The 144,179-nt window shown below is 37.6% G+C and overlaps 5 protein-coding genes across 8 annotated transcripts; 3 read left to right on the top strand and 2 right to left on the bottom strand.

Moving 5' to 3' along the window:
• Positions 1-2,212: 2,212 nt before the first annotated feature.
• SS18 (synovial sarcoma translocation, Chromosome 18) lies at positions 2,213-16,954 on the top strand. The gene is made up of 6 exons (XM_012943150.3): positions 2,213-2,349; positions 8,751-8,842; positions 9,963-10,500; positions 11,936-11,996; positions 14,448-14,510; positions 16,267-16,954. The coding sequence occupies exons 2-4, from the start codon at positions 8,786-8,788 to the stop codon at positions 11,974-11,976; spliced, it is 636 nt and encodes a 211-aa protein (XP_012798604.3). The 5' UTR covers positions 2,213-2,349; positions 8,751-8,785; the 3' UTR covers positions 11,977-11,996; positions 14,448-14,510; positions 16,267-16,954.
• Positions 16,955-20,040: 3,086 nt separating this feature from the next.
• FOXK1_1 (Forkhead box protein K1) lies at positions 20,041-42,264 on the bottom strand. Of its 2 annotated transcripts, none has more exons than XM_051211069.1 (6): positions 39,820-42,264; positions 35,422-35,778; positions 30,839-31,005; positions 24,938-25,364; positions 21,643-22,081; positions 20,041-20,766 (listed from the first exon to the last, which is right to left on the bottom strand). In XM_051211069.1, the coding sequence occupies exons 1-3, from the start codon at positions 40,086-40,088 to the stop codon at positions 30,990-30,992; spliced, it is 642 nt and encodes a 213-aa protein (XP_051071102.1). In that variant the 5' UTR covers positions 40,089-42,264; the 3' UTR covers positions 20,041-20,766; positions 21,643-22,081; positions 24,938-25,364; positions 30,839-30,989. The 2 variants fall into 2 exon arrangements, with proteins under 2 accessions (XP_051071102.1, XP_012798605.1); XM_012943151.3 differs by lacking the exon at positions 30,839-31,005 and having other exon boundaries at positions 39,820-40,157; positions 42,195-42,264.
• A 30,342-nt stretch (positions 42,265-72,606) lies between these two features.
• Positions 72,607-79,318, top strand: MS3_00003311 (uncharacterized protein). Its single transcript, XM_051211068.1, has 8 exons — positions 72,607-73,029; positions 73,071-73,269; positions 73,302-73,384; positions 73,417-73,530; positions 73,572-73,714; positions 76,722-76,855; positions 79,068-79,177; positions 79,218-79,318. Exons 2-7 carry the CDS (start codon positions 73,196-73,198, stop codon positions 79,144-79,146), a joined length of 627 nt encoding a protein of 208 aa, XP_051071101.1. The 5' UTR covers positions 72,607-73,029; positions 73,071-73,195; the 3' UTR covers positions 79,147-79,177; positions 79,218-79,318.
• Positions 79,212-107,446, bottom strand: PRPF6 (Pre-mRNA-processing factor 6). Its single transcript, XM_012940834.3, has 14 exons — positions 107,377-107,446; positions 105,468-105,722; positions 103,325-103,669; positions 103,143-103,283; positions 101,743-101,949; positions 96,438-96,645; positions 93,899-94,289; positions 89,005-89,196; positions 87,970-88,063; positions 86,017-86,391; positions 84,867-85,000; positions 82,745-82,951; positions 80,041-80,167; positions 79,212-79,542 (listed from the first exon to the last, which is right to left on the bottom strand). Exons 2-14 carry the CDS (start codon positions 105,699-105,701, stop codon positions 79,390-79,392), a joined length of 2,808 nt encoding a protein of 935 aa, XP_012796288.1. The 5' UTR covers positions 105,702-105,722; positions 107,377-107,446; the 3' UTR covers positions 79,212-79,389.
• Positions 107,447-112,458: 5,012 nt separating this feature from the next.
• On the top strand, positions 112,459-142,811 carry GALK2_1 (N-acetylgalactosamine kinase). Of its 3 annotated transcripts, XM_051211067.1 has the most exons (11): positions 112,459-112,532; positions 114,831-115,008; positions 120,895-121,034; positions 123,489-123,621; positions 127,068-127,197; positions 128,207-128,353; positions 131,633-131,731; positions 131,853-132,011; positions 134,845-135,094; positions 138,927-139,155; positions 141,537-141,903. In XM_051211067.1, coding segments are annotated over exons 2-11 (1,491 nt in total). In that variant the 5' UTR covers positions 112,459-112,532; positions 114,831-115,006; the 3' UTR covers positions 141,739-141,903. The 3 variants fall into 3 exon arrangements, with proteins under 3 accessions (XP_051071099.1, XP_051071098.1, XP_051071100.1); XM_051211065.1 differs by lacking the exon at positions 114,831-115,008 and having other exon boundaries at positions 141,537-142,811; XM_051211066.1 differs by lacking the exons at positions 112,459-112,532; positions 114,831-115,008; positions 131,633-131,731; ... (2 more) ...; positions 138,927-139,155; positions 141,537-141,903 and having other exon boundaries at positions 120,652-121,034; positions 123,489-131,530.
• Positions 142,812-144,179: the final 1,368 nt, after the last annotated feature.

Here is a 144,179-nt window from a genome sequence, read left to right as displayed (position 1 = left end):
TTCTGTAAGTTTCCGATATCTAGTGCTGATATTATTAGTTTTAGTAAACTTATCTAGCTAAGCCCAGTCAGTCACGCATCCGCATCAGATCACGAGTAGATACCTGCGCCACGCATTTCTTGCAACCACTGACCAGCTTAGACCAATTGCTTCCCTATACATCGGTAGCCTTTCAAATATATTCCAAAACCTCTCTACTTCTGACTCCTAATTTGACTGGGTTGGTATACTTTGATTATAAAGGTGTAACGAGGAAAGACGTTTTCGATCTCCGAATACTTGTGGCATTTTTATGGGTACCAATAGAAAGATGCCATATTTTTCAATTCAAACTAAGTAAACCAAAATTTAGAAGGTCTCTCTAGTGCCGGAAAAATTGGAGACAGGAATTAAATGTGGATGTAACAAGTAGCATCATATTGTAAGATTATGTTGTAGTATATATATCAACATCTAAGTCGATAAAGAAGAGGACTGAGGACAAAGGAAGGGATAGAGAAGTAATGGTAACCGATCAAAGGCCACTCTATTTATAGACGTTTACATGTTATCTTCAAGTACAGTTTTTCAACGAATGTTTTAAATATTCTCCTATCCTGAATACATAAATATATTAATACTGACATGTCGTGCGAGCTGAAGTTTTTTTAACCATCTATGAACGGAATCATTCCGATCATAGATTTTATGTTACAGCAGTTATTATTTCAGTAGTGTTCTATATCAGGTAGATCTGTTTTCAGAGACAGATTGTATTAGTAATATGTATAATCTCCTCGGTAGGATTCAAGTTTAGTGATTCACACTACGTTAAGCAATTTTTTCCGCGATCAGTACCTACGATGTTTCAGGAAAATATCATCGTATTCGCATCGTGTTCAGCTATCATCGCATTCAATCAACGGTGAGCATATATAAACAGGCTCCAAACACTGATAAGATTCAGACTCTACAGTACCTTGTGGTTGGGATGGCGAGAGCCAGGTGACACTTATGAATCCTCTAGATCCGTAGTGTTGAGAAAATTCAACCTTTTTCGCAAGAATGAGCTTTATAATGTGATGAAGAATTTCTATGACTCGTGATTCGTTGTGTAGAAAGAAATTCCGGAAGTGAACGATTAGATTTTAGTTTTTGAACGTTTTGAGAATGCACTTCAAAGTTATCGGCTTAATATGAAACTTCCCCTCTACCTCGATGCCCAGTTGCATCAGTTTTGAGTTGCTGATCCGAATAATAGTCGTATTCTTTACCCGTAATTATCTTACGGAATACAGACCGACAACCCATGTTCCAACGCCCTCAAAGGTTGTGATATGCTTTTATTTAGAATGGCATAAGTGATTATATATCATCCATAATTTTTTAACTGCAAGTGTAGTTTTAAGAATGCCTACCTCTGGATCATGAATCTACTGACTCAAATGGAGTGGTGAACCGTGATCCTTGATCGTAAGGTTAAGGTAGATGCAGTGTATTCTAGTTTCCTAGAAGTTTCAGAAAAAATCAATCGTGGCTGTCATGTCAGTAAGCTTAAGTCGGTAGGTAAACAATCACCACTGATAAACTTGCCCGAATACCAGCATTTTAGGGCCACTGTGAATTATTTATTGTCATCCCGAAGCCAGTTTGTACAAGTGACTTTGAGGTCAGTTTTCAAACAATTCGGCGGTGCAATTTTTCACTGGTCTTTCATAACTTTTATCTAATATTTGAGCGTAGAAACATAGTGCTTAATTCCTTACTTTGGGACAAGTAAGCCATCAAGCGTATCCAAAGAATAACCATGAAGTCAAATGTGGTAACTAGAGGTTGAGCCTTACGAAGAATAACTAATAGGGTATAGCGGACTGAGAGACAACCCTTTAGTGACTTTCAGAATTCCGAATAGCTCTAGGTATTTACTAAAGTACCTACTTAAGGTCAGTCCCAACATATAACTTGAATGGAACACTTATACATTAGAGATTCAGAATTGTAGACTTTTCTGTAAGCATATCGTACAATGAGTACAAATAGTTAGGACTTGAAATTCCCTATAGACTGGGGTGGTAATAACAGCTTCTCAAGAGTTCAAACAGGCAAATTCAACTATTCTTCAGGAGTATGAATAGCGTGTCATGCCAATTTACCAACAATTCTTTAATTAGAGATTGTTACGTATATATCACTTTTTATATGGAGGCTTCAAAAAGATACATTCGATTCTTCTTAAAACCAACATACTTGTTATACTTCATACGTTTTACACATCCACCATCAAGGCCATGAATTGGAAGCGTCCAGTCAAACATATCGACTTCTTTGACTTGTGATTACTGGTTGTTGGTTTTCAATCTCATTTTTAATGTAAGTTCATCATTTTTCTTAGCTAAACCGTAAGCTGGAGTCACATTTAATAATTTTTTATACCAAACCTTATAAGATCTATATATCTGTAACTTTGCTACAAACATATGACGAAGTGGGATGAAAACTCTATGTGCACAAGCCAATTAATATTATTTTTTGTTTCCCTCAATACATTTATCCTTCCATCGAGTTTCACATCTGGATTCTTGTGTGCTACTAATCGTGCTCGGTTAGTAAGGACGTTAAACGAAATTTTGCGTAGGCCTATGTTTTTCGTCCAGTTAGCCATACATTGTAGGTTTCTCCCCGACTAGGCATATATGAACTATGAACCATTCAACATAATAAAAAGCTAACACACCTTTGATTCACGTTTTGCTGCGCTTCAAACAAATTCGACCCCAAAACTTGAACTTTCACTTTTATCACTAACTCTTACATGTCCTTTCGTTATCTGTGTGGATAGAGTAAAGCAAGAGCGGCCGTCTCCGTATGAAATCCAAATTTTACACACTTTAATTTCTACAAACTGTACGGAACTGTGTGATTTGTATCAGGTATCTTTTGATACATTTATGACAAGTTCTCCTATTTTCGTAATATATGAAAAATTTAGACATTCCACCAACTAACCGTTCTAGGTTCCTTTTCCATTCCAAGTGACCGCTCACTTAAAGCAATTCATTCATCGCACTTTTTTATGTTATCTAAATTACCTATCTTCTAGCTCTTTACGCAACCAGTGACTTAATACCTATGCCATGCTTGCATGCTCAAACCCTATATTCTATCTTGGTTTAAGTTGTTTGGAAAGTTCCAAAACTTCTTAAACCGTGGATCGAGTTTGAGTACGTGCGAAACGCTTGTTGTTATTTAGTTTTCCTATATAACCGAGTGCAACAGTTTCACTCTGGTATTTTCGTGCTGTTTAGTATTCCCGACCGTAGCTGCTACCTTGACGCGGTGGTCGGGCTTGCATATCGTGATGACCCAACCGAGCTATATTGGCTGGAACATATGTTCCTGTAGGTCCTACCATGCCAGGCAGGTCTATTGGAGAACGGTAAGACTAAAAGCAGCAACTCAAGGTCTGAGGGCGAAGTCGTACTGCTGACTGTAGAGGGGTGTGACAGCAGTAAGGTGTTTCCCTCGGACAACCAGCATCAGCAGCGATGCTTCCTTCTCACAAGGAAGGAAGGGGTTAGAAGAAGTCGACCCTAAAAATGTCACACCTCACCTTGCCTCACGGATTTCCGTCTCCGGCGGTAAGGCCCTTTGAAGAACGGAGCTAACACGTCAAAAACCTCCCACAAAAAGACCGTGCGTGACCGGCCTCAAGCAGTTGTCCCCTGGGCTCTGTGGTCGCGCTCCCAGGCCGTTAAGGCCAATATTAATCTGCCTTCTTTTTCAGGTTCCTCGAGAAATACCCTTCCACGGTGTGGGCAGCCGGGAAGTGACATTAGCCCTCATACCCGTAACAGCACACGAGACCAAGTTGGTCACGTTCAAATCCTTCCTACACCTCCTAATACCTCTCTTATCTCCCCGACTAACCCTCCTCACGTCTCTTTATCACTTCTCATCGCTAGGGCAAACGATTCAAATACGCGGGACGTTATTCCTGGTCTCCTGAAACCACGCTCTAAACTTCATGTTGGAGCTTCCTTAGCTAGGACTTTAGAATCTCGCGCCATCGATGTGTGCTGCGTCTCCGAAACGCGCATACAGGATCCGAGTAGCGTCATTCATTTGACATCACTATGTCAAAATAAAGAACCAACTCGATTCACACTTCGTGTATCTGGAAGCCCAGATGCTGCTTCTCGTCAACTCGCCGGCGTAGGTATAGCATTGAGTCCTAGGGCAGAACTAGCTCTCTTAGAGTGGATCCCAGTAGACAGTAGTTTGTGCGCTGTCCGACTAAACGGAACAATAAGGACTCGGAAAGATAGGGACACTCGTCGTTGCCTCTTCGTCGTCTCTGTCTATTCTCCCACTGACTGCAGCTCAGATGATGTAAAAGATGAGTTTTGCAGAAAGCTTTCCGACCTTCTACGAAAAGCTAGGCGCTCTGATGTAGTAATAATGGCCGGTGACTAATGCTCAAGTAGGTAAACTAAGCAAAAGACACCTAGGTGGATTTTATGGTGTCATAGCTCAAAGAACAGATAATGGCGACTGTCTGTTGCAGCTATGCTCAGATAACCGCCTGTTTCTTGCAAATACTAACTTTAAGCATAAGGAAAAACATCTTTTAACATGGCGACCCCATAATTCGTTCCAACGTTGTACCCAAATAGATCACACCGCTATCAGCCACCGATGGAGGGGCTCGATAGAAGACTGTCGCTCATTCTGGAGCACATGCCTAGATTCAGATCAAGCTCTAGTGCGAGCGCGTATTTGCTTGCGTCTTACTGGACGTAAGAAAGACGCTGCAAGGAAACCTCTTAGGGGCCTACTTAATGATAGTCAAGCTGAGAGTATATTTCAGGAACAACTAGGAAAACAGTCAGGCAGCCATGTAGGTGAAGCCCACCCCAAGGCAGCATGGAATCATATCCGAAAACCTGTGGAAACATCAGTGATATCTGCTAGTACGGTAAACCGTAAGGTTAGGGAACAACGCTGGATCTCAGCAGCATCAACCGCACTGATAGATGCTCGAAAACTAATTCCATCTGGATCTGAACATAATGAAGAGCGGAGTCAGCTTAAGCGCAAGCTGACAAGAAGCCTACGCAATGATCGCGAACAGTGGTGGGTAGCGAAAGCAAGAGAGATGGAAAAGGCGGCGGCAATAGGAAATAGCAGGCAATTGTTCAGACTTGTTAAGGAAACCGGTATTAGGAACAATCTCAGAGAAAGATGGACATATTATACATTCTCAATCCAGGAGATTGGATCGATGGGCAGAACACTTTAGGGGTCAGTCCAACTGGCCTTCAGCCACACTTCGGTTTCCCACGATCTCCAGTCGACCTGAATGGCAAGTTAATGAAGGTCCTCCGACTCTTTATGAAGTTGAAAAAGCTATCGGAAATCTGAAGCGAGGGAGAGCAGCAGGCCCTGACAGGTTCACTCCTGAGATTTTTAAGGATGGTGGTCCAGTATTAGCAGTGAAATTAACTGAGGTCTTAGGTAGAATTTGGGAACTGGACGCAATCCCATCTAACTGGTCTCAATCACTGATTGTGCCAGTCTTTAAGAAAGGACAAAAGTCCGCTTGTGACAATCACAGAGGAATCAGTTTGACTAATAGTGTATAAAATGTTAGCTTCAATAATACTTCGACGCCTAACTAAAGCTCGTGAAGAGCAGACTAGAGAAAACCAGGCTGGTTTTCGACCTGGACGTGTTTGTCACCGAAAGGAGTACCAAAGAAGTACATTAACCTTGTAAAGGCTCTCTACTCCAACACAACTGGTAGAGTGAGGGCTTATGGCGAACTGTCATCAGAATTGACTACCTCAATTGGTGTTTGTCAGGGCTGCCCACTATCTCCATTCTCGTTTAACTTTGTCGTTGACGTACTTTTAGAGATAACACTTTCCTCATCTAAATTTCCAGGGGTTGAACTTCTACCAGGAGATTCACTTGTTGACTTAGAATATGCCGATGACATAGTTCTATTTGGTGAAGACGCTGACAAAATGCAGAGTCTTCTGACCACTCTAAGCAACAATGCAAGCATGTTCGGCATGCGATTCTCCCCCTCGAAATGCAAAATGTTGCTTCAGGATTGGGTTGCATCGAAACCCGAACTAATGATAGGGAGTGAAGTAGTTGAAGGTGTCGACCGCTTCACTTATCTTGGAAGTCTCATCAGCCCTTGTGGTCTGGTGTTTGACGAAATTTCAGCACGGATACAGAAAGCTCGACTAGCTTTTACCAACTTGCGTCATTTATGGCGTAGGCGAGATATCCGTCTGCTAACCAAATGACGGGTTTACTGTGCAGCAGTTCGTTCCGTCCTACTTTATAGCAGTGAAACATGGCCGATAAGAGTAGAGGATATTCGTAGGTTACTAGTATTTGATCATAGGTGTCTTCGAAACATTGCTCGTATATCCTGGGACAATCGAGTAAGTAATGCAGTTGTTAGGAAACGGGTACTAGGTATGGATGGCAAATCAATTGATGAAGTAGTGAAACTTCATCAGTTGAGATGGCTGGGATATGTGTTACGTATGCTCAACCACCGACTGCCCCGACATGCGATGTTCAATGGTATAGAAGTAGGTTGGAAGAAAGCTAGGGGCTGCCAGACCAAAACATGGCACAAGTTCATGAAGTCACTGACAATTGGACTGAGCCATGTTGGTAGGTGTAGACTACGTGGTTGGAGACCGCGAGATGAAAGGAACCGATGGTTAGAGACCTTGAATGACGTGGCTCAAAATCGTTTGCAATGGCGCAGATGCATCCATTCTTTGTGTTCTCACAAATTCTAATCTCCTGATTCCTCCTTGTCTCTATTTTTTCTCTTTACAAATTCATTTCACTGGATTATACTCTTTAAATAACATCTCCAAACCCTAATCTTTCCGATTACTGCTTATACTCTTACTACCTCTACCACTACGGGATTTGAATCGACAACTGCATCTCTGTGCTAATATGGTGTGGCAACTCGAACTGACGTACGTACGTTCGAAGTTTTATGTTGTTACTGACTGATTATTTAATATTGTTCATTATTTCTTCGTCTATCACTAAAAGCTTCGAGGCTTTAGTACTTAAAACAGGCTATATGTAATTTGATGTCATTGTTAATAGATTTAAATTCAACGTCTTTATATTTAGCAGGACTGACTCAGGTCACTTGCTGATTTGTCGACGATTCTTGTTTTGTTCATGACGGGATATCTGTTGCTCATATAGTGCTTAGTCGACTTTTGACTTTCAATAGAATTCGGTTGCAGACATTGTAGTATAAGTTGTTGGTGTCGAAATGTCAATTCACTGATTATGACTACTCGATCTTCTGATATTGTTCATTGTAGTCTTAACTATTGTAATGAATAACCAAACATGATTATCGTTCAAAAGAGAGGAATGAATTCGCGGAATAAAATGTATGTAATGACGTTAAAACTCAAGATGTAAGGGAACATAAAAATGAGTGCACTTACTCTACCGTTTCACTCAATATCCAAGTAACTCAGCTTTTAATTCGTGTGGCTTTATATGCGCTTGAACCCTTAGTTTGATGAACTGGGAAGTTGCGCTTCATGTTGTACAACTCTACTTCATACTGCAATTTTTCCGTTTACGTTTTGGTCACTTCGTGAGATACTATTATCTTGTGTAAATGTATGGTTGTATCGACTCTCTTAATCTATACCAAATATTGTCAAATATATTTATGATATAACAGGACTTTATTTCTACATGATAGGTATAATTATTTAAATCGAAATGATATTATATATATATATATATATATATATATATATATATATATATATATATATATATATATATATATATATATATATATAAAACAGATAAAGTTAGATTATTTACTAGCTCATGAAGTAGTTCTTTACTTACGAAATCTGTAATGATAGATTACTCCAATATCTTTCTTGTCCGTGTGACCAATTTCTAGTGACATGTGTAACTAACACTTCAGATAAATTAAACTGCGAAACATCGCCAGTCACTCCACAAGCATTATAAATAGTTTTCACGTGTCTCCAAAGATATTAAGTTCTGGATGTTACGACTTGCTCCAATTAACCTGTATATTTTTCTTATATTTTATTTAAACAAATAAACATTGGTACAAGGAGGCACCAAATAGATATGCGCCATATTAATCATTCGATTTGTGTGAGGGCTAGGATACTGCCCGGGTGCCCAAACCGAAGCAGGTGGTTTTCTTAGGAGGCCACACCCCGAGCCTTCGACCTAAAGGTGTGACCCACAAGGCAGTGGAGCATCGTGAGGAGATGCAGTCCCATGGTAGCCGGTGACCAACGATTGATTCATACACCCCCTTTTTGTTCCCTCAGGATACTGGAGCCCATATGCACCATTGGTTTGGAATCCGGTTAAAGCGCCAGACATTCTCCTTTCGTCCTCTTAATTTCGTAAACAACACCTCTTGCACGAGAAGGCAGTGAGTAGGACTTCCCTGGCAGAGGCTGCATACGTGTGGCCATGTGAGAGCATTTCAAGAGGGGGCGGGCCCACCCCACTCTCGGCCATACCAGGGCATCCCATAGACGAAATTATAATATATGAGTGCATATTTTACTTATAATAACTTATTGTTGTTTCTATTATTATTATTATTATTATTATTATTATTATTATTATTATTATTATTATTATTATTATTATTATTATTATTATTATTATTATTATTATTATTATTATTATTATTATAGATATATCTCCATCTAAAAGTCTTCTAACTATCTCCATGCAACCTGGACAGTTGCGACGCGAGCAGCCTATACAACCTTCGTCGATTCAGAAGGTAATTGATTCACATTTAGATGTTTAATAATACTTTTCCAAATCATTTGGTTTAAAATTACTTGAATGGTCCACTTCTTAATAATATAAACTGGTTTTATTGTCACTGTGGTGCTTTTAGTTAGTCAAAACCTCAGATATATGATAGTTCATGTTATCTTGTGGTAAGACTAATGCTAAAAATTCGTGAAAAGTTGGACAACCATCTAATTAAAGTCTAATGCACTTCATAGAGGCAGATTGTAGATATAACTACTCTACAGATAACCTTTATAAAGATTATCTCTGTTGGGAAATATACATAGTTCTTTTAGTGCTTCTGCATTCTTCTTGTGAAAGATATTTCAGCCTTTGAAAAAAGTTAGTCACATTGAATTGGTTGTTTAGTCCTTAGTAAGTAATCAGATGTCTTGTTGATGCTAGATGCTAAAGAGTACTAGAAATTTCCATAGATTTCCACCCCTAAATTTCCAGCTATTGACCAACCTCACAGCTTGATTTTACTGCTGGCTTCATAACTCGTAACATTATTTCAGTTGACAGTAACTGTATTGCTTTCTAAGTAATACTTTGTAAGGTGATTCACTTTTATGTGCAAGTCATTCTGAGGTTTTAAAAGTTCACCATCTATTTCCAATCTTTAAACTTTAATTGGCCTGTTGTGAACAAGAACACGGGTGGGGACAATCGGATGTATTCGGCATGAAAATTACAGACTAAATCAATAAAATCTGAATACCATAAAGTCAATCGTCAATTTGCAAAATATCAATGCATCATATCAAACTGGACTGTTTCCGTTGCAAACACTAATCCATTGTCTTCCATTCCATTGTACATGCGTTTTCTTACAAATTCCATTGTGCTCTCGCTCTTCCTTTCTTGATCTTCACCTCATCTTCTGCTGCCAGATATTACGTTTTAACTCGCGACATATACTACTTATATCAATATAAGTAGCACACCACAGGCCTACTTCTTAAATTCCATCATTTTAGCTTATGGTATTGTTTGACGTATGTTGTTTTTAATAAATTTCTCTTGATTTTACTTGAACTTTGGTGTTTATGGGTTTTGTGAATTTCTAATTCTATACCTTGATATTTTCCTCTCCTTTATAGATGCTAGATGAGAACGTCCGACTTATACACAGTCTTATGGCACATCAAAGAGTTGGAGCCGTTAAAGAAGCAGTGGAATTAGAACGTGTTTTACATCGTAATCTTATTTATTTAGCCACAATTGCTGACCGTACAGCGACGCAGCCTGCAGTCGGACCAACAAATTGTTCACATCCAATTCCTTCCGGTTTGACTCAACCTAATCAAATTCAAGACTCTGCACCAAATTATCCATTATCTGTAGTTAACGCATCATCGGATCTGTCCCAGTCGTCTGTTGTTGGACAACCTCATCAAATTTCAGTTAATTCGTCAGTTCAGCATCCAGTACCTATGGCAGTCGGTCCTACAACAATATCTACTGTTGGGAATCCTATTATGTATCAGCAGTATCTTGTTTCCTCTGCTTCTCATGTTCCAAATAATCTACAAGTTACATCACAAAATCATATGGGAATAAGTGGTTCTAGTCAGTTTCAACAACACGAACGTGTAGTGCAACATTCTGGTGGACAAATTGCATCTGTCGAATCGAGTGGTAATATATGAGACACTTATTGAGTTAACGTTTATTGTTATCAACACAATGGGATTTTACAGAAATTAACAGTACTCTGTTCCATTATATCTATTAGGTATACTTTTTGAAAAATGTTTGCTAGTATTCGATGCGATCTCGAAATTCTACTGATTAATCAGAAGGCAGAGAGTAAATTTCTATACACTCTGAATTTTAAAACTTTTTAGGTAGAAGCTTTCACTTTTCACCTCCAGCATAAAGTCTTGATTGCCTTTTATAACTCATCTAATCGATCACTGACTTTACAGCTAAACACCATATCTTTTTTGACCACCTTAGCAATTTAGTAATACTTCAACTGCTATCTCATTTCGGGATAGCTTGAGTCTGGGTGTGTGGACTTACTAAAACAGCATTACATGACAAAAATTAACGTAAATTGAATCAGCATGTTATCAGGAAATTACTTTAAATTAGTAACACTAACCCTCACTATTACGGCCGAGAGTGGGGAGAGTCCGCTCTCCCTCTCGAAATGCTCTCACACGGCCACGCGTATATAGCCTCTGCCAGGGAAGTCCTACTCACTGCCTTCTCGTGGCGGGGGTGTTGTTTACGAAAATGAGAGGACGAAAAGCGAATGTCCGGCGCTTTAACCGGATCACAAACCAATAGTGCACATGGGCTCCAGTATCCTGAGGGAACAAATGGCGTATGAACCGATTGTTGGTCACCGGCTACCATGGGACTGCATCTCCTCACGATGCTCCACTGCCTTGTGGATCAGACCTTTAGGTCGAAGGCTCGGGGTGTGGCCCCCTAAGAAAACCACCTGCTTCGGTTTGGGCACCCGGGCAGTATCCTAGCCCTCACACAAATCGAATGAGATTTGTGTGGCGCATATGTATTTGGTGCCTCTTTGTACCATTATCTATGTGTTGAAATAAATAAATCATAGAACATGAAATAGTTTCACCTTTCTGAAATGTTGGTGAATTCGTCTAGTTTGTTGCTGGAAATGCCTACGACTGCATATAGTCTTTATTCCAAGCTAATAATCTTAACTGTTGCAAGTTTATATTCCTTCACAAGGTGAGGTGGACAATTATGAATTAGTTATTTGGTATCTGTCTATATCTATACCGTTATCAAATTCGTGTAAGAGAAGCCTCTTTGGCCGACTCACTTTTTTCCCTAAAATATTTTACCCGATGTTAGAGTTACTGATTAGTTTGTTGAACCCCTTTTTGGCAATGCTTTGAATATGGAACCGCACATTTAATGCTTTTAGTAGCCCTGTGTCATAATGCATTATGATAAGAAAGAACATTGATACATATTGGTATATACAATATTCTTCATTGACCACTATAAAATTATTGGATGCGTAAAATGCACATTTTTTCGATCGCGTTTACTATGGAGTAAAAATTATATTATTTTTTCTATCTAGGTACCGTTTCACCCAATTCGATCGCAATGGTTTCTTCATAATTTACATATATTAAAAACAAGTAAGCTTGTTTTTAATTTGGTTATGCATAAAATAATTCGCTAGTTATTTCTTTTCTACGTATTTATAATCTGCTTTACTCTGGTAAATTAACGTGAACATATGCCTAGATGCTAACTTACAACAAACGCGAGAATAGCTATTCTAATGTCGAACATGAGTGGAATATAGAATCTTACATTATAAAATGTTTCGAGTTACTACGCCTAAAAATTGTTCAAGAAGAAAATCATGTGAAGGAACCAATATGATACCTTAAACGAAGGTACCATTGGGTCACAGTTATACATATTGTACATAATTCAATATTTAAAAAAAATAACTCAGAAACGAAGTGCACATTCATGCACTCGGCTTTCAGTCACACTTTTTATATGGCATTGCGCAATAGTATCAAGCTACTGTAATAGCGAGGCTTGAATCTACGAATTTATGGTTTTGCAGTTGAATGTTTTAATAAGTGAACATTTAGCTTGGTGATGTTTTATTTAAATATATAACTCATCTTGTTATTCGTGTATGAGTTCTCTCACAACTGCTAACAGTCATTATCATAAGTTGATGGTGACAATCTTCTCAGGTACGCCATAGTATCAAAGATTTCTCTACAAGGTTTCCCTATACACAATGCTGATTACTTTCTTATAATGAAGGAAGCTGATGTAAAGGGATGTGTTCCATTCGATTGATTATTGAAAAACGGTTGGCAGTAATGCGGCTAAGCTGTTATGTGCTTGATCCTTGCGAAAGCCAGTTCTTTGATCTGGAAGTTGGGCGTCTAGTGGATCTTTCATTCGGTTTAGCAAAATACAGCTGAATATTTAGCCTGGTACTGACAGTATTATGGTTCCTCTGTAATTCTCACACTTACTAAGATCTTCGGTATCTTGGTGAGTTATCCGTCTTTCCAATCTCTGGGCAGTTGCTCTTCCATATATGTTTGCAGTTGTCTCTATATCTGAATTTAATACTTCAGCTTATGTGTTGTTTGGCCATACTGCTTTGGCATTCCGTATTTGTTTGATGACCTTGCTAATTCCTCCTATTCCCAGTCGGATATCATCTATAAAAAGTCTCTGTATGATGCTTTGATGTCCGTTGAGTGCAGTGGTGCTGATCTCTTCAAAGTGCTCTACCCACTCGTTCCAGTGCTTAGTTTCCCTTTTTTGTCCCTGACTGGTCTTTGTGCTCCACTGTACTTCCCTACAAGCTTCTTGGTTGTGCCACACATTTCTCTCATGTGTCCTTCTCTTACAGCGTTCTCCGGTGTAGCTGGTAGGTCTTCTGCATATTTACCCTTGTCATCGCTAATGTCCCGCTTCACTTGTCTATCTGCTTCCGTATATTCGGCCTGTTCGTTGACTTTCTCTGGGTTTGTTCGTCCGTTGTTGATTGTTGCCTCCTTGTTTTCCGTTCTTGAGGAGTGGAGATTAATATCGAAGTTTAATTATATTCAAGCTTTAGGTAAAATGCGGAAGTGATGTTTCCGGTTATAAAATGAATTACTAATGCCTAATATCCACATCATTGTGTCAGTATTATGGGTGGTAAATATTTTAAAAGTCCGTAGTTTGATTTTAGTAAAGTTTAGTGTACTCCAATTTTTCGACTACAGGTAATGCGACTTTATGTCCGCCTTTTTATCACGTGGTTTATCCACCAATCAAAATACGACTTATAAAATCTTAGCACTGTGCCAAACCAATGACGTTCGACCGGTATGGGCAGCCTAGCGTCCCTATTGGTCCTATGTCCGCCTAGCCCGTCCACTTGAGTCCAAGACACCAATACCAGCTTCCACTATGCGAATCGAATCGAATCCTTTATTTCAGACATACTGAGTTTGTATATCAACCAAACAGACCGCAACGCACCATAAAATAGGAAATAACATTCATACACAATAAAGCCAAAAAGTGACTGTGAACGTGGGAGGCAGTAGTCAATAAACTGAACATAGCCTAAGAACAGTAAATTGTACAATAATAAATTATTGGTCAAAATAAAGCCCACAATAAGAGGAATATAAATATAGATAATCTATTTATTGAATAGTTATACCATAAGAATGTATAGATAATATTAGTCAATGAACATGTCTCAGAAGTTACTCGTGATTTAATCTTCGTTCGGATATAACAATAGGTATACAAAAATTAACAAAGAACTAATTATTTTACAAAAAATAGGCTTACAAATGACTCTTATCCTAAAGTAGTGATCACCTGATTTTCGCAATTATACGGTACTATAAAGGCTCAGATTCTATGCTTGTCCATAATTTGTTTAAGCTTATAAAATATCTGCCAAAATCTATTATGAAAATGTACAAACTACAAAACAGGCATTCGTGCGATATTTTACAATTCAGTATTTATTTTATTGTAAAAGGAATGAATATTGACTGTGTACTGTTTTTTTTTTAAATAAAAAATTACATTAACTCCACCAGATAGTTGGAAATGAGTCACACTAAGTATGTGGCTAATGATTCTGCGGGGTTGCCCAAACCAAAGTAAGTTAAACGGGGTTTGAATCTGGAACTTAGTGGCTGAAAGTCAAATACCGTAACCACTGGACTACTGCTCCCTTGTGTACTATACTTTACTCTAATGTACGTTGCGTATTGTCTGAAAAGATTAAGTGAATTGTGTTTGTTTTACGCACACAATCTGTTTTTGTGTTTGATGCATAACCTTGACATCATGCGTCGAGATAATAAGGGTTTGTCTTTCTCACTTGAAAGTTCTTAATTTATAGTAAAAAAGAACGGATAGTGAAGTTTAGTTTAAAAGGATAAATAAAATAGAAAGATTTCTTTATGGTTGCCGTTACGTGTAAGTTATTATATGCGTTTTGGAGCCAATAATATTCACATGTATGTATTTTTTACTGTCAATTTTCTCACATTTAGCTAAAGTAATTTTATAAAAGTAACTTATATCATAAACCTGCCAAAATATCAGGGAACATTGATATTTAACAGTATTGCACACCTACAACTTCAGATGAAATCGAATTCAGGTCTCATGGAAATATCAAATATGAGTTAGACATTGATTTCACTACAAATTTGACGTATATTTTGGTAGTCAAAATATCGATAATAAGTATTCAGATACATATTTGTAAATAACCTGACTCTAAGTAGTTTTCCGTAAATCAATATACGTACACTACTGTTCGAATATCTAATTCAGTGTATAAAAGTCGGGCGTTTGAACTAATTGGCTATAAGTTCGACCAGTTAGTTGATCCCTTGTATAAATTCGCCGACGTCTCTAGTTTATATGTCTTGACTTTTATCAAAAGCTTGTTCAGTACTTCGCTTAGAATATTTCTCCGACTTATTTTTTTAAGGGACAATCTCTAACATAATTAATTTCGGATTGATGGACATAATTTCATAAATAATGTACTAGTATTAATAGATGGTACTTCTCAACAAAGCCCATAAGTGAAATATTTCGTTGAAACGGAGATGCTTATTCGACATAATATAGTATCCTTTACAGACTGTTAATAAATTGAGAATGATAAATTAACAAGTCCAAACCAAAAAGTTTTATATGATTGATTGTTTATTTAGTTGTATTTTCTTCAGCTATTTTATCTAAATTATGTAAATTTCAAGAATTGGAATACTAAAGATATAATAAACCAGGTATGTATTTAGAGAACACTTGTTTGAAATAGTAGATTGGAAGGTAATGTAAATTAAAACCTTTCTATGAACAAAGAGAATCCAGTACTACGTTGTTGTCACGACCAAAAAGAAATGAACTAATATTTGTTATTTATTCGGGTCCAAGTTGTTACGCAGGTGCTGGCAACTGGAGCGCACTATAACTTGGAAACAGAGCCTGTTGATGTTCTTCATTAACAAGACATTAATGATACAAACCTGAGTCACTGTCCAAAATAGTTATTCGGATTGACATTGAATTGAAACCAAAGTAAACTCATTTCTTACTGATAGTAAACTGTTTTATATTATGTACTCGCAATTGTTTACTGAATTCTGTCGTCTGTCCTTCCTCTTTGGTATAGTGGATACTTAAAATAATTCTTTTCACAAATTCCTGTTATACATGCAATTTCATCCTTCTGTAATAAAGGCAAGTACACTAATAGTCAATTTTAAGCGGACTAGATTCCAAATCCAGATTTTTCCCACTAGAAATACTTGTCACTATTTTCCAAATTTATCATTTGCTAAAACTCAATCGGTTTATTTGACTAATATACATTTTTCTTCTCTATTCCTCAAGGTTGATGTATTCATACTGTTCAGTTATGTTGATTCGTTTAGACTAACCTAAACCCTGACGTTAAAAAAATGAATGACCAATAATTTTGAATATGATTGCTCAGTTTTCAATATCTTATCGTCCAATCCTTAATTTTTTTTTTATGAACGAACGTTTTTTTTAGAGCTATGTGACAGTTTTAATCACCTTTTTTTCTGTTTTTAAAAGCAATTAATAAGATAATGTAAGGCGAATAAGTGTTTTACTCCCGAATTTCTGATTTTCAAAAAATATCATAATGTAACTTATATTTGAATGTTTACGCCTTTTCAAACTGGACTGAACAATAATTTAGGAACAACGTATCCGAAAAGCTTTATGTAGTGACAACTTGTATCACCATAAAAACAGTAAAATATATTTTTATTCTTTTGAACCAAGTGTAAATTTATTGCATCATTTCAATGTCATATAATTACTGTTATCGGTATTAAGACTTTTCCCTTCAAATTATTTCCGATTTATGCTGTAAATAAACGTGTGTAACAGTTAATTCAAATGTCCGTTGTCTATACAGTATTATGCAATTAAATGTTATGATCTAGTAGCGATAAATACTAGTATTCTCTTTTTTTGATACCAGTAATGCTCTATTAATCCCTATCACTATCTGGCAAAATAAATGGATTAAGGTGTATGAACTGTTCACTAAAATATAGGAAAAAACGAACGACAATTAAGTTAGTATGACTTTACCATTCGACAGTCAAATAGTTTTTCAAAGCTAACATTCCCTGTATAAAAAAACAATTCCAACAACAACCAGATCAAGTTAAATTACGAAGTCTGCATACAAATATAAAGTTGTTTGCAGTTCGTTTTTAGTTAACTGTTTTACAATGTATATATAAGCTAACGGTTTCATTCCACTAATAAACTGACCCAGAGGTCGTGCTAATAAATTTAACTTAGACAACTTCGGAGCAATTAGTCCCTTTGATAAATTTGGATAGTGTAATAAGAGGATGAAGATTATCAGGACTGTATGATCAGTTTGTTCGAAATGTATTGCGCCAATATTTCACATAGTTCTGATAATCCACGTCTTATTACACTATACCGCTTTATAAATACTCTAAAAGTGACTTTAAATCTTAAACACATTTCAACTGATTGACGCGTTATTAGCAAGTGTGGTCTATTAATACCTGCATTTATAAAACAAACGCACGTTACAGTCACTAGCTTCATTTTTTCATTTGGAAACTGTGTTCATACGTTCAATAAATTGGTTCTAAGGTTAGAATGAAGTATCGTTTAGGGAATAATAAATAAAAAAAAACTGATGGCTGTTCGAAAAAGGTTGTGTGTCTACGGTGAATATTCAGAAAGATATTTCTTACCTAGTTTTCTTTAAGCATACTTTCTTAAGTCGGTTTCCCTTGCAGCCTTACGATTAGTTTGTTATCACAACAGATTGAATCTATTTACAGGACCTGTCAATGAATAACAAGTTCGAAGCAATCAAGTTTATGTTTAAGCCATTTAAGCAATGGGTTGATGTAATACTTCTAACTGAAAATGCTGCCTTAAACCAACGTTAATTTACAAATTAAAGTACGTAGAACATTAGTTTGGATATCAACACGCAGTTTCAGCTACAATTATTGTCTACGTTTGAAAATTATTCTAATAAGGTTATCAATGCACTGTTCAACATAGTTTAACTCTTCTGCTTAGACCTCAAGACTGACTGTCTGGACCATTGCAGTTACTATTTGCATCCAACATCTCTGTAAGTCATCCATATTTATTGCAGCCTTGTATGCAAACTGCTAGTCATACCTCGCATATCTCTATAATATGGAGCAGGCCAATCCGTTCGAAGTTACTGCGATCTAAAAGTGGTAATTAGTTCAAGTTACAAAATTTATTGTTGGAATCCAAGAGGCACACCTATAAATAATCTTGAGGGGACAGTTATTCGTCTAGACGTATATAACGAGCACAAAAATTTGAACAGTAACTAACTTGTAGTTAGCTTCTTTGTATTTAAATATTAGGTAAAAAAAGGTCTTCGGAAGATTTCATCAGATAAGTGTCTGAGAGCGGCGCTACCTCTCTGAATGCTTGGAGCTACCTGAAGTTATCTGAGTGTACAAATGATATTACTAATCTGTGTTTGTGCATTTAGTCACTGGATCTAAGGTCCAAACTAATTCAAGGGTAAAATGAAGCTTATTACTTATTACAGGCCAACAATTGTTGTGTTTCTTGAAATTAGAGCCACCTTCGATTCGTTGGACAGGACTGTTCTCTGGGATTGTCTACTGAAGTCGGGGGGAGGGTGTCTAGAAAGTTTACTAACATCCTGAAGGTTCTGAATACAAATACCCCAGGCAGAATAAATGGATACAACCACCTCTTTAATTCGAGCAGTGGGGTTAGGCAGGGTTGTCCAATCTCACCATTTCTCTCCAACTTTGTTATCGATGATGGACTGTAAACAGCTCTGATTGATGTAGGTAATAGTGCTGTGGATCTGTTGCCTGGAGGAGGACTTTTCGATCTTGAGTATGTAGATGATATTGTTTCACTGTGCAATGATAACCAAGCCATGCGATCCGCACTTAATCAGTTGGCAATGTCCGTGGGTATGGTGTGTGTTTTCCACTTTCTAAGTGAATAGTACTTTTACAAAACTGGGAGGATCCTGAACTTGCGTCCACTCTTGGTAGTGAGCAGTAGAAGTGGTCGAGAAGATCATGTATATGGATAGCTAAGTGCTGGTGGTGGCGTGTTCGATGAGATCAATCCATGTATAGTGAAAACGAGAGCAGCTTATGCCAAGCTGGGCCATCTTTGGCACCATGATGTTAATTTGGCTGTTAAAGATCAGACCTACCATGCATCAGTGAGAGCAATCTTACTCTATGCTTGTAAGACCTGACCTCTCCGAGTTGAGGATGCAAGACGACTGTGTCCAATCATTGTTGTTTCCAAAGGATTACTGACATTCAGTGGCGGCAATGTGTCGAATACAAGGAGGTTCGGCAAGGTGTGCCCGGGCAGTGATAATAATTCGTTTGGCATCACCATCTTGAAACACCTGTTTTGGTAGCTTGGACAAGTGCTACGAATGTCATTTAAGCAAATTCCACATTGTGTATTGTTGACCAACGCTGGAACTGGCTGTAAAGAGGAAATGTATTTAGTGTATGACATAGTGTCGTCTTATGGAAAAAGTCTGTACAGAACTGTTGATCCTCCACAACGACCTGGTTGAGATTCTTGATAGTACAGCTTGGTGGCCCTACACTTTACCAAACATGGTTCAGAATAGAAGCTAGTGGTAGTCCTGCTGTGGCTTTCTACTTTCTTCATATAAATGAGAGGAACTTTAACTGAAAGAATCATTTCTGGTTGTATGTTCCTTAACTGAACTGCTTTTCGCGTTATCTTTTACTCTTATTCAATTAGTTTTTTATTATACTGACCTTCCTTTCTCTTTCTCGATCTCATTTCTCTTGTGCGGCACATTTATATTTTGGTGCCATTGTCTATGTGTTTAACTAAATAAAATCAAGTGTGACCCTTGCCTCCATCATTCCAACCAACAACAGTTCACAACTTCACTTAACGATATGCATTACTAGTTAAGCCTATTTGATTTAACGTAATAGCCTATGATGAAACGCATTATGGATGTCCTGGGTCGGTATTGTATATCATTGCTTACATTTCGTATAGCCCAAACAACTAATTTTGGAAATAAGAAACAAAGAAATAGTCAAATCATCAGCATGATTGCTTTAAATGTTTAGCAATTAATACCATTTTTTACTATGAAAATTATCACCTATAGAAAAATAAATGAGTGATTGTCTAAAGACAGATATCCATGTATGTGTGTGCAACGTAGTGATTGTGACTACAAAAGGAAACAACGAAGGGGTAATCATAAACAATGAAACAGGACAGGAGAAAAACAAAGGAAAGAGGGAGCTGAAATGATATTCACATAAATAGAAACGACGGAGATTGGTATAAATGATACGAATGCAGTAATTAAAAATAAAATCAGTAAGAAAATGCAGAAATACATATAAAAGCACTTTGCACAGCCAATTGTTTTTCCAGTTCTTCATAGCTAATAAATGATCACTAATAAAAGAAACTATATTAGTTAAATTGTAAAAAGGATAAAAACTCATTTTTTTGTTCAGGTAAAAAAGCTTTAGCTGTTAAACACGATAGCAATTAAGCTTTTTAAAGGTGATCACATCACTGTGTGTAAACAGAAAAACAGCTGTTGTCAATTTGTACCACTACTGTTCTGATGGAATACAGTATCCTGGGAAGAATTAGAATAAGATAGTAAAGAATAAGTAGGCTGTTGTACAACAACAGGACCAGCATGATAAGATGAAATATTATACTGGTCTTCTTTATGATGACTTGACTTGAAAGTAGTTGTTAGTATAGGTTTAGTGTTCATAATCTGTAAAACGGAAGAGGACGCTGAAATGAAAGAAAAAAAACGTATACTTGCATAACGATGTAGTACATATCTAATATATGGTAAGAAATGATTCGAATAAGAAAATATACACAATCTTGAAAAATGACTAGTTTTAATTAGGACATGAGTGAAGAATGTTATTTTCTAAAAAGAAAATGAAGTCTTCTTGTGGATTTTTTCAGTTCGAGTCTAAACCAAGCATAAAATCATTAATAATATCAAACATGTATTTTTAGGGCACAAACGGCATAAAAATGGGTGATATTTAGTAAACGGAGATCAAAAAATGTAAATTTCGATAACACAGTTAGTGTGAACGGTCACTACTGACTTGAGTAGTAAGAAATAGAGACGATTACATAATTTTAGGGAGTGTAAACAATAAAATTGTTATTAAAACTAGTATGCATGAGAAATCTTTTAGCCACCAATACCTGAGGAATACGTTTTTGACGTAAAAGATTTACTCAAAATTCAGAAATAATTTGTATGTTAGTCACTGTTTACTAATCCTTTATTCTTTGAATTCCTTTACTGATAGAAATACAGGTAGTTAGTCAAAATTCTTTAAATCTCAAGGTTAACATCGACGGTTAGCATTTGATAGCAAGCATTTAATTTTAATTTCATATAGATACAAAGTGAAAACTGCAATGTGGAAGTCATGTGTAAGATTGGGTACCAGACTATACAAACACGCTTGTCATCTGACGAACACATAAAACTCGCTATATAAAGCTAGGGTTTAACCCCTGATCCATGAAGTCATTACTTTATTGTCTCTAATTACAAGATAGTAGAGCATTAGCAGGTACCAACTTGACTAGTGACAGAACGAGGGTAGGAGAGCAGTTAAAATCAATATCACGACTAACCTTGATTAACTGGAACCAAATTATGAACGACAGGTTGGAAAGTAATCACATTTAAACTATCCTCCTTGTTTTGAGTTAGCGGTGTATGTTGCATGTTTACATCAAGTGATGGGGACGATAATGCAAGCTTGTAAGGAGTTTTTAGTTGGTCAGATTTGTTTGATCGTTTATATGATTTTCGTAAATGAATACCGCCTGTTGACATTATGATTGAACTACTGTTTGATTGATTTATTAATGATTTTGGAATAATATAATTATAAAATTTCCCATTTGAAGATAATGATGTCAATGGATATCGATTATTTGTTAAAAATGAACTTGTATCACAGGCTCTTATACGACGTCTACGGAAAGCAATATTTAACAATTTAGCTTCATGCTCTGGATCGATTCTCCAGAAACAACCCTTACCATGATCTTCTTGTGAACGAGGAACCTGGAGGAATACAAATTACAACACGAAATTATGAAAAATCCTGCAACAATAAAGTATTAATACACATGTGTGCTTGTTTTTGGTTTTAAACTGTACACAATAAAAATAGTCACACATAAAGTCCTGATAAACAAATATATGTACAACAGAAAATGATGTCAACAGATCTACAAAGCGAGATATAAAGGTTTATCTACATTAATTAAATGAGACAAATGTTCAGATGGTGGGTTTTTTTAATTGAGTAAATAGTGGTCCCAATGACTCTGATTATTAACTATGTAAAAATAATTCGACTCAGTAATAATGCGCAGGTTGCTTCCTATGATGTGAGAAGGATAACCATCTCATCCCTGTCTCCTAGATTTAAATGACTTTTAACCGAAAAAAATTTACCTGACACTCAGTACTACGACTAGAATTATAGTAAGTAAGAGGATTTACTTTTCCAAGAATAATGCAATCAAATAAGTAGCGATTCAGATATTCGCTGAGTTAAAACTTAAATTTTGCTCACTGAGCATTTATTTATTCGAGCGATTTAGTTAGATGCTTGCTAGCTAGCATCTTAAAATCACATCAACTAATAGCTTACTTGCCCAATGTTTTAGTTATTTAACTTTTAAGTAATCACTAGTTTGGACGGTGATATTTGATCAGCCTAGTATGATTAACCTAAAAATGATAGATGATTCGACCAGATATATATGGACGTGTAATTGGCTAGAAATACTGGTCAAAAGTCGGTCAAAGTGGTGTAGTTGTATCCATTTTATATCTTCTTCAAATCTTGAGCTTAGTTTAATTCCACACTTCCCATGTATCGACCGATCATATGAAACCTTTACGAACCATACTTCTTACTAATTACTTCTCACTGGAGTTAATGTTATTGTCTAATCTTTGTTTCATAACTCCAACTGACACTTCTGGGGCTATTGCCGGTCCCAAGCCCGGATAAAGGAGGGTTGGGCATGGGGTTAGTGACATCCCATAGAAAAATAACTGTGTGGCGTATATAAATTTGCTGCCCTCTTGTACCAATATTTATGTGTTCAAATAAATAAATAAAATAAAGAAAACTAACTTGCTAAAAAAACGCTAAAAGCTTTGTTTCGTCTTTTGCTAGCTTTTATGTTGGCCTGATAAGCTATAGCAATTTGAACTGATAAACCTTTGTATCACTTCTTACATGTGATTAACTGACTGGTTTCTCTAGTTAGTTGTTAGTGGGACATGAACTGGATTAAGGCATGCTCAATGCACGATTACTTTGGTGCACGCTGACTGGATAAGAATTAGCCAATCAGCAGTAGTCGATACTTGGAGAATACTCCAGAAATCTTCTCATGTAAAAACTATAAATATACTAACGTTTTTCCTATTGTGCTTCTTACTTCCATCTAACCTTGTTATTTGGAATGTCTTTCCTGTTCAACAGTGTTGTGATTTGGGGACTTGTCGAGTGAATTGGTGTCCGAGAATACTAAGTAATAGGAATAGCTGGGTTGTAATAAGAGAGAATTATAACAGTAGTGGTACGATAACAGAGTTCCGTTTTGCAATTCAAAATCCAGTTTCAACGTTCAGGTTATCGATTCATTGTTGCAACAAAATCTGCAGATATTAATCAGTTAAAACCTTTTCAATGAAACAAACACGTTGGTAGAAGTATGTGTAGTAAAAAAAAACTGAAAAATTCCATGTTACTCCTAACGCTAAATAGGTCCTTTTTTCTTTTATTCATAAAATTTTAAGGTGGAGTCTGAACGACACAATTGTAAAATAATCCGTTTTAACCAGTTTTTCATCATCAGCTTCGCACCACTTACATCTATTTGGACAATTGAACGATCATCGCAATAAGTTTTATTTACAAACGAATTTATGATCCCGTATTCAGCTAGAAAATTGGCCTAACATACCGAAGTTACTGAAAATGATGGTAATTAAGTGTATCAGACGTGGGAATAAACTCAATGTTAGAACAAATTAGAAAATCAAAACCGAATATCACCAACTAAGACTAGGAATTCATCTACCAAATATTGAGGATAAAATCTGGCTTGTTAAAGCTGAATCGAGATATTCAAAGCAATGAAAAAGAACTTGCAGAGACATAGTTGTCAAATTCACAAATCGTAAATAAAAAATACTTCTCATTGATGGATTTTTAAATTTTATTTTTGAATCGACTAAGAACGATAAAAGAATAAAACTTCTATTGTATAAGCAGGGACACGCATAAACTAAAATAAATAGAACCATGAAGCAGTAACTGTAAACAAATTTTGCGTGGACATTTTAAAAACGGATGACTTAATGAATAAAATCAGGTTAAAAAGACAAAAGTGCTTATTATAATGAAATTGTGGTTGATTAAGTTTTACGTAGATACACACCACTAGTACAGATACTCAACTCTAAACTATAGGTGCTTGAATGATATGATAGTATCAACACACACTGTGCTGTTTGGAACGTACAGCAAAAACTCAAATTTCCTAATGTTTCAATTATTCACTACTGACCGAAGTCACTAACTTAATTTTTCAGTCAAGATTTTTACTAGTATTGCGTTAGTAATGAAACGGGAAATCAAAACAAAAACTTGTCATTACTCTGTTTACACTTTGTTAAATGAAGAAGTCGAAACAAAACCGTAAAGACAGTGGCTGGAACTAAATCACGAAAGGATCATATAAACCACAATTTCATTACAAACGGACATTGAAAAGCGTATTGTGCTAAAAGAGTGTCTAAATAATAAGATTATTCTGAAATGAACAACTTGTGCAGTTTATACACTAATAATTATGACTTAAATAATAAGGAAACGTTTAGACACATACTTACTTTTACGAACTGACAATTAAGTGACAAATTATGCCTAATTGAATTTTGCCAGCCTTTATCAGCTAATTGATAATATGAATAATTTCTACTAATGAAATCATAAATCCCACTCAAAGTAAGTTTACGATCTGGCTGACTTGAGATTGCCTGAGCAATAAGTTGAGCATAAGAGTATGGGGGTTTCGTGAACTGATCTCCACGCTCTACAGCTGGAAACGCTGCTAAGTGAACAACAGGTGCAGAAATGGAGTTTTGTGATGACTTGACGGAAGTTATACCGTCACCAATAGAATCCACATTTGAAAAAGGCAGATCAACTTTAGATTTCAAGTGGATGTACTGAATGTTAGCATTATTACCAATACAACTTGTTTGTTGATGTATATCAGTCTCTGTTCGATTACTATCATTTTTACCATGTTGAGTCCTAGAAACAGAAGAAACAATAATATACTTATCAAAACAGAGAATTACTTATAATAGTAAAAACTGAGTGAAAGCTGGTATGTAATAGTACATTTTTTAATTACAGGATGGAAATGACTGATTCTATGCACAGTTCCATGATTTCTATCTTTTTTTAGAAATACCATTAAATATATTTTTCCCTTAGTTATGGAGTTAACACAAATGTGAAGAAGTTCATGTTGCAAATGTTTTAATAAAAAGCTACACACTAAAATTTGCACGTAATTAGCTTGGAAAGGATTCAGAAAAAATAAGCGAGATAAAATAAAGATTCGCTCTTTTCGTAAAACATTTTATTTTGCTTACTTTTCCTGCATTCTACATGTTCCAATTTTTCAAACAAATTTTATTATGTAGTTTTGTTATTAAAATGTTTACAAAATGAACCGCTGCACATTTGTGTCAACTCTATAATAAAAGGTAAAAACATACAAAATATAGAACATAAAGAGCCAAACTCTAACCGAAACCCTTCTAAAGTTACTAGCGGTTTCGAGACCAAACAAAGGAGTGGAAGAGGATGGGGTTACCAACACCATGTCGTAGGAAAAGATCTGCTAAAAAAACTCCCCACCGTTGCTACTACCTTGACGTGGTGGTCGGGCTTGCCTATCGTGATGAACCAGTCAGGTTATACTGGCTGGAACAATCGCTTCTCAAGGTCCTACCATAACAGGCAGGTCTGTTGAATGGCGGTAAGACTACAAGCAGAAAATCCAAGATCCGATGGCGAATTCGTACCACTGATTGTACAGAGGTGTAACGGCAGTAAAGTGTTCCTCTTAGACAACCAGCATAACAGCGATGCTGCCTTCCCACAAAAGAAGGGTGTGGCTAGAAAAGGTCAACACTAAAAATGCACATCTCGTCGTATTCAACGGATCTCCGTTCCCGGCGGTAAGGTCTCAACAAGTACGGAGCTAAGACGAAAATTGCCCACAAAAAGGTCTTGTGCAACCGGCCTCAAGCAGTTGTACTTTTGGTACCGAGATCACTCTCTCGTGTCACTAAGACCAACTGTAAACCAATTTCCTTTTCAGGTACCTCAAGAAGAACCTTTTCACAGAGTGACCAACCGGAAAGTGGTAACCGCTCTCATATTTCTGACAGCACTAATGACCACAGTATTCATAAACAATCTCCCTCTTCAATCCCTATTGTTCCTTCTACCTCGACTGTCAACTCTAAACTTTTTCCTTCGATTTTCTCCTCAAGTGTCGCCATGACCAACGATTCTAGTGCGATAAATACCGTCCCAGGTCTACTGAAACATCGCTACAAACTACACATTGTAACCTTCAACGTACATACCCTGTGTTAAATCGGCCGACAAGCCCCCTCGGTTAAGACCCTAGAAATTCCTACCATTGATGTATGCCGTGTCTCCGAAACACGCACATAGGATCCTGGTGTGGTCATCCATTTGACCACACCTAGCAAAAAAAAGGAGCCGACGAGATACACCCTCCGTTTATCTGGGGACCTAAAACGAATTCTCGTGGACTAGCAGATTTAGGTATAGCACTAAGTATAAGGGAAACGAAACAAAAAGAGATGAAAAAGGCAGTGACTGTAGGTAACACAAGACAAATTTTCAAACTAAGAATTAAGTCAAGTGTTACACGAAATCAAAAAAGAGACGACACTTATCTGCTCTTAGCCTAGACGTTTAAAACGATGGGCGGAACACTTTAGAGAACAGTTTAGTTGACCTTCACCTACTCTACAACTAACCACCATTCCCAGACAGCCTGAATGGAACATTGAAGTAGGTCCCCCGACTCTAGCTGAAGTTCAAGGTCAGTCAGTAACAACGCAGAACTTCGAACGTACGTACGTCAGTTCGAGTTGCCACACCATATTAGCACAGAGATGCAGTTGTCGATTCAAATCCCGTAGTGGTAGAGGTAGTAAGAGTATAAGCAGTAATCGGAAAGATTAGGGTTTGGAGATGTTATTTAAAGAGTATAATCCAGTGAAATGAATTTGTAAAGAGAAAAAATAGAGACAAGGAGGAATCAGGAGATTAGAATTTGTGAGAACACAAAGAATGGATGCATCTGCACCATTGCAAACGATTTTGAGCCACGTCATTCAAGGTCTCTAACCATCGGTTCCTTTCATCTCGCGGTCTCCAACCACGTAGTCTACACCTACCAACATGGCTCAGTCCAATTGTCAGTGACTTCATGAACTTGTGTCATGTTTTGGTCTGGCAGCCCCTAGCTTTCTTCCAACCTACTTCTATACCATTGAACATCGCATGTCGGGGCAGTCGGTGGTTGAGCATACGTAACACATATCCCAGCCATCTCAACTGATGAAGTTTCACTACTTCATCAATTGATTTGCCATCCATACCTAGTACCCGTTTCCTAACAACTGCATTACTTACTCGATGGTCCCAGGATATACGAGCAATGTTTCGAAGACACCTATGATCAAATACTAGTAACCTACGAATATCCTCTACTCTTATCGGCCATGTTTCACTGCTATAAAGTAGGACGGAACGAACTGCTGCACAGTAAACCCGTCATTTGGTTAGCAGACGGATATCTCGCCTACGCCATAAATGACGCAAGTTGGTAAAAGCTAGTCGAGCTTTCTGTATCCGTGCTGAAATTTCGTCAAACACCAGACCACAAGGGCTGATGAGACTTCCAAGATAAGTGAAGCGGTCGACACCTTCAACTACTTCACTCCCTATCATTAGTTCGGGTTTCGATGCAACCCAATCCTGAAGCAACATTTTGCATTTCGAGGGGGAGAATCGCATGCCGAACATGCTTGCATTGTTGCTTAGAGTGGTCAGAAGACTCTGCATTTTGTCAGCGTCTTCACCAAATAGAACTATGTCATCGGCATATTCTAAGTCAACAAGTGAATCTCCTGGTAGAAGTTCAACCCCTGGAAATTTAGATGAGGAAAGTGTTATCTCTAAAAGTACGTCAACGACAAAGTTAAACGAGAATGGAGATAGTGGGCAGCCCTGACAAACACCAATTGAGGTAGTCAATTCTGATGACAGTTCGCCATAAGCCCTCACTCTACCAGTTGTGTTGGAGTAGAGAGCCTTTACAAGGTTAATGTACTTCTTTGGTACTCCTTTCGGTGACAAACACGTCCAGGTCGAAAACCAGCCTGGTTTTCTCTAGTCTGCTCTTCACGAGCTTTAGTTAGGCGTCGAAGTATTATTGAAGCTAACATTTTATACACTATTAGTCAAACTGATTCCTCTGTGATTGTCACAAGCGGACTTTTGTCCTTTCTTAAAGACTGGCACAATCAGTGATTGAGACCAGTTAGATGGGATTGCGTCCAGTTCCCAAATTCTACCTAAGACCTCAGTTAATTTCACTGCTAATACTGGACCACCATCCTTAAAAATCTCAGGAGTGAACCTGTCAGGGCCTGCTGCTCTCCCTCGCTTCAGATTTCCGATAGCTTTTTCAACTTCATAAAGAGTCGGAGGACCTTCATTAACTTGCCATTCAGGTCGACTGGAGATCGTGGGAAACCGAAGTGTGGCTGAAGGCCAGTTGGACTGACCCCTAAAGTGTTCTGCCCATCGATCCAATCTCCTGGATTGAGAATGTATAATATGTCCATCTTTCTCTGAGATTGTTCCTAATACCGGTTTCCTTAACAAGTCTGAACAATTGCCTGCTATTTCCTATTGCCGCCGCCTTTTCCATCTCTCTTGCTTTCGCTACCCACCACTGTTCGCGATCATTGCGTAGGCTTCTTGTCAGCTTGCGCTTAAGCTGACTCCGCTCTTCATTATGTTCAGATCCAGATGGAATTAGTTTTCGAGCATCTATCAGTGCGGTTGATGCTGCTGAGATCCAGCGTTGTTCCCTAACCTTACGGTTTACCATACTAGCAGATATCACTGATGTTTCCACAGGTTTTCGGATATGATTCCATGCTGCCTCGGGGTGGGCTTCACCTACATGGCTGCCTGACTGTTTTCCTAGTTGTTCCTGAAATATACTCTCAGCTTGACTATCATTAAGTAGGCCCCTAAGAGGTTTCCTTGCAGCGTCTTTCTTACGTCCAGTAAGACGCAGGCAAATGCGCGCTCGTACTAGAGCATGATCTGAATCTAGGCATGTGCTCCAGAATGAGCGACAGTCTTCTATGGAGCCCCTCCATCTGAAACAAGAAAGGGCAGCTGATTCAGTTTTAGCGATTAGGTTGATTAATATTTTAGCTAAAATCTGGGAACTGGACGTAATCCCATCTGACTGGTCGTAATCGCTGATCGTCCCAATATATAACAAAGGACCAAAATCATATTATGATAATTATAGAGGGGTTAGTTTGACTAAAATAGCGTCTAAACTGCCAGCCTCAATAATTATGTGGAGCATAACAAAGACTGGTGAATTGCAAACACGAGAAAACCAGGCTAGTTTTAGACCCGGTCGTGACTGCGTCGACCACATAGTCACCAGTCATTCGATTTTAGAACACAGGTATTGCTGGAAATAACGCTCTCGTCAACTGAATTCTCGGGCATTGATCTCCTTCAAAACTGGACTGTATCAACACCTGAACTAAGGATAAGGAGTGGAGTAGTAGAACGCATCGATAACTTCATTTATCTTGAAAGTCTGATCAGCGCAAACGGGTTGGTGTCTGACGAAATCTCTGCACGGATTCAGAAAGCCCATTTGGCTTTTGCCAATTTACGTCACCTATGGCAAAGGAAGATATCCGTCTATCAATTAAGGGACGAGTATGCTGTGAAACAGTTCGTTCTGATCTACTTTATGGCTGTGAAACGTGGCCATTAAGAGTAGATGAGACTCGTAAGTTACTAGTATTTGATCAGAGATGTCTTAGAAATATTGCTCGCATATGCTGGGATCACCGAGTAAGTAATAGCAAGGTTAGAAGCAGGGTATTAGGGAGTTATGGTAAATTATTTGGTGGGGTTGTGAATCATCATCGATTGAGATGGTTGGGTCACGTGTTACGTATGCCCGAACACCGATTACCACGATGCTTAATGCTGACTACTGTTGGAGATGGCTGGAATAAAGTTAGGGGCAGCTAAACCAAAACGTGGCGTCAGTCCTTGAAGTCCCTAACTAAAGAATAAAAATAGTTGGATTTAAAACCTTATCGACCGATAATATCGAAATAAACTTCGAGTATCACATAAACAAAGAGATCGTTTACTAAAGTGATGGTAATACTGCCAACTTCGTAGAATTATACTTGGTTATGTGAAACAAAACCATGAAACTAGTAGTGAGCTCACATAAAAGCAAGGATTTTGTGACAGGTATAAAAAAACACGAAAAACTATCAGTACGATTAGCCGAAAGTAGAGATAAAACAAGTTAACCGGCGACTGTATATATAACCTAGTTATATATATTAAAACTATGATACCCTATTGTAGACGCATGTAAAACTTACAATTTATTAAAAGGGAAGCGTATATGACGATTTATTAATACTTTTGCATCTACACAAAAGACCAAAGCTGTTCGGCTACTTTATCTGCGAAGGATTGTCCGCATTGGGTGGACTGATGAGACTCCCATGATAGATTAAGGTGTCGATGTTTTCAACTGCTCCATTCCCTATCATTAATTCAGGTAGATACAGCATGATGAGTACGTGAACCATGATATACCCAAAATTAATAATTTTGATGATTTACTAAGGAAATGGGGGCACTAAATATACATTGGAAACAGCTATGAAATAACTTGAAGGTTGTCACGAAAATTAGCGATTTGAAATTACACAAAATGGTTATTAGCGTATTAAGGGTAAAATCCTTTCTTTACAATGATGGAAAACTTGTCAATACAATTTTCGAGTAAGTGCGCTGTAACTGACTGTACCAAACAATTATAATTTCGAGAATAAGATGGCTGTTAAACCGAAAATGACCATGCTGAATGACTGGCTAGCATAGAGATTGTTGCATGAGAATTCAAACATACTAGCTGCCTCAGACTCGGTCAAAGTTGAAAGTTTAACAGAATAGTCAATGGACATTATCGTTAACATGTTATATACATCATATAGTTCAAGTTGCCACACCTCATTAGCACAACAAGATGAACATCAAATTTATAGTAGTTAATTCAATGGTGGTAATATATAAAAGAAAGATTGTGTATAAGGATATAGTACAGGAATAAATAATTAGTTGGTAGAAAGAAAAATACAAAGCAATTTTAATCTCATAGTTTGAGAGAAGAATAAGAGTGTATACACCTACGCCATTGTGATCGATTCTGAGCCATGTCACTCAGTCTCCAACCATTGGTTACGATAGTCACGCGGACACCAACCAAGTAGTATGCATCTAACAACATGGTTAAGACTAGAAGTATTACACATGCCAAACCACCGTCTACCACGACGCGCAGTGCTGACTAGGGTTGGAGACAGATGGAAGGTTAGGGGCGGCCGAACCAAAACGTGACATCAGTCCACAAAGTCGCTAACTTCTGGTCTGAGTCATGTTGCTGGATGCAGACTACTCGGTTGGGGTCCGCGCGACTAACGTAACTAGTGGTTGAATAATCTGGGTGATATGGCTCAGAATCGATCACATTGGCGTAGGTGTATACACTCTTTGTCTTTCCTTAAACCGTGGGATTAAAATTTTCTTATAACTTATTTTCCACGAAATAATTTCTTCTCTGTATTATATCCATAAATGCGATCTTTGTTTTAATACATTACTACAATTGAAGTAACTGCTTCTTTGAATTGCTGTTCGTCTTGTTGAGCTAATGAGGTATGGCAACTTGGACCGACGCATATATATGCCTGGTTTTACGTTGTAGCTGACTAACTGGCTGTTAACCAGAAAAAATCATTTAAACATCGTCCAGGAAGTTGAGGGGTTTTCATTCAGAAGAAATATGATGCTTTGTCTCGTACAACTTTCTTAAAAAGTATCCGAGGAATCGACTCTCCTAAACTCGCCCATATTCGTAAGGAATATAGTGATTTTCAGCACGAGTTAAATTTGACAACCCTGAGATTAACTCCTCCTGAAGCTCATCCAGGGTAACTGCCGGCTCTAAGCCAGGGGGAAAGGAGGAGCGTTGGGTGTTGAGTGAACAACTTCACTAAAAAGACTATAAAAAGAAAAACAATTTAAACTGCAAAATATGCCCTCATGGTAAAAGTTGATGTTCTTTGAAAGACGGAAGGACGACGCCCCTTCTGACAACCAGAACAACAATGAACATAAGCACATGGAATGTCCCCACAATATGAGAGACCGGGAAAACCATTCAAGCAGAATCATGAATGAAAAGATACAACCTAGAAGTGCTTGGAATAAGTGAAACCCATCTGACCCAAGTTGGACAGGAAAGATTAGCTTCGGAAGAAATGCCGCTGTACTCTGGTCACGAAGAAAATGCTCTACACACATAGGGAGTTGACCTGATGCTATCCAAAGAAGCATGAAAAGCACTTATAGGATGGGAATCTTATGAACCCAGGATCATCAAAGCATGGATAGGGAGAAAGGAACCAGATTCATAAATATACGTGCATTCAACAAAACAGTTATAGGCCGCACAATATTCCCCCACAAACACATGCACAAAGCTACATAGGACTCACCGGATCATACTACAGAGAATCAGATCGATCATATTTGCATCACTGAAAAATCCAGAAGGTCCACGGAAGACGTGAGAACAAGGAGAAGGGCTGAAATGGCTTCAGATCATCATCTGGTAGTTGTCAAGATGAAACTGAAGCTAAAGAAGCATTGGAAAACTAGGAAAACAGCATTATAAAGGCTCAAAAACAGCCTGCCTTCAAGATACTGGTAAACTCAGCGAATTCAAGATAGCTCTCAACAACAGGTTCCAAGCCTTACAAGATTTACTCAAGGAGGAAGAAACTACTATGGGGGACAACTGGAAAGGGATCAAAGAAGTACTAACTTCCACGTGTCAGGAAGTTCTGGGCCGCAAGAAACATCATCATATGGAATGGATCTCTGTCGAAACCCAAGGCAGAATTCAAGAAAGGGAGAACAAGAAGATAGCAATTAACAACAGCCGAATGAGAACACAGAAAGTCATGGCACAAGCTGAATACACAGAAGCAAACAAGAGAGTGAAGAGAAGCATTAGAACCGGCAAGCAGAAACATGTGGAACACTTAGAAACGACAGAGGAGAAAGCTACGACAGAAGGAAATATGAAACAGCTATGTGACACAACGAAGAAACTGTCAGGGAACTATAGTAAACCACAGAGACCAAACAGGAACAAAAAGGGCAGGAGATCCACTGATATTCGAGAACAGATGGGTAGAATACTTCGAGGGACCCTTGAATAGGCCAGCCACACTGAACGCACCGGACATCGAAGCAGCACACACGGATCTCCCTAGAGATGTCATCCCAACAACGATCGAAGAAATGAGGATGACCATCAGAGAAATCAAGAGTAGGGAAGCAGCAGAACTCGACAACATACCAGCTGAAGTACTGAAGTCAGACGTAGAAGCAACTGTAAACATGCTTCACGTTCTATTCAGAAAGATTCGGGAGTGAGAACAAGTGCTGACAGACCGGATAGAAGGATACCGCATCACACAGTCCAAATTGTGACACTATGGATCATTTTTGACCATCAATTGGATGGAAATCACCACTATACACCAACTTCCCTGACTATGAGGCAGTGGTTGAAGCGCCGATAGGGGGACGTTATACAACCCTCTTCGACACTGTGGTGTACTTGACAAGATCTTCACCACCATATGGAATTCTTACGACGGCTACACTACAAAGTGGTGCATGAAGGACAACTCACAGATTCATTGTAAGTGAAGATCGGTATTAGACAAGGCTGCTTGCTTGCTCTCGCCTTTTCCATTTCATCTGGTGGTTGACTGGATTAAGAAGACTTCCACATCTGAGAGAAAGCATAGAAACCTCGGACGCAACTAAACAATCTAGACTTTGTGGATCACTTAAATCTTCTATCCCGTATACAGAAACGAATGCAGGTGAAGGCAAACAGTGTAGTAGCAGCCTCTGGAGCAATAGGCCTCAACATTCACAAGGCAAGAAGATCCTGAAATATAACACAACGAGCACCAGCCAAACTACAATTGATGGAGATGCTCTGGAAGATATGGAAACTTTTAACATACCTGGGAGCGTTATTGATAAACAAGGGGGATCTGATGCAGATATGAAAGCATGGATTGGTAAAGCAAGCGGAGCATTCCTACGACTGAAGAACACATGGAACTCAAAACAACTGGCAACCAATATCAAACTCAAAATCTTCAGTACGAACGTCAAAACAGTTAGTTATATTGTACGGAGCTGAAACTCAGAGAACTACCACAACCATCATCAAAATGGTACAATTATTTATAAACAATTGTCTACGTAAGATACTCAATGTCTGTTGGCCGAATACCATCAGCAACAACCTACTGTGACAGAGGACAAACCAGCTTCCAACTGATGAGGAAATTAGGAAAAGACGTTGGGGGTGCGTAGGACATTGGAGAATACTGGTTGGAGGCTTATGCTCTACAAGTTGTAACAGGTGTAAATAAGTAACGGGTCACTTTGCCTACTATAGCTTTGTCAGCTCCAAGTGTTACCAAGTTTTTGAATTCAGTCATTCAGTTATAATCAGCATACCTCTAGCAGAAATCTGTTTGTGATATCAAATTTAACCGAAGTTCATGGTCAAAAATATAACATATGATATTTCAGTTTCTTTTATGAGAATGCTAGCAACTAAAATGATATTAATACTCGTCGAATTGTTGCAAACACACTTTGGAAGGTGAAAATCTCTCAGATTTCAGAGCATTACAAAAAGTATGAAACTGACTAGAAAGTGATGTGTGAAGTATTACCATACTATACTACTTATCATTATTTATACTCAAAATTATTATTATTAACACACAAAGTCCATATGAAAATTCCATGAAATAATTTGAATGAATTATTTAGCGAAGGATAGGAAATTACTTACGTATCCGAGGTATTCTTTAGTTCACAAGATACATTACTAGTTGTGTTCTTCTGAACATTAGAATAGTGAACGTTGCCATAAGTCGTTCTACAGGCTGGTATTAGTGCTTGTTTGCGACGTGTGCGACTGGTTGTTGTGGTCAAGTTTTCTGAGGGTCCAATAAAATTGAAGGTCTTTGAACTAATCCTTGGAGAAGGTTGATTATCACCATTCACAGGTGAACAACTATTTCCAGACCCGTATGAATCCAGTTTAAGGGAAGACACGTAGTTTGCATAACTATTACTCTTTTCATAAGACATGAAACACTGTTCTATTTGGACGCAAATAGATGTGCTTGGAAATCGAAGAACGCACCTTTCAAGAAAATAACGAAATATATGAATATATATAAGGTTAGTGTTAGTGCACACCCCAGTTTATAGGTAATATAAACTCACATTTTTGTTGATGCCGATAACTTTGGCCTCATCTAATAAAACTACTTTCTGTGTAATCTAAGTACGCTAGGTGGATTATCATTTAAGAGAAATAAGGGAAGAAAATTTGCTACCTGAAGAGGAAATCAACGAGAGTTAAAAAGAGAATTGAGAATGATGAAAATTTTCAGTCTTGTTATTTGAAACTACCCCTCGTATACACATTTATACAACTAGGGGAGTTAGCTTCAAATAACCGCCGAGTACCCTGGTACGACCAAGGGTGGAGAGTCACCTCTCTCCCTTGAGATGGGGAACATGAGGTCGATGATCATAAGAAAACGGATGGGGTTCACATCTATTTTGGTTACAAGTTACCATTCGACTGGATCTTCTGGCATTACTTCACTCTCTTGTACATTAGAACCTTATACAGAATACATTTACTTTATTACACATTAACTTTCTACCTTATTTAAACTTATTGTTGCTTATACATTTATTTTTTGGCTTGAACCCATTTAGCGGCTTGTCAGTATTGAAAGCTCTGGGCTGCCTATAGGGTATCAAATATGTCCCTGGATGGTTTTCAACGTTTTCACTTTGATCCAGATAGGACGACAGATGATTTTGTCTAACCTACTGGAAGGCAAAGGTATAGGTGTATACTTTATATCTGATACCTGTATTCAAGATCCTAGTGAAGTACTACAAAAATGATGATCGGAGAGTGCTAACGTGTCGGAAGATGTGTCTGAATATTGTAACTCCCGGAAACCGTTTTAACTTATTCGAGCTACTAGTGGTAAGAGTGGTGTCAGTGAAACCATTCATAAAGCTGATGGCATGTTAATTAATAACTTCCAAAGTCAACTCGAATGCCAGGCAGAGCACGTTGAGTGACAGTTAGTTTGGCCTCTTTTGTCAGTGAGGCCTATTAGACTATCCTGGGCTCCGTGACCTGTGACTACTGATTCATCCGATGAAGCAGGTTTCATAAGGAACTTGAACTTTTGAATCATCGAAAGTAACTAGACCGAGACGGACTTCACACGACCCTTTATAAGAATGATTTCGTAGTTACGGCCAGAAAACTGAATAGGGTATTTTGAAGGATATACTTAATAGTATGTTTTACAGTACTAGAATAAAGCGATTGTTTCCATTTCTCAAAATGGCCCACGTAATTTATGTAACAATTATTGAGTTGCAAGTGTGCTCCTAACTGCTCCTATACTATTGGCTCGTGAAGAGCAGTCCAGGTTTTGCTTAGATCCTTTTATTTATTTATGTAAACATATCAACACCAAATACATATGCGCCACACTTCATCAATCGATTTATGTGAGGGCTGGGATACTGTACGGGTGCCCAAACCGAAACAGCTGATTTTCTTAGGAGGCCACTCCCCAAGCCTATGACGTACAGGTCTAATCCATAAGACAGTGGAGCAACGTTAAGAGATACAGTCCCATGGTAACCGGTGACCGACAATAGGTTAGTACACCCACTGATTGCAGGCCAATAATTAGTGTGTTTCTATGTATTAGGCCAAGACTGTACCCGGAGATTGTTTATTGAGAAAAGATTTGAGAATTACATTGACATTTTGAGGGCTCTGTACATAAACACTTTAGGGAGAGTGGGGACATAAGGTTAGTGTTCTAAAACAACCCCGAGTTAACTAGGGTCGATCAATCTCTTCACACCCTTTCAATTTCAATTTGGAGGAAGGAAGGATGACACAGAGGCTATCTGAATTGCATTCAATCAGTTTGAAATTAGTGTCCGTAGGTATGGAGATTTTGAAATCTAAAGCACTATCGTAAGATTAGCATGAGTCTGTAACTTTACTTGTTCTTTGTGAACTATTGGAAACAATTGAGGAGTTTGTGCATCAGAGTAGTAAGTGATGGTACTGGTTTGGTAGATGAGGTCAATCTATATATACTGAGAGTTAGAGCGGTTGATCTCAAACTGAGTCATTTTTATCGTCCTTCTGACGTTAATGCGGCTGTAAAATAGCAGGTTTACAATGTATCAGAGAGAGATGTTTCACTTTATACTTTGAAGCCTGGACACTCCCAGCGGAGGATATTTGAACACACTGTGTTCGGTTATTGCTGGCTCCGAAAGACTGCATAGATTTTGTTGGCAACAATATATTAGTATTGCCGAGGTTAGGGAACGTATGTTCAGTTGTAGTAATGATAGTTCGATCAGTGTTACCATAAAGAAAAAACGACTTCGTAGACACATATCTCCATAGTTTTACATCCATCAGCTACAAAGAAATTTGGTCAGATGCCTTATGAGCGGAGCAAAACAGACGTCCTCAGAGGATACCACCACGGAGTCGAGGCTTAATAAAATACTGACAGAAATAGGCTGTTTTTTTAATTACATGTATGCAGAGATACATAAGTTGAACCACTCGTAAGAAACTTTTGTTCTTAAGACTACAATTTAACAGGGATGTGTCTAGAGATGTCCTGCATGATAGATTTGCGAGGGCAGTTAATAGAACATTTTATGCAGCTAGTCTTACTTTGAACAGTAATGTCTACTCAAACGAAAGATGGGCTACCTGAGTTTACCTTATCGATATGGATCTACAAATTTAGCTGATTCATTGCAAATACCTAATATTGGGTACACTACTAGCTCGGTTTGAAAAAAGGCATACGAACACGACAAGTAGCTGCATTTTAACATATTTGGTTGACAGTGGTCATATGATAGAGTAAACTAAATCATTTTGAGTGACTTATCGTACACTTTGTCGTTTTGTTATAACTTTTGACCGCCGATTAGAGGGCAGTGACTTATCGATCGGATCAATGACGTGTAAACCCGTATGAGCAGCCTAGAGTCCTAATTGGTCCTGCTTCCTGCCTAGCCCAGCCAGTTAAGTCCAGGACACCAACCCGAGCCTCTGCGATATGAATCGTTCTATTTCAAATATACTGAGTTTATATACCAATCAAACAGACCACACCGTACCAATAAAATATGAGACAACATTTGTACAAGAATTAGCCAGATGTGGCTGTGAATGAGGGAGGTGGTAATTGATATACTGGGTATAAATCAAGAATGGTAAAACGTGTAATAATAGTTTATGGGTCAAAATAAAGCTTATAATAAGAGGAATATGAATGTGCATAGTTTAGTTACTCAATAATTATACAATGGAAATATACGTTTAGTATTGGCCTATCAATAGATCCTAAAAGTTACCATTCATTATTCTTGTACGGACATAACACGTTTACTAATGAGGTTCCACCCCGTGTCCTAAATACAACAGAAACTATAGGCATTCGAACTCATAATTTTTATTTATGTCAAGAAACTGGTGAAACTTCTGTCCTTTCCTTGACCTGACATAACTTAAACAATTTTACGGATTTTTCCACATTCCGTATTAGTTTGTCGTTCTTCACTACCTGATTATCTACACAAGTTTTTCACGTCATTCTGATACTTTTGTGATTATTATTTTAGTCCATTTATCCATAAGTTTGATCTAATACCTATGTTGCCTTGATTAGTTTAATATTTTCATAAATAAATATTCATTCATATTAGAGTAAAGCCTGGTGACGATCTAAATCAAAACAATGTTGTTCGCTTGTGTTGTTCTAATTTATCAATCCATCACAACTAAACTGGAAATCGTTATCACATATAGACTAGAACAAGGCTATGAATTCTTCACATAGGTGAGTATTCATTTAAAGAAATCTTTCTTGATTATATTTTTTATTTACGAAGTGCCATATTTTGGTATCTCTCTATACCCGAAATATCACATATTATCAATGAATAGAGTTAGATGAGCTTAAGGTGGGAACCATGAACGTGAAGAAACTGTTTATTGCCAACACAAGATATGATTGGAAGACATTTAAGTGGCTGCCAGTTTGAATAAAAATCAAAACAATGAAAACCCAATAGTCTATTTGCAAACACTTACCTTGGTGGGATGGACAGAAACTGGGAACTGTACGGTCGAAAATTTTGGTCAATAAAAATTCCATTCTTGCCTTTGCACTTAAGTTTCAAGCAGTCAGTTTTCCAGATAATTTCTAAATGTTGCCGAGAAACATAAGAAGAACAGCCTATATCAATGTCAACGGGGTACACGGCTGAACCCCGACCTATTGTAATTTGATGTTTTACCATTTCATATGTGGTTTTTCCCGTTGTTAGACGCGCATAAACTGTCGGCATGTTGCGATCCATGTGATGCTAGAGAACGCTTAAAATTACACCACACGACCAAATAACATATCCATTACACCAGTAGCAACACTAAATTCCAACGACAAGTATTAAAAGTGAAGAAACTAAGGTAAAGATTATTACACTCAATCATGAACACCAAATTAATACTAAAGACAAAAAGCACTTCAATTAGTAAAATTCTCGAAGTTTTCTACGACTCAGAAAGTAGGTAAACGTTCATCTATCCGTTTTGTGTGAGGGCTAGCAACACTAATCGACTGAGAAAAATAAGGTAGAGAGGAGTTCGAATCTAAGTTTCAACAGTTGAAAACTAAGTTCTATCCGTTAACCGGTTGTTATTTTTAGCAGTTAGTTGAGGAGAATGTAGTACCAGACACAAATGTTATACTGCCCAAGTTGTAAAACTTTATATAAAGACAGTGAGGGGAAGCCAATGGGGAAACCAAATGATTTGATATATTGGTGACTGAGGAAAACAAAAAATAGATATGTCGGGTTAGATCATACTACACTATGTTAACAGACTAATTAGGTTTCAGGGAAGTAACTGAACGTGTCAACTACTGTAATCATCTGGGAGGTCTACTCAGTCCTGGTGAGTGTCTGGCAACATATGGGCAAGTATTCAGGAGGCCCGCTTGATTTTTACTAACGTGTGTTATGTGGCATTCGTTCCCTAATGAAGACACCAGAATACTGTGTAGCAGGTTTCTCTGTTCTTCTGTACGGTTGCGGAATGGGGCCTTTCAAAATAGAGTATATCTGTAGCTTATAAGTAAATGAATATATATGCCTTTAGAGCACTGCTCGTGTATGCTTGGACCACCGAATGAGCAGTGTTGAGGTTAGATGCAGGGTCTAGATAAGGATGGTGAATCGACTTATGAGGTGGTAAGTCCTCATCGACTGAGGTTATTGTGACGTGTTATAAAAGCCCAGCCACCGCCTACCTTGACATGAGATTCTTGCTGATTTGGGGGGGGTAGGTCGGGAGAAAGTTAAGGGTAGCCAAACCAAAATGTGGTACCGATTCACTGATCATTGACTTGAGCTGTGTTGGTGGGTTCGGACTGTCTGGTTGAGATCAAAAAGATTTTCATAATCAGTGAGACTGAGTGACAGCTCAGAATTGTCGGTAATAGTGCAAGTGCATCCAATTCATATCATCTTGAGCTTTGAAATCATATTACACCTTTTAATCCCACGAGTTTATATCTTCTTATAGTATACAACCTCACTACTGTCAATGTTTCAACTGATCTAGGAATAATCTCGGTAATTACCCCTTGAGTTGTTGATATGTGCCAACTTAAACAGACGCAAGTATGTCCCAGGTACTGAGCTGCGTATCAATTGTTGAACGATTTTGAAATAACGACTTCATGGTCATAGTACATTAGTAAAGATATGCTGCTGACTATTTGTCACGTTTACACAGCTCTTCTTATACCACTCATAGACAGTAGTTTTCGAGCATTGACTACTGTACACCAGTTATGTCAGTAACGTTTGTTAGCATTCTTGGGTTAGTTACAGCTAGAGGTTCTTTGTGTGATAGTTATCTCGGAGCAGGTCAATAGTCTCTAGTCAACTTCCTGAGTTAATATAAACTCTGACAAAATGCATGTTCACTACGCGTACCTTCACACACTGAAAACGTGATTTCTATACTAAATTTACACATCGTGTTTCGGACTAGTATAAAGACCAGCACGCAATTCAGTTTTCGTCAAAACTGCTGAATATGATATCAATGATAAGGAGCATCTCTTTATTAATCATTAATTTTCACCTGATTAGTCCGTATATGAAGCGTAATCTAATCTCCCTATATAATACATTACAACAGTAAGTATGAGATATTTCACTACGTGAGACTGCTAGCGCTGATGTATACAAGTTTCAGATACAACAGACAGGAGCATAAAGTATATGGTGGAGTTTCCATTAAATTGATTTCTGAAGGATAAATACTTATGTACTCAACAGTATACCGCAGTGACTATAATCCGAAATAATTAATCGAGTGACAAAAAGAAATTTTGAGTAACTAAATGCAGACGTTCCATGACATAGTAAGCTTTAAACATTTTAGCTACATACATTTAAGTAAACTGAGGCAAACGACCTCCAATGCTACAAATCTGATCCGCGCGCTCTAAAACTAATAACCTTGTAGAGGTTCACATATAGCTAGAAGGTACTTGGTGTGCTCAGGAGGCATTCAGAGTAAAGTGAGAGGGGCCTGTAGAAAGAAAAGCAAAATGAAAAGTGGGACAACAATCCAGAAAGCTAACGCAATGTACTTACATTTAATAGCGAAAGCAAGAGGCAACAGTTAGAAATAACGTAACCTTGAGTTAACACAAATAGTTCAAATGGTTGTGGACTGAATAGAAGAAGCTTTCGCTTAACGGACTTCCGTGTCAAGTAGCAGTGGATCACCAGTACCTCCAAGCAGGAAACTAGGTATATATTAGATGCGAAACTGAAGCAGATAGTACAGTCTGCCACAACCTGTGGGATAAAATGATCGAACTCAGTGATGGTATATTATATACTGTCATGTAAACATAGTGTTAAACAGTACATTGTTCGTTCGTTCAGCAGTAAGATGGCAGATCCAGACTTGCGTAGTAAGGAAAGAAAGCCTATGGACTGTGTTATTCCTTTTCTAGTGTGTGTCTAGTCTTCTCTTAAATGATGCGATTGAATGTGCAGAAATCACTGCTTCGAGTAACAGGTTTCAAGAATTAATGACTCAGTGTGAAAATCTGCATGCCACGGGTGTTTTGTTCGTTCTTGGCTTTTCTGCACTCCTACTGTGTCCTCTAAGATGTCCCGATCTAGTAGGAAGAAAATGAGAAGATATATATTTTGCCCAAAATTATTTCTTAGAACATTATGTATCAAAAACAGATCACCTCTTAATCTGCGATAGGATAGGGTAAATAGGTCTACTTTTCCAATTCGCTCTTTGTATGGTGAACCTGAAAGTTCTGAAACTGCACGGGTAGCTGCCCTTTGTACGTTTCTCGGGATATCGGAGTCACCTTTTGAACAAGGGCATCAGTCACTCGTTAGTCCAGCTAATCACGATATTTAAGTCTGCCTGAAGTACATACGCAATCGCGTCTCTCGTTATTTCTCACTAGATTTTCACATCATGAGCGTATAATAACATTATGGACGCAACTATACTTGAGAGTTAGTTCACACACATTATAAAAAGTGAAGAATCTAGGACAGAACCTTACGTACTCCACTAAGTACTGGTCTCGGGGAGGAGCATTTGTAATTTGTTCTTACTTTCCGTCTACGACCTACTAAGTTATCGTTAAGCCATTTTAGCAAAGGTCCGACAAAGCCAAGTTTTTCTAGCTTCAAGAGCAGCTCTACTGGATAAAAAACCAATCGAATGAGTTTCATTATCAAACACTTCTGACGTCAACCATGTTTCTGGTGTAGCAATAATATCCGGGTTTTCTTCATCCACCATTTTCTTGAGCTCCGCCATTTTACTTTGAGTGCTGTGAGCATTTGTATAGCACAACTTCTAATTACGTAGAAGACTTTCTCTTACCACTGAGAGTGGTCTGAGAATCGTTTTGATCCAAACGTTTACGATCTGAAAACCCTTAAGTGCGAGGTTTTTTCCACCGTTTCTACTTCAGCCGATCGTCTCTTGGTACGGTCAACCAGGCTGAGGCATATATTCTGAACCCAGTCAAGTTGCGTGTATTTTTCAGTGTTACGTTTCTTTCTTCAGCCGAAGCAATGGTAACCTTTAAGATGCGGCTTTTCTGAGTACTTATTGAATCCACTTTTTGTCATATTCTCTAAAGCTTACAGATTCTAACTCCTGAAACTATTTCCGGTAGTAGCTGGCTCATTAAGGATTCAATGTGGCTGGGGTCGTGTTCAAATCTAGCCTTCGGTTCCTTTTTGGGAGATTCTCTCAACGTATAAAAAATGACTGACCTGTAGGCGAGGTCCGTCTTAACACACTTTAGAACATTAACTCCTGAAATCTTTTCTTTCCTGCAATCCAAGTTGATATCAAACGCAGGGGCTTCACTCTGTTTTCCTGCTTTTCTTTTTCTGAGTTCAAATGGTTCAAACTGTTGTGGACGGAATAGAAGAAGCTTTCGCCTAACAAGCGTCCGTGTCTAGCATCAGGGGATCACCAAATCCTCCGAGCAGGAACCTAGGTATGTTAACAATAAAAAAGGAAAAGATATTAGTAAATCACAGTGCGATACTATCCTTAGTCCTTAAGAATAGATCAAGTTGCCTCTTAAAGGACTCCTGGGAAGTCGCTTGAACTAGCTCGACCGGCAGCGAATTCCAGTATTTGACAACCCTTAAGGAGTAGAAGTTATGTCTACAGTACGTTCTGCTATGTTGTGTCTCCAATTTTTGGGTGTTACCTCTTAGGTTAGTGTTCGAACTAAGCTTAAGTAGGTGTTTGAGAGGATGTCCAGAAGTGTTAAGGATACTATAAGCCATCAGAAGGTCACTTCGAAGACGTCTATACTCTAATGGGTACAGGTTAAGTGAATGGAGGCGCTCTTCCTAAGGTTTAAATTTGAGTCCTCGAACTGATTTCGTGGCTCGCCGTTGGATACACTCCAGGGTGTCCTTATTCCTTTGGAGTGAGGGAGGAAGTACTATGTTTCCGTACTCTAAATGGGGGTGGATAAAACCATTGAAGATTATATGGAAAGTTCTTTCGTCGAACTGTCCAAAAATGCACTTCAACGTTACCAGTGCAAGGTTTACTCGGAAGGCATTTTTGTCACAGTTAGCGTAAGACTTTAAATCATGGGGCACCAGGACTACTAAATCTTTTTCGACTTGGGATACTACTAGAGAGGAGTTTCCTAAGTTATAACTGTAGTCTGCGACATGTCGCAGATGGACTACTTTACACTTTGAAGTGTTGAGAGTAAGTCCATTATTATCTGCCCAACTTTGGAGTCGAGTCAGATCCTCCTGAAGTGGCTGTATATCGTCTTGATTGCGTATCTCTCTCCAAAGTTTAACATCATTGGCAAGGAGTAATAATTCTGACGTTACCTGTTGAGGAAGATCATTTATGTAGATCAAGGAGAGAAGAGGTCCCAGTACTGAGCCCTGGGGGACCCCGCTAGGACATTCCATAGCCGGAGATAAAGTGAAATTAACCCTGACCTTAAAGTGTTGATTTTTTAGGTATGAAGTAAGCCAATCGATTAGAGGTGGTCTGATACCCAATCGTTTGAGCTTATTGACAAGACATATATGGTTAACCTTACTAAAAGCTTTTGAGAAATCTACGTAGATGATATCAACCTTCCCCTTGTGATCGAGGATGCTTGTCCATCCATCCACCGCAGTCAGCAGGTTGGTTATACAAGAGTAACCCTTCCTGAAACCATGCTGTTGGGGTGAGAAGAAATTTAAGGACAGTAGGTGGTCGTTTAAACCGTCGCATATCAGGGACTCCATGAGTTTTGAAGGTAATGACAGAAGAGCCACCGGTCGGTAACTTGAAGGTTCGCTGCGACCTCCTTTGAAAATTGGTGTGATGTGATCCAGTTTCCAATTTTCCGGTAGTTCTCCTAGACTTAGCGAGTGTGAAAAGCATCTAGTAAGACATCTTCTACGTCGGTAGCATTCTTAAGTGTTATACGAAGTAGCCTCGGGTGATTTTGATGCTTAGATTCCTTTCCTCGAGTGAGCCGTGTGACTGTCAAAGGCTCTATTCTTGGAAGTCCAAGTTTCTTGTTCAATTTTCCCCAGAGCATCCTATCATTTTTGTCCTGCAAACTGAGAGGAAGTTCAGGGTTGTATTTGAAGTTCATGACTATGAGAGAGTCATCATGAACCGTTATTGTCGTCCCAGGTTTTCCAATGCATTCAGGTTTAGCACCTTGTTGTTTGGTGGTCGAAGCACGTTTATGAATCCTTGGCTCTTCTATGACCGGACGGACAATCTTGGGGGTAGGCTGTGCGACCAGATCACCAGTTGACTTCCGTTCAACAGCTGGGATTTTCAACTTAGACTGTGACGCTTGGCCCTTTTTAGCTCTTTTGACATGGGTCCAATCACCTACAGAGTTTTTGGGAACCACTGTCGCGTTCAAGGAACTTGAGCTGTGAGACCAGAGTTTGCTGAGGGAGTCGAGTACCGTCGTCGCAATCATGGTGCTAAGTTTCAGCGTGTCATCATTAATGTTGTTGCACGCTCCGTCGTTGGTAGACCTGTCGACATCCCTGTTCTTGTTTTCAATGCGCTCTCTTGTTTTTCTACCCACTTTTGACTGTCTTTTCCCAAGTTTGCCGACAACTTGCTCTGCAGACCTGTCAGTAGGACAATGATATTACTCAACAAGACTGCAGCATCCGTGTTGCACGTAACACATTACCACTTATGATCCGACTTGCTGAGTCTGTTGTAAGGAATGTTTAAGGTATGATTACTCAGTCTAATTTTCTTTTATTAAGGTACTTGTTAAGCAAGAGCATTTTATTAGGTTAAAGAAAATAAGTGTTAACAAGGTATGAGTGGACATACAACTGACAAATGGAGTGGATTCAGAAAGAAGCTGAAAGTATGAGATTATGTGTGGTCATAAAATATAGTGCTAAAAACAGTTATTGTGATATACAATTGACCAACTTCCTATTTTATGGAGGCTGTTGGAGCCCTTTTCATCTTTTTTTGTATTATTATTATTTGTTTTAGGTATCATAGGATCTTGAATAGGCTTCGTATATTAGAGAATTGTCTAGTTAGCTTGTAATAGGATTACTGGGTAGGAAGTGAAACCAATTCAACGTTCGTAACACGATTTAATGAGGCATTTTGCATGATAAATCAGCATTAATACCTTAAGTTCGTAACATCCCACTAAACCATAAGGAGCCGTAATTAAACAAAATGTTCTGCCCTACAGACATGGGTGGATTGAAGTTACCTCTCCAGCATCACGTTTGCTGGTCATTAACGCCACCCTCCCTCTTTCTGTGATGTGAGGCTCTCATAGTTGGAATACACTGTCTCTACTAGGTCCATGTTACAAGCAAGTTAGATAGTTAAAAAGTTTGTTTTATGGGTTAGATGTTCATATAGTATATCACACTGCTATGAAGAGAACTAATGGTTTAAAGAAGTAAGGACTAATAGCAAATCGAAAAGTATGAGAGGGTATAAAATTGTAGAAAAAAAGATCCCTATCCGTTGTCCAACCTGCATAAATGTGCGAACATTGAGGGCAGCAAGTTTGAATGGTGCACGTTGTTTCAGGAAAACTGCTTCAGTACTTATATTCGGTGGTAACATACAATTTTCAACCGAACCATGACTGGAGAACGTTTAGATACAGTCGAATTTCCACCAAAGACGAGCCGCTGTATAAGTATAAAATAGGGTGAATAATGTGGTAAATAATAATAGTAATAGTAATAATAATCATTTGAATCATTCGATTGTTAGTTGAAGCAAGTAAAGTAGGTTCCATAATTATAGGCAGTTCATCATATTTGTGTATGGGCTGTGATACTGCCCGGGTGCCTAGACCGAAGCAGTTGGTGTTTTCAGGGGGCCACACATCGAGCCTCTGACCTAAAGGTCTAACCCACAAGGCAGTGGAGCATCGTAGGGAGATGCAGTCCCATGGAAGCCGGTGACCAACGACTGGTTCATACGCCATTTGTTCCTTCAGGATACTGGAGCCCATGTGCACCATTGATTTGGGATCCGGTTAAATCGTCACTTTCTTATCATGCCACAAAAGAAAATGAAGACCCCTGCTCCTAGGCGTTCAGCCAAACGTAGGAAAACGACACAATTTAACACCACTACTGACACGATTTCCAACAGTTTCAACGAGACGAGCCACTCCGTTCATCCGGAAGCAGACAAGCTTTTACCAGTTGTCTCCATTCCAGACATGTTGAAAACTCTGATGGTAAACAGTGATGATAGTCGCAACTGCAACCATATGGATGTTATAAAAAAGTTGCAAGTAGACATGAACATTCTCAACCCGCTTAAATATCTCATCAACCCCAACCTCACAGAGACTCCAGATCAAATGAATGACATAAATATTTTCCTAGATCGTGTTGCATCAGAGATATTTGAAAGTATAAGACGATCTAGCAATGCAATTGTGTTTAATATACCGGATACACATGCCCTTAAAAATATCAAATCTAGTCTGCTTAGAGCCAGCAATATGACACACGTACCATGTGTATGCACAAGATTAAAAAGAAGTCATCCTGGTATGCACTCACCGATCTTGTTCAAATTCAACTCATCTGTAGACGCCAGTGAATTTTTAAGTTCATCCAATTCATTGAGACAAAAACAGATTTTCAAGGATATTAAGACTCTTCCGGATAAAACACCATGCCAGCGAAAAGCAGGAAGAAATAACTACAGACCATCAGCGTCAAACTCTCAAACGCATCATAATCCTAGTGGCTGTAAAGTTAAGTCCGATTCTGAGAGGACGTCTAGCTTAACAACTTTGCCGCCACCGAAAAACTCTTCTGAATCTCATAAAGTTCAAAACCCAGAAGAAAGTAATCCCAATGTAGGTGGTGTCCATCCTCTTAAAAATGTTGACTTAGATTCAACCCGAAGTAGTTGTGCTGATGAAGAATGGGATAACACAATCCAAACCGCTGTTAGTGCAACACCCAGTTACAGTAACTGTGCAACGGATAACAGGAAAACTAATCATAACATTCATATAACTGACCACGCACTTAACGTTGATATATTCGAACCTCGCAAACCATCGCAAGTATGTTTAACAGTACACAATCCTCTCCAACTTATGAAGAAGCCGAAATCAACCACAAACCTTGGAAATAAACGTCTTAAACACGTCACCCATACGTCAGGTATAAATAGTTATCCGAGTTGTAATTGGCCACTTGGTCACAACCATAGACCTGATAGCCTTCTTGGTCCGGCTCCCAATATGTACAGTATGCCCTTATCAGATGTTATATCCAATAACAATGAGAAAACTTTTTTTGTAATTCCGCCGGCTTTCCTGCCGGCAACGGTAAACATATTTCACATGATGACAAAGTGGTTGAATCTATTTCCCCTCGCAACACGACTCTTACCTTAGCTAATCCTATGAGTATTCATGGAACTACCAATTGCGATTTATACTCTAACCTGCTTCACTATGATGAATCTAAGTTTCTTATTCTTTCGTTCAATGCCCGCTCTCTGTCTAATAAAATTATTCATCTTAAAACTCTTTTATTCCTTGTAAACCCAACCATTGTACTTATTACGGAAACGTGGTGTAATTCATCTATATCCGATCATTCCTTGAATGTAGATAACTACGTTTTCTTTAGAACCGATCGATGTTATGGAATAGGAGGCGGTACAATTATCTATGTCCGTTCAGACATTCAAGCGTGCAAATTTGAGGATAAATCCCTTGATGCTATAGACGACTCCACATGGGTTACTGTAAACTGTGGATCCCAAAATTATTTACTGGTGGGATGCATATATAGACCACCCCATGCGGATACTAAGTTTGACAGATTACTAACAAACATATTTTCCATTGCTTCGCACCAACCTCATACTTTTAAAATCATCGGAGGTGATTTTAATCTGTCAAAAATTACATGGGGCTTGACTCCGGTACCAGGTCGATATAACAAGCTAGTTGAAACATTAGAAATTTGTGGATGGGTTCAACAGGTCCGAAAACCAACCAGGGGCAATAATACACTTGATTTAATGTTCACAATCAACATAGACTCTATCTCAGTGCATACCAGTCATGAGTTTTTTATGAGTGACCATAAAATTGTATTGAGTATTATTCACTCTTTAAACGCCATACAATTAAACTCTAAAGCTTCAATGACGTACCAGAGCAGACATTTTGATCAACAAACATGGAAACGGACTGAAACTCTCATTCAATGTTTACCATGGGAAACCTATTTTACCACAAATAATGTTGACATTACGCTTTCCAATCTATACCACAGCCTGATATATTGTCTTGACTGCACTGCTCCAGTTATTGGCCGTGTGGCTTATAATGCTAATAGAGGCCAAAATACTTTTAAAAGAAAGCTGAGGAAATTAAAATACCGCTACTATGAGCAGAAGGATGTGTATGCACTTCAGAGTATACTTAAATTAATCGACAGAAATGCTTCATCTAAACGTAAGTATTTCATGAATATAGAAAATAAAGCTCTACGTAGTAAAAGCCCAGAATTATCAATACTTCGACTTTTTAAATCCCGTGTAAAGTCAAATTCCCTTGGCACGACTAAATTCTTCACAGTTAACGGAAGCATTGTTAACGACCCGAATACTATATGCGAACAATTCAGCAAGCACTTCTCGCAGTGCTACAAAACTGGAACTGAAAACTCCATCATTACATTTCCAATGCTGACATCCAGACATCTGTCGAAAATCGATTTTACACCCTCCAACATCAAGCAGGCCATAGCTGCCCTGAAAAAGTCTTATGATGGTGGACCTGACGGGATACCTTCATCATTTGTGAAATATGGAAGTAGAGAATTTCCACTATTTTGTTTGAAACTTTTCAATCTATCTATGGAATATGGGACCTATCCATCTGTATGGAAAACATCCCTTATCACCCCTAGATTCAAAACAGGACCACGTAGTGATATTATTAACTATAGGCCAATTAATTTGACATCCGTGCTCTCAAGAACCATGGAAAAAATCATCCACAAACAGCTACTATCATTTTTACTTTCGGCTAGTCTGATCAGCCCATCCCAACACGGGTTTACGACTAAACGCTCATGTTTCACATCACACCTGGAGTTTTTTGATCAAATTACCCAGAGAAGAGATGTTGGTCAGTCAGTGATAGTTCTTTACTTCGACTTTAGTAAGGCTTTCGACAGTGTCTCACACAAACTTCTCCTTTTAAAACTCTCTTCATTTGGCATACAGAATCCCCTTTTATCTTGGCTCAAATCTTTTTTAGAAGAACGTAGCCAAATCGTTCGCTTTGGATCTTGCTACTCTAAACCTGTGAATGTAACCAGTGGGGTTATACAAGGAAGTGTGGTTGGTCCATTACTCTTTCTCCTTTTTATCAATGATGTGTGTTCCCTCTTTCAGTATGGTAAGCCTTTCCTTTTTGCTGATGACCTGAAAGTAGTTTATTCATTCTCTTCTCCCACGAAAGAAAGCTATATTTCAGCGGTAATCCAAGAGGAAATAAACAAGTTGTACGAATGGACTATTTCGTGGAATATGCCACTTAATGTTGACAAAAGTGGATTTATTCACATTGGTCGCTGTCTTAACTTAAATGTGACTGTACAGACACATACACTCAAACCTCTCAACACTGTTCGTGACCTGGGTTTAAGATATAGCAATAGTCTGAACTTTTCTGAACACATTATATACCAAGTATCCAAAGCTAGAAAGCTCATCGGATTGATAATGATAAACTTCAATAATATCGAATCGAGATTGTTACTATACAGAAAATGTGTCTTGCCCATTCTTGAATATGGTATTTTAGTTTACAGTAATTGTAGACATAATGACCTGATTAGAATTGAAGGTGTTCAAAGAAAGTTCACCAAAGCTGTTCTGGGGTATTCCGATAACAAAGACTATCACCAAAGATGTCAACAACTCAACTTAGAACCTCTTTGGATCAGACGTATCAAATTAAATCTTGCCTTTATCTACCGGCTTATTAACGATATTTCCTACTCCTCGGTATCCACCCCTTCATACCTTATGATACCATCCCACAATCTACGCAATAAGGAGAATATTCTAGCGATTCCAAGAACCCACACAAACTTACGTCAGAATTTTTTCCTTATTCGCTACTCAACCATGTGGAACAGACTCCCAGTGAACCTCTGTTGCAGTGAAACTACAACCCGGTTCAAAAGTCTCCTTGACGATTTTCTTTCCGAAAGTGGATTATGTCACCTATTGAATATCAATGTATTCAATAATGATTTATACAAACAAGGTCCGTCATCCATTTAATTGCTTGAAAAGCAAAATAAAACCTTTAAATCTTTTCACGTCTATTTTATTTCTATTTATCTTAATATATGGAATCTGCTTATGTTCGTTTTTATCATTATTTCCGTTATTAATATCATTATTAGTTCCCCGACACATTATATATTCTTTTTGTATCTTCTTATCCTTCTAAACATATTTAACTCCAGATTGTCCTTTTAAATCAATTTTGACTTTCATAGCATCAATCTTAATTATTATTGCACAAATATTTATACTAATATCCGGTTTCACTCTGTATACTATTACATAAATCTAAATGTATTTATCCGAGTGCTTTAGAGGATTTTTATTTTATTTTTCTAAATTGTTGGTTTCCTTCTGAGGTTGATATTCATTACACAATTATTATTCTTATCATGGATGAACCTTTTCACTAGGTATCCACTTCTCTTGTCTCTCTTTTTCCCTTCTATATAAATATTATTCTTAAGATTACGAAGTTTGTAATTAAAACAATAACTTGTGTTACACTTAAATTAACTTATTAGACTCGTTTTATCTTCACTATGCATATATGACTACTCATACATATTGATATTTTATTATCCTTTCCACTCAATTGAGACTTTCATCGCATCACTCTAAACTATAACTGCAAAAACATTTATTCTAGCGTCATATCTTACTGCAATTATAAGTTTTTTTCTAATTATTTTTGTTACTAATTTAACGATACACACATAGTCGTTTATTCTTGTTCTGTGTTCATAAACACGCCTATTAGACTGTTTGCGTATTTCACGTCTCCTTTATTTCTATTCCCTTATTTTCTCCATTTCCTTCTTTAAACTCAATTCAATATTCTTCGCAATTGCACAGACCCGATTTATTATTATTAATATTCTACTATTATTGCTCTAATTTTTTTTAAATGGCAAGTATAATGCTGACATTTTTGAAAATTGTGTATTATTGCATTTTTTGAAGAAACCCGAAATGGTTTCTTCACAACACTTATGTACCCATAAGATGTTTGTGAATAATAATAATAATAATAAAGAGGAAAAGTCATTTAAGTTGTGGAATCGAGTACAATGTCTTTGAAGACGTCTTCTTGTACTGACCGGTATATAGAGATCTTTGGAGAACGTAGGTTTACAGTATTCTAACGGTGCGATGTTGTTGATGATACTTTTGATGTTGTGATAAAATATATTGGTTAATGTGTGGGTATTGTTTGAGGTAAAGAAAGTTCTCCAATCAGTGCTTCTTAGGTAATTGTGGAAGTTATTCCAATCAACCTTGCGATAGTTTCTACGAAGTATTACGGTTTTACTTCTATCAGTTGTGGTTTTTACATTAAGGCTGCATATGACAATGTTATGATCACTACCTGGGAACTTTTTACCAATATACAAAGTATTGGGGATGAGGCCACTGGTAAAGACTAAATCTAAGATGTTTTGATGTCTGGTAGGGCTATCGACATACTGAGTCCATTGTTCAAGCTCTAGACATTCAATAAATAATTCATAACGTCTCGGCGCTTTGACTGGGAGCCAAGAAATTTCGGGCATATTAAAGTCCTCACAAATGAGCTTGCCTGTGAATGAGAGGGATGATGCTAGTGTGATAACCTCCGATAATACTGCTATTTCATCTATTTATGCGTTAGGTTGACGATAAACACAGCCGAGCAGTAAGGTAACGGAAATCGACGGCTTTAATAAAATCCACACCGAATCCTTCAGTTTGTTTAGTTCAGACATATCACATAGTAGTGAGTTTAGGTTAGAGTGAGCGTAAATAAGGCATCCTCCGCCTCGTCCATTCAATCTATCGCTTCTATATAGAAAATAGTTATCAAGAGATGTACTTCGGTCGGAAATATTACTGTTAGTCCATGCTTCAGATATCATAATAAGTGATGGTTGATATATGGATACAAACAGGGCTAAATCCGTCTTTTTGTTGCAGATCGATCTAGCGTTGATAAGACATATATTAAGCAAGTGGCCTACTAAGTTAAAATGCGTGAGGGTATCTCGGATAAAGTCGTCGTAACCCTCGCGAGTGTGAGGTGAGTTTGATGTGAGGGATTGGATGTTCCTCAATAGCTCGGTATTTTGATAGCTAGACTTAGTGGGAGATGTATCAAATGAGCTAGTGAAGTTGATTAGGGAGTTTACCCAGGAGGAAAGGGTGGGAGTACTCTCTGATGGAAACTGTACGGAGGAAACAAATTTATCGTTTGCATGTGCTTTGAAATAACCTGGGCTATATGCTTCAACAGAGGTGTCACTAGGGGTCTTATTCCAAAAAAATATTGTACAGGCCTACTGTGAAGTGTATGGTTATTTACAAAATAGTCTTGATGGTTAGACTCGTAGCCCCTGTTATGGCTATTTAAGTTAGCGTGAGAGGGGTCTGCTGCGCGTAACTGGGAGGAGTTGCGACTGTTGTTATACATGGGAGCCGTTGTTTTGTGATGGGTCGGTACTAAAGGGTGTGAGAAGTTTTCTTTCTGAGAGTAATTACAGTTGCGATCCTGAGGAATTTAGGTAGGGTGTGAAGTGAGAAACCTATTATTACCATTCTCATTTATGGTTTTAGGCTTCAGGGGGTGACTTGGGTGGCCAGTTCTCTGCTAGTTTTCGTTAGTCTGCGTGTAAGAAGGCTTGTTACGCTGAAGCCCGCCACTCATTTTGCAACTTGGAGGTGTTGAAGGCAAGTTATACGATAGCAGCGGGGAGAACCTGTTCACTGTTCTTGGGATACCTATAGAGCAGTTGGGTTCAATCTTACGTGTTTCCCTATTCAGTATCATGAGTTTTGTCTTCCCACCCTTTATTTTCAGAGCTGGAGTCTTTCGTTTTCTCTGTGAGATGAACTTACGTTCATTCAAGTCTGCTTGTGGAATATCTTTAGGAGGACAAATTTTCAAGTGTATAGGTTTAGTTGGATGTGTGTTGTTACACGACTCACATTTTAGTACATTACTGAACGAACAGCTGCGATTAGTCATGTCGTTATGGTTTTTGGTGTCAGTTGGGGTTCGTATCTTATCCAAAGGTTTCTGATCTGTAGACTCATCTAGATCAGCAAAGTGATCAGCCGTATGTGGAGTGGTGTCATGCATATTCTTCGTGTGTTTTAAACTATTTGCTGTGTTGTAAACTGTCTCTGGCTGATTATTAACTGTAACACTCCCATTCAATTCTATCGCTTCGCGTCTTCTTACACGACGTTGACAGGGCGTAAGGTCTGGAGTGACTTTTATATTCTTGTATGGAATTAGTGAGCTAATATTTTTGCTCAAATTAGTAAACTGCTTAGCATCGTTACAACAGCAAAACATAAACAGGAGGGGGCAAGTAGATCTGTCTGACTTTTTTCTAAGGCGGATGACTTTGCAGTTAACGTTCGGCATACCGCATGCTCTAAGGCAAATATCCCTTAACTTAGATGGGTGTGCGCGGTCGGGGGAGGTTATACACAACTGCACTGTAGGAGGACATCACTCTCTTCGTCACTTCTTCAGCCACAAACTCCAAAATACACTCAGCTTTAGTGAGTTGCTCAAGATTTCTGTCTGTGTCAAGGCACCATATACGAGTGAGGGGTGCTAATTGCTCAAGTTTGCCGTTAATTTCGGATAGAGAGTTTTGTAGCTGTCGGATGTCATTACTATATCTATCAGTATTTTGGTGTGTATGAGGTGGACCATTGGACTCTTTAGTTTTTGAAATTTTAGATTTAGGCCTTGGTAGCACATACTGTCTAGTAGACTGTGCTGACTTTTCTATGCACGTAGGTATAGTGTCTTGTATGTCAACCAGTCTTACCGTTGACATACTGCACGTAGAGATAGAGGGGCTGCGACATGGAGAATCTGGTGACGATAGAGGCATTTGTGCACAATACACATATTTTCAGTAGTTAAAGGTTCGACATTGTCAGGCATTGAGTCGTCAGTTATGTGTTAGAGATTTGGACTTTTTATTTGGCTTAGAAGTTGGTGAAATTTCTCTTTTACTGGAGTTATTGGACATGATATGAAAATGGGTGGGCACAGTGCTCGTTAAATTAAATATAATATCTGAGTATTATTTGTTATTAAGTATTAACCTGGTTAATACTAGGATTAGAGACTATGAGTATATAATAAATTTTAGATCTATTTACGACTTAAGTCCTCAATAGGTACAATACCAACTGGTAATTGTCCGCCGAATAAAAAAGGTTTTTCCTTATTTTTCGGGGTAAGATGTACCCGATGTACAGGATAGGATGATAATCACAGTATAATACACCCTACAAAAGAGCAAGTCGAAGAATTCCTAAACCACGTGAAAAAATAACACCACATTCAAAGGTCGCGATCGGAAAATAATAAATGTAAATATTGTTGAGGATGTCAGATCCCCAGAACTCACTGGGTAAATACCTTACTTTTGTAATTTTATTTTGAAAATTTGGTTTTCTGGTTTTCACGTCACGGCGTTGTTTGTATAAATCATTCTTAATCACATTGACATTTAATGGGTGACACAGACTACTTTCGGAAAGAAAGTCATTAAGTAGTCCTCTGATTAGGGTTAAGGTTTCACTACAACAGATGTTTGCTGGGACTCTGTTCCACATAGTTGTGTAGCGAACGACAAAAAAATTCTGGCGTAATTTATATAGATCCCCGGAAGCATAGGTTGTGGGATTGTAAGACACTGCACGAAGAGGTGGATGCTGAAGAATAATAAACCATTTGTAAGTCTATAGATAAACAGAATGTTCAATTTAAAACGCCTGATCCGGAGAGGGTTTAATTTGGGTTGTTGACATCTTTGGTGATAATTATTGTTGTCGGAATACCCAAAAACAGCTTTCGTGAACCTTCTCTGAACACCTTCAACTTTAACCAGGCCATTATGCCTGTAATTACTGTAAACTAAAATGCCATATTCAAGAATGGGTAAGATACATTTTCTGTACAGTAATAATAATTTTAATATCGATTCGATATCATTGAAGTTTATCATTATGAATCCAGTGAACTTTCTAGTTTGGGATACTTGAGATGAGATGTGCTTGGGAGGTTGCTATACCTGTAACTCAGGTCACAAACAGTGTTGAGAGGTTTCAGTGTATGTTCATGTATAGCGAGATTCAGGTCATGGCAGCGGCCAATGTGAATAAATCCACTTTTGTCAACATTCAGTGGCATATCCCACGAAATAGCCCATTCGTATAACCTATTAATTTCTTCTTGGATTACCACGGAAATAAAGCTTTGTTTGATAGGAGAAGAGAAGGAGCAAACCACTTTTAGGTTATCGGCAAAAAGGAGAGGTTTACCGTATTGAAAGTGTGAGCGCACGTCATTGATGAAAAGAAGAAAGAGTACTGAGTCAATCACTTCCCTGTGTAACCTAGCTGGTTACATTCATAGGCTTGGAGTAGTTGGATCCGAAGAGAACGGTTTATCTACGTTCTGCTAAAAAAGATTTGAACCAGGATGAAAGGGGATTTTGTATGCCGAACGAAGAAAATTTCAGAAGTCGTTTGTGTGAAACGTTGTCGGCGGTCTTGCTAAAAACATCTGGCGAGTAGTAACTGAAGACAAAGATGCATGCGCTCTTCAGGCAGACTTAAATAATATGATAAACTGGTCTAATGTGTGGCTGATGCCTATCAACGCGAAAAAGTGTGTCTACGTGCACTTTTGGGATTCAAACGTTAATAGTTGCAACATGGGGGATGTGCCATTACTCGTAGTCCGGTCTTATAAGGATCTAGGGGTGACAGTGAGTCATGATCTTAAGACGACGGCCCATTGCCGGGAGGTCGCAGCCAAAGGGTTTCAAACCCTCAGGGTTTTAAAACGGACATTCACTAAGATAGACTCTACCATGTTCAACACGGTATACACATCCTCAGTGAGGACTGAGCATGAGAACTGCGTTCAGGCTGCAAGCCTCTGTTTAATAGGTGACTCGGACATACCAGAAAAAGTACAGAGGGCAGCTACCCGTGTGATTCCAGGACTCCGGGGTTTATCATACAAAGAGCGGCTTGAAAAACTGGACCTCTATACTCTGTCCTATCGCAGACTTAGGGGAGATCTAATTTTGATGTACAGAATACTGAGAAATGATAGGCCGTAGGCCTTCAGTCCTTACTACACAAATTTGAATCTGAAATCTAAAGTAGATGTATATAATTAAAACTAACTTTCCAATATCTCTTCTCTGGATAATTTGAACAAAACGTTCCATATGCAATGTGAAGCATCAGCGTTAAGTCATAAACCGGTGTTGGCATGTACTAATCAAGCTAGCCGAAAGCAAGAATGACAATAACTGTTTGTCATAGTTTCTTTTCATTATTCCTGATAGGATGGATGTCAAGTTAATAGGCCTATCATTAGTAATTAAGTATGATAAACGGTGTTTTCCATAAACATTGAAGGGCTCCATAATTCGTAGACAGGTTGATCAGTTTTAGACAAAATAATGGGGATTCGCTACCAGCATATTTGACAAATAATGAGGGGATATTGTCAGGTCCACCGTTATACGACATTTTCAGGGTAGCTATGTCCTGTCTGATGTTGGTAGATATGAAAGCAATTGTTGATAAATGTCTTGATGTCAGCATTCAAAGCGTATCGATAGAGGTTTCGATCTCAATGTTGTAGCACTGCCCGAAATGCTGGCTGGGCTGTTCATGAATAATATCAGGGTCATCAAAAATGCTTCCGTTAACTATGAATGATTTGGATGTGCCGTGAGAATTCGATTTCACACGGGTTTTGAAAAGCAGAATTAATGGTAACCCTGGGCTTTTGCTACCTAGGGCTTTATCCTCCATAGTCATCAGATCTTTGCGTTAAGGTGAAACGTATACTCTGAAATGCATACACGTCATGATGTTTGTGTTGATTCTGTTTTGATTTTTCCAGCCTTTTCTTAAGGGTTTTAATGGTATTCTGGCTCTTATTGTCGTTATAGGGCACATGTACGATAATTAGAGCAGTTCAGTATAGGCGATATGTCAGGTTGTGGCATGAGTCGAAATATGCCGTGTCAACATCATTTGTGCTGTAGTAAGATTTCTATGGTAAGCATCGAATAAGAGCTTCAGTGTGCTTCCAGTTTTGGCGCAGCTTCAGAGTTTCATGGTTAAGTGTTTAGAGAATGAACACTATTAAATACTACTCTGATCACGCATAAAAAATTCATGACTGACGTGCACTGAGATAGAGTCTATGTTGGTTTTAATTAATAAATAAAGTATATTATTCCTCCTAGTCGACCCATGGACTTATTGGATCCATGCACAAAGTTCTATTGTTTTAATTAACTTGTTATATCGACCTGGTTTTGAAGTTGAAGTCCATATAATGTTCGACAGATTCAAATCATCTCCGATGAATTTAAACGCATGTGGTTTGTGCGAAGCAATAAAAAATATGTTTGTCAGTAGGTTATCAAACTTAGTATCGGCATTAGGTGGTTTACATAAGCATCCTACTAGTAGATAAGTTTGCAATTCACAACTTACAGTAACCCAAATGGCGTCATCTATAGCATCAAGACATTGATTCCCGAATTTAGACACTCGGGTATTCCAACGAACATAGATAATTGTACTACCTTTTATTCCATGACGTCAATCGGTTCTAAAGAAAACGCAGCTATCTACGCGTGAGGAGTGGCCATTTATAGGTGAGTTTAACCACATTTCAGTAAAATGTACTGTGTTTCGATCTACAGGGAATAAAAGGGGTTTAAGATGACTGATTTTATTGTGGAAAGAGGGCATTGAATGAAAGATTAAGAAACTGAAAGGAATCATGACGAAGCATGCTATGGAAGAGAACGCAAGTAGTAGTTCCATGAATAATCACTGGATTGGCTGGGGCATGAATTGTGTTGTGAGAGGTAGTAACTTCAACAATTTTGTCATCATTTGTAATATATTTACCGCTGTTGACAGAGAAGCCGGCGGAGATGCAAAAAGTCTCCTAATTGTCATTAACTCTAAAATCCGATGGAGGGTATATTGTACATCTTAGGAACCTGACCAAAAAGGCTATCAGGTTTAAATGTGCGGTTAAGTGTTCGTTTATAATTCGAATTGCTTTTTATACTTCATATATGTGTAACATGTTCCATTTATTTCAAAGGTTTTCGGTTTGTTATGGCTTTTTTGTAATTTGAAGAGAATCCAGTGTTAGTAAGCATACTTGCGGTGGTTTGCAAGGTTCGAATATGTTGACGTTCAGTGCGCGGTCAGTTATATAATTATTGTGAGTTTTTCCCGTTAGCTGTTACACAGTTACTGAAACTGAGTGATGCACTGATGGGACGTTGAACTGAATTATCTTGCTAGTTACCAGAACAACTATTTACGGCCGAATATAAATCAACATTTTTTGGAGAATGGACATCATTTACATTAGGGTTACATTCTTCTGGGTTCTAAACTTAAAGAGATTCAGGAGAGTTCGCTGGCGATGGCAGATTTGTAAAGTCAGAGATTTTCTCAGCATCGGACATAATTTTATGACCTTTAGGATTATGATGAGTTCGGAATCTTGACGCTAGTGGTCTACAACTACCTTATCCTGCCTTCCGATGACACGGTGTTGTCTTGACATCCTTGAAAATCTGTTTTTTACTGATGCTGTTAGAGAAAGCTAAAGACTCACTGGCGCCTACAGATGTGTTGAGCTTGAGTGTGATCGGTTTAGTGTATAACAGGGTAACTTCGTTTCAGTCTTGCGCACGCATATGGTGCATGTCTCATATTACTGGCTTTAAGCAGATTAAACTAAATATTTTTATGGCATATGCCCAGTTGCATTGCTTGTTTGCCTTACTCTTTCAAACATCTCTAAAGCAACACGTTCCAAGAAATTATTTGTTTCGTTTATCTGATCTGGAGTTCCTGAGAGGTTGGGGTTTGTAACATACGTAAGGGGATTAGGAATGTTCATATCAACTTGCAGCATTTTATGTCATTCATATGGTTGCAGTGGCCATTATTATCACTGTTTACCAATATAATCTTCAAAATGTTTGAAATGGTGAGAATTGGAATAAACTTATCCACTTCTGGATAAACAGAGTAGCCCGACTCGTTAAAACTGCCGGGAATCGTGTCGGTAATAGTATTAGATCGTGTCCTTTCCCTCCGTTTCGCTGGATACCTAAAGGTAGGGGCTTTCAAGTTTTTTCGAAGCATGGTTTGAAAGGGGTTAGTAGAGGATGAACTGAAGAAAGTGTTAAAATAGAAACATGGGTGCGAAATTCAGAATTCATGGCTCAAGGTCGTTCAAAATACAAAGTCTATGTTTGAAACAAGTGTGAGAGTGTCGTGACCGTTAATGAAGATGACAGGAAGATCTTAATAGAGATGTATTATGTAAGTATATGTATAGAGGTGAAATAGAATAAAAATGTGCACGTTGGTACAATTTTAAATTAGGGATCACGCGGAAAGATAGTTTTTTATAATAAAGCAATCTAGAACTGCCAATATTCAGTATCAAACGATTGAAATGGGTAGTGTATGTGGCACATATACAAACTTGAAGCTTGCATGAGTTGAAGTTGGGAAGTGCAGTGATATTTAATTTTAAAGAAGATTAATACCATCTAGAATTAATGTAATACTTTATTACCAAAATATCTGAAGCGGTTATTCAGGTGAAAATACCGACCAAGAACGAGGACTGACTCACCAAATTGAACAGGTGATATCGGAAATTAAATGAGTTTTAGCGCCCAAACACAATCTGAAGAACAGTACATAAAAAAGTGTATGAAGTCCGGAGTATAATGTCTCTTTATGTATGATCATATATTTTTCAACATCAGATAGAGGTCTGAATTGAAGAAATGAATCCAGTAAGTATGTGGGTTGCGGCATCCAAACACAATATAACACACAGTATGCAAAATGTGAGATACAATTCTTCGTCATAAATGATTATATAGGGTTTTAAAGTGATAAATTATGGTTCTGTCATATGGTAATAATGAACATGTAACTACGTACATATGACCATATATGATTTGAATATGTTAAACTGAGATCTTATCATGCAGTATAAAATATACGTTTTATATGTAGATGATTCTGAATGAAGTTGTCTTTCTTTATTTCAAGATAAAATAATCCGTCCAACTCTGAGAGAATCCTAAAAAACGATGCAAGCCTCGGTCCAAAAGTAACATCAAGTTCGTAGCACGTGGTATGTCACCTGCATTTATGAGATTTCCGCTTTAGTTACTCGTTGATGATCTATAAAGCCACATCCGAATTCCTCGCAACTGAAGAAACTTTGGTAAACAAAGAAGGAACGAATTGAACGAAGAAATTTCTTTTCAATTTGTTTTTCATCATGGCTCTACACTAATATATATACGTTTTACAATAATAATATAATACACATCGAGTAGATACGTTACGCAATAATTACATAATGACATTTAAATTAACATTGATTAATTGGGAGAAAGAGGATTATTAATATTCAAAGTGATCAAGAAGTTGCTACGTTGCGTAATGTAAGAAACAAAGAAGGAACGGAATTTTAACGGATGGTCAATAGGATGGTAGTTACGTTGTTGATTTCCTTCAAAAGAACTATTTTTCATACTTCTTCCACTTGTTTTTTTAACCTTTGTAATTTTGTTTCTGTTGCTTCTGAACTTAATAACTTCTCAACATTCATCTCTTGGTTCTTACGTAACTACCATCCTATTGACCATCCGTTAAAATTCCGTTCCTTCTTTGTTTCTTACATTACGCAACGTAGCAACTTCTTGATCACTTTGAATATTAATAATCCTCTTTCTCCCAATTAATCAATGTTAATTTAAATGTCATTATGTAATTATTGCGTAACGTATCTACTCGATGTGTATTATATTATTATTGTAAAACGTATATATATTAGTGTAGAGCCATGATGAAAAACAAATTGAAAAGAAATTTCTTCGTTCAATTCGTTCCTTCTTTATTTACCAAATGGCAAAATGGGAATTTTCACTATATTGAAGAAACTTTGACCGACCAATCACAAAGAAGAAAATAACGCGCAGGTCTACGAAGCCTCCGTGAAACTGGTTGTTACTTTAGTACCACGGAATACATAGCGATCAAAAACTATCGAGGTTGCCTATCAATAAAAATGTTTTAGAAATTATCTAGTGGTCGCAAATACACACACCAGAGAATCAAGGCAGGATGCAATCTTGAGGACTACTTCTTTCCAGTCAAGTAAAGCATCTCCGCCTTCATTTGATTCATTCAAAGTCGTTTAATCAAAAGCGAGATAATCTTCAACAGAGGATACTTTTTAACTGACGTCCCCTTACTTAATGTTTTAGTCGTTGTAGAGACATTATATCAAGCTTCCGCCACATTTTGACCTCTATAAAGTGTTATAGATAATTCTCAGTCTTACGGTGAGTCATTCGGGTTCCATCTTACTCACCGTCGGTTCCTTTGCTGAAGAGCGTCAAATAATGCGTAATCCTGGTCCGACGATTACTGTTGATTGCTTTTAACTCCCACTTTACAACGGACTTCCACCTTACAGCTAAAGTCAGTCGAACTTTAAGTCAAGAACAAAGAGGTTTGAAGGAATGCTTTGAAGATGTTCAGTGTGCGGAAAAATAAATGATCTAACTTGACTAACCTCCCTCATTTATACACAGCAACTGTGATCTGTTTGTGAATGGTTTGCCGTCCACCTCTAGCCATTGGTATGACTAGTATAATGTCAGCATTCGTGTAGAAAAATTTACATAGCGGTTTATTTCATGGATTTTTTTACCGGTTCAAATCCTTTTCACAGCCCTTTACCACATGAAACGGTGGATGACGATACCAACTAAGAAGTGATTCTCTTGACATTTACCCATATTTTGTTCATTTAAACGTTTTTAAGAAAACCTTTTGGCAAGTTAATATTAACCTACACCGCCTTCATTAGCAAATCCCCTTATAAATACCATGATCAACAACTTTGTTTATTGACCTGATCATCGAAGTGATGACGAAATCGGCGGATGACATGAAGTCATTGATGAATATAACTGTTTTTGTAGTTTTTGTCGAAACTGGTACTATGTTCGAAAATTCTTCTTTCGTTGAGCGACCATACAGCCTAGAGGAAAAGATCAGTTCGTCCGTTAACCTTATGCCAGTTCTTGTATTGAATGTGGCTGTAAATGTTTAATAAAGCGTTTGACCAAACTAACTTTGAAGTTTAAATTTCATATTGTCGAATCATGTTAGACTGTGAATTTTGCCAACTCACTAAATTTGTGTTTTCAGGCGAACGTTCTCAATAGTTCAATCAGCAAACCTTGTTTTTATATATTGAAATCTTGAAAGTACCTGCAAATGAATTAAGAATCGACGTCTGTAATCTGTTTTGCTCTCACGAGCAGCAAACTGCAAGAACACAAAATGTTCGTGTGTTGCTAGCCAGCTACTTGCCTACGGTCACTCAGTCGCTTAAAAATGAAGTTCAGCTTCAGCTAATAGTCACAGAGTTCCTGCAAATATACTAAATACTAACTGAGAACCCAGTACGTAACGTTTACGAAGAACGTCTGTTCTCGTGGATGTAGACTGGTCATGAAGATATGTTAAAGGTCTTGAACAGAACTGAAGGCATATTATGCTTAAAATAGTCAATATATCAACACCACTGCAGTTAATGTTTATTATATTTGTAAAGATATAATGAACCATCAATTTCGAACAAACAGTGATCTATTGGGAACCAATCACAAGAAATAAAAGTGAACTATTTCCGAAATCGTGATCATTAATGTTAGTTTTTTTTACTTTTATACCCAGGTTTCTAAGCAAATTGTCCGCGGCGTATATATCAAGGTGTCCTGTGAAATAATATAAATCATCAGTCAAAGCCTTCAGCCCGTAAAATGAGACAAAAAAAATACAGTAAGGTAATCCTCAGCAATCCGAGACGTAACATCTAATTTATAGTCATGGACTTCGTGTTCCGATTAGTTCTGTTGTGTCTCTACGTCCGGCTGATTGTCGCGTAATTTATTCGCCAATCGAAATTCGACTTATTCATTCTTGTACTGTACTAAACAAATGACGTACGACCGGTCTGATCAGCTTAGCGTCCTTATTGGTTCTTTGTTCGCCTAGCCCGTCCAGTTTTGTCCAGAACTCCAACAACCGCTTCCAATATGCGAACCGTTTATTTCAAATATACTTGGTTTATATACCAGCCAAACAGGCCGCATCGCACCATGAAGCAGGAAATAACGTTTATACAAGATCAGGCCAAAATGTGGCTGGGAACGTGGAGGACAGTAATTAATAAACTGAGTATAATTTAAGAACAGTAAATCATATAATAATAAGTTATAAGTTAAAATGAAGCTTATAATAAGAGAAATATAAATATATACAACCGAGATACTGAACAGTTATACAATACGAATACATATAAAATTAGCCCATCAATAATTCCAAGAAGTTACCCGTAATTTAATCGTTGCCCTGATGTAACAAGTTCCACATTACAAGGATACCGAAAAACTTGAAATCTCTCTTTTTGGAGACGCGACTGACCATATTCTAAGGTGGAATTCTGAGAAAATACTGCTAATCACAAAGGGTTTGTGCTACCAAAATTACGAAACGCAGGGTGACTTGGTAATAAATTGTTATAAGCATCAGTTAGAGACACCAGCCCATCTTTTCACACAGCCGGAAGTAGGAAAAGAAGAAGCCAATTTTTGGCGAGTAGTCTTTTATAAATAGTTCTCAGTAGAATACGCCGATTCGGTTCAAAGTTATTGTAAACCGAAGTCAAATAATCAAGTTGACTGTTATTTTGAGAAATGAAGTCTTATTTTTTCGAGACACTGAAGTATCCTAACTGACACAACTGCGATGATATCCCATAACTAGTGAAAGAATTTCCTTAATAAAAACATGTTGTAAAAATACGTTGTTAGCCTGATATGTAAGGCTTAAGGTGAGATTCCATTTTCTTATTTGATTGTATGCTACTGAGACCAGAATAGAATTAGAAAACTCGGCGCCATGTCCAGAGGGTAGACCCTGGTAGTTGGAATTACTTCCATACAATCGTTTTTGTAAGTTATGTTTACATGGTACATATACACCCTCTTTACTCACTTTTGTCACGCATTAGGTTTCACCAGGTATCACAATTTGACAAGTAAGCGACTTTATTTAGATTTTAATGTAATTTTCTGGTGCCAAAGCTCGTCTCTTATTGCTTTTTTCGTAACCGTTCCTTGCTTGTTTGAACTGCGTGTTACCGTCACTTGCTCGTTTGTATTACACCCAGTAGCGTCTTTTGCGTCTACGCATTTGATAAGGGTGATTCTTTACGACTGTACATTACTTATAACATTTTGGGGACATTTGTGGGACAACGTGTTTTGTAGCATATGAGATCATGTGCAAAAGGTAGTCCCAGTTGGCGTTCACATCAAGGTGTGAGAAAACTTCCCGCTGTAAAGTTAACTACAAAGTTGAAACAACTGACCGTTCAAACGCTTTGATGACTGTTAAGTTTGTCCTACATTGTTCCTACTTGTTCCCTTTCTACTCTTATACTACATTCAGTAAGCAGTTGTATTCCCGACAATTTTCACACTTATGTCGTAACGCAAGTTGTACTGTAATATTCTGAAATGTTCACACATACTTATAGCGTTTATTGTACTTATCATTGTATTTATAATTATAATTACTGTATCTTAATCGCTGTAGCCGTTATCCACAGTTTTGTGCATCTGTTTAAACGCAACAGTTTCCATATTGTTTGCTCTTGGTTCGGGTTTCTGTTGTTCGTAAACTGTTATCAAATTTAGACACAGCTATCAAATGTCTTTTGAACTATCGTATGTTATAATTATTCTTTGTTACTCTCATAGGAAGCCTTTGTTATTTTCATTCTTGAAGGACGCGTTTAAACGCCTAAACACCTCACAAGTTGAGGTTTGTAACTAAATTTTGTGTATTATTTAATAAGGAACCGCTTTTGTAGACAAATCGTTGTTTTGGAACTTCGATTTTGCGCGTATCTCAATCAGGTCACTTGGACGCTTCGATAGCCTTAACACTGACAAAGACTAAAGGTTATTATGGCATGCTCACTCCCAAGGGGCCAGCATTGAGGGGTTTTCAATTATGAATTATTCCTCTGTAAATATGCAGTCTAGGCATGACGGCGTCTGACAGTTTATCCAGCGAGATACCAACTTCGCATTCTCGAATAATCGTAGATCTTCAAAGAGTTTGAAGAACCGAGCTTCAGTAGTGTTTTCACCTCTAATGTACGTGTACTCAGGGAAGTTGACGTCAGGAAGAATGAGGTTTCCTAGAATCAGATTATGAGTGTATCCGAGATGAGTGAAACGGGTTATTCTCCTCAAAACTTAATTGTAGTACTCTGTGTTATCAGTGAGCTTACATTAGGTGATTTCAAGTACATACCCCGAGGTCTTAAACAACCATACTTAACACCACCACTGGATACCAACATCTACTAAGCGTAAATTTAGATTCATTTTCCGTCACAGCAGAAATTACACTGACATTCTGGAGACCATCAGTTAGGCGATCCTCTCAAGTTCTAGTTATACATGATAAACTGTGGGACTTTATAGATGTCTCCAGATCAGAAAAACTTAAGGACTAACCGTTATGGTGGTTCACAGAGCAGCTGAGCTAGAAATTGCCAGTCAGGATGAAACCCACAAACACGATTTGAAGCAGTGGCGTCGGCTACCATGTAGAAGAAGCCTTCAAACCATTGCCATAATAAGCGTGTTTTACATTCGTCATCTGTCAAAACTTACAGCCATTATATGCGCGTCTGACTTCCGTAAACTTCAAAAACAGAGAGAACCTGACAGAGGATCTTCAAGACCGATACAGCTCGAAGGATAACTTTTCCAATCACATCAGATATTATGAAAGTCGGATTGGATAGGAAAGATGACAGAATAACTGAATAAAACAAAAGTTGGCAAATCATAGTGAGATAATGTCCTCAGTCCTTAAGAATATGTCAAGTTTTCCCCTGAAGGACTCCTGGGAAGTAGCTTAAACTAGCCCAACCGGCAGTGAATTCCAACATTTGACTACTCTTAAGGAGTAGAAAGTGTGTCTGAAGTTCGTTCTGCTGTGTTGTGTCTCTAGTTTCTGGGTGTTACCCTTTAAGTTTGTGTTGGAACTGGCCTAGCTCTCGGAGATTGTTGATAAAATATATATAGTTTACTCTATTAAAAGCTTTGGAGAAGCCTAGGTATATGACGTCCAACTTCCCCTTGCAATCATGGATGCTTTTCTGTACACGGTGGTCAGCAGATTGGTTATACAAAAGTGACCTTTTCTGAAACTGTACTGTTGGGGTGAAAAGAGGTTTATGGATATTAAGTGGTCACGTAGACCGTCGCATATCAGAGAACATCACGCTAAGCGGTGTTGCTAAGATTGAAGCTGCTCATTTCTATATAGCAGAATCACCCACATCACCAGCTAGAATAGAGAAAATGAATTTTCTCTGTATCTTGGTGGCACAGAATGATCACGAATCTTTCTTAACTGAAATAGTCCTGATGCGTTGGTAAACTTTTCTGTGTTTATATTTCACTAGTGAATGCATTCCAAATGATTCAAATGGTTGTGGATAAAATATGAGAGTCTTTCATTTACAGAGCTTTCGTATCTAGTAGCATTCAATCAGGACCTAGTCACATTGAATAAGAGAAAGACAGATGTTGGGAAATTAAAATGAGATAATGTACAAATCCCTTGTGAATGTAGTAAATTTCCTCCTTAAACACTTCTGAAACCTGACTTCATCTCTTCCCCAGTGGCGAATTCCAAGACTTAACAGATCATAACGAATAGAAGACGAGAATTTATTACAGTTTGCTGTGTTTTACTTCTCGTTTCTGAGTGCTTTCCCATAAGACCATGTTGCAAATGAACGTACAAACGTATTTCAGATGTCCATGAGAGCTTAAGACACTGTAAGTCGTCAAAAGGTCGCCCCTGAGTTTGATTTATTGTAATGGATGAAGATCTAGAGATTGAAGGAGTTCTCCAATGCTTAACATCCTCAGCAAAAGCTAGTACGTTGCGAGGAAATTAATTCAAACGGATTAATGGAGGTAAGGTCCTAATAATGAACCCTCTGAGAACACATCGATAAATTTTATTGCCTGTGAAAGTGTGAAGCTTAGTCTTACGTTATAAAGACAATTACAAAGAAAAGATTCAAATCAGTCTTTCGATCCCGACTTGACGCCTATTGACTCAAGCCAAATTACAAGACTCATTGGATTGATTTTGTCAAGAGCCGCGATATATGACATCCACTTTACCAATGCGATTGAGGATCGTGGCTCATTTTCCATCACAGTCTGACGATTCATGACCCATGAGTACCCATCCCTGAAACGATACTGTCGTTGATAAAAGAAATTTTAGCTTTGTACACGGTCACTTAGGCCGCAGTAAATCAGAGGTTCCCTAACCTTTGAGTGTGCTTAAACAGGAGCCTCTGCCCAGCAGATTGAAAGAACATTGCGTCGACATCCCATGAAGGTTGGTATGATGTCTGTCCGCCACCATTTGTTTGGGACCACGCTCCGCTAAGCAGTGGGAACAATACATTAGGACTTGGCGCTTAATCTGAAGCCCACTTCCTTAATGTGGTAGACTAAACCGTATCCTAAATAAGGTCTTTGGATTAGAGAAAACCTGTCAGTCAGCTTACCAGTGCCTATCTTCCAGGGGTCACGCGAGTGGGCTACTCAACTCCGTGTCTGCAGTGTATGATATTCCGAAGCCCTGTCCGACTACCAGGTGCATTCTCATCTGCCACTCGAGCAATCGTAAGTTTAAAAATTAGATGAGAAACCACTCGAGGACAAACTGAGTAGAAACACGACCAACCAAGCCCGAAGCGTTACGTCACTGCTCTCGTCAGATAAGCAGATACAAAAAACTGCACGGTTATATGAGCATAATATTCCACTTTCTCATAAGTGTCCGGTTTCAGTAAACATATTGGCAATCCGAGGGGGAACGGATGAGTTATGGGCACTTCGTGAGCAGATATTTATCAAAGCAGTATCCCACAAGGGATAATATTATAAGCAATCCAAAAGTTAGATTCATCAATTAACTCTGTCAAATCCCACCTCGGGTTTGTGTGATTGTCTCTTCAAAACCACTGACGAGGGATTAAAACTGAATATCGGTGGGCGAAACCAACATTCCTATTCCCTAAAGTCAGCCGGAAACTAGGTTAATCTCTATGTTAAAGGTTCCCCTGATATATCAGTTAAAGCGTTATCGCTATATATATATCTGTAGTTGTTGGTAGAATAAGTCTGCTGTACTACGACAATACCCGTGTGTTCCAGGACACTATTTATCAACATAATATTCGCTTACTTGTAACGTTAACCTATTCCTTATGGTAAAAAGTATGATACACTCAGATATATTGTGTCTAACAGGACCGGTCTGCATAGAAAATTTGTTTCGGATTAGTGGTTTTACTATGTAATGGTCATAAACCTAGTTAGCCGCAGCATTAGCTCACTTCAAATGCTTCTAAGTACCTTTATTACTCTTCATCAAATACAGCCGAATGGTTTGATAGAATATTTGTCTGGTCAATGAGATATAGAGGATTTAGGTATGAAATTGGTTAGCTTATCGCGAACAAAGTATTAAATTTATGTGGAATACCCTGGGATTCTGAGGTTCACCTGAGCTTCAAAAGGAATTCACAACAGTGGAGGAACAGGAGGCAGACAATTGGTTAAAACTTGGCCTGTTGAAATATCACGTCATTAACATTCTGGTTCATTTGACACAAAGATTATACGTCCTCAATGGATTGTTTCATCAGAGCGAGATTTGGGCCTAGCAACCACAGAGAGATTAGACACCAGCTCAAACTGCATTTAACATATAGTCAAGAAAGATGCAACTATTCACTTTATGCGAAAACAACTTGGATAAATCACTCCGGAACTTCCCTCGACATTGTCAAGAACAAACTCACAGCCTCACCTTGATGTCTAAAATGCTGTTGTGCCCAGTCTCTTCAAGATAGACGCAACTCTCGCAGATCAAGAATAGAGAAGAATAACTAAATGGGTGGTGTTGCTAAAAAATGAATCTTGAGAAGATAGACTACGACATGCGATTATTCCCTCTGAGCAAGAATAAGAAGTGATCTGACAATGTCAGGTGAAATATTGGGTACGTCAAGTCACCTCAACATGAGCATACAATTAAAATATACCTACCATGCTCTTCGAGGCAACTCTCAGATGATTGCAAATCAGAGAGAGCAAAACTCAGGTACTTCCCCACACCTTAGTGTCAGTTGACGTCGGTCACCAACAAACGGTACAGGACACCAAGTTCCCGCTAATGAGACACGTTGTACAGGCAGAAAACACATTGACTAGTCTAAAAACCAGAAGATAAACTGCTGTAGAGGGGCACCAGGTGATGTGACAAACTGTCGAAATTCTCTTCAACAACGTAAGAAGACTAGTAGGTTGATTAGTAATGATCAATAGCATGTGCTTGCAGTTGGACTTGAAGATCATAGTTCTAAATGACACATGGGTCTACCCTGACATCATGGATGACGAAGCGAGCATTCGAGGAATGACACTTTTCCTATGTGATAGAGCCCAGAAAACGGGATGCTCAGTGGCGAAATACACTGACACCCAGTTCAATGCCCTCACAAAACATGTTACTAAATTATCCGAAATGACAGAATCATACTGCTTTTGCTTCTGCGTGAACGGCACAAAATATTTGGTTGTAAGACTACACTGGCACTTCACAGGTTCTGACGACCGAAAAGATGGGGTATTACAGATGACAACAAAACTATCAGCTTGAGACTTCAACACGCAGTCCCTAAATCTCAGCTAACAGGATAAAACCCTTAAGGGTGGTTACATAGGCGGCATGACACAGCCATTAGAATTTCAACACTAACTGAACTCATTAGTGGTGCCATGAGTGCTATAAAGTCAACAAACTCTCGAAATTAGATTATTATTTGTAAAAACTGATCAGCTCATAGTTTAAGATATCCATGTTTACACAATAATGGTAGGTAGTGACCGCGATACAGTTATCTTTAACGTGAAGCACCTTACTGATGTCAAACCCCTCTAAGTAAGCAAGACGGTTTCACTGTAAGACCGTTCTCCAACCGACGAACCTGGCAAAGAGGAACCCTATAAAGAGTGAGTACTAGCCATTATAGCTCGGCTGAGTCCCCAGGAAGGACAAGTTCGACCACAGCTTCAATGTAGCAGCAGTGGTCAGAACCCACAAATAACAACGAAACTGTCTGCAATTAGTGCAGTTGAGAGGGTAGACTACCACCCAGTGAACTTTACCGAGATGATAAAAGAAGAAAGCAGACAAACCGGTCTCTTTATTTGAGCTCACGTTGAAGATATTGGATATAAAATTTACGGCAAAACCTGAGGGTGAGTTACCAGGCATGTCATCCGTACCAAATAGGTCGCAGTGTTTGTCCTATTGTTGCTCATCGAAAGACTCCCTGCCTCATAGCAAACTGCACGGAGACAAATCCTACGATCATCGAAATCCCCATGTTCTTTCACGTTCACGTGACACTTCACTTGTTTAGTTAAACTTTATCATAGCAACCAGGAGTGTTAATTTAAGCAGCAACACTGTAACGAGTTTCAAACCTGCGAAAGGATAAACATTGTTTATCCTATTCTTCAATTTGCATATTAGTTGTGAATCTTATAGTGCTTCTAGCTAAAAATTGTAAGTAGATGATATGTTTTTACTTAGTCGTCTTATTGTAGCTTCCTCTAGTTTATTGTGCTCGTTAAGTGAAGTAACACCTAAATCTCGTGTTTAAACATTACAACCAAACGTAGTAACAACTATTCGTTGCGATTACACCGTGCGAACTTTAAAATTTGTTCAAATGAGCTTCGAAATAATTAACACTGTAGACAAACTGACGCTTTCAGATCAAATAGAACAAGAGAAAATAAGCTTGTAACATTTGTTTTTGAATAGTCACGTTTCAGAAATCTTCTCAGGCAGACAAACTGCAAACTAGAAGAATCCATCGACATTTTAGAGGATCAGCTGGCTTCAATTGAAGATGAAGGTAATTAAGAAGATTAATCCAAATCCGTTTAGATAATGAATGGAAGACGAGATATTTAATTCAGAAAGAGATGAATGACTACTACAAAAGGGCATTCTTCTTCTGCGATCAGCAAATACCGAAGGCGAAAGCACTTCAACGAACAAGTATACTTATTTTTTATGTCTATGCCACTTGAATTTTAAAGTAAACCGTGCTGTTAGAAGGGGCTCAAAATTATCTAGCTACATGGATCTTGACGAAGATTCGGTTCAAGAACTTGAGGATTATCGTACGTACATAATCAAATTATGTCGCGAGCTGGAATCGAGGATCGATCAGGAGGGAAAGGTGAGTATTATCGTGCAAAAGTACCAAATTGAAATGTCTCTGAATACTTCACTAGCGATTCCTTTTTATTCAGTTCAAAGGCATATTTATTCCCTCAATGATGATAAAAAGCATAAAGCACTCGCACTTTGTGACTGCTTCTCATCAGTTTCCTTATCAAGGGATTTTGATGAGTTTGACTTGAGATATCTGAGCGAAGAATAGTCCTTATTTTAAGTGTAATTTGGAAAGAAGTGACCGTAAGGTTGCTACGAGGGATGCTATAAAAACTGAGTTGAGGTAAACTAATGTTATTTCCATTGGTCAGGATGATGTTGTTTCCATAAATTTCAAAGAGACAGCAGTTGATGAAATCCAACGAATTGAGTGCTGGTTTTAGAGTAAACTGGAAAATCAAAACAGTAATTTACGACCGTAATTTTACCCATACAAACTGATTCTCAACCAGTGATCAGGGTCACTCAAAGTATATTTCAGGTAGGGAAACTGAAGAGTTGCTTCTTCACTAACTTTCAAATAGTTTTGGGTTTAGAAGAATCTGTAACAAAATTCACTTTGAAGGACATTTGCTTGCGTTGGTCTACAAGACGGTCCCAAACGTTGGGAAGAAAGATTATATAAACTCACGGATAGTTATGCAAACCTACTTAGGGCTTTGTTCCATTGTAACCAACGTGTAGCTAAAAATGCTGTTTCGACTAGGAGGGACGAATTTTTCCAACAGTTTAGAAAATAATGATTTCACTTGGTTGTAAAGAGCTTGAATAGTTTCTTTAACTCAAAATTTAATAACCACTGCAATGATTTCGCATTCGTTGTCTTTAAATCAATGGCCGGTAACAAATAGGTTAAATACCAATGTTTCTAAATGTAAATTTAAGTGGTTGAATCAACTAACATGTACAATGGTAATAAACAGAAACAAAGTACGGTAGAATAGAACAGACTGAAGTAAAAATAGTACTGGACTAATTTGAGAATAAGTCTCAATAATTGTATTGGGTTTATATCAGTTTCGGGATTAGGATCACTAGGAATTGTAATAACGTGGAAATAACCCTAGTAATAAAATACATAGCAGTTGGATTATAATAAAATGAGTTCATGATTGTACTAGACAGGTTTAATCTGCACTATACTGAAATGAGTTCAAACTATTCAGAAAGTCAATTAGTCAACGCATCTCAAACATAAATAGATCAACAGAACAATGGAACTAGATGAACAAACATAGATTTATCAGAATTAATCACCCAAGGCAATCAATACAATAGATTTAGCTTCCACTTGCTTGATCTGAGTATCCTGTTATGTGAACCATACATGTCTGTATTAATCACCAGAAGCGTGTTCCTAATAAATAAATAGTTCTGAAACATGAATCTGTTGACTAAGAAGAAAAGCAGCACTTAATCATGGTAAGAAATTTAAGTAGTGTATCATTTTTGTCAAACTACACTATCGTTTCTCTACCATAAGGCTTCCATCCATACGGTATGTCGTATATGGTATCTTTTTCTAGCGGTTGTCATATAAATGTCCTGTGATTTCTAACTGGCACAATTGTCCAACAACACTGTTTTAGCTGTATGCACCCAAATTCATCCAGGAAGTATGAAATTTAACCGTCACAGAAGAAAGCAGGCAACCAAAAGTAACCTGATGATTATTGCTCATACTTAAATTTCTTGTAAAAGAAATTTTATTGAGAGATGGACATCTCAGATATTTCATAGGTGAGATAAGATCGCTGAACGAAGGTTTTTGTATACGTTTCAACCACATCAAGTTGAATAGCAGATTCCACAGACATATGGAAAAATGTGTTTACTGTCCATGAACTCTGAAATCAGCAGATGCTGTATTTTTAAGAAGTTATGTGTCTCGTTGCATATTTTTTCACCTTCGAGTGAGAAAGTATAGAAACGAATCCTCGCCGTAAAACAACTACTAGATGACGCCTACTGAGTTTCATTACAGACAGCCATTAACACCATGATATACCTTCTATTTATTTTATAAAATAGAGTGATTTATGTTCGACTTATATTAATCAGTGAATAACAGCAACCCGCAATGCTACAAACTTCTGTTACCACTTGAGAGTAATTTGAGTGACCCTGAAATGACCAATTAGAGTCTAGTTTTCTGAAGTTTACTTATACTGAGTCACTGGACTGAAGGTTGTAAAGTACTCTTGATAAATAATAGCAAAACGAAGACCAAAGGGTACCATGTTTGTTGATTGTGCACCAAATGTTCTACACAGAAACAATCCTGCCAATGTTAACATGGTATGGGTGACTAAAAAAATAGAGTCAATACACAACTTATATGTAAGCACCTTTATCACAATAAGGAAATGATGTAAAATTGACAACAAAGGAAGTGGTAGATAATTGAGGGGTAGAATCTATAACCTAGAAGACAATGTGATTTCACAGAATCGTACTAAAACTCAGTGACTGGCTGTTGTTATGTGCTTGACATACTTCTTTAGAATCAAGAAACGAAAAACGACCATGTAAAGTTTTATCAAGTTTTTCGAATCTCAGATAAAATATAACCACGTCATTACTCACTCAAGGAATGAAATGAGTACACTCACAAACCTACCGATTACTTCAAATATTTTCCTATCAAATATTAAACTGGTGATAGTGAACTACAGGGTCAAGATTTAACAAATATTTTGAATAACAACGGTGTACTAACCAGCGAAGAACAAACTCAATATTGTTGTGAGAAAACGAACACTACTATTTTCTGACTGTAGAAAATATGTAGTCATAAAAATAAATAGGATCAAAATATACCAATTTTCAAGTATTAGAGCCAATGAAAACAAATAAGAAACCCCTAACTCGACAAACCGCTTAAATTCATAGCCAGGAAACTTATGATGGTATAATTTCCAAAGGTAACTTGAATTTACTTAATTTCTACTACGAATTCCGTAATACGGATGAATAACAACAATAGAGTTTGATTTGCTAACGTATTTTAGGCTTATTACTGGGCTACAGAAATTCGAAAACGCGCACTCATTGAATTAAACTATACATATATACCAGCACCAGTAAGTAAGTATCCTGTGGAGAAGAAAGAAGATGAAAGTGATAAACTAGTGAGGAAGACACAGTAGGTTTAGTTTTTGCTAAGATTAAGGTGACGTGATATACATTTCACGGTATTTTTTCTGTTTCTATAAAAATATGATATTCTTGGAATTTATTATTCAATGAACTCATACTTGTGAATAAAATATTACTAGAAGCTTATCTGGAATAAAACATTTCTTGTCAACAATAACCTGAATGTGCTTTAACATAAGTAGATCACTTGAGAGAATTATATGTGCGTTTTCCTAAAAAGTATTACGCTCGTGTTGAAATGTTGACTTTTAATGAAAATTCGAGGTTTCATGGAATTCGGAAACCAAAATTCAAAAAAAACCAATAACCTAGTTTTCTCAAAATATCAGCAACGTAATTTGGAACATCACTGACAAATAAGCGTCAACATTTTTTCCATACAATGTCATTCAAAGCTTAAACGTTGTACGGGGGAACTTTGGCTATAACATAGAATTAGTTGGTGAATTCGGTTTTTAAATACATCAGAACCAATGAAGACAGCAGAGGACTATTTTTATACTAACCTTTCCAATGTTGCTATTGTCAGTGACAACTACACTCAATTGTATTATATCATTGAAGATCAATAAATTACAAACCCCACAAAAGCATGGCATGATTGAACTAGAGCCTCAGATTGTTGCGTAATAAGGTTATGTTGATCCTACCGGATATTTCACGTCCACATAGAGCACGCATGATGATTAATACAAAGTCTATGTTTACTAATGCTGAACAAACATATTAAATCATCAGTTCAGCAACACTAACTTAGATTTTGTGGGTAGGAAACGCATGTTGAGTGTAAACGACTGTAAAACACTCGACCCAAGCTCCATAGTGAAAAATTTAGGGATCGGTGCTTAGAGACATTGGAAGAGATAACTGAAAATTCCTTAAGACTAGTCAGATTTACTCATTTCTTTACTTCTCATAGATTGTGAAGCGCTTAACCCATAGTAACCGATTTCCTACGTTAACTCGTGTCGTTTTCGCCAACTGATTTCTTTTATTTTGCTGAATATCTGTACACTGTTAGAAAGTGCAATGATTTCAATCAATAAACGATTGTGCAAAGATTTACGAGATTTCCTATACTTATCTTCTGTTGTGTAGCTGTACGTATCAACCCGAAGAGTCGGTCTATTTCTGAGAAAATAGCTCACCGAAACTTGGTGTTCCAGGTCTAAAACCATAACGTAGTAAACGCAAGACTAGTATCGACATTAATAAAGGAGATTATGAAATACTATGTCGATTAAAATAAGACTGCTAAGTGGGGATATACTTAGCTGTGTCAACAGTCTATGCAAGTAACAAGTGTATGCTAAAAACATAAAAAAAATGCATTTTCACTTACTTTATTCCTGCGATAAGTACGGAAAAATACTACGATTTCGCTTTATAATCGAAGTCTTTGAATGCCCACGAGAGTAAAAAGTGAAGCCAATGTATGTATTGAGAGCTCTAATGACTTTTACAGTTACACTTATTTACAAAAGTATATATGAAAACAGCATTAACCAACGGATATGGCAGTACCAATAACATATGCTCTCATTACACAACCGTAACTTTTATGACATCGTTCGAGTGAGATACACCTGATGAGCTGGTGGACACCAGATAATTTGGAATGCTCATTAAGAATTTTAAATAAGTATACGATGCGGTTAACTCTCACCGACTAGGTAGGAGTATATGTGTAGCTGTTAACTACCATATAGAATAAAATTGCAACCACAGGCAAAACAGTGAAACGGTATGATAGACTATACACTACTCAACTTTTAGTCTGAATTTTCCAAGGAAAAAAACAGCAAAGTTGTCCCAATTATTATGGATATATTCAGGAGTTGCTTTAATTACGTTTACCAGTATATCATATCCAGCTTTCAGTTACACAACAACTCAGTTCGGTTAAATGGAACTATATCTGAGAGGCAAACATTATATATTGGAAAGCTGGAACTGTGCTTACAATTATAATACTGCCATTTAGTCATTCATTCAAAGACTATGTAAAGTACTAGAATGTGCAAAACAGTGTGTGGGAGTCAAGTATCTTAACTACCTAGACATATATATGCATGATTACAAGTTACTTTGCTATATTTACAGAACACACGGCACACAGTTAATAATATATTATGTGATTTTGTAATGTTTTAAAACACATCTAATTAACCGTTGACAATTAATTTCTCTTTACGCAGAAATCGAACATTTAATTCTAAATATGGTCTAGGAAGTAAAACAAGTGGAGTGAAGAAACTGCCTCCAATGCATTTCTGACCGACATCGCTGAAAACATATATAAAACTGTGTATGTTCGATTAAGTAGAAGAAATTAAATAAATCTTTAGCTTTTTATTAAACCAAACATGATGTCTAAAACGAAAAATGAGTTGTCATTTACGTGTAATGAATGCCGAAAGTTGGCTGATAGTAATTACTGACTTTTACGATACACAACATACGCTGCAGATTTTGTCCGTTTTCAAGAATTATACAAATACAGAATCGAAGCACACAAATTCAACTTGGTAAAACAATTGTTTCTGCTGCAATTTTTAATAAATCTTTTGCTTTTAATCGCCAGTTCTTAGGATCTTTACTGATTTGGCACCATACTTCACCATGATGAGGTTCTGCAGTAACACAACGTCGGTATACTTCTTTCTGTTGATCCTAAACAAAATGAAATTAAGATAAAATCCCGAAGTTATTGATACTTTATCAACTATAGAACATTAATTATGTACATAATCATATCATATACTATAAGCTGTGCTTTGCGTCCTGGCTGAACTTATGGTGTTGATTAACAGAAAAAATTAATGCCTCGGTGTATAATTAGCCTTTAAGCTTATCAGACGTTTTGATATTTTGCGACAAATACACGAGTTGACATGATTAGTGCTAATCTGTTTGTAAACACAAAATCCAAACTAATTAAATGTGGTGTAACTCTAACATAGTCCAAATTTATCTACTCAGCTTTGAGTTATACCTTTTGCGTGAGGTATGGCGATACTATCAGGAGGAAGACGATGTAGGATTTTAACCTAAAACTTCATTCTTAAAGCTGAGTATTTCAATTACTAAGCACTTAATCTAGTTTATTGTTTATGTAAGTGTAATTACAAGACAGTATTAATAAAATATAGAAATACTTTTCAAACTCACTTCCGTCCCATGTTGTAATTCAAATTTGTAAAAGTAAGCCCATGCGTCGCCAAGATCTGGTTCTAGTTTCACTGTTCTTGTAAACCAATTACGAGCTTTCATGACCAGTCGTTCACACCAAAACATTCTAAAATAGCAGAGTATAACAATCCTTAGAAAAAAACAGTTTGTAATGGGGTCAAATATCGATCGAAGTTTATGAATTATTGACATCCTGTTCATATGAAAATAACTTTGATGGAGAGGCAAGCCACCCGATTACAACAATTTGTCCTCATCACTTCTTCAATTGTTTTTCTCTGTACAATCATTAAGTGTGATTGTTTTCCTCTGAGTTTTAACTACGACATGGTTATGAAACTGGAAACTACCGCTATTAGTGTGAATATGACAGGTTCAACAAATAGTTTCGTCCCATAAAAATGGAACAAATACCAATTGAAATAATTAATATTTTTTTCAAGAGATTTGTGTACATAAATGTTGATATACTGCTGGATTTGAAATTCAACTGAGGTGTTGCTCAAGGTCAAGCGAATAAACAGTTTAACTTTAAACTAATAATAAGCTTGATTTCTAAACGTTTCTGGACTGCTCTATGATTCACAGCAGTTTAAAATAGCTAGGAATCACTAGGCTTTCAATATTCCATGATACCTTAAGTTTCTATAGTAAGGACATAACTCAGTAACTTGAATTCACTGATAAATTATGGAATGCAGTAACGTCCTGTTATGCCTCCACATTCCCTGGTACGGCCGAGAGTGGGGAGAGTCCGCTCACCCTCTCGAAATGCTCTCACATGGCTACGCGTATATAGCTTCTGCCAGGGAAGTCCTACTCACTGCCTTCTCGTGGAGGTGTGCTGTTTACGAAATTGACAGGACGAAAAGCGAATGTCCGGCGCTTTAACCCGGTTGGTGGGCACAGAGTCCACCTAGGGGAGTCGGAAAACCCTGACTCCAAACCAATGGTGCACGTGAGCTCCAGTATCCTAAGTGAACAAACGGCGTAGAAACCAGTCGTTGGTCACCGGCTACCATGGGACTGCATCGCCATACGATGCTCCACCGCCTTGTGGATCAGACCTTTAGGTCGAAGGCTTCGGGCGTGGCTCCCTAAGGAAACCACCTGCTTCGGTTTGGGCACCCGGGCAGTATCACAGCCCTCACACATATCAAATGAGATTTGTGTGGCGCATATGTATTTGGTGCTTCCTTGTACCAATATCTATGTGTTCAAATAAAATAATAAAAACTATGTGGATTATACGATGGTTTTAGGTCGGGTTCTATACTAAACAGAAAAATATCAGTATATATATTTCACTTCATCCGAGATACGTTCAACGAGAACGTTAATCTCGACATCACCATACTCTAGGTTTCAACCAGTTCTTTAAACCCATAGGGGATTGTGGACAGCTTCCATGGATCTATGAACGAGAGTGTTATCTACCTTCATTTTTAAGTTATACGTACACATGCCGTTACATCTCAATTAATCATCAGATATAACTTTACGTCAGTGGTTTCAGGAGAAGTGATATTCTAGTACTTAACGACGAGTTGAAACAGTTGAAAACACCTAAGGTTATCCAAGTGAGACAAAAAGAAGTCAGAACTGAGGATAATGTTTTTCGTACCTAACACAAGTAATGAAAAATAAGATGGGATTGTCAAATGTAATTCAAAATGTATTTTTTATGATTACATTACTGATTATTAAAAAGCACTAACACTTTATTTGTAACAATTATATATGCACGAGAAATCTTTGAGTACTGTAAAAGTTAGTAATTCGAGTTTTGATTGTTTCATTTTCTCAGTTGGATCCAGCTCAGAGAAACTGCAAAAATTGTTCGCCTAAGCAACAAACCTTCACTATCTCAATAATTCAAATGCTGACTACTTTGTAAACTTAACAATGATGGGAGAGAGCTGATAAAATGCCATTATGATAATGATCAACACAGTTTAATCATACAACCCGAAAAAGAAAGGTAAAACGTTATGGAGAATACAATCTATCCCCAACATGTTCCGTACAGTTAGAGAAAAAGTAATACACTGAAAATTCTTCCTATTCAAACGAGTATATACGCTGAGGTTCAGTCTTTTAGTATACGAAGACACAGTAACTACAGACAAATAGTAACTCTTTAATGTGCATTTCAGTGTGGTAGATTTAGAGACAGACTACTTTTAAGAGGAACAACAATGTTAGACAGAAATTAAAACAGTGGCTGGAAGTGAGAATACATTTGGACTTGAAACTGTGTGGTTTAATAGAGAAAATAATTTAAAATGCGTGATATGCAACGAGTACCGTAGCAATACTACGATTTCAAATCAAAGGTGTGATATAATGAGGCCACAGCAACGAGAGGAAATTTATTTTCCAATTTAATTCTGATTCATCCCACCAAGCAAACTGTATGATTTCGACATAGAATACCGTATTTACACAATGGTAAATTCCAGACAAGTTTTCGCATTATGCCACTACTGATATAAGGACTGTTAATGAAAATATTCAAGTTCTTTTATAGTTAGTGTGTCACAGACACTAAAAAACGTCATAGAATAGTCGAAGACAATAATTATCAGGATATCAGAAAAACCAACACCATTGATAAAATGACAGAAACTAAACTACCTTAGGGCTACAAGTAGTCTGAAAAATATTTAGTACAGAAACTAACTTGGATACAGCTAGAAGTACCAGTGGATCATGTTCACACTTCTTTAAAGCATCCACTGACTTGCTTTTACGCTGAGCTCTAGGAGTCATAAATATTGCCTCAGCCCATAAACAACCAGATGTTGGGCATTCTTGAAGTGCTTTTGAAAGAAGTGAATCAGCTACAGGTTTCAAATTAGCTCTTACTTCTAATCTGATAGCCTCCAACCTAATAAAATCAAAAATATTTCGAGCATTACATAACTAGTGAACAGTCTAATACAGTATCAAGAAAGATGTCAATAAATTCAACTGAGCAGCATGATTTAAGTTTTTATGAAGGAGTGATTTCCATTAAGAAATTACTGAAAACGTAAAAAAGCTATAGTACCATCTAGCTCAAAAACCTGTCAAGGAATCCCCATAATCCGAAGTGAAATGATGGTTTTCATAACCAAATGGGTATCTAAGTATGAATTTAACTAATTAGCACTTTCTAAACTCATGTAACTGAAATAAGTACATATTGAAGATTCAGGAAAAACTAAGAAATATTGACATGAAATACTACTGTAAGACTTAGATCGTAAAGTCTATATGTAGATTAATCCTTAACTTACTTAAACTTAATTAATTTAGTACACTTTATAAAGATGTTTATCACCTAAAATCCGGATGTTCATTTCGAAAAATTGATTGCTAGTTTGGTATTATAGTAGTTTTCGTGTTCCTTCCATTTGTCTTTTTGGTCTTCTTTGTTTGTGGTATATGTATGGTACCTTGGAACAAAACACTGTCATTGTACGGCATTTCTGTCTATCAGTATGTGAAAATATTGTGTACTATTTACACTTTAGGACTAGTGAAATGTCACTGAGTCCTAGCCAAATCGCTACGGCAGTTAGGTCACTGAATGTCGAACAGATTACCGGTCCTCGTCAAGGTCAGGAACAACCAACACGCATCAGCTAATCGCACATCGTGGACTGGTACATGAGGTGGTGGTCACACTTGCTTCCACGCACCTACTCTTACTAATATATCTCTGTAATAACGTCGTTTTTGTTGTACAATCATCAAAGCAGACAAAGTACCTGGATACGACAAAGAGGTAATTCACGTTAAGTACTAACCACAACGTTAGCTGGCCGCTAATCATTCGACACAGATCATTTACATTATTGACCTACAACACCTTACGAATGATGAAATGTATTTTATCTGTTCAGTGTTGTTCAGGTAAGAAAAACTTTTCTATGTTTAATTTGTGTTTTTCATCTACAAATTTGTACCTTCAAATCGTAAGATAATTCTTATTTACCTTTTTCGGATGCATGAAGGTAGGAATCGTAAGTTAGATAGCTTTTTGAAGAAATTAATACTAGCCGCTAGTAAAGAAACAAATATATGATCATCCAACCGGATTTTAGAAAATGAAGCCAGTTCTATAAAACTCTGGACTTAGAAGCATTTAAAAATTAAGTAAATGGTATTTTTATAATTGAAGTCAACAAATAAATAAATCAGATGGGTTTTGTGGATATTGTAGTAATTTCAATGGTTAACATCATGAGTCAGTTGAGGCTAGACCACCATGGAAAACCTGGAAGCACTGGACGGCCGTTTCGTCCTATTGTGGGACTCCTCAGCAATGCACCACTGAGCCGGCATCCGACGGTCTTAATGTTTAACTTCAACTAATCCGGCTCAGTGGTCTAGTGGTTAAGTGCTCGCGCGCGAAACCAATAGGTCCTGGGTTCGAATCTTGCAGGGGGCGAGGTCATGGATGCGCACTGCTGGGGAGTCCCACGATAGGACGAAACGGCCGTCCAGTGCTTCCAGGTTTCCCATGGTGGTCTAGCTTCGACTGACTCATGATCTTAACCATTGAAAATAAATATATAATAGAGTACTATGTTTAGAGGGCACAACTTCATGTTATGTAACAGTTAGAGGTAATACTGAATTACTTAAATCTGACTGGGCTTCGAATTTGAGAACAAATGGTCGTAAGTTGTCTATTAAGTTAACTGAATCATAAATGTAACCGAATTTTCGGATAAATATCGTTTGTAAAAATAATTAAATATGATGTAATTATTGTGAGGATTATTTGAGATTTGTGTTGGATGAATATTACTTACCACAGTTCTGGTGTTTTAGGATTTTGTGAACGGGCCTTCTCCAAAATGGAACGTGCTTTAGTTAAGTTACCTTGTCGTTCTTCAAATCTGGCCAACTGCAACCACAGGGCAGTATAATGTGGGTTATGATTCAGCTTTTTATGAAAAAGACGTGAAAATAAATGTTAGAAATAGCAGTTACCATAACTTAGTACAATAGTTCTTATCGTATAGAAAGAAACATGTTCGCAATAACAGATAGAAGTATACAATAAAATTTTAACAACAATTTAGCTGTTACCAAAGAGAACTTTTTTTATGCTATCTTTTAATATTATGAAGTATCACTTGACGGAAAGGAAACAAACAAATATTTAGCAAACCTAATTATGAATTGATAATAAGCACTAGAATGTTGTCAGAAGTAGTAATGAAGCATGTTATTTGTTCACATAAAATTTAGCATATGGGTTAAAATTATAATCAAATGGATTGTGTTCACTTTATTTCCATATCCTAACGAATAGTTTCGAAATGACCAATATAATTTGTGATCAATTTATCAATTCCCAAATTGCCTCATTGATAAAGGAAACAGTTTACGGTATCGTCTTGATACATAATCTCCATTTGAAAAAAATTATTGAAACTGTCGCAAGATTGCCTAAAAATAAACTGGTGCTTTTACGGAAGCTATAAAAGTTTCGGTGCGACATTCTTCACATTCTCGAGTTGATTGACATGCCGTAGACAGATGTTTGGAACTGATCCTAAGTGACAATTTTACAGATGATCCATTATGAAGGGATGCAAAGCGAAGCATTTAATCGAGGAAACAAAATCCTATGACAGATATGTAGATGATGCTCATATGCATTTCGAAAAATCTTATTCTAACATAGAATTCACGATACGACACGAACCAGATTACCTATTTAGTGTCCTAGATCTTGATTATCAATGAATTCAATTATAACAGAGGATTTAAAAATAACAAATTCATGATGAAGCTACATGGAATGGAATTCTAGCAACGTTTGTAGTATAGGTTAGCAAAAGGAACATTTACAGGAGCTTTCGATGAAAAGCAGAAACGTAATTTTACACGAAACTATTTTTAGAGTAGTAAGCACACAATGGCGCACGAACATTGAACGAAACCAGTACTTACTCCTTCGCGATAGGTGTTTCTAGCACGTTCTTTTAATGATTCAACCTCATTCGGTTTTAAGCCTTCTTCTGACAACTGTTCATAAACTTGACTAAGCATTAACCACAGCTTTGGTGCCTGATTATATGTTGATGTAGCTTTTTCTAACATTTCTAAAGCTTTATTTAATTCACCTAAACACCATTCCAATCTAGCCGCTTTCATCCATACACGGGCTGTAGAAGCAGAAGCACAAGCTTTATCTAGTAAACGACGTGCACGTGCATATTCTTTATTTTCTGACTCAAGTTTTACAGCAGCTAACCATATCTCCTCTGAATTGGGATTAGCTTCAAATGCACGAGCTAGAATAGAACGAGCTGCTGGGACATCACCCTATGACGCAAACAGATAAAACAATTTGATTAGGCGGATGATAAAAAAGCATAAACCATAACATGGATACGGACAACAAAATTACAGGAAAATGTAAGGAGAACATTCACTTAGTATTAGTTGACTTTACCAGTATATTAAGGATCAAAGTCTTAAATAAAACATATATGTTATTAATTGTTTGTAAGAACTGTATTAATATGGATTGTCTTTGGTAACATATTAACGTTAGCCCATCTGGAAAAGTTGAATATACAAAGTGCTAGTACAAGTATTCTTGTGTTCAATCAGTGTTCTGTTTGAATAACTGTTCATATGCCATAGAAACACTGTGTAAGCAATAGTGCGGTTCGACAAGATGTAATCGCAGTTACTAATCATAATATAACTCACAATGCAATTGTGAAGCACTGACTCAAACATGTTATACGAATGTCTTTCTAGGTGCTTCCGTGTCAGGAATGATTTATCGACATCAATACTTTTATATCCGAAGAATAAATAATTAGTAACGGCTACGGTTTATTTATGAACTACTATTACATATATTCTCATTGAATAATTATTAAGTAACTATATATATATATATATATATATATATATATATATATATATATATATTCGTATTCTCTTCATCATAAGCTTTCATTTGGTTTATTGGCTGCCGTTTTACGATTTACCATTCTAAACTTATTCCCAATTTATTAGTTACAATATCACGTACTCACAGCCAATTTCGGCTTGATCATGTATAATTACTATTTATCATTTTATTGTGTGATACAGTCTGGTCTGCTTGTATATAAACCACGTGTGTCTGAAATAGACGATTCATACAACAGAGGCCGATATTTGTGTTCTGTACTGAACGGGCTGGGTTAGGTGAAAAGTTACTATACAGAAAACCAATGTCGAGGCAATCGGCATAGAATGGATATATGCCAAAGGGAGAATGGTCGACTCCAGTCCTTAACACTAACGATGGGACAATTTAAACAACCATTACCAACAAACTATTCTTGTTTACTTATTTAAACATTAAAAGTTGAGAAACTAAAGATATTGTAATGTACGATTATGGTAAATTCGAATCTCCAAAATATAGGTTTCGACTGTCCAACCATTTACTGATATTATTACGGTCCTTTCGAACCAAATGATCAAGTATGTATGTGCATTAATTCTGCTCTTTAACTATGATTGCTTAATTTATCCAAAAAATCTAAATAACACTAGACTGGAACAAACTCATGCATTTAACTAGATTTAGATGAATTTCGGATCACTTGTTAAAAGTCAGGAAATAGGAAAACGATATCATACCAAATATATATCAGTTACGTTACAAATAGCACTCATTATCATGTTACGTGGAATATGCAGTCTATATAATTTTAACAACAGGCGATAAGCATGTTTGAAATCATCACACACCACGTAGTAAGGAAGATGTGGTATTACCAATGAAATCCAATCAGTAATTTTACTCTACATATCAGTTTTGTATAAGTTATCCATAATAACGAAACGATAGTACAAATGATATCTTTTCATTAACTTGTTAATAAATATACTTACTGCAAGCCAGCGTGTCTTTGCTGCCATAAGCCAAAGCACTTCTGCTTGAGGACAATGACTAACAGCTTGACGCAAAAGTTCTTCTAAAGTTTCTCTGTTTAATAATTAGAGGTATGGTAAAAAATTTGTGCAGTAGATAGGGAAAAAACACTAACGATAATAATAATAATAATAGCAAACAATTAAAAATATGACTCAATGAACAAACACATGTATGTATACTAAAATTTATTTAGTAACCATAACCTGGTACTTGATTACCTAAACCAAAGTCGAGTGGACTAGATTCGAGTCTACAACTCTCTGCACTGCTGATTGTTGTGTCCTAGTCATCACTTTTAACAGACGAGTGAGTTTCGACGAAAATAAGAGGTTAACAGTGGATATTTAAATCGAACTACAGAATAAGGAAACTCCATTCAAAAAAGTTATCAGACCATGATTCCGAAAGTGTTCCACATAAGCAACAACATTTTGAAGTAACAGGCTATGTATAAATCTACGATACTCAACCAAACACGAGTCATCGGACGTTGCAAATCTGCTAAATTGAGAGTAGCAGCTGTATCTGATAACTGCAAGAAATTCTTCGAGCTGACAACCTATGAGCGAGCATAATTTACTGTACTACTTCCTTGCTGTTATTTTATTGGTTAACTAAAATCTCTTTTTATTGATTGATGTAATTATTATTTATTCGATCATATGTTCATACTTGTACTTAACATAGACTATTGACTTTATCATTACGAATGTACTTTGTAGCTGAAACTCCATTTTATTTACTGGAGGACCGCACACATATATAACCCTATATTCTGAGAAACTAGCACAATCTTCTAACTTTACTCCAGTTTGCGTGCGCATTCACAATAGTAGTACAACCATTCCAAATAATAAATACTCTTTAGCATGTAATACTTAGCTGGTACTGAAGTTCATTCTGACGAAATTAATCGCATAACCTCACTTACTTTCAGAGAAAAATACCATTTACATAAAACAATTTGATTAGTAATATTAGAGACCATTTACCTTGTTCCATGATTTCGTTCAAAATAAGCAGCACGTAGCCAAATACTTTTCTTTGTAGGAAAATGAGCCAATGCTACAGCATAAATAGCACGAGCACATTCTATTGCGCCGCTAGTAGCACAATTCTCTGCATCTGACAACCATGTATGCTTTTTATCTTGTTCCTCTAAACCATATCCTATAATAGCTTTACTAAGATAATAGAATACATAGACATTTTTGTTTAAAAGGTAAGATATATAAAGTTTATCAAATTATAATTAAGTTGAAGTAGATTTTTTGCAAATACTTTTCTTAATTAGCAGGAAGCCCAGTACATTCCCTTGGAAATGTGCATTGATTATACTGAGTAACTATTTATTTTTCTCATATACTTAGATTTGCCACTCAGAAACCTAGTAAAATCCAATAGCACAGAGCTATCCAGGACATGAATAACTTCTTTCAAAACTGGATCAAGTATACACATAGGTCAAGGGGTAGTATCAAGGACTTGAATAACTTGCTGTTGGCATCGATAACTGAAGCACTGAACAATTCAGGTATCCAATGTACATTAAAAATAAGGATGAATGATTGTAATTGTCACCTAAATTACGGGCATGAATCAGTCAATTATGATCATAGTGTCTACACCTAAACCTCTTTAATTTTAATCTCCAAACAAACCCCCAACTCCCATAGGTGGATCCTCCATATCCAACAACCCGGTTAAAACGTGGCACATTCGCTTTTCGTTTTTTCAATTTCGTAAACAACACCCCTGCCGGGAGAAAGCAGTGAGTAGGACTTCCCTGGCAGTGTCTGTATACGTGTGGCGATGTGAGAGCATTTCAACAAAGTGGTCTCTCCCCACCCTAGGGAGTACCAGAGCATTTAAAGTCTATCGGGCGTTTTTTACGAAATCGAGAGAATGAGAAGCGTATGTCTGACTCTTCAATGGGGTTAGTGAGCATGGAGGATCCACTTAGGAGAGTTGAAAAACCCTTGTTCCAAAGTAATGGTGAACATGGGCTCCATGATCGAAAGTAAGAGAAAGGAGTATGAACCTATTCTCATTCACCGGTTACCATGGGACTGCATCTCCAAACGTTGCTCCACTGCCTTGTGGATGAAACCTTTGGGTCAAAGGTCCGAGGAAAAGGCCTCAAAAAAACCTCCTGCTTTGATCTGGACAGTAGGGTAGTATCCAAGCCCACACACAACTTCAGTGATTTGTGGGGACATACATATTTTGATGGCCATTTGTAGGGATGTTTATGTGTTTAAATAAATAAATAGTACTAATAACTAATGTCTTACTTCAGTGACTGTCTAACGATCGGTTTGTTTATTACTCCCTAATAAGTAATGCTAACTCCGCCTGGAGTCCCTCCGGGGGCTACTGCCGGTCCCAAGCCCGGATAAAGGAGGAGGGTTGGGCATGGGGTTAGCGTCCCCATCCCGTAGAAAACTAACTCGCTAAAAAAACGCTAACCAGAAAAAATTATTCAAACCTTCTAAACTCTGCCCTGGGAGTCAGAAGATTTTCATTTAGAAGAATTATGACGCCTCATGATGAAAGCCGAAACCCTTCGGAAGTTACGAGGCCGATGCCCCTTCTGACAACCAGAGCGACCATTTATTTAGGTACATGGAATGTTCGTACAATGTGGGACACCGGAAGAGCCTTCCAGATTGCTGCAGAAATGAGAAGATACAACCTAGAGGTACTTGGGATCAGTGAAACACATTGGACACAAGTTGGACAACAACGACTAACTACAGGAGAGCTCCTGTTATACTCCGGCCATGAAGAAGAAAATGCACCACATACACAAGGAGTTGCATTGATGCTGTCCAAACAAGCGCAAAATGCACTTATAGGATGGGAATCTCATGGACCAAGGATCATCAAAGCCTCCTTCAAAACAAAGAAAGAGGGCATTTCAATGAACATCATCCAATGCTATGCGCCTACCAACGACTACAATGAAGACGCTAAAGATCAATTCTACAATAGGCTGCAGTCAATAGTCGAGAAGTGCCCAACAAAGGACCTGACCATTCTGATGGGAGATTTCAACGCCAAGGTTGGAACGGACAACACTGGATATGAAGACATCATTGGACGACACGGGCTGGGAGAAAGGAACGAAAATGGTGAGAGATTTGCAAACCTATGTGCCTTCAATAAACTGGTCATAGGCGGCACCATATTCCCACATAAACGCATACACAAAACCACATGGACTTCACCGGATCACTCTACACAAAACCAAATCGACCATATTTGCATCAACAAAACGTTCAGGAGGACTATAGAGGACGTGAGAACCAAGAGAGGAGCTGATATAGCATCAGATCATCACTTACTGGTCGCCAAGATGAAATTGAAACTCAAGAAGCACTGGACAACGGGGCGGACAGTATCACAAAAGTTCAATACGGCCTTTCTCCAGGATACTAACAAACTCAACAAATTCAAGATAGTCCTCAGCAACAAGTTCCAGGCCTTTCATGATCTACTCAATGGAGAAGGAACTACTGTGGAGAGCAACTGGAAGGGGATCAAAGAGGCAATCACTTCAACATGTCATGAGGTCCTGGGTCACAAGAAGCACCACCACAAGGAATGGAGCACTGTTGGTACACTGGATAAGATTCTAGAAAGGAGGAACAAGAAGGCAGCGATCAATACCAGCCGAACAAGAGCAGAAAAAGCCAAGGCACAAGCTGAATACACGGAAATAAACAAACAAGTGAAGAGGAGCATCAGAACCGACAAACGTAAATATGTGGAAGATTTAGCAACGACGGCGGAAAAGGCTGCAAGAGAAGGAAACATGAGACAATTGTATGACACGACAAAGAAACTCTCTGGAAATCGCCGCAAACCAGAACGACCAGTGAAAAGCAAGGAAGGCAAGGTAATCACCAACATTGAAGAGCAACAAAACAGGTGGGTAGAACACTTCAAAGAACTGTTGAATCGACCAGCTCCACTGAACCCACCCAACATCGAAGCAGCACCCACGGACCTCCCAATCAATGTTGGCCGACCAACAATTGAAGAAATCAGTATGGCCATCAGACAAATCAAGAGTGGCAAATCAGCAGGACCGGACAACATCCCAGCAGAGGCACTAAAAGCAGACGTAGCGGCAACTGCACGGATACTCCACATTCTCTTCAATAAGATTTGGGATGAGGAACAAGTACCAACAGACTGGAAAGAAGGACTACTGATCAAAATACCAAAGAAAGGCGATCTCAGCAAGTGTGATAACTACAGGGGCATCACTCTTCTCTCAATACCGGGAAAAGTCTTCAACAGGGTATTGTTAGACAGGATGAAGGACTGCGTAGACGCCCAACTTCGTGACCAACAGGCAGGATTCCGTAAGGATAGATCGTGTACAGACCAAATCGCAACTCTACGGATAATTGTGGAACAATCAATTGAATGGAATTCATCACTCTACATCAACTTCATTGACTACGAAAAGGCATTTGATAGCGTGGACAGAACAACACTATGGAAACTTCTTCGACACTACGGCGTGCCTCAGAAAATAGTCAATATCATACAGAACTCATATGATGGATTACACTGCAAAATCGTGCATGGAGGACAGTTGACAAAGTCGTTCAAAGTGAAGACCGGTGTTAGGCAAGGTTGCTTACTCTCACCCTTTCTCTTTCTCCTGGTGATCGACTGGATCATGAAAACGTCAACGTCCGAAGGAAAGCGCGGGATACAATGGACATCTAAGATGCAGTTGGATGATCTAGACTTCGCAGACGATCTGGCCCTTCTATCCCAAACGCAACAACAGATGCAGGAGAAGACGAACAGTGTGGCAGCAGCCTCAGCAGCAATAGGTCTCAATATACGCAAAGGGAAAAGCAGGATTCTCCGATACAACACAGAATGCACCAATCCAATCACAATTGACGGAGAAGATTTGGAAGATGTCAAAACCTTTACGTATTTGGGCAGCATCATTGATGAACAGGGTGGATCTGATGCAGATGTGAAGGCGCGGATCGGAAAAGCAAGAGCAGTATATTTACAACTGAGGAACATCTGGAACTCAAAACAACTGTCAACCAACACCAAGGTCAGGATTTTCAATACAAATGTCAAGACAGTTCTACTGTATGGGGCAGAAACCTGGAGAACTACAAAAGCCATCATCCAGAAAATACAGGTGTTTATTAACAATTGTCTACGCAAAATACTTTAGATCCATTGGCCGGACACTATTAGCAACAACGTACTGTGGGAGAGAACAAACCAGATCCCAGTGGAGGAAGAAATCAGGAAGAAGCGCTGGAAGTGGATAGGACACACATTGAGGAAAGCACCCAACTGTGTCACAAGACAAGCCCTCACATGGAATCCTGAAGGTCAAAGGAAAAGAGGAAGACCAAAGAACACATTACGCCGGGAAATGGTGATAGACATGAGAAAAATGAACAAGAATTGGATGGAACTAGAAAAGAAGGCCCAGGATAGAGTGGGTTGGAGAATGCTGGTCAGCGGCCTATGCTCCATTGGGAGTAACAGGCGTAAGTAAGTAAGTAAGTAAGTAATAAGTAATGCTGAGCAAGTAATTAAGGAAATGAAGAATACTAAGTTCTTCACTGATGGTTGAAAAAGAAAATAAGATGATAACTTTTGCTAAATAGGGTCCCCCTGAAAACGACAAAATTGAGCGAAGGTCAAGAACCAAAGCTGTAATAATTGATCTTAGACAAAAGTTAATATCTGTATTATCTCATTCACTTAGCTAAGAATCACATGCTAATTCAAAAATAACGAATAACCATAACAAGATAGAGTTTACTAAGTTTGATAATTCAGGATTAAGGAAGCTAGTTGTGTATAAAAATCAATTAAAAAACCTACATTATAGCTTGAGCGGTAAGAACACTTTTAGCTTTTTCACATTCCTCTGCATCTTTAATCCACTGGTCACGATTAATTTCAACCATATTTGCTTGTAAAGATGCGACACCACGATCAACAATTTTCTGTACCATATTTTGGTTTCCTTGAGCCTCCTCTAAACGAGTAGCTGCAAACCAAATTTGTCTGTCTGTAGGAATGCTTTCGCGAGCTTTATTCAAAACAACTCTAGCTTGTTCATAAGTTTCCAGACGAGCTAATGCAAGCCATAATTCAACAGACGTTGGGCAACATTCAACAGCTAAAGATAACATTAGTCGGGCATCATCTTCATCCTCCAATTCAACTGCCAATTTCCACAACCTTACAGAGTTTGGGACTTGTTCTAATGCTGAATTGAAAATGTGAAGAAAAACAAATCCACCAATTTTAAAATGGCTGCTTATGAAAATTTCGCACAATGATTCAGTAAAACGAGTCCATAGCTGCTGTGTTCATGTAAAAAAAGCTAAAAGTGTGACTCATCTTTCATGAATCCCTTACATTTAAAAACTAACTTTGAATTCGAAAGAAACATGGAGCATGTAAGTGAAATTTACGATCTACGGTTAGTTTTTGAGCAATAACCATGAGCAGTTTTCGCGTTATTTCTTGTTTAGTAGAATGGTTAAAATACTCTTTGTGCAATGTATTTGTCGCCGGTGAAAACGTATATGATTATCCAAATAGTTAGATAGGTTCTCGTGTATTATTCTTTTTATAACTGATAAACTTAACATTAAGCTACTTACATTATTTACTTACTACAAAGCTCCACAATTTCATATTTTTTAAATAAGGGGTTTTGTGGAAACTACGTGCACACTAAGAGCCATATTCCTTACGAACTGACAATAAATGGAGTACCACTTAAAATCAGGAAGTACTGAACAATCATTTGCCCTGGTTTGAGACTCCTTGCACGCTGGCAACCTTACAAAGATTAGAGCCTGAAACTTTCACGTATGATGGTGAGGACAATACCATTCGGGTACTGGGTTGAAATTCAATTGGACATAGTTTTAACTTTATTCCATTTTTGATATAACCGGATCTCCACCCGCCATCAGTGAGTTAGTGACATTATAGATAACGGCTTAACTGCTATATAATGTGGACTGTTGTATTATAACTTAGTGGCTAAACGGTAACGCACAAACGGCAAGATCTGAACGTCCTCAGTGTTATACCGCATGATATCGTAATCGGATACGTCAAAGAAGTCTCGAACCATAATGTAACAACTATCAAGTCGTTTGGTTTTTCGTGATTCGCTAGCTGGTAACAATTTCATGACGGGAGCCAGCCATATTTTTTCAAATAATTGCAGCTATTTCCCCAGGAGTCAGTCAAACACAACGTAGAAACTGGAACATGCGTACACCGGCCCAAGTTATCACACGCCATTAGAACGGTGGAATGAAACTGTCGGGCCGAATCCCAGAATGGTAGATGTAATAACAGTATTAACAATGGTAGAAAAGGTTAGGCGTAGACGATATCATAAGAGAAAATATAGATTAGTGTGATAGTGAAAAAGCTCAATAGAGTAGTTTAGAAACTTAAAATCAAAGAGAAGACACCTGTGTCATTACGATCGATTCTGAGCCATTTTACACACAATCTTCAACCATTGGTTACAATATTCACGCAGACACCAACCACGTAGTCTGCACCTACATACATGGGTCAACCAAACAGTTAGTATCTTCATGGGATGATGCCATATCTTGGTTTGGTCGCTCCTAACTTTCTGCCGGTCACCATCCCGTATCGAAGTAGGCGTTGGATGGTCATACGTAATGCATATCCTAACCATCTGTTTCGATGTTTCACTACTTCATAAACGAATTTGCCATCCTTACCTAGTACTCTGGCTCTAACGTCAGAATTACCGACTCGGTGGTCCCAAAATATACGAACAATGGTCCGAGGACATTTATGGTAGGATACTAGTAACCTACAAATATTCTCTATTTTTAAAGTCCATTCTTCCCAGCCATAAAGTCTAAGAGAGTGGATTGGTGCTCAGCTTACTCATTTTTAGTTGGCAAATGGTTGTCTCGCCCAGGACACACGTGATGTAAGTAGGTAAAGTCCAACTGAATTCGTGCTCAGATTTCGTCAGACACCAACATACTAGGGATGATGAGACTTCCAATATAAGTGAAGTGATCTACATGCCCAACTAATTCACGTCCTGTCATTAGTTCAAGGACTGAGAAATCAGTCCTAAGACACCGTCAAAATGGACAGAAAATTCCGATTGCCGTGATGAATCCATTGACTATTTCCTCACCAAACAAACGCTGCTTTATGATTTAAACATCTATAGGATTGGATCCTGTATAACTTACCTCACTTTCAATAGGCGGGTAATCTTCTAGCATTTGTACAAGTGTAGCTCGAAGTCAAACATATAAAAGTGAAACTGACTACTGAATTTTATTATAGTTTAAAACAAAAGCTGTTTACAACAATCAAACATATGAAAACCTACCCTTTTTAAATACAACTTTTTTAGCTTTATGCTCTGTTTCTAAGTCGGCTGCTTTTACCCATAAGCGGACCGACTGAGGTAAATGACGTATAGCTTGAGCTACAACAGATTTTGCTTGTTCGGGTGGTACTAACCGTGCTGCTTCTAGCCAAATATCTTCTGATTTAGGGCATTCTTCACACCCACTAAGAATTAAGTTGCGCGCAACCTTTATTTCACAGAAAATTAAAGATGTTTATAAGCTATCCTGACAAAATAAAAGTTACCAGTACATAGTTTTAATCGTACAATCAAATAATGTAAAATTAATACGATGAGTTTAGAAAATCTCGCTTGTAAAGAAAAATAATATACTGATATAAATAATTATGTATGAATAAACTAGTTGTGTATGTATGTAAATAATATTAATATATAATCATTAACTAAGTGCTTAGTATGTCTGTAGTTTTGAACGCGATGTATTTATTAATTTTTTTTTTCAAAGTCGAATTTCGGCGGACAGACGTGTTTCAATATAAACTTACACATAATCAGTCATGAAACTATAGATATCGTGTGAACGAGTCTTATAGCTGTAGGATCAAGCGAGTTCATAAGGTAACTTGACCGAATTCAGCTACATTATGAGCTACATTTAATTTCAATTATTACCTACAATTAATGTAATGTAAGTTTCAGGTTTATTCTTGAAAGCATCTTCAGATAGTTGAGTATATAATCAAATAAAAATAAACTAATGACCTGAAATTAGTTTCAATTAAAAGCACACTTAAAAAGTGAAATTATAAGGGGCTCCGCCTAGGGCCCCCTAGGGCTACTGCCGGTCCTAAGCTCGGATAAAGGAGGAGGGTCGGGCATGGAGTTGGCGACCCCATCCCGTAGGAAACCAACCCGCTAAAGAAACGCTACCCAGAAAAAATAATTCAAACAATTTAAAATCTGCTCTGGGAGTTAGGTCTTCATTTAGAATAGTTATGATGCCTCATGATGAAAGCCGAGTTCCTTCGGAAGTCATAAGGCTGATGTCCCTTCTGACAACTAGAGCAACCATTTATTTAGGTACATGGAATGCTCGTACAATGTGGGAGACCGGGAGAGTCTTTCAAATTTCCGCAGAAATGAAGAAATACAACCTGGAGGTGCTTGGAATCAGTGAAACACATTGAACGCAAGTTGGACAACAACGACTAGCTTCAGGGGAGCTTCTGTTATACTTCGGCCATGAAGAAGAAAATGCCTCACATAGATAAGCAGTTGCATTGATGCTATCCAAACAAGCACAAAATGCACTTATAGGATGGGAATCTCATGGACCAAGGATCATCAAAGCCTCCTTCAAAACAAAGAAAGAGGGCATTACAATGAACGTCATCCAATGCTATGCACCTACCTACGATTACAATGATGACGTTAAAGACCAATTCTATGAGAGGCTGCAGTCAACCGTTGAGAAATGTCCAACAAAGGACCTGATAATTCTGACGGAAGACCTGAATGCCACGGTTGGAATGGACATCATGGGACGACATGGACTAGGAGAAAGAAACGAAAATGGTGAGAGATTTGCAAACCTATGTGCCTTCAATAAACTGGTCATATGCGGCACTATATTCCCACATAAACGCATACACAAAACCACATGGACTTCACCGGATCACTCTACACAAAACCAAATCGACCATATTTGCATCAACAAAACGTTCAGGAGGACTATAGAGGACGTGAGAACCAAGAGAGGAGCTGATATAGCATCAGATCATCACTTACTGGTCGCCAAGATGAAATTGAAACTCAAGAAGCACTGGACAATGGGGCAGAAAACACCGCAAAAGTTTAACACAGACTTTCTTCGGGATACTAACAAACTCAACGAATTCAAGATAGCCATCAGCAATGTGCCAGAACTTTCACGAAATACGCAATTGAGAGCAACTGGAAGGGGATCAAGGAGCCAATCACTTCAACATGTCATGAGGTTCTGGGCCGCAAGAAGCACCACTACACCACCATTACTGTTGATACACTGGATATGATTCAAGAAAGGAGGAACAAGAATGCAGAAAAAAGTGTCAGCCGAACAAGAGCAGAGAAAGCCAAGGCATAAGCTGAATACACACAAGTAAACAAGCAGGTGAAGAGGAGCATCAGGACCGACAAACGTAGATATGTGAAACATTTAGCGATGACGGTGGAAAAGGCTGCAAGAGAAGGAAACATGAGAATTGTATGATACAACAAAGGAACTCGCGGGATCTTGTCGTAAATTAGAACGACCAGTGAGAAGTAAGGAAGGCAAAGTAATCACCAACATTGAAGGTCGATGAAACAGGTGGGTAGAACACATCAAAAAGCTCTTGAATCGACCAACCCTACTGAACCCACCCACAGACCTCCCAATCGATGTTGATCCACCAACCATTGAAGAGATCAGCATGACCATCAAGCAAACCAAGAGCGGCAAAGCAGCGGGACCAAACAACATCCCAGCAGAGGCACTGAAGGCGGATGTAGCAGTAACTGCAAAGACACTCCACATTTTTATTTATTTACTCATTTTAACAAACAGTTATTGGTACAAGGAGGCACCAAACACATATGCGCCACACAGATCTCATTTGATATGTAGGAAGGCTGTGATACTGTCCGGGTGCCCAAACCGAAGAAGTTGAAGAACAAGTACCAACAAACTGGACAGGACACCTGATCAAGATAGCAAAGGGCGATCTCAGCAACTGTGATAACTACAGAGGCATTACTCCTCTCTCAACACCAGGAAATCTTCAACAGGGTATTGTTAAACAGAACGAAGGGCTCCGTAGATGCCCAACTTCGAGACCAACAGGCTGAATTCCGTAAGGATTGATCGTATACAGACCAAGTCACAACACTACGGATAATTGTGGAACAATCAACTGAATGGGATTCATCACTGTACATCAACTTCATTGACTACGAGAAAGCATTTGATAGCGTGAACAGGACAACATCATGGAGGCCTCTTCGACACTATGGAATGCCTGAGATAATTAACGTTAAACTGCAAAGTCGTGCATGGAGAACAGCTCTCAGACTCGTTCATGTAAAAACCGATATCAGGCAAGGTTGCTTACTCTCACCCTTTCTCTTTCTTTTAGTGATCGACTAGATCATGAAGATGTCAACATCTGAAGGGAAGCACGGGATACAATAGACATCTAGGATGCAGTTGGACAATCTAGACTTCGCAGATTATCTGGCTCTTCTATCGCAAACGCAACAACAAATGCAGGAGAAGACGACCAGTGTAGCAGCAGCCTCAGCAGCAGTAGGTCTCAATATATACAAAGGGAAAAGCAAGATTCCCCCATACAACACAGTATACACCAATCGACCACACTTGACGGAGAAGCTTTGGGAGGTGTAAAAAGCTTTTCATATCTGAGCAACATGATTGATGAACACGGTGGATCTGATGCAGATGTGAAGGCACGGATCGGAAAAGCAAGAACAGCATATTTACAACTGAAGAACATCTGGAACTCAAAACAACTGTCAACCAACACCAAGGTCAGGACTTTCAATACAAATGTCAAGACAGTTCTACTGTATGGGACGGAAACCTGGAGAACTACGAAAGCCATCATCCAGAGGATACAGGTGTTTATTAACAGTTGTCTATGCAAAATATTTCGGATCCGTTGGCCGGACACTATTAGCAATGACCTACTATGGGAGAGAACAAACCAGATCCCAGTGGAGGAAGAAATCAGGAAGAAGCGCTGGAAGTGGATAGGACACACATTGAGGAAAGCACCCAACCACGTCACAAGAAAAGCCCCCACATGGAATCCTCAAGGCCAAAGGAGAAGAGGAAGACAAGAGGATATTTTACGCCGGGAAATGGAGATAGACATGAGAAAAATGGACAAGAATTGGGTGGAACTAGGAAAGAAGGCCCAGGACAGAGTGGGATGGAGAATGCTGGTTGGCGGCCTATGCTGAATTGGGAGTAACAGGCGTAAATGCCGTAGAAACCGACTTTTTAAGTATTAGTTTTGTAGTAACAAACTCTGACTAAAACCTATGTATCTGAACTTCATCAAGCTATTTATTTTACCATCCACTTTATTAAGCACGTAGGTTAAAACTCTATCTACTTTAGTGATCACATTGTGAGATTAGCCTATAGAAGTTCGTCAGCACCTATAACAAGACAATATGAAAATGGTTCTTTCTAGCTTGGGTCCAATGGGTTTCACTTATTTCGAGCACCGCCAAGTTGTATCACTTCATTTCTCCAGCTATTCGATTGGTTCTCCCGGTCTGTCACATTGTTTAGACATTCCATGTAAATATGTTAATTGTTGAGCTGGTTGTTGTAATGAATAGCAGTTGGGAACAACTGGGCAGAAGAGCCCAGGACAGAGTTGCTTGAAGAAACCTGGTCAGCGTCATATGCTCCACGAAGGGTAACAGGCGTACGTAAGTAAGTAATGAAAATAGTTACTACATAATGGTCGATTGATAAAAATGTTTAGTGCTAAGTAAGATCGCTTGGGGACTAAACAGCTCAGTGATTACATTTATATTTTTAATGTTGGATGAATTGGGCTCAAGCTCATGTGGTATCGTACAGAAGACTACATGAACATCAAACTGAAAACTGTCGGCAAATATATCTCAATTCTACAGCTTAATAAGTTTTCAGGTCAACTTGAATGTAATTGAGCGTCCATATTTTTTTTATTAAATTCATTCTAACTAACGCTTCTTATCGGTATTTTTACTTGAAATAAACCAATGCTTCGTTAAAATACCTGTTATCTAGTTTAAAATATGGATCAAACACCAAGGTTTACAGAATGTAGTACAGATTGCTTTGATGTCAAGTTTCCTATAATGAACAATGTAATTTCGAGATTTCCAAAGACATTAGAGATGGCATCAGCAGAGACAATTTGAATGAAAGCTCTCGAAAATTGGAGAGGTGGTTTGGTGCTACAGGTTTGAACGCTGCTCCGTTTACTTTGTTTTGGGGAAACAAGTAGTATCACTAACCACATAAAAATCTCCCTTAAAATTGAATAAAAAACTTATACTCGATTGATGGGTTATGTTATTCACCCAATCTAAGATGACAGAATATGAGGTAAAACGTGATCTGGTCAGTACACCATCTGATGAGTTACTGAAATTGTCCACTGACCAAGTCTCTATAGAATATACCACATTAATTACATTACAAAATGATACACTTAACAAGTTAAGTATATAGAAGTTTATAAAATGGCTGAATATTAGATTGGTTTATGACTAAACTAACCTGGAGTTTACCAGCTATTTCTTCTAAACGAGCAGATGCAATCCAAGCAGGAGCATGTTTAGGATTAGTTTCGCGTACCGATTTTAATAAGAGTCGAGCTTTTTTCATGTCGTTTATATCACCACCATGTTGAGGAATCATAGACTGTAGATCAGTCAAATACCCTTTGGGATCAACAACAGTTTGTCCTGATACACTATCAGAAACCTAGTTACAAATGGATTGAAATAAGTTATAAGGCATCATAACAAGTAATCAGCATAGAGCCTAGCAAAAGTCTGTATCATTCTAAGTACCTATATCACATCACCACAGTGAAGGGAAATCAACAAAATGAAAAGCGATGAAGTCTAAGTAAAGGTAAGAAGGATCAAACATTGGAGAATACGGTTCGAAAAAGATCTGTATTCGAGAAACGGAAAACATGAAATAATATTGAAGCTTATGAACTAAGGTGAGACAAAGAGTGATTGTATCTAGGCCACTGTGACAGATTGTGAGCTACTTTATTTAACGTTTCAAACCACTGATTGCGATTATCGCGCAAACCCTAGCCAGATAGTCCTTACCTACCAATATTTCTTAGATCAACATTAAATGACTTCATGGACGAGTGGCATGTTTTGGTTTAGTCACCTCTGGTTTTTTCCCAACTCCGACACCAGCTAACACTGGGTGGCGATGTAGTTGGTTACTAAGCATACGTAACACAACCCAAAAACATCAGTCACTCAAAACTCCCAGTCTCATCAACTGGTTTTCCCTATTCGCCTACTATCTGTCTATAATGGATTCAAAGCATTACTTAAGACTGTTAACCAATGTGTGCAAAGAACGAAGATCAATGGAAAGTACAAAAACGATTCTTCGGTTTGGGCAACCGGGCAGTATCACAGCCTACACACAAATCAAGTGACTTATGTGGCGCGTATGTATTCTGTGCCCTTTTGTACCAATATTTACGTGTTCAATCGAACAAATAAATAAAATTCCTAGTACATTTTTTATAAATTATTTCTATAAAGTATGCGACCATACGCAGACATACAGAAATTACGTAATATGTTTAAAAAACTAGTTGTGCTAGTTTCCTACCAGTGTAACGGCCGCAATAACCTTATTATTGGTGAAATAAATAAATGAATATTAGTACTTGCGAGTAAGCGCAACTGTTCTTGGTGTGTAAGGTTATGTGCTTTACGGAAAGATTGTACTTTTGTGTTCATTTTTGTGGAACTTATTTGTTGATATACCCAGCTAATGAACTCAGTGGCAAGTACTGTGCATTTCGGACTACATTATGGACTACACGGCTATAGTTTGGTATTACTGAAGATTTTAAAACAGATAAAGTTAAGAATGAAATGAAACTTTTTAGTAGATAATAGAAAGAAATGTACCTGTGTCAGCTTAATATCCATCAAAGAAGTACGCGCTTCACCAATTTTCTTCATATCAATATCCATTTGAGCTGCTTGTGAAGTAAACGGTGTAGTTAAGCCTCCTAAACTTTGTTCAATTACATCTACAGAAACATTGGTCTAAAACAGAAGAGTTGAAATAGAATTATAAGATGACTCACTTGACCATCAGACAAGCCTTTTGCAATTATGCTATCTGGGATCGGAGTAAAACGTTCATATCTAGGGTTTCTTTGCTTCCTATTTCGTGAATCGCCAACTTCCGGTAAAGCATTCCATTCACTTTCAGATACACTCGCTAAATCACGCTTCAAATCCATGAACTGCTGTTGAATCTTTGGTCTTTCACGACGATACTTTTCGATCTCTTCACGAAAACGTTTTTCTCTGTACTCCCGCCGTCGTTCATCCATCCTATCATCAATAGAAGCATAAATAGCATCTGCTTCTTGATCATCCTTCTCATAAGGATCTTTTGCACACAAACTACCACCATAGCCTGTAAACTAGATGCAAAATAATAAAAAAGATCCTGTTTAACCTAAAGACGGATACATATCATGAATATAGAGTATTAGGCTAATAGACAAGTTTCACCTAATGTCACACTAGTAAATAAACGTGTGGCTCAGAAACAGGTGGAATGGGAGTGTCGAATATACGATCTGTTAACATCTTACTATATCAAAAGTGTAATCACTTACATAATGGGTGAGTTTTATTTCATGGCATTATTTTGCACTTTTTACTACTGAGAATTAGTTGAATTGAGTCAAACACACTAGGTCGTCAACACCATTTTATCATTATTATACACCCAACCTTTTATTATTTATCACGAGAAGCTCATTATTTCTCGGGGACTGTGAAATTCCGAATAAGGGAAAACTTGAAAAAGTTCTGAATAAACGTGTACATTAATTTCTCTTTTATTCGACAAGTCGTTTAACTTTAAAGTTGACTTCGATAACTCCAAAAAACATTCAGTGAAATCATTTATTGTACTGTAAACTACATAATTATTTCCTCACGAAATGCTCTCATATGGCTACGCGTATATAGCTTCTGCCAGGGAAGTCCTACTCACTGCCTTCTCGTGGAGGTGTGCTGTTTACGAAATTGACAGGACGAAAAGCGAATGTCCGGCGCTTTAACCCGGTTGGTGGGCACAGAGAGTCCACCTAGGGGAGTCGGAAAACCCTGACTCAAAACCAATGGTGCACGTGAGCTCCAGTATCCTAAGTGAACAAACGGCGTATAAACCAGTCATTGGTCACCGGCTACCATGGGACTGCATCGCCATACGATGCTCCACCGCCTTGTGGATCAGACCTTTAGGTCGAAGGCTTCGGGTGTGGCTCCCTAAGGAAACCACCTGCTTCGGTTTAGGCACCCGGGCAGTATCACAGCCCTCACATATATCAAATGAGATTTGTGTGGCGCATATGTATTTGGTGCTTCCTTGTACCAGTATTTATGTGTTCAAATAAATAATCTTTTTTCTACGCAATTACTTCAGAAATATACAAATTTCATGAGTCGAAAAGTACAGAAAACAGTTGAGGGGATTTCAAATAAATAGAGGTGAAAGTGAAATAGGGTATAAGAATACAAACTAAATTTATTGGCTACAAAAAACACTTTTCTCCTGTGGAGTGCAGTTATAATGTAAAACTTGATAGTGCTTCATTTTCCGAAGCTTCAGCAAATGGAATGAATATAAATAATTAAACAGGATTAAAGACCGAGTGCCCAGGTCAATTAGCTGTAGAAAATGAAAGTGGGATTAATGTGAGACAGTGAAAAATAAGTTAGAAAGGACTAATTGATAAACACCGGTTAACGATATCTAGGGAGCCAGATTTTCAATGGGTATCGTTTGGTTTTACTTGTATCTTACTTTAACTAGTAAGCCTAGTACAAGTGTAGAGTTTTTGTTTACTCGACATTTCGAAGGAATTCAGCGTCTAACTCCTACCTTATAATAGTGATAATAAACATTCTCCTAAATTTCAATAACTCCTTAAAGCCAAACATCTCGAAGTTTTCAAAACTTGACATTTTCAACACCTACATTTCGAACAACAGAATAACTCATAAAATAGCATTATCAAACAATTATTTAATGCAAGTTACAATTGAATCATAAGCGGAGGTAAAATATTTGATATTTTCTGCTGCGTACAGATATTCATATAGCTACAAATTGTCCTTATGTTTCCTATGTATAGAAATAATAACGGAAACAACCATATGTAGAACATTACAAAAATTATTCCAAAACTATAACCGACAGTTCTTTACCTCATCATAATTTGAATCGTTTAGGTCCTCCTCTTCCTCTTCTTGCTCCTTTCGACGTTTAGATGGAGCGACATGTCGTTCATCTGAAACATCATTAGCTTCTCGGGCCGGACCAATATCAGATCTTGTAGTAAACGCTACAGCACCACGTCCTATACCAGCAGCATATCCCAAGGGTGCTGGGAGTCCAATAAACTCCTTTCGCTTTTTAGTCACTAGAGTTTGGACTGACATTTTCACCTAGTGTTCCAGTATCTGTCATAAAACATAAGAAGCTTGAATGTTTTGCAATTTTAAATGTTACTGAAAGAAACCAGAATGGTGTGTCAAAAAATGTGGTTGGTCAGTGAGCGAAGTTGGACGTCCAGCTATACTAAATCAGACTGTTTTGTCTATGGAAGTGATTTTACTTTGATCTTACTAGTTTTTAACTGCTTGTACATCGTGTTTATAAAATCTCGTTAGATCAAATCTAGTTCTTAATTATTGGTCGGATAACTGATCAATTTATGTGCCACGTGATCTGGTATCGTGGTCCAGTATTAGATTCCTTCCATTGTCAAGAAACAACCAACTCTACTGTTAACAAGGTACATAGCAAAATTACGCAGACAAGTTTACTCGTATAATAGTAAGAAGGATAGAACTTGGTTACAATTAATTACTCAAACCATGTAGTACCAGGAAGGTGAAATAAGTTCATGTCTTGAACCCGAGTATTGTAACTCTTATCCGACTGAAGTGAATTGCATACTGGTGATAATTTCCTGACAAAAACCGTCCATATCTCGTATGGCAGCGCTTGAATGAATAGCTAAATTAGTTCGTTAGACAGTCGCAAACATAGCGGAAGAGAACGATGGATACGATGAGAACTCGAGAGGGGGACTTTGGAGGCTTTGTGTTTTAGGGTGGGTGATATAAATGCTAGACATTCCTAGATAACAGAAGTGCATAATTCAAACAGAAGTGAGTTATTAGTATTTTACCACAAGTAATTGTTGCGCCCTATTGACATGGAATCTAAATGATTACTGTCCATAACATTGCTGTCACTGATTATAAATAAAACACCCCGGTACTTTTTATATGCAAAGTGAGTTGTAAACGTACTTCTATACAGGAAGTTATGAATTTGCTCTCAAGTTTTCCTTAAATGTTAGGAATCTCTTAGCAAAACATTCACTCATCTTATTCATGTCTAAACTTCAAGTTTGTTTTGACTGGCCTTATTCGGACTAAGTTGATGTATAGTGTCCTGAGTGACTTTTGAAGCCGTTCTGGGAATATAATTTACATAATTCAATCCAGATAGGAACAACGAGAACTTTGAAAGCTGGGATATGTATATAGTTTAAGTTTGTTATATTTTTTACTAACATAAGAAAACGGGAACAGATAAAGGAAATATTTAGTTACTGAGAACTAAGGAAGCGACAAAAAGACGGATGAAAGTGTCGAAACTAATGTATAAGATATTACTTTGAAAATTAACTAGAGATATATATACATTAGTCATGTCTTGTAATACTGAGACATTTGACGTATAATAGCACATGCTGGGGAATGGCTTAAACCAGACTGGAGTTTTAGCGCCTCTAAAATGAAATACGTAAGGGGAAATAGTTCGTGGGAAATTCAACTACGGTGAAATATGAAAACAATTTAAACGTATAGGAGCAATAGAAAGGCAGTTAAGGGGGAATATTACTGTTTAAGTAAAACCAAGAAATAAATTTTTTTAGACCCTCGTCTATATACTAATGAGTTACATCGTATTTATCACTCAACAATTTTCAAGTCCAAATCTTTTCTACCATGTGCCGAATAGATACTGAAATGACTAGACATGTAAAACATAGATGTTCAGTTACAGTATATAAGAATTTCTAAAAGAGAATCGACATACGTTAAGGGCACTACCGAAGCTGAGAGTCTCACGTAGCGTTCCTTACTGATCACAGCGCCTTTAAAGGTGTATGCTCAATGTTGATTCAAGTGATTCCGAACGGAATAGAAGCTTTCGCTTAACGGGCTTCCGTATCTAGTAGCAGTTTTTCGCCGAAGCCTCCAATTAGGAAAGTAGGTATATTAACGATGGAAGAAGAAAAAGCAAAATGTTGGTAAATCATAGTGAGATAATGTCCTCAGTCCTTAAGAATATGTCAAGTTTTCCCCTGAAGGACTCCTGGGAAGTAGCTTAAACTAGCCCAACCGGCAGTGAATTCCAACATTTGACTACTCTTAAGGAGTAGAAAGTGTGTCTGAAGTTCGTTCTGCTGTGTTGTGTCTCTAGTTTCTGGGTGTTACCCTTTAAGTTTGTGTTGGAACTGGCCTAGCTCTCGGAGATTGTTGATAAAATATATATAGTTTACTCTATTAAAAGCTTTGGAGAAGCCTAGGTATATGACGTCCAACTTCCCCTTGCAATCATGGATGCTTTTCTGTACACGGTGGTCAGCAGATTGGTTATACAAAAGTGACCTTTTCTGAAACTGTACTGTTGGGGTGAAAAGAGGTTTATGGATATTAAGTGGTCACGTAGACCGTCGCATATCAGAGAACATCACGCTAAGCGGTGTTGCTAAGATTGAAGCTGCTCATTTCTATATAGCAGAATCACCCACATCACCAGCTAGAATAGAGAAAATGAATTTTTCTCTGTATCTTGGTGGCACAGAATGATCACGAATCTTTCTTAACTGAAATAGTCCTGATGCGTTGGTAAACTTTTCTGTGTTTATATTTCACTAGTGAATGCATTCCAAATGATTCAAATGGTTGTGGATAAAATATGAGAGTCTTTCATTTACAGAGCTTTCGTATCTAGTAGCATTCAATCAGGACCTAGTCACATTGAATAAGAGAAAGACAGATGTTGGGAAATTAAAATGAGATAATGTACAAATCCCTTGTGAATGTAGTAAATTTCCTCCTTAAACACTTCTGAAACCTGACTTCATCTCTTCCCCAGTGGCGAATTCCAAGACTTAACAGATCATAACGAATAGAAGACGAGAATTTATTACAGTTTGCTGTGTTTTACTTCTCGTTTCTGAGTGCTTTCCCATAAGACCATGTTGCAAATGAACGTACAAACGTATTTCAGATGTCCATGAGAGCTTAAGACACTGTAAGTCGTCAAAAGGTCGCCCCTGAGTTTGATTTATTGTAATGGATGAAGATCTAGAGATTGAAGGAGTTCTCCAATGCTTAACATCCTCAGCAAAAGCTAGTACGTTGCGAGGAAATTAATTCAAACGGATTAATGGAGGTAAGGTCCTAATAATGAACCCTCTGAGAACACATCGATAAATTTTATTGCCTGTGAAAGTGTGAAGCTTAGTCTTACGTTATAAAGACAATTACAAAGAAAAGATTCAAATCAGTCTTTCGATCCCGACTTGACGCCTATTGACTCAAGCCAAATTACAAGACTCATTGGATTGATTTTGTCAAGAGCCGCGATATATGACATCCACTTTACCAATGCGATTGAGGATCGTGGCTCATTTTCCATCACAGTCTGACGATTCATGACCCATGAGTACCCATCCCTGAAACGATACTGTCGTTGATAAAAGAAATTTTAGCTTTGTACACGGTCACTTAGGCCGCAGTAAATCAGAGGTTCCCTAACCTTTGAGTGTGCTTAAACAGGAGCCTCTGCCCAGCAGATTGAAAGAACATTGCGTCGACATCCCATGAAGGTTGGTATGATGTCTGTCCGCCACCATTTGTTTGGGACCACGCTCCGCTAAGCAGTGGGAACAATACATTAGGACTTGGCGCTTAATCTGAAGCCCACTTCCTTAATGTGGTAGACTAAACCGTATCCTAAATAAGGTCTTTGGATTAGAGAAAACCTGTCAGTCAGCTTACCAGTGCCTATCTTCCAGGGGTCACGCGAGTGGGCTACTCAACTCCGTGTCTGCAGTGTATGATATTCCGAAGCCCTGTCCGACTACCAGGTGCATTCTCATCTGCCACTCGAGCAATCGTAAGTTTAAAAATTAGATGAGAAACCACTCGAGGACAAACTGAGTAGAAACACAACCAACCAAGCCCGAAGCGTTACGTCACTGCTCTCGTCAGATAAGCAGATACAAAAAACTGCACGGTTATATGAGCATAATATTCCACTTTCTCATAAGTGTCCGGTTTCGGTAAACATATTGGCAATCCGAGGGGGAACGGATGAGTTATGGGCACTTCGTGAGCAGATATTTATCAAAGCAGTATCCCACAAGGGATAATATTATAAGCAATCCAAAAGTTAGATTCATCAATTAACTCTGTCAAATCCCACCTCGGGTTTGTGTGATTGTCTCTTCAAAACCACTGACGAGGGATTAAAACTGAATATCGGTGGGCGAAACCAACATTCCTATTCCCTAAAGTCAGCCGGAAACTAGGTTAATCTCTATGTTAAAGGTTCCCCTGATATATCAGTTAAAGCGTTATCGCTATATATATATCTGTAGTTGTTGGTAGAATAAGTCTGCTGTACTACGACAATACCCGTGTGTTCCAGGACACTATTTATCAACATAATATTCGCTTACTTGTAACGTTAACCTATTCCTTATGGTAAAAAGTATGATACACTCAGATATATTGTGTCTAACAGGACCGGTCTGCATAGAAAATTTGTTTCGGATTAGTGGTTTTACTATGTAATGGTCATAAACCTAGTTAGCCGCAGCATTAGCTCACTTCAAATGCTTCTAAGTACCTTTATTACTCTTCATCAAATACAGCCGAATGGTTTGATAGAATATTTGTCTGGTCAATGAGATATAGAGGATTTAGGTATGAAATTGGTTAGCTTATCGCGAACAAAGTATTAAATTTATGTGGAATACCCTGGGATTCTGAGGTTCACCTGAGCTTCAAAAGGAATTCACAACAGTGGAGGAACAGGAGGCAGACAATTGGTTAAAACTTGGCCTGTTGAAATATCACGTCATTAACATTCTGGCTCATTTGACACAAAGATTATACGTCCTCAATGGATTGTTTCATCAGAGCGAGATTTGGGCCTAGCAACCACAGAGAGATTAGACACCAGCTCAAACTGCATTTAACATATAGTCAAGAAAGATGCAACTATTCACTTTATGCGAAAACAACTTGGATAAATCACTCCGGAACTTCCCTCGACATTGTCAAGAACAAACTCACAGCCTCACCTTGATGTCTAAAATGCTGTTGTGCCCAGTCTCTTCAAGATAGACGCAACTCTCGCAGATCAAGAATAGAGAAGAATAACTAAATGGGTGGTGTTGCTAAAAAATGAATCTTGAGAAGATAGACTACGACATGCGATTATTCCCTCTGAGCAAGAATAAGAAGTGATCTGACAATGTCAGGTGAAATATTGGGTACGTCAAGTCACCTCAACATGAGCATACAATTAAAATATACCTACCATGCTCTTCGAGGCAACTCTCAGATGATTGCAAATCAGAGAGAGCAAAACTCAGGTACTTCCCCACACCTTAGTGTCAGTTGACGTCGGTCACCAACAAACGGTACAGGACACCAAGTTCCCGCTAATGAGACACGTTGTACAGGCAGAAAACACATTGACTAGTCTAAAAACCAGAAGATAAACTGCTGTAGAGGGGCACCAGGTGATGTGACAAACTGTCGAAATTCTCTTCAACAACGTAAGAAGACTAGTAGGTTGATTAGTAATGATCAATAGCATGTGCTTTCAGTTGGATCTGGTTCTAGTTTCACTGTTTTTGTAAATCAATTACAAGATTTCATGACCAGTCGTTCACACCTTATCATTCTATAATAGGAGTGTATAACAATTCTTAGGAAAAAATCTAGGTTTATTAATGGGGTCAAATATCGATCAAAGTTTATGAATTATTGACATCCTGTTCACATCAAAATAACTTTGATGGATAGGCGAGCCACCCGATTACAACAATTTGTCCTCATCACTTCTCCAATTGTTTTTCTCTGTACAATCATTAAGTGTGATTGTTTTCCTCTGAGTTTTAACTACGACATGGTTATGAAACTGGAAACTGCCGTTGGCTCCAAAACGTATATTTATTTTTTCCAAGATACATGAGGATGTAGTTCCTGACTGGGTTGTACAGCATAATAAATCCACTACTATCCGTAACACCACACATACTATCAGAAGTTTACCACCACATACTATGTCTCAACCGCGGTAAAACCGCTCACTAATTAGCAGTTAATCGGTATAGATGACATTTTACTGGTTAATAATTGCTTCCACTTGGAATCCCTTTTCTAGCTCAAATAACTGCCTCTTCCTCAGTGTAAGTACTTACGAAAAGACTCTTCAAACGTGTACTCATTTATAAATTACGGTCTACCGCTTCGGCCGGCCGTCTGATGTATGTCTCATAATCTGCCACGGTTTTCTCTACCGCATATCAGTAACTACTCTTTATTATGCCTATTATCATCCCCGTTTCTGTTCTTATTTTTTCTATCCGGCGTTCTTACAGTCGGCATTGCCAACCAAACTATTCATTTATTTCTTGAAATGGTTGTCTTCCCTTAGCACCAGAGTCATCTTTTTATAGGCGTTCATCTTAGAACTAATCAACCCCGTTCCTAGTAATGTGGGTGCTGCCAGTGTTCGTAAACCCTACTGCCCTGAGACAAATGTATTCGAATTTTGAGACATAAAAATCCATAACTGTCAGAGTGACTGGAATAAGTGCAGTCAAGTGGTTAAACTAGTACTTATTGGACATAATTAGGGATTTGTAATCATACCGAAACAACAAGTAGTGAGCCAAAAGAAATCGATCGGTCTATGAGAGCTCGTGTCTAATATTGATTATCGGATCGTGAGATGCCAGATTTTTTGCTAAATATCGAACAGATATTTTACCCCATGATCTAGATTTGAAGCAAAACATTATTCAATTCTAACATTTCTACAAAATATGTGAAAGTGAAAGTATTTGTTTCAGTGATCTGCAGGCTGATTGGCAATCTCAAGGTCTCTTATTGTCACTCTGGTGTATCGTTCAAATCTGCCGACTAACTATCGTCTTCGGGTTTGTGAGTTTTAGAGTACATATTCACTATGAAGTCACTGAAAAGCCAACATTTAAAAGTTCTTATAAATTTCAGACATTTTTTACATTGTTTTGACGTTGTAATTTCTCAATTTGTTCTAAGCGTATTGATTAACTTTCTCATGACAGCGGTTTCCAAAACGACCTATGAATATAATATCCTCAATTTATATTTACTTTCATCATATCATCGCAGCTGTTTTAGCTGCCTAAACCTGGAGATTTGTGCAAAATAACAGCGTGGCGCGAACGCAAATAACAGCTGCTAGAACAACTGAAGTGACAATTGTCACATAATTGTAGGTTAACAAAGCAGAAAGATAATTGGGACAGGTTTATGCTGATGCTCAGAAACACCATGTGATTTTGAAAATTATCCCGTGGTAATAATTACTTAAATAGGATAAAATCACTGGATGACTAAAATCTCATGTTTTGTTTTCGATTTCCATTAAGCTTTCCCGTGTCAAAAGAGACTAATTGCTCAACGGTCATGAATGCGAAGCATTTCATAAAGGATACATAAGCAGAAAACTATGGTGAAATATGGGCAAACCGGAGAAGAATATAGGGGAAAGACTATTATATTTTATCTTAGCTTAAGGTTCTTAGGACTCGAGTATAAGTTGGATGTTATACCCAATAAAAAGTTATAATAAAGGATGGTTACAAAGAATTGTATAAGGAAACAGAATTTCTACTTCATATATGTATATATATATTTGTAGTTGAACTTTTTATTCACTATTCGCATTACGTGTTTTTGTAGTACTGTCGTGTATGGACGACCTTTAAGTGACTCTGAAGTGACCTTGAGGTAACTCACTGACTTACTAGGGTGCAAAGCGGTTTATAAATTAATGTAAGGAATAGGAATGTAAAGACTAATACTTGGAGTTAGAATTTAAGGTTATGAATTGATATGATGGTTTTCATCACTTACTAGCATCAATCATAATGCCAAAATGCTGTTCAGTCGTATGAATGGATGAGTTTTGCTCCACAATTCAGAACTTGGCATCTTTAATTTCATTTGTACGTCCATAGAGTATGGGATTCCCAGTGGACTCTTCAAATCTTTAGGTATCTATGTACAATTTAACAGATGATTTGTCACGGTAAACAAATCCCCAAAATAAATAGTTTTGTAAGTCTTCAACACGGATGCTGATTCAATTAGCTTTACTGGACACACCTAGCTGAAGGCACTCGGTCACTTATCCGCACCAGATTACGAATGGGTACGCCACGCTACGCGTCCCTTGAAACTGTTATCCAGCCTAGGCTAGACGCTTGTCGATGTTGATGGTCTTCCTAATATATGAACCTCTTCATTTCTGACTTCTGACTGGGTAGGTATACTTTGATTATGAAGGTGTTACGTGTAAAGCCGTTGTCAAACACCAAATATCTGTGGCATATTTAGGTTTCATTATTCGTCTATTTAGCTAAAGCCCGGATTCTGAAGGGAAATAAACAGCTGGTAACACTAGCTTCTCTGCCTGTTTATTCTATAATATGTAGTTATCTTTATAAGCTCGTCCTTATTAGCTTCCTATTATCAATTAGCCTAACTATATTAAATATTCTCTCCATATCCTACCAGTCATTTGTGCATAACTAACTTGGGAATGGATTTCCCGAAGTTCCGATGACAATCTTTGATGTATATAGTCAATTAAATCAAGAGTAAACAGTAACTTATTCAGAACATTATGTGATAACCACTCTGTGACTCAAATCAACCACATTTGTAGAGTTAACTATAGTATTCTTGTTGTAAAACCTGGAAGTTAAATGTACAACCCCATGTTGTCACATAGGTCCATTAACGAAGGGTCTCAAACTAGGGTAATAGCTACCCAGTGCTGTCTAATTTACATTCGTATTTTAGCTGTTACCAATCCGTGATACAAAGCATTCTCAAGCTACATAAATGTCTCAGATATCTATTGGATATAGATGATCTTGTTCTGACAACTGTTTCCGAGAAAAATTTTCTGACTACATATTAGTTTCAAAGGTAACAAGTTTCTACCAGAAAACTGTTGTCTGAAAGCAAGTAACCACTTCTATACACATTTACTACTTTGTTATGGAACATAAAGGTTTCTAAAAATAGCTATTTCACTGCAATGTTTTACTTTAGGTTTTCTAATAAATTCGTCTACACTACAATTTTACCATCATTTCTCTGAGTAAGTTTATTGACTGATTGTCATAGTAATGGTTGTTTTAAGATCAACTAGTTTCATTTGATGATTATCCGGTCCACATATAGGTACATTCAACTATTGATTAACTTCACTGCCGTATGGACGTTACTATTTTGTGGTTTATTGGTTTCTTAGCTGTTTTACGGATTCATTGCCGTGTTTAACCATGAAACACTCATCATGATAAACTCTGTCGTGTTTTAATTACCACTCTGGACCGAATAAGAGGATTACATAAATCATGTAGGTAACCCTTTTGGCGTACAAACGTATTGTCAATCGTGAACATATCTAGGAGTCCAAAGTAACTATTACTTCTTTCTCATAATTTCTATTGACCGTAATTTTCGTCCTCAGGTTTTGCTATACGAAGATCTCAAGAGTTGGATTATTTCACTGCTACATTTAAACCGCTTCACACCTGAAGATCCTCCCCTAAAACCACAGTCCTGTATTACAGTTAATATATCTGACAATAAATTTTATCATAGGGTGGCGCAAACTTTATTTTATTGCAATGTGAATTAAATAAGACGAAATGTCTATACGTATGCTACCATGTGTACTGTGTACTGGCACTTTTCAAGATAATGTTTTTGATATCGTATTTTCTATTTCAATCACTAGAGGTTTATTTCTGAAATTTTAGGTACAGGTAAACAGCCAGTTTTTATGTATTTTAAAGTACAAACGAGTGACTGTGTTTCGTGATTTAGAATGTTTATGGTTGCTAGATAGGAATTTTAATATCTAGTCACCCCTTACAGATGGTGGTGTCACACCGATTCCCTGTCTTCTCGCCTGGAATGAAAAAGACCCTACCTATGGGGTGGATTAGTGATACCAGCTCTCCTCTTTTATGCGTCATTAAAATGCGTACTCCATAAGATTTACTTGTTCCACATATACGAGGTTAATACCTGTTAACTATTGTGTTATAACATCGTTAGAAACATGTTATCACTACTTACCCTTTACTCAACAATGCACACTAAATTGAAATATGTTGCAGTATTTCACAAACCTCTTACCTTATACCTATATCCCCATTCGTGGTGATTATACCTATAATTATATGGTAAGATTAAATATTTCGTTAGGATTCTTGTGAAGTAATAATAACTCTTACTGGTCAGTTAACTAATGGCTAAAATAACAATTGTTTTGATTCACTGTACATTATCTGTATGAATTTTTAACTTTGACTCAGTTAGGCAGTCCAGTTCGCTGTTTCATGATCACAAAGATAACTGTGCATTGGCTGTTGGGACCAACCTAACTAAATAGCTTAGCTGTTCAAACGTCATGGTTTGCTCACAGTTTCAAGTCAGTGATTACCATCATCTCAAAACGTCATGGGTAACTAGTTCAGGTGTATTTATGTTCTTCAAACTACTACTCAGTGATTTTTAAGTGTTTCAGACACAAATGATCCAAACTAATAATCGTATAAACAGAATCTATTGCCCTAATTGAACGTTATTCGGCTGTTTTCTCCGGTCAGCTGTACTTAGTACCACCGGTGCAATAATAATCAAATATTTAGAGACTTTTGTTGTCAATTTCCGACAATTGTATTCCAATCGTATGCGGAAACTATGTACATAGTTTCACTATATATCGGTCTATTATTGGGTTATTGGTTGAAACTTATCGCTGGCTAGATAAACCTAGATAAATGATCGGATCTGGGTTTCGCGCCTTACAAAACAACCGGAATGCCTATATGGAAGGACGTGTTATTATAATAGGTGAATTTGAGAAGTAGCTCTATCAAGCCGTGGATACGTCTGAGAGTCTAACCTATTTGGCGGGACATTAGTTTCAAAACGACATTTGTGTACCACCAAAGTCCTATAACTGAACTTTGTCACTAAGATACAATATTACATTAGCCATTAAGTCGCTTAGTTACCGTTTGCTACCAACTGTCCAAGATGCATAAACAAGAGTTTTAAGTCCTTGTTTTTCCGTTAATTCTAACGTTTGTCACATCGCATCATTTGGTATGTTTCTACCCACTATGTTGAACATAACTGGAAATTCTGTTAGTTTACTTATACAGTCTAGGATAGTCTGAAAGAAACAGCTTTATAAATAGCGTTTTCTTGCATCGTTCTCATCCCATTCACTGATAAAAAAGGACTTATTGACACTACTCTTACTATGTTCACCAAAATTATCTGTTATTTATGGTAGTCGAATGCTGTATTGCTAGCGTCGCCAGTAGTATGTAATTTTCAACTATGGTTTGATTATAGGTCTGAATGTTATACACTGTGTTTTGCCTTTTGATGATAAGATTTCTTATGATCGAATAAATATAACATAGGGATAGTGTTTGTGTTGGCTTATTAGGTTGCCAGTTAGTCATATAAACATCCGAAATAATTTCCTTCCCTTATGTAAATTTCTTTTTATGAACTTCTTTGTATATTGCCGTCTATAGTGACAACTTAGTTCGATAAAAGTTTACAGCGTTTAGCTAATCAGGTATTTGATGGGTATTTACCTATCCTTCTGAAGCTGTTTTTTACGAGTTTTTGTTAGGATGTTTTCGAAACTGGTATCCTCATTTCTTCACCTAAGTAATAAATCTAGACACTCAAATCACAACCAGTTGGTCTAAGGTACAACCTTTTCCCGATTTCCGAAATTCTGGCAACAGTTAAGGTTTCAGTAATACAATTTAAACGCCTCATAGCCTAGTACACATATTCGTCCAGGACTGATGATGCCTAAATTTTACTAATTTTCCAGGTTTTGAATAAACAATATTAACTCTTTTAGTGATATGAGGATTACGTTTGTTACTCGTTATCAGCGAGCAATAAATGAATATACGTTAGCCTAATTTGTTATGCTACATTGGGACATCAAGGTAAAGATAACTAGATGAACGGCATTAACGATCTAAATAATCTAGTATTATCCAGTTTTGAAATTCCCTTAGTTTGTTGTAACTTTCAGCTTATTAGTTCGAATATCTTTTACAGATGGGGATTGGATTCCTATTAACAGTCGGTTATGTGCTGTTAGATTAGAAAGTTCCGTCAAAGTGAGAAGAAATCGGCGTGAGAAACGATGTCTTTTCGTCACCTCCGCTTATGTCCCGACAGATTGCAGCCCGGATGCAATCAAGGATGAATCCTACCACCAGTTAACTGTTCTTCTCCAGAAAGTGCGTTCGACAGATATTGCAGTACTAGCCGGAGACTTGAATGCTCAGGTTGGGCGTCTAGGCACAGAAGAGGATCGTTTAGGTGGCCGATGGGGACTTGTTGGTCGCAGGTCAGATAACGGGGACCGTCTACTGCAACTATGCACAGACCACGACCTGTTTCTGGCTAGCACTAACTTTCGGCACAGTCATCGCCGATGTGCCACCTGGCGTCCTACCTCTGCATCTCAAGCCTGGACTCAGACTGATCACATCGCAATCAGCTACCGCTGGCGTGATTTTGTACAAGACTGCCGCTTCTTTTGGAGTTTCTATCTAGACTCTGACCATGCTTTGGTCTGTGCCAATCTTGCCTTACTTTTCAGTTGCCAACGAAATGACCGCCACCAAAGGATTGATGTCAGCAAGTTGGTTGCTACTTCTGTTGCTAGTAAGTATCAAACTGAGCTAGCTTCTAGGCTAGCTACCAATCCAGCGAAATGTATAGACGAGCATTGGTTGCAAATTCACGACGCCATGAAAATGGCGAGTAAAGCCTCTTGCGGCTTCGCGAAACGTCCCGCTTATAAGCACTGGGTTTCTTCTGGTTCCTTACAACTCATTGAAGCCCGTCGGTCTACTCCGGGTGACCGTGAGTTTGACCACAAACGAAGGATGTTACGTAATGAAATTGAACAAAGCTTGCGTAAGGACCAAGAAGCCTGGTGGTCGAAGCGTGCTAATGAGTTGGAAGCAGCAGCTGCATCTGGTAACTACCGGAAGCTCTTCCAACTCATCCGAGCCACTGGCGGCAAGAAGTCTGGTGTGAGTGAAACAATCTGCGAGGATGATGGGATGCCAATCACTAACATCCATCGACGTCTTGGAAGATGGGTTGAATTCTTCGAAGGGCAGTCCAACTGGCCTGCTGCTCCGGTAACATCGGTCAGACTGTCCTGCCCTCCATGGTCGGTGACGACCGATCCACCAAACGAGGCGGAATTCCGCAAGGAACTCCAACTCTTGAGGTGCTACAAATCACTAGGCCCAGATGACTTACCTCCGGCTCTTTTTAAAGACGGTGGTGACTTTCTGGCTAGGGAACTGACAACGTTGTTTACAAAGGTCTGGGAACTAGAGAGTGTACCAACGTCATGGAATGAGTCGATAGTTGTCCCTATCTTTAAAACGGGTTCACGTCGTACCTGTAACAACTATCGGGGGATAAGTCTACTTCCGATTGCGTCCAAGCTATTGGCTTCCGTCATATTTCGTAGGTTGTTCAAAACCCGAGAAAGATTGACTCGCAAGGAGTAGGCTGGGTTTCGTTCTGGTCGAGGATGTATTGATCATATCTTCACCCTCCGCCAAATGTTAGAACACCGTCATACTTATCACAGGCCAACAATCGTAATGTTTCTTGACATCAGGGCTGCCTTCGATTCGTTGAATAGCACTGTTCTCTGGGATTGTCTATTGAAGAAGGGTGTGCCTGAGAAGTTTATTAACATCCTAAAAAGCCCTATATACAAACACCTTAGGCAGAGTGAGGGCATACAACCACCTTTCTCCATTGTTCCATTCAAGCAGTGGGGTTTGACAGGGTTGCCCAATCTCACCATTCCTCTTCAACGTTGCCATCGACGACATTCTGGAAACAGGTCTGATGGATGTAAGTAATGGCGGTGTGGATCTATTGTCTGGAGAAAGACTTCTCGACCTTGAGTATGCGTATGATATTGTCTTACTGTGTGATTATGCCCAAGGCATGCAATCCGCATTTGATCAGTTGGCAATCAATGTCCGTAGGTACGGTATGTGCAGAGTACTTTTACAAGACTGGCAGGACGCTGATCCTGTACTCACCCTGTATAGTGAGCAGATAGAAGTAGTCGATAAGTTTGTGTATTTGGGTAACTGCATAAGTGCTGGTGATGGCGTGAGTGATGAGATCAATGCACATATAGTGAAAGCCAGAGCGGTTTATGCCAATCTCGGCCACCTTTGGCGCCTTCGTGATGTAAGTCTGGTTGTAAAAGGTCGGATCTACAACGCGTCGGTGAGAGCAGTTTTGCTCTATACTTGTGAAACCTGGTCTCTCCGAGTTGAGGACGTTAGACGACTCTCTGTGTTCGATCATCGCTGTCTCCGAAGGATTGCTGACATTCAGTGGCAACACTATGTCAGTAATGCAGAGGTTCGGCATCGTGTGTTCGGGTACAGAGATGATAATTCAGTTGGTGTCACTATCTTGAAACACCGACTTCGGTGGCTTGGACATGTTCTACGAATGTCGTCACAAAGAATTCCATATCGTGCATTATTTGCCGACACTGGGACTGGTTGGGAAAAGCGGAGAGGTGGTCAGTATATGACATGGTGTCGTGGTATGAAAGAAAGCTGCAAAGGACTGGCTTCTGTCGGTCCTTCACGACTTCATAGTTGGGGTGCTAGAAATGGTGCAACACAGTGGCTAGAGACGTTATCAGATATGGCTCAGAATAGAAGCCAGTGGCGATCCTGCTGTAACCTTCTTTTACTTTCTTCATAAAACGTGGTTGTATCTTCCTTAACTGAAAGATTTCTTCTGGTTCTACCTTTCCGTTTCCCCCATTATTGTTATTATTATAATTATCATTATTATTATTATTATTATTATTGTTATTATTATTATTATTATTATTATTATTATTATTATTATTATTATTAATACACTTCCTTACATTAATCTGGTCGTTATTGTTCCTCTTCCTCTTTTTTTTCTTTTACACTCCTTGCCTTTTTTTCTCCCCATTCTCATTGTTTTGTGTGGCGTATATATATTTGGTGCCCCCTTGTACCAATATTTATGTGTTCAAATAAATAAAGAAATAATAATCTTTTACAGAGATTAAAAACAAACTATAAAGCTTTCTCAAAATTATATTTCGTAATAATAAAGATATCTTGCCTTTCTATGTGTTCCAAAGGTTGAAAATGAGTGATGGTGATTTCATTCCTGAATATAAACCAACCGATATCGCCATTAAGTTATCTAATGAATTTCATCACACTTTTGGTACAGAATGCAGTTTTGTAGTTCGAGCTCCTGGTCGAGTAAATCTTATTGGTAAGTTAACAATTTGCATTTTAGACATATTTATGTCCATTTAGAAGGAGGTATAGAATGCTCACTTCAACCACTTGGTTATATTGGATGAAGAGTTAACTATATACTATGATAACAATCCATTAGCATTTACTGTAAGGATGTTTGGATTCTTCCAACTTTTTTTGTTTAGCGTTATTCTTCATAAATATTGGTTTAGAGATGATACGCTATTTGAAATCTGAAAATAATAGTTAGGATGTTAGAAACATACAGTAGCACAGCAAATAGTTGACTAAATATCATAATCCGAGCGTTTCAGCAAAGCAGAATTTGAAGAAAAAAGCGTGTATACATAATAGCAAATAATAACTTGTAGAGCCCTTCTCAAGTAAGGCTCATTGGTGAACATCAGTTATTTGACTTTAATTAAGCTTTCGTTAGGTATTCTTAAGATATGAATGGCTTAGTTAGGTCAGCAGACTTTCAAATATTCGAATTTGATTCATTTTTTTGTCTACATTATATTTTATGGTCTCATGTCTGGTTTTAGCAACATATGATTTTAAACAATACTTTCTTGCTAATCAGCAACTTCCGATTTCAGTCTGGCAACTTTGTGGTCTTGGTTTTTTCGCAAATAAGCTGCACACATAAATTGTATTCGAACACTTCTAAAGTAACTTTTGTAGTTTCAATAAATTATAAATAAACATAGTGCAACCAGATATCATTGTCTCACTAACTAGTATTACGGGAGAAGGTTTTTGTACTCAAGTTGTTTGTTCCTTTATGAGGCGTAATTTTTGTAAAATAATGTTTGACTTGTCCGAAATTTCGAACGTCATTTTCTCCTGTGGTTTTATTTGACAATTGTTAGGATCATCTGTGAAAGTTCTTTATTTACACCTACCACTAGTTGCCTGACCTACAATGTTATTTAGTTTGTTAAAGCCTATATGAATGAACTCCAGCTCCCGATCGTTACATCTGTGAATATTCCATACCTTTCGCTTTTAACTGGATCTCACTGTTAAACGTATGTGAAGTTTTTCCGCTTACGATGGAAAACTTCGAGAAATATATTAGGTAATAATAGTGATCTCAGTTTTGATAAGCTTGCAACAAATCTTACTATTTGTAGTTATTTAGTTATTGGTATTGATGACTTGTTTCAGGTACTTTTCTTTAATGTATGAAAAACCATCTATTATGATGAAAGTTCATAAATTATGTCCTGTGGTATTGAAGATTTAATGTGTTACTGATATTCATCTTATTTGCCTTTCCTAATGTGACACTTATCTTACAAATCACTTAGAATAAATAAGTCAGAAGAGGATGAGTCTATTTGTTAATGTTACGTGATTGAAGTTTTAAGGTTTAACTGTATTTGCTAACATTGAGTGACAATACAGAATGTGCATTGTCAGATTAACAATCAATTGAAAGTATTATTTATTTATTTTGTGTTTTTGGCCTTTAATATCAGACTTTCTTTTTTTTACGTTCAAATGACTTAAAATAATTTGGTTAGCTGTAGAAGTTGAGTTGATTTAAAATATTGAAATAAACAAATATAAGTGATAAAGAAATTAAAACAAGCTTAAAGTTGATCAGAAAGAATTTTTATTCTGTGTGCAATTTGTTAATGATCAGTACTCATCAAATATCCACAAAATTGTCTTTTTTTATATAACTGGAGTAGAAAATGAGTCTTAATTATATGCCCCTTAATTGTATTGTAGTGAACAAGAACACGGGTGGGGACAATCGCATATATTTAACACAGAATTACAGAGCATCTCAATAAAATCTGAGAACCATATATCAAATCGTTGATTTGCAAAATGTCCACCAGTTGTTTCGAAATGCCTCAGACTTTATTGTCCTTGCATTTTCATGCAGATTGCATTCTATTCCCGCTCTTCCTTTCTTGATCTTCCCCCATCTTCTGCTGCCAGACATTACATTCCTGACTCGCGTCATATACTACTTATATCAATATAAGCAGCGCGCACCACAATATACCTCTCACCATCACAGTGAAAAACTTATTGTTATTTTTTGTAATCATTGTAAGTTCACTGGGTTTGAAGCATGGAGGACAGATGTTTTCCTTTAAAGCTTACGTAGTAACCAAGTTCTTTTCTAGATTCCTTTTTTAATTTAATTTCGTAGTTCTTGACTTCATTTTATACTGACTCCATTCATTTTTACTTCTACGTCTCAAATACATATATTGTGATCGTGGGTTACACTTGATATCTATCATTGGCTGGTCACAATGAAATCTAGTTTCGATTTTCTAAAACATTATAAAAAGAAATCAACTCTGAATGATTATGGTGGCTATTTTCTTTAGTAAACAAGTAAATTTCCGATTACTAAATGCTATCGATCATTAATTATGTTTTTAGACATTTTGTAATAAGTTTGCTTTATGCCTTTGTTTTTGTTTCTTTTAATAACCAGGTGAACATATTGATTATAATGGTTATCCTGTACTACCGATGGCGTTAGAACAAGCAGTTTATATGTCTGTAGGTCCAACATCTGGATCTGATTTGGATAGGATCGTTCTTAGAAGCACAGATACTCAATACAGGTAGTTTTGGTCATCATTTTAATTCTGCTTCTGTGCTGCTCTGTGGTACTAGAAAATAAGAAGGACCTGACATACATGAAATTGATCACCACCCAGTGATGAATCAATTGTAAATACATCTCAGTCCTACAGGAAGTCAGTCACGGCCCGGATAGCTCACTGGTAACGTCTCTGACGGTGAGTATGGGTGACACGGGATCAAATTCGTCTGTGAGCATCATTTCCCTTAGGATTACAGAGACACCTTGATGATGAGTGCCAATTAGCACGAAACCTAGGCCCAGGGTTTCCTGTTGACTACCTCCAACCACCATCTTATATCAACATAGTGCACTAAATGTCGAGTAACCTAGATAGGTGGCCACATTGCAACTTGGTCGATAGGATTCGATCTGCACTAGGAAGGACCTGACATAGATGACATTGGTCACCAGTGATCAATCAATTGTAAAGGAAATTAAGTGTTGAAGTTTACAGGTTGTTTTGGTTTACTAGAAAGAAATATATTTACTCTCAGCTTGAGATTTATCGTTTTAGATGGTTAGACCATTCATTGTACACAGCAATTAATCGTTAAACTTTCGTTATATATATATACTGTCATTGTTTTCGAAATTATGCCTTAAAATGTTTTATTTTGGATTTCCAACTACTAAGAGATTATAAGTAGCATATGCTAGTGTATAAAATTATTTGATGTCATTGTAATGGGTGAGTGTTTGAGTGCATTATGTGAAGTGTGTTTTGATATTGTTATTATGATGGATAAGATCATTTCAGTACATGATAAACAATCATAAAATCGTGTTTATGAGACCGAATAATCAACAAGATGCCTCTAATAAACTGATATTTGAAACAAAAGAGCTATCCAACAGAATGTTTTTGTTCTTTAGCGAAACAATACCTTTATGTACAAAATATTAGGCGTGTAAAAAGAAATCGGCGGATGTCGTAATGGATTGAAGGATATATTTATTTTGTAGGCCTTCGTGTTTATCAAACAACCCTTGTCTCTAGTTACTCTTAATATTCATTAATTTTTGCTCATTTTTTGTTGTTATGGCTTGTCAGTTATTATGTTATACCATCGCCAATAAAAACACCGACTTATTGACCGAACCGATGGCACATAAACCTGCTAGGTTTGAAACTATTACGAGTTCACTTAGTATGCGAACGGAACAAAGACTTGTGACCGTAGACCAATAAGCTAGCTATTTGATGCGTCCCAGCCCCGCTAACTAGAGGAAGAAGTCCAAGCTTGGAACGGGTAAGTATATTCCGTAAGCCAGAAACACGAGTGAATAATAACAGGCACAAATCAAACGTATATATACAGCATAAAACTGTCCTTGGGAAGCGTAGCAAAAATAGCGTACTAAAAATACACAACTGTTCAATAGCGTTAAAGATTCTCCCAAGTGGGAAATACGACATGAAAGTGAAAAGTGCGCTTTTGGCGCGAAAACAAGAAAATTTAAATTCCCAACATAAAATTATAAAATTAAGGCATTTACCAAGTGAGGTCTGGGGATCTAACATCCCCAACAACACCAGTACGGACAACCTAGGGTCAGCTGTGAGTTCGTATTGGACCTCCGAGATATTAGCTTCTCTCCAGACGGTTCAGTTCAGAATACCAATATCAGCCTCCGCCACATGAATCATGTATTTCAGAGACACGCAGTTTATTTACAAGCAAATCGGACCGGATTTTACTATAAAATAGAAAATAACAATTATACAAGAGCAGGTCCAAAGTGGCTATGAGTGTGAGATACTATAATTTTGATGGAGTTTTGTTCTATGAGATGGACGGCTTCCGATATACTTGAGTCTCCACACAGATCAAATTTTCAGTTACAGTAACAACGGCAGTAGAACCCACAAAATCAACTGCGTACGAGCTTCGTTTAGGAGGGCGAGGACACACTACAACACACTTGCAGCGCAGAAAAATGGAATTAATATCTAAAGACAATCTCCCAAAAAAAACGGCTATTTAACCAACTTCATCAAAAAATACCAACAAAACGCCTCAGTAGAAACAAAATCAAGTATAGAAGCCGACAAATGGATCATCCTACCATATGTAAAAGGCATATCAGGAATTGTAGCGACATTGTTGGAGCCTTTTGGAATAGGTGTGGTACACAAACCAACAAAATCACTTCAATCAATCCTACACAAATCAAAGGAAGAAAGGACAAAAGAAGAAAAACCGAACATCATCTGCAAAATAAATAGTTTTAACTGCGAAAAACACTAAATCGGACAAAGCGGACGTCACCTTCATCTTTGCCTGCATGAACATCAATTAGCGGTCAAACGCCATGACACATCCTCGCTTATATCAATGCTTCTGGACAACTGTGGACGGACATTCGACTGGGAAAACGCTGAGATCTTGCATAGAGGCAATTCTAAGAACACTAGAGAATTTTAGAAGCTTGGCACTCAGGTTAATCAGCCATCAACAAACACATTGAAATCCATCCAACTTACCAGTCAATCAGAAAAATTATGGGCAAATATAGGACCAGAACCAACACAAGAAAACTGGAGACTCAAGTATATCGGAATAGAATCAGTGGCCGATATAATCAAAATAAAGAGGTAAACAATGAAAGGTTAAGGGTGAACAATAACCAATCAAGACCGAGGTCTACAGGACAAGCTATGAGCCAAATATGGATAAATTCGAACACTTCACTTCTACCTGAATTTTATGCTGCTGATGATGTCGTTCAGAACAACGATGAAAGCTCCACGACCAAACCATCCAGCTCAGAGAATATTACTCCATCAAAACCATCCACCTGAGCTTCAAATGTTCACTGTAATAATAAACTGGGAACAATCTAATAATAGTAAATCGTATAATAATAGTGAAATGGAAGCTTATAATAAAAGGAATATGAATATACATAAAACATAGTTACTCATTAGTTAAACAGTAATAATAATATTATGTAATAACAGTCCATAAATAGATCCTAGCGTTTACTATTCACTTATTCTTCGTCTGGATATAACACTTCCATTCGTTTTAACTTGTTCCTTACAGTTTTTCCATTTCGTCTTATTGCTCTTGTTTTTCATTATGTCTTCAGTATGTTGATTTTCACTGAGTTTATGCGCATGAAATACATATATTTGCATCGATCCATTATTTTCTTGGGTTGAGCGCTTATTTACTTGTCTGTTTGCCTAACAAAACTATGTTTGGGATTATACTACAGTGAAGTATCTACACCGTTTATAAACTCCCATTTCTTCATAAGCCCACTGTTATATGCACACTAAAGACTAATAGTGTTTATGTGAAAACACGTGAACAAATTATTTCACAGACTAAGTTTAAAATTACGGTGTTTTCACACAGTTCTAACTAACGTTTGCAGTTGAAATATTCTATTCCTCAATCCTTGTACCCAATATAGGCCTATTAAAATTCCGATTACAGAAGCCATAACATTTGGTTGTGAAGGATCGCCTGACTCGCCTGAGTGGTTTCATTATTTTCAGTGCGCGTATCGAGGAATAAAAGACTATGTAGACAAGTTGAATTTGGTACGTTCATATATCCGTTTGTCTTTTTCTAATGACAGCACATCTCTTGTCAGCTTTGTTTCAACATTTCAGGTCATCATTATCCATAACAAGCTTATGTAAGCCTCTAAAAGCTAAACCTATTGTGTAAGGGCTTGTGGTAATACTTCACTGCTCAATTATATAGTATGGGTGTAAACTGATCATCTGATAAGAAATTCAATAACAGTGGTCGTAGTAGAAATCCCAGTCATATCCTTCCAAATGTTAATGTAATTAATTGTTCTAAGTTAGTACATCAGATCGGCAGACTAACTTTTAAAGTTTTAGACACGGAGGTTATGATAATATTTGAATTCTACTGCCACTGTTTAAATGTTCTTAAAAACTAAATTTTCTCTTAATTTCACTCACTTACTGTTTATTCACACAAAGGACACTCTGTTGTGGCATTATATTAACCTATTTCCGTTCACTTTTGTCGACTACTAATGTTGGCTGTACGTGTAACTGCTTCGCTATCCTCTGCGTTAAATCATCACATTTAGAAAAACTTTTGTTCTTGCTGTGCATGGTGAGTTTGTAACATTTAGACCAAAGAAGCACTTGATTCAATACAAGATGAAGGCCGCCTAATTTCAAGTATTTTTTGACACATTCTTCATAACGTGCTTATTTTAAACCATGTGGTTTTTCCGAGGTCTGATTAGTATCATTTTTCTAGATTAATATAATCTAATCTAATGTAAGGTAAAAGGAACAAAATACTGGAATGTTAATCAGTCAACTTCGGTGGAAGTGAAGCGAATACTATTGCCTAAATGGTTAGAGTGTAGTTATGACAACATGATAGTTTTGTCGAAAATTTAAACAAAGTGAGTTATTGACAACACGTTTATGCGGTTGTGCTATTGTGCTGTCTAGTTAATTAGTGAGTTCTTATCATAGTTTTCGTTGATTTACTCTTACAGACTGGATACATTTTTGAATTGTGAATTGAAAATCTTATTCACTGTTTAATTTTTAATAGGATTGGACTCCTCCTAGTCTAAATGTACTAGTTGGTGATGTTGAATATGGTGGTTTATGGCCAGCTGCTGGTCTTTCAAGCAGTAGCGCTTTCGTAGTTGCTTCTGCCATAGCAATTATGCGAATATCTGGTTTACAAATAAGTAGAGTAAGTGGAAAGTAGAAAAGTTGTAAATAAAGAGAACAAAGTATTCTTTTGTGCTTCCATCTTAAATATTATGTCTACGATTATTTTCCTTTTTCCCTAAAACAACTAGAATTTACTGCTTTCTACATATGTAATGGTAGCGATAACAATAGATTTGTCTGTAGCCTTTCTGTGGTTACTCCCGGTCCCAAACCTGGATAAAGGAGGAAGGTTGAGCATGGGGTCGGCAACCACATCCTGTTGAAAAACACCTTGCTAAAAATGCTCAAACCATTTAAGTTCTGCCATGGAAGTTGAACAATTATGACGCCTCATGGTAATAGCCAAGATTATTCGAAAATCACGAGGCCGATCCCTTTTCGACGACAATTAATGTAGGAACATGAAATGTCCGAACAATGTAGGAGACTGGGAGGACAAGTTAAATAGCTGCGGAAATGAGGAAATACAATTTGGCGGTCTTTAGATTAATTGAAACCAATTGAACCCAAGCTGGACAGGAAAGACTAGCTTCGGGAGAGATGCTGCTGTTCTCACACCCGAGGAGTTGCACTGATGCGGTCTAAAGAAGCACGTGAAGCACTTGTAGGGTGGTAATCTCATGGATCAAAGATCATGGACAACGCCGAATATGAAGGTATCATGGGACGACAAGGACTGGGAGGAAGAAATGAGAATGGTGACATATTTGCAGACCCACGTGCATTCAACAAAATGGTTATGAGCGTCACAATATTCCCACACAAACGCATACACAAAGCTATGTGGATCTCACCGGACCACACTACAGAGAACCTCATCGATCATGTCTGTATCACAAAACATTCGGAATGTCAATCGAAGACGTGAGAACCAGGAGAGGAGTTGACATAGTTTCATATCACCACCAACTGGTGGTTGCAAAGATGAAAATGAAGCCAAAGAAACATTGGACAACTGGAGAAACAACATTACAAAAGTTCAATTCAATTGCCTCGACATACTGACAAACTCAAGGAATTCAAGATAGTTCTCAACAAAAAGTTCCAAGCCTCACAAGATCTACTCAAAGATGAAACTACTATGGAGGACAACTTGAGATGGATTAATGCAACACTAACCCCAACGTGTCAAAATGTGCTGGGCCGCAAGAAGCAACATTATAAGGAATAGATCTCCATGGGAACCCTGGACAAGATTCAAGAAAGGAAGAACAAGAAGACAGCAATTAACAACAGCCGAGCAAGAGCAGAGAAATTCAAGGCATACTCTAAATACACAGAAGCAAACAAAAAAGTGAAGAGGCGCATCAGAGCTGACAAGCATTAATACGTTTAAGACCTAGAAACGCCAGCAGAAAAAGCTACGAGAGAAGGAAATACGCAACAACCATATAATGCAACGAAGAAGCTTTCATGGGAATATGGTAAACCAGAGTGCCTCGTCAAAAGCAAACAAGGCAAACCAACACTAAGATTCACGAACAGCGGGACAGGTGATTAGAAAATTTCGTAGAACTCTTGAACAGATCATCCCCATTGAACCCACCGGACATCGAAGCAGCACACACGGATCTCCCTAGAGATGTCATCCCAACAACGATCGAAGAAATGAGGATGACCATCAGAGAAATCAAGAGTAGGGAAGCAGCAGAACTCGACAACATACCAGCTGAAGTACTGAAGTCAGACGTAGAAGCAACTGTAAACATGCTTCACGTTCTATTCAGAAAGATTCGGGAGTGAGAACAAGTGCTGACAGACCGGATAGAAGGATACCGCATCACACAGTCCAAATTGTGACACTATGGATCATTTTTGACCATCAATTGGATGGAAATCATCACTATACACCAACTTCCCTGACTATGAGGCAGTGGTTGAAGCGCCGATAGGGGGACGTTATACAACCCTCTTCGACACTGTGGTGTACTTGACAAGATCTTCACCACCATATGGAATTCTTACGACGGCTACACTACAAAGTGGTGCATGAAGGACAACTCACAGATTCATTGTAAGTGAAGATCGGTATTAGACGAGGCTGCTTGCTTGCTCTCGCCTTTTCCATTTCATCTGGTGGTTGACTGGATTAAGAAGACTTCCACATCTGAGAGAAAGCATAGAAACCTCGGACGCAACTAAACAATCTAGACTTTGTGGATCACTTAAATCTTCTATCCCGTATACAGAAACGAATGCAGGTGAAGGCAAACAGTGTAGTAGCAGCCTCTGGAGCAATAGGCCTCAACATTCACAAGGCAAGAAGATCCTGAAATATAACACAACGAGCACCAGCCAAACTACAATTGATGGAGATGCTCTGGAAGATATGGAAACTTTTAACATACCTGGGAGCGTTATTGATAAACAAGGGGGATCTGATGCAGATATGAAAGCATGGATTGGTAAAGCAAGCGGAGCATTCCTACGACTGAAGAACACATGGAACTCGAAACAACTGGCAACCAATATCAAACTCAAAATCTTCAGTACGAACGTCAAAACAGTTAGTTATATTGTACGGAGCTGAAACTCAGAGAACTACCACAACCATCATCAAAATGGTACAATTATTTATAAACAATTGTCTACGTAAGATACTCAATGTCTGTTGGCCGAATACCATCAGCAACAACCTACTGTGACAGAGGACAAACCAGCTTCCAACTGATGAGGAAATTAGGAAAAGACGTTGGAGGTGGATTGAGCATACATTGTGGAAATCATCAAACTGTATCATGAGGCAAGCACTAACTTGGAATCCTGAAGGAAGTCGGGAAAAACGAAGACCAAGGGACACATTGCGCCAGGAAGTGTAGGGAGACATCAAGAAAATGAGTAGTAATCGGAAACAATTTATTTATTTATTGTCACATACCTTGAATTCAAAACGTTTGAAGTACAATTCGAAATTTCATAAAGTAGTTGGTAATTATCTTTATTAGTTTAAGTCATAATATCTTTTGAATTCTCTGAAAGTTCACACTATAATCTGGATCAAATGAAGTTTGATGAAAAATGTTGACTGAAATATTGCGATGCGGCGGTTAAATGACAGCATGTCTTTTATATATGTAAGTAGCAAGTACGTTTACTACTTATCTACCTTATAATGCAATTAAAAAGTTATTCATTGCTGCCGCACTTTTCAATGTATCTTTCATTAATAGTCATTTGTTATGGAAATAATCTTGCGATTAAATTTTTTTAAATTAAATTATTTGTTTGTGTCAATACTTAGCGATTTCGTTGTAGTTAGATCTTCAAAGTTTCCTCTGATTTCAATTTTCCTCTCCAGCATCAATTAGCAAGTTTATGTGCGAAATGTGAGCAATATATTGGTATGCAAGGTGGTGGAATGGATCAAGCTGCAAGTGTTCTAGCAGTTGAAAATAATGTAAGATCATTGATTTTTGCCTATTTATTGAATAATATCAAAACAAATCAAAATAAAACTTTTTTATTCCCTAGTGCCTTGCTTACTTATTCTTTTTTTCTAATATATTATTTCCTTGTAGGCTTTAATGATTGAGTTTACCAAACCATTTGTCACAGTCAGTCCTATTCAATTACCGTCTGATATGGTTTTTGTGATAGCTCATTCGGGTGTACACGCTCGCAAAGCTGCTACATCATATTATAACGAACGTGTGGCAGAATGTCGATTAGCTGCTAAAGTAAGCTTACAGTTGCGATGTTTAATAATCTGATACTTGAAAAAAGTCTTTTCTTGGCTTATGTGCATGAAGCTTTAGATATTTTTAGGTTACAATGTTCTTCTATCCAAACCCCAACAATTACTACACACAGACTATGGTGAACATTAAATTTGATTCGTGCTATGGTTTAGTAATTAGTGCACTTAGTTTTTAACCGTTTGTTTGCATGCTAGAATCCCGTCACATGTTTGATCTGTATGATTAAGAGCCTTCACCTGATGCGTATGGCTCGAAGGCACACACATAACTTTGTACTTCGTCGTTCAGTTATATTATGTTAGGTGAGTTAATCATATTTTATATATCATGGCATCGGTCCATGATGCCATTGATTGTGGGATTGAGGTGTATTGGTAGATGCACACTACGTGGTCGGAGTCCACATAAGATGACATTTTGTCGATGTGTTCGTTCTTTATCTTGCTTCAAGTATTATCTAGTTTTGCATTTTACTAATCTACTAATCTATTAATGTTTGGTCTTTCTCACTTTCACTGATGGTGTAGTGAACAGGACACGGGTTGGGACAATCGAATGTATTTAAAACAAAATTACAGGATTTGTTAATAAAATCTAACAATCATAAAGTAAATGCTTAATTTGCAAAATGTCCATCAATTGTCTCAAAATGACTCTTGGATTTTCATACAAATTGCATCCTGTTTCCATTCTTTACTGTTCGATCCTCTTGTCTCTCTGCTGCCAGACCTTCTTTCCACGACTAACATCATATACTACTTATGTCAATATAAGTAGCACACATCACAATGGTACTGTAAAATAGACCCTACTAATATTCATCTTATCGACTTCATCTCATCTTGATGTGGTAGGGCACTTTGTGGCGACACTTATGTGTATCAAGATTTATGTTAATTGTAACTAACTGACATATTTCGCGTACTTATCTCTAGTCATATAGATTAATGGTTGACTAAAGTTCTTTTAGAAATGTAGTTAATTCCACGGGATCGCTAAAAAAGTAATATCGTCTTATATATTTTGAAAAATAATTTCATATCACCTAGTAATTAAATTACAAAGATCGAAATATAATTTCAACCTTACTCGAGTCATCTATGAATAACATAGAAAGTCAGCCATCTAACGGCATGTATGACTGACAAACAATCCTGTCAGCTGTCAGATAAAACACTCATGATATATAAAGATACCTAAAATGTAAGACGAATTCAAAATTACCTCAATAATAACCCGGGAATAGATAGGTGTTTATATTCATTAAACTCCCTCACCTCCACTATAATATTCAACGTGGAACTATCAATATATACTCGTAAATTTGTTATTTTTATGGTAGAGGTCAACTCTTATAATCCATCCTATACCATAAGATTTATATTTCAGACAAACAGATATATAGATAGTATACTGGTAATGATCTTGGTTGCATTTTCTTGGTACTTCGGAGGTAATTATTATTATTTTCTGAGATTAGGTATTGTTTTTATCTTTTAAAATGTACAAGGATACATTTATAAATGCGAAGGAATTGTCTGTTAATTTTAATACCATGTGTTCGTAACATAATCTATCTTTATCGTTCGTCAGAATTAATTTATGGTTGACTTTGTACACAATGACTATATATATATATATATATATATATATATATATATATATATATATATATATATTCACGTGTTTTCTCCGCATTTAACAACAGATAAATTCTGTTCTCATTTTCAAGACATACATCTGGTCATTTTGGTAGTGCACTACCACTACTACTAATGGTAGCAGTGGTTGTAGTAGTAGAATTAGTAGTAGCACTAATAACTGCATGGGATAACTGGCACACATTTGTTTTCTTCTTTACCTTTCTTGTAAAACCTCGAAAAAAAATGATAAATGGCACCGTTTCTTGATTTACGTAGTCTGAAATTGTAAAAACAACACATGTAGATTATATTGTGCATTTCATAAAATCTAAGCTACCTTAATGGCTTTTACGTAAGAAACAAACCCTAAGTAGAAAAACAGAAAGATTCCTTGTAGTTTCTTCTTTAATGTTCCTTTTAGACCTAATCAGTACTAGGAATCGTCTTATTTATAATTTCAGTTTGTTTTTCTTTACCGGTAATATTTGTATGTATATGTGTACATAGTTGTAAGGTGCATTGGTTTATTAGAAATGTTAATTAACCCTGAAATTCGGTTTACTCACTTATCTATAGTTCAGTTAGTTTCACTGCGCCTATGACACTAGTCCATATGCACAAAATGTCATTCATCTATTTCCGTACATTAAGTATCTTGTGTCAAACGGTTCAGGTTATAAGTAGAGGAAAAGCAGGTGACGTTCTATGATTCAGCGCTATCAAGTATTAAATATTTTTCGAGGAGCAATCATAAATCTAAATTATTAAAAGAGCAAAAACTTTCGTACCTGTATTACACAGAATAATAAACTCATTATTATCACTATTACTCTAAATAGTATATTGTAAGTTCGTTTTTGTATTAGTTGTTTGAATCTTCCCATTGATGTTTAGGACTTCGATTGATCAGTCTCTTAATGTGTTCATTTTGTGCGGATTTCGTCGATATCACTTTAAGTCACAAGCATTATAAGCAGAGATACATGTTGGTCTTCAATCTTATTTATTTTAACACCAGATTATATGACTTCGCAAATCGTTATTTAAAGACAAATAAAGATATGTTTTAGGCTGATTCTTTTAATTATTCGAATTATGTCATGAGGATTAAAAACAGTTGTCCTCATTATCCTTAAGTTTTATTTTTAAAAAACTGCTCTGTTTTCTAGATATTAGTTCGAAATAGCCCGCATATAACTGAACCTTCTAATTATTCATCCATTACACCCTTATGTCTCAGTGATGCACAAAAGTTGTGGAAAGCAGTTTCACCTGATGAAATGATACGCATTCAAAAGGATGGATTATCAATTGTAACTAGATATCTACCAACTGGTATTACTAGTCGAGAAAATCTCTGTCATTTAGGCTTGACTAGCCCAATTATTGAAGGGTGCTTAACAGAAAATACTAAAACAAGTATGTTTCACATACATTAGGTTATTATTTTTCAAATGTCATGTAGTTTTTCTTTTTCGATAAACTAAAATACATTTTAATTTTCAATCTTTTTAGTGTCAGATAATCATTAGTGGGTGTACAGTTTAACGTTTTTGCAGTAAATCTAAACTAATGGTACGGCGGTAAAACTTGCGGTTGATTTGTTTGTTATTGGTGCTATCATTTGAAACAACAATCGCAAGAATTGATAAGCAAGTTACATCGTTTTATGAAGAGTTGTGAAAATTTTTGCGGTGGTCATCATCACATATAGACTTTTAAATACTTTCTTTAGTGTCATAGCGCTCACTTCGAAATGTGGAGGTCCTGGGTTTGATCTCATGTGTAGTCGTCGGTCTACATTGTCAAGCAGTCTCAATCTAAAACAAAGAAACTATATCAACGACTCTAGCAATTTTCACCCTCACTTTTTATGCTTCGGTTTAGCAAACAAGGTGTTACTCTAAGGAGTGTATGCAAACGTTTACTTAGTTATTAAGTTCTACTTAATTGTATCATGATATCCTAGCACATTTTTTTCTTGGTGTTATATTAAAAAAAACTCCGCCTGTAGCTCTTCTAGAGTAACTGCCGGTTCCAAGCCCGGGTAAAGGAGGAGGGTTGGGCATGGGGTTAGCGACCCCATCCCGTAGAAAACTAACTCGCTAAAAAAACGCTTACCAGGAAAAATTATTCAAACCATTTAAACTCTGTCCTGAAAGTTAGAAGGTCTTCATTTAGAAGAATTATAACGCTTCATGGTGAAAGCCGAGTTCTTTCGGAAGCTATGAGGCCGATGCCCCTTGTAACAACCAGAGCAACAATTTTTATAGGTACATGGAACGTCCGAACAATGTGGGCGGCCGGGAAGACCAGTCAAATAGCAAAGGAAATGAGATACAACTTGGCAGTACTGGAAATCAGCGAAACACATTGGACCCAAGCTGGACAACAAAGGCTAAATACGGGAGAGATGCTACTATACTCCGGTCACGAAGAGGAAAATGCTCCACACACTCAGGGAGTTGCTCTAATGCTGTCCAAAGTAGCACGAAATGCACTTGTAGGATGGGAATCTCACGGATCCAGAATCATCAGAGCATCATTCAAAACAAAGAAGGAGGGGATCACAATGAATATTATCCAATGTTATGCACCCACCAATGATAGCAACGACGACATTAAAGATCAATTCTACGAGCGGCTGCAGTCAATCATAGAGAAGTGCCCAAGAAACGACCTCATTATTCTAACGGGAGATCTAAATGCCAAAGTCGGAATAGACAACACCAAATTTGAAGATATTGTGGGACGACATGTACTGGAAGAGGGAAACGAAAATGGAGAAAGATTTGCAAATCTGTGTGCACTCAACAAATTGGTCATAGGAGGCACAATATTTCCGCACAAACGTATACACAAAGCTACATGGATCTCACCGGACCACACTACAGAGAACCAGCTAGATCGTATTTGCATCAATAAAAAATTCCGAAGGACAATAGAAGATGTGAGAACCAGGAGAGTAGCTGATATAGCTTCAGATCACCACTTAGTTGTGGTCAATTTAAAACTGAAGCTAAAGGAAAACTGGACAACTGGACAAACAGCACTACATAGGTTCAATACAGCCTTCCTTCGAGATACTAAAAATCTCAATGAATTCAAGATAGCTCTCAACAACAAGCCTTACAGGATCTACTGAAGGAAGAAGAAACTAGTATGGAGGACAACTGGAAAAGTATCAAAGAAGCATTAACTTCAACGTGTCAAGAGGTTCTGGGCCTCAAGAAGCATCATCATAAGGAATGGATCTCTATAGAAACACTGGACAAGATCAAAGAAAGGAAGAACAAGAAGACAGCAATTAACAACAGCCGAACACGGACAGAGAAAGTCCAAGCACAAGCTGAATACATAGAAGCAAACAAGCAAGTGAAGAAGAGCATTAGAGCCGACAAGAAGTACGTGGAAGAACTAGCAACGACGGCGGAAAATGCTGCAAGAGAAGGAAATATGAAACAACTTTATGATACAACGAAGAAACTAGCAGGGAAATACAGTAAACCAGAGAGACCGGTCAACAACAAGGAAGGCAGGCCAATCACTGAAATTCAACAACAGCAGGACAGATGGGTAGAATACTTCGAGGAACTCCTGAATAGGTCGGCTCCAACGAATCCACCGGACATCGAAGCAGCACACACAGATCTTCCTATAGATGTCAATCCACCAACGACGGAAGAAATCAGAATAGCGATCAGACAAATCAAGAGCGGGAAAGTCAGACATCGAAGTAACTACAGACATGCTTCACCCTCTATTTAAAAAGATTTGGGAGGAGGAACAAGTGCCGATGGACTGGAAAGAAGGACACCTCATCAAGATTCCAAAGAAAGGAGATCTGAGCAAATGTGAAAACTACAGAGGCATCACACTACTGTCAATACTAGGGAAAGTTTTTAACAGAGTGTTGCTGAAGCGGATGAAAGATGCAGTAGACGCCCAACTTCGAGATCAACAAGCTGTATTACGTAAGGATCGGTCGTGCACAGACCAAATCGCAACACTACGGATCATCGTTGAACAATCAGTTTAGTGAAACTCGTCACTATACATCAACTTCATTGACTACGAAAAGGCGTTTGACAGTGTAGATAGGAGAAAATTATGGAAACTTCTTCGACACTATGGAGTTCCTGAGAAGATTTTCAACATTATCCGGAACTCATACGACGGACTACAGTGCAAGGTCTTGCATGGAGGACAGCTGACAGACGCCTTCCAAGTAAGGACCGGAGTCAGACAAGGCTGTCTACTCTCTCCCTTCCTCTTTCTTCTGGTGGTCGACTGGACTATGAAGACCACGACATCTGAAGGAAAACACGGAATACAATGGACAGCTCAGAATCAATTAGACGATTTGGACTTCGCAGATGACCTAGCCCTCCTATCACGTACACACGAACAGATGCAGATGAAGACAGCCAGTGTAGCAGCAGTCTCTGCATCAGTAAGCCTCAGCATACACAAAGGGAAAACCAAGGTCCTCAAATTCAACACGGAGAACAGCAATCCAATCACTCTTGATGGCGAAACTCTGGAAGATGTAGAGTCCTTCACATACCTAGGAAGCATCATCGATGAACAAGGAGGTTCAGATGCAGACGTAAAGGCAAGGATTGGCAAAGCAAGGACCACATTCCTACAGTTGAAGAACATATGGAACTCAAAACAACTTTCAACCAATATCAAAGTCAGAATCTTCAATACAAACGTCAAGACAGTCCTACTGTACGGAGCTGAAACTTGGTGAACTACGACAACCACCATCAAGAAAGTACAAGTATTTATAAATAGCTGTCTACGCAAGATACTCAACATCCATTGGCCGGATACCATCGGCAACAGCCTTTTGTGGGAGAGAACAAACCAGCTTCCAGCTGAAGAGGAAATTAGGAAAAGACGATAGAAATGGATAGGACATACATTACGCAAATCATCAAACTGCATCACGAGACAAGCCCTAACTTGGAATCCTGAAGGAAGGCGGAAAAGAGGGAGGCCAAAGAACACATTACGTCGGGAAATAGAAGCAGATATGAAAAGGATGAATAACAACTGGAGAAAACTGGAAAGGATTGCCCAGGACAGGGTTGGATAGAGAATGCTGGTGAGCGGCCTATGCTCCTTCACGAGGAGTAACAGGCGTAAATAAAAGTAAGTAAAGTATATTGAAAACGTTCTTCGAAATGAACAGTTTATTTTTTATCATATCTCACTCATTACTTTTATTTACATTTAAATTTAGTGAACCACTTTTATTTAAGAGATCGTGCAGAACATGTATACTCTGAGGCTGAACGGGTTTTTAAATTTTACAATATATGCAAAAAGATATTCAGTAATAGTGATTCACAAACGAATTCAAATAATTATATGCAGTTGTTAGGAGATTTAATGAATCAAAGTCAATTATCTTGTGCCAATCTTTATCAGTGTTCTTGTCGTGAATTGGATAAATTAATAAGCGTTTGCAGGTTAGTGATTTGTCAAAATTAACTCTCAGTTCAGTCATTTACAAAATAATAGTGGTGATTTACTGATCAGTTTCAAGTTATGAGAATTTGGTTTGTTTGTGTGCAGTGGTTGTTTAGATAATTTATTGTGTGATTCAAACAGTTTAATTCAATAATGTAATTGAGTACCCAAACTAAGGTTTATGGATTCGACTGTGAGATACATATTTCACTGTGAGAGTGACAACTAAGTGTACTACTTGACTGCTATAATCAAAATAAATGGATATGAATTCAAAGCTCTAATTTTCATGGTTCGTGTTAGACCATCTCTCACTTTGTAATACAAGTAAACTGAATAAATGATGCGAGAAAATGCTGATAGATACTTTAAGGTACAGGTGTCAGAACATCCTGTATTAACATTTTTTGGTCCTTTTGGTACTAACGTGTACTGAAACATTTGTAGCTGCAGTTCCTCTGAGGATATATGTACGTTTTTTGTAAAAACTTAAAGTTTTGATTTATACCAATTTTTCAGTGATCTTCAGGTAATATTTATGTACCTTGGCTTTTTTTCAATCCTGCACCATTTATTCTTTTGTCCCGACAACACTTCTTTTACATTCATGATCTTAGTTGTTCGATTCCTTTCATCACTTTTTATGTGTGTTTTCATCTAATATGAATATTTTTGTATGGCTTATGACGTATTTCCATTGCTCTTATTAACACAAATTCACTGTCTTGCTATTATTATTATTATTATTATTATTATTATTATTATTATTACTATTATTGCTTATATACTTACCGCCTACTTATCACTTTATATTTGATGTCTAGTATGCATTTTACAGCTTTTTATTTTATTTGAACACATAGATATTGGTACAAGGAGACATCAGATACATATGCGCCACACAAATCTCATTTGTTTTGTATGAGGGCTATGATACTGCCCGAGTGCTCAAACCGAAGCCTTCGACCTAAAGGTCTGATCCACGAGGCAGTGAAACAACATCAGGAAATGCAGTCCCATGGTAGCCGGTGATCATCGACTGGTTCATACGCCATTTGTACCACAGGATACTGGAGTCCATGTGCATCAATGGTTTAAAATCAGGGTCCTCCAACCTCCCTAGGTAGACTCTCTGTGTCCACCAACCCGGTTAGAGCGCCGGACACTCGCTCTTCGTCCTGTCAATTTCGTAAACAACACCCTCACCACGAGAAGGTAGTGAGTAGGACTTCCCTGAAAGATGCTGTATACGCGTGGCCATGTGAGAGCATTTCGAGAGAGAGGGCGAACTCTCCCCACTCTCGGCCGTACCAGGGCATTTGGGGGCACATGTGTAGCATTTTACAGCTACATATATTCAATTCATAAGTGCATCAGACTGAAAGCCATTGTTGTTTGGTTAGTTATTTACTGTTCTACCCCTCACCATGGATTTTGCTGGTTTCCTTTTCAGCCAAAATATTGCGTTAAGAGTTCACTTATTTATATTTGTCATAATTTGAATTATAGATAACAGTTTCCCCTCAATTTACTTTCATTCTTATCTGCGAAAAGTGGATTCATCTAACTTAGGTGTTAAAAGGAGTTAATTAGTATTTTTTTTAAACTGGATAGGTTATTGTGTTCTTTTTATATTATTAAGTGTGAGCTGGAACTCTATGGCTTAGGTACCGAACTTCCAAACGTTCGGTCGTGAATTAGTGGCTTAGTCATATGTTAACCTTTGGTTAGTAAGTTTATATTGTCATGTTACTCATTGACAATTCATTTCTTGTGCATTTTCTTTGATATCTAGTTTCATGAATGTAGTTTTCCTTATTTTTACCATACTGAGCCTTTAGTCTTTATTCATCTTAATTTAGTACTTTTCATTCGATGCATTCCACTTGTAAATTCAAAGTAAAGTAGTTGACCTGATTAGTAAGCTGTATAAAATAATAGAATTTCGCTTCATATTCACTTTCAGTTTATTCGAATTCAGAATCTCGGTCAACCAGTTTAGATATGTACAAGTTCAAACTTAGTTCAAACCTTAGAAGTTGGATAGTATTGTTTTTGAAGTTTCACGAGAGGTATAATCTATAATGAGTCAGTTAGAGTATATCTACTGAATTTGAAAATTTCAAATCCATGTGCAGTTGAAATTTTCACTGCTATATTTTGTTATTAATTACTAATCTTTAGGTGAGTACTTTCAAAACAGCTTTTCATTGAAGTGTAAGTCATAGGTTAATCAAACTTTCTGTTGATGTTATCTGTGAAGTAGGATTTGTATATTATGCGTTTAAGTAGACTATTCAACCACTAGCCACTATTTTAAGATGAGTATTCATTTATTTTTTTAAGCTGACGATTTGTCTTCAATAAACTTATTTTATAGATCAGCTGGTGCTTTCGGTAGTCGTCTAACTGGAGCAGGTTGGGGTGGTTGCACCGTATCACTAGTGAAAAAATCTTATGCGGAACAATTCATTGCAAAAGTACGCGAGGAATTCTATAATGTGATTGGTGCTGGCAGTAACAACGACTTGATATTCGTTAGTCAACCGGGTCGTCCAGCTGGAATAATGGTTATTCAATGAATGAAGTGATTCCTTTTGATCACGCTTCATTATTTTAAAAAACTTTTCATGTACTTTTGTGATTGATTTATTTTGTTAATTATATTTGCTGTGATTTGAAATTTTCTTTAAAAATTATTTGATTTGTGTCCACTTAGATTATACAATAAAATGTTTGTTCTTTTATCTGAGAAGAGATTGTCCAACTTACTCTGGTTGGGTGTTTATGTAAGTTCATGGATCACTGTTTGGTCTGTTCAGCGCGAGAAGCATTTCCCTATTGAGCTAATTTCCATAAAACAATCAATCAAAATATCGTTTAATCTATATGGTCAGAATGCTAAAAATTGATAGTTGGACTATTTGTGCAATACACCCACTGTTTATCACATTAAAGCACATTTATTGACTGAATCGAAGGTATCATTCAGGAGTGATTCTTCTTTTTCTTTCCTGAATTTTTTTTAATGAACTAAGATTATTCTCACTTGTTCTCGAAGCCTGTTTGTATCCTACTGTTGTTATGTAAGATTTGTATAGGACAATTTCTCTACATGACTCGAAAATCGTATGTCGCATTAACTGTGTATTTTATTAGACAAGCGTTCAATCAGACTCATAAATTTTTAAGTTACAGTAAGTAGGTAATAAAAAATATAACAGCCGTACTATAGATTTAACACCATGTACTGAATCAATAGTTCAGGTAGAACATTGTAAATGTTTTAAGTATTTTTCTGCAATAATATGTGCCAGTGGACGTTCCATAGCCAGATGACATTGTCATTAAAACTGAGTACACATAAGAGACAATCACACTTATATTGTATAATCATTAATACGATAATTCTTGTCGATCTCGAGAATTATGATTTTATCAGTAATCGTTATTGAGTAATACCAGGAAAGAATATGTTGTTGTGTGGACGTAATTCTTTGTTTTTTAAAATTAAATTTCCAGTCTAGTTGGAATCGACATTAGTATTTATTTATAATAATTCTAATTATCATATCCATGTCTAAATTAATGCTCCAGGCATATACTCAGAATAAGGGCAAATAATTCTAACACCAGGTACACTGAACAATGCGACAAAAGTATTTTAACTTACAAAAATTGTTACTCATATCCATTGGTTGAATTAAAACTGTTGTAAAAATTAAGTAGCGAATAGTAATTATGGACTTATTCTCTAATTATTCCCTATGATATTCTGAATTCATCTTTGATTCCGTCTCTAAATACAAATAATTTTTGTATAATAAATGTAGGAAAGTTCTTATTCACTTTCCAAACCTAATCTAATCTAGAATGTGAAGGTAGATTTTTGTCGGGGGATTTATTTTATTCAACAAAGAAAACTGATTAAGTGTCGTTAATATGCTGTCCTAAACATAAGGTTCTTGCTAGTTGGCACTCACCAGCAAGGCATATTTTAATGGTATGCATTAATTATAACAACATAATATACTATTTACTCTTGTTTGGTAATGGTTCTGATCCCGTAGACATCATTTTTACAATATATTTAAACGTACTGCAGATAAGTAATTAGTGCACCACAATTTCATCTCACAAACTGAAATGGTTGATTAAACCCGTTCACCTTTACCTCGAGTTAGATCGATCAGGGAATCTTTAGCTTGACTTATTCCGTAATAACTATTGGTAAGTGGTAATTTCAATTGTATAGAATTGTTACCATTTGGTTTAGCACTTCATAACTTACCTCCACCTATTCCATTCTTAATTGACATAATGTACACAGCAATAACTATTGTACTTTTGAACAGATATATTTTAGAATCAATTTGTTTTTCTAGTCTTAGCTAAACAAATGACATGTTAGTAAATATTGGACAAGCCATTTAAACATTATGATTTTACTAGGTTGGCAATTGGAAAAGCCTGCTAGCTAACTAAGCAAACAATATTTTAGATATAATCTAAATGAGCACAAGGATATACCAGTATTTCATTTTCATGATATTGTAAATAGTTGATTACTACTGTTGCATCACATAATTGACTAATTCATTAGTGTAAAGAGGGATAAAGATAAATTAGTATTTTGTATTTTAAAGTGTTAGATTTGTGTTAACACGAATATGTTAGGATTGAGAATGCCGTACAATGCAGAAAGGAGTTTGTAATTGAATCATAATCCAAAGGTAGAAAGCTGCTTATTGTTGCATTACATTTTGAGTTTTCTAGAGATAGTTGGAGTAAAACCAAGAGAAATTCAAAATTTCACTTTATTGCCAATGTAAATTCTAACATGACTCACATTTTTTGAATACAGTTGTAAATTTCCACCGCTTTCCAAATCTATGCTTCTCTTATTGAAATTTCAACAATTTATTCGGATTTCGTAAAAGGAGGAATCTTCAAGGATCAAATGAGTGTACTGTTTATAAAATTTCCAACAATAAAGATGGAGATCGGTCGAAGATTTTTCATT

Source organism: Schistosoma haematobium, chromosome ZW, assembly GCF_000699445.3.
Source record: "Schistosoma haematobium chromosome ZW, whole genome shotgun sequence".
Classification (NCBI taxonomy): Eukaryota; Metazoa; Platyhelminthes; class Trematoda; order Strigeidida; family Schistosomatidae; genus Schistosoma; species Schistosoma haematobium.
The sequence above is the reverse complement of the archived record's forward strand: the minus strand, read 5'-3'. Positions and strand labels throughout refer to the sequence as shown.

What these genes read in the sequence shown, in the direction of transcription:
- SS18 (XM_012943150.3), top strand. Translation starts at nt 8,786, where the DNA reads ATGCAACCTGGACAGTTGCGACGCGAGCAGCCTATACAACCTTCGTCG. An exon ending in AACCTTCGTCGATTCAGAAG is followed by an intron (nt 8,843 to 9,962) that starts GTAATTGATTCA and finishes TCTCCTTTATAG; the next exon opens with ATGCTAGATGAGAACGTCCG. An exon ending in TGCATCTGTCGAATCGAGTG is followed by an intron (nt 10,501 to 11,935) that starts GTAATATATGAG and finishes TTTTCTATCTAG; the next exon opens with GTACCGTTTCACCCAATTCG.
- FOXK1_1 (XM_012943151.3), bottom strand. Translation starts at nt 40,088, where the DNA reads ATGGATCGCAACATGCCGACAGTTTATGCGCGTCTAACAACGGGAAAA. An exon ending in TTTCTGTCCATCCCACCAAG is followed by an intron (nt 35,779 to 39,819) that starts GTAAGTGTTTGC and finishes TTTTCTTGAAAG; the next exon opens with GTGCGTTCTTCGATTTCCAA. An exon ending in CTAAAGAATACCTCGGATAC is followed by an intron (nt 25,365 to 35,421) that starts GTAAGTAATTTC and finishes TTCTGTTTCTAG; the next exon opens with GACTCAACATGGTAAAAATG.
- MS3_00003311 (XM_051211068.1), top strand. Translation starts at nt 73,196, where the DNA reads ATGAGCTTCGAAATAATTAACACTGTAGACAAACTGACGCTTTCAGAT. An exon ending in GGATCGATCAGGAGGGAAAG is followed by an intron (nt 73,715 to 76,721) that starts GTGAGTATTATC and finishes AACGTATTTTAG; the next exon opens with GCTTATTACTGGGCTACAGA. An exon ending in AAACTAGTGAGGAAGACACA is followed by an intron (nt 76,856 to 79,067) that starts GTAGGTTTAGTT and finishes CTCTTTACGCAG; the next exon opens with AAATCGAACATTTAATTCTA.
- PRPF6 (XM_012940834.3), bottom strand. Translation starts at nt 105,701, where the DNA reads ATGTCAGTCCAAACTCTAGTGACTAAAAAGCGAAAGGAGTTTATTGGA. An exon ending in GAAACACCTATCGCGAAGGA is followed by an intron (nt 85,001 to 86,016) that starts GTAAGTACTGGT and finishes TTTCATAAAAAG; the next exon opens with CTGAATCATAACCCACATTA. An exon ending in AATTACAACATGGGACGGAA is followed by an intron (nt 79,543 to 80,040) that starts GTGAGTTTGAAA and finishes CATTTTGTTTAG; the next exon opens with GATCAACAGAAAGAAGTATA.
- GALK2_1 (XM_051211067.1), top strand. An exon ending in ATGTAGACAAGTTGAATTTG is followed by an intron (nt 127,198 to 128,206) that starts GTACGTTCATAT and finishes AATTTTTAATAG; the next exon opens with GATTGGACTCCTCCTAGTCT. An exon ending in TTCTAGCAGTTGAAAATAAT is followed by an intron (nt 131,732 to 131,852) that starts GTAAGATCATTG and finishes ATTTCCTTGTAG; the next exon opens with GCTTTAATGATTGAGTTTAC.